The sequence below is a fragment of the Schistocerca cancellata genome, chromosome 11 (genome assembly GCF_023864275.1).
Source record: "Schistocerca cancellata isolate TAMUIC-IGC-003103 chromosome 11, iqSchCanc2.1, whole genome shotgun sequence".
Taxonomy (NCBI): domain Eukaryota; kingdom Metazoa; phylum Arthropoda; class Insecta; order Orthoptera; family Acrididae; genus Schistocerca; species Schistocerca cancellata.
Window position 1 is genome coordinate 132,745,765 of NC_064636.1, and position 144,179 is coordinate 132,889,943.

General features: G+C 42.8%; 1 protein-coding gene and 1 non-coding gene across 2 annotated transcripts; both read right to left on the bottom strand.

Moving 5' to 3' along the window:
• Positions 1-56,818: 56,818 nt before the first annotated feature.
• On the bottom strand, positions 56,819-98,487 carry LOC126108690 (poly [ADP-ribose] polymerase tankyrase-1-like). The gene is made up of 4 exons (XM_049914007.1): positions 98,462-98,487; positions 75,159-75,735; positions 67,855-67,959; positions 56,819-57,391 (listed from the first exon to the last, which is right to left on the bottom strand). The coding sequence occupies exons 2-4, from the start codon at positions 75,722-75,724 to the stop codon at positions 56,893-56,895; spliced, it is 1,170 nt and encodes a 389-aa protein (XP_049769964.1). The 5' UTR covers positions 75,725-75,735; positions 98,462-98,487; the 3' UTR covers positions 56,819-56,892.
• An 8,282-nt stretch (positions 98,488-106,769) lies between these two features.
• On the bottom strand, positions 106,770-106,853 carry Trnas-gga (transfer RNA serine (anticodon GGA)). Its single transcript is given in 2 exon segments — positions 106,770-106,804; positions 106,814-106,853. It is a non-coding gene; the product is annotated as a tRNA-Ser (tRNA).
• Positions 106,854-144,179: the final 37,326 nt, after the last annotated feature.

Here is a 144,179-nt window from a genome sequence, read left to right on the forward strand (position 1 = left end):
AATTTTAACAGTTGCTGCCGCAGCCATGTTTAAAATCATGAAATATGTACCTGCCCAGGTTTCAAAGGCTGTTTCTAAATATTTTAGAAGTTTTACTTCTGATGAAGGTATATTTATATGTACCGAAACATTGGTCAAGAATTTTAATAAAAAATTTTATCCTGCAACTGTTTTTGGCTGTCATCCTTTATTGTGAAGAATTTTAACCGTTGCTGCCGCAGCCATGTTTAAAATCATGAAGTTGATATTTGCCTTAACCGCTGTCATAAACAAGAGCAGAAGTCAGTGTGAAATGAAAAAAAGGAAGAAATGATCCTTACCCATCAGGAACCCATTGTAATTAAACCGATAATTTTAATTAATACTAATGCAGAGAATTCTCTATGTTCCAGATTCCATTCAGTGAAGTGGTAGAAAAGGGACTCCCATCGTAAGCGATTCTTGACAAACAATTCGACGGCGCAGTGTAATCCACGAACCAATGTACAATGTGTGTAAAATAAGAAATAATATTACGATGAAATAAACAGGAGCCTATCGAGCTTGTAGAGACATTGACAATTTAGAAAACGTGTGAAATAACAATGAAAATGTCATGTCAATTTCATAGTTTGTAAGCATTTTAGGATTATATAGGTACTTCTACGTGTATGTATTTTTTTTCTCTGCGACAGTACCTGTCACGTCCACTTAATGTATATAGGTTTTTATTGTGAATAGTAATACTTTCCATGTTGATGTAGATGTTAAGGAACCCTGTGACCAAAACACAGATGCAGATGAACTGCACAGAGACAGTTTTTACTAATGATCTTAACAATGAATATTTTCTCTGTTGTGGTAACTTTAGGAAACGTCAAGTGTATACCACTATATGACTACTCAATTTCAGCAATGGACATGTATTTAATGCCACTAATATTACGAGTGACATGAGGACGGAAGCAATACCTCCTCTATTCCTCTCCTCCTCATGGGAGGCGGTGTAATATTAGTATCTGTTTCGATAGCTTAAATAAACGACAATCTAACCATACAGTCTCATAAAATTTTTGTAAAATTTTCTTAGATCGCCGCTGAGCAGCGACCACCTTACATTTCAAAGAATACCTTACGCGCCACGGCGCAGAGTACGAATTGTTCGTAAATTGTATCGATAGAGATCTTTCGTGTTTCTTATTTTTGGACAGCTGAAGAATTGTAATCCTCTCCTGTTACCACAGTCCTGACATATTTTTTAAAGACGGCGGACGCGTATATGGCGTGGTCCGCAATCATTAATTAGTTATTATAAAATATTACTATTGCGCAGTGCTATCTAAGAATTTATGTGTGCAGCTAAGATGAAATGTCGAAAATGCTAAAGGACTTTATTTAAAGAAACAGCCAGCAAGATATAAAATTGAAATGTACGGAGCCTATTGTTAGCAGGTAATTAAATTGGTTATTGTGCTCTCAAATGCTGTAGTGCCTGCTTATTACTTAAAGTATTTGTATGCTATCCATCTCCTATTGATGGCAACAGAAATCACGGTGTTTTTACAGTTTTCATACAGCTACCAGGGTCCGACCGCATGTCGGCAAACGTCGTAGTTAAGGCAGAAGGCGCATTGCTATTTACCTTGTTTGTGATTTAAATCCAATTTCTTGTAACGTGTGGTGTAGTATAGGAAAGAAAATTTCCAGCTGTGTCTGGTCCCTTAAGTTTCTCCGTTCGTAGTTGCTATGTCTCGTATTGGTCATGATCACGACACAAATAAATTAAGTGGAAATGCGAACTCTGTTCTTGATCTTGAGAACGCTACGCCTTCTGCAAACGATTGAAGGTGACATATAAACTATCATATACAGTACTTAAGTTTTTGAAAAGTCTTTGATCTTCCGGCCAAGAGGTGGTTCTGTTTCACGTTTGGCTCAATTGCTCACTCACTCCGCTCGCTATTTCGCCAAAAGTTAGCCACAAACTACCGAAACAAATTACTACACCATCATTTTGAGGCCTAACTTACTCAATTTGTCATCTTGGTGCTCGTAAGAAAATAATGGTGAACAACACTAAATTACTCGGTGAACGTAAGAAAAAAGTGCAAAACACCTCCTATGGAACGCTTTCCACTTCGTCCTCCACTGAGCTTCAGGCCTCTGCCTTCTGTACGTCAGCGCATCACGGAAGCAATCCGTCAACACACTACAGACAAATATCGTAAGACATATGAAAATTTCAATAGCAGTGAAATGCCGCTATTAAAAAATCGGCTATTTTTGGAGTAGTAACTGGGTAGGTTGAGCGCACTCTTAGACAATTTCCGTCGATAATTCTGCCAGCAACCCCAACGCACCCGCAAAATGAAAATTCAAGAAAGACTTACGAAGTGTCACGAAATGTCCGCCGCGCTGGCGGAAGTAGGAAAAAGTTTCACATACTGAATTCCAGATCATGAAATTCATTGTCTTTGAATTTTTTGAAGCTGGACAGATGAAAATGAAATATAAGGTGACGAAGAGGCTTAAAATTAACGTCCCAATCAGTAATTAATTTAGCATATCTATTCGGCAAAATAATTTTAAAGTCATTATTAAGCTTTATGCAAGTTCCTTCTCTGTATCTAGTGTTTAAAACGTTCACATCCAGTGACGTTATGCAGAACGCCTACCTGTAGCTCACTTAGTTTTTTAATCTCTTTCGAGCTGCTTGCGTTGTTGAGCTTCTTGATGAGAGTCTCCATTTTACACAGAAAATTTTTCAATATAGAATATTTTTGTATGTTGTAAATGGACTCAGACAACAACAACAACGACACTGTTGAAGAGCTAGCAAACAGACCTGAAGAAGAAGACGACCATGAATATGACAATACTTTTACTGATGAAGAGCTAGCAGAAATTATATGCAACAGACCTGCATTATGGTCATTTTTTGAATCAGAAGGTGAATTCGATGATAATGAATGTGTTGACTATACTGATTATGAAGAAGGTGACAATAATGCGTCCAGTCTCAGAGTGCGTAGTGTCCGTACGGCAGTGTATCTGCTCGATTTTTCAGGACATGTCTTCTGTTGTCATGTGGGCTTAGCGCCTTCTTGTTTATTTCAACTGTGTAGATTTCGTGCCTTTCACTTCGAATCACGTTAATCGTTCTCTTCCAAGCTGATTCTATTCTTGACCCCACATTTCTTGACTCGCTTAGACTTTTTCTCTACTTTATAATCATCAGCATAAGCGTATATCTTCGCCCTTAGACAACAGAATTCTTCCATTACGTTTCCATTGCACTCAACCTTCATTTTTAATAAAACTTTCTTGTTTACTTGTGGAAGACCACAAATATTATCTGCTGGGTAATCACTCGTATCAAAGTAGTCAATCATCGATGTCATGTCCTCGTAGAAGTCTTCAGTCTGAATGTTGTATATGTAGCTGTCCATGTCTTGGTAGCACAGCTCAATATTTTCCCCACACTTGGGCTTCATTGTGCTGTAGTGAAAGTCATACATCAGTTCTTTAGACAGATCGAGTGTCGTCATTCCAACATAGGCTTATTAAATGTGATAGAAGCAAGATTTTCATTAATTATTGCTCTTCCTTTAAAGTTTAGCTTTGCTACAAGTTTATCACAGTTTTCTGCATCTGATACTAATTTTTGTCTACTCTCTTTCTTATGTTTATCATTGTCTTGGCAAAGACCGATTTATTCATCAGCCTACAGAAGTCTTTCTCGAAGTCGTTTGTAGCCTCGGTCCTCATCTGTGTATTCAGATTTATATATTACTTTAACTAGTCAGACTGCTCAAATTTTCATACTCTGTCCATTCTTGTGAATTTCATTCCCAGAGACAGCCACTGTTTGAGATTTTTATAGTGAACCACATATTTCTGTTTGTCATTCAGTGTAGTCAACAATTTGCTTTTTTTAGTTCCACGAACAACTTTATTTTTAGGAGCGAGTGGTAAATCTTTATGTAAATCGTGCAGCTCCTTCAGATATTCAAGATCTACTTGGAATATGTTTCCCTCTTGAGAAGTGTTTGACATCTCGCTTATTTTTGCAGAATCAAAGGTTTCTGGATCATCCCATTCGAATTCCCCATAAGGCAGATATTGACTCATAGCCCAACCATACAGACTGTTTGCATCCAAATATGTCAGATAATTTGATGTCTTCTCAGCATCAAAGTCCTTCATATACTTTTGCAACACTGTGATGTTCCTCCTCGTATGCCCTTTTTGGCCATCAAAATCATGCCATAGTCATGTAGCAAGTCAAGCGGCTGCTGGGTCGTTTCCAGCATATCATCCCACGACACACCAGGAGCTGTAAAATACCAAGATGGATCCAAATCATAGGCTGTCATACAAGCTTTCCTGAAATTCTACAAGACATCAGCCAGTGACAGCACATCAGTTTTCACATACAGATCATGATATTCGCCAAGATTTTTAATGACAAATTTTTCCCAGACCATTTCTGCATGTTTGTAATCTCCATCACTTATTTCACAGTCGTTCGATTTGTTGTAAAGCTCTTCTTTTGGTGGTAATTGTGTCTCCTCAAATTTCTTCCAAGAGTCCGTGTAATCCTATGGATATACACCTTTTCTGATCGCCAAGTGGATCAGTTCTTCTGGGGAGAACTTTCCGTTGTCTAGTCAAATTCGATGAAAGTTTGTGAAGTGACAAAGCCCTAAATTTAAATGTGTCAGTAAGTCTCATCTTCAAATTATTTGTTCTCTTCCCAAAACTGATGTATCTGTCCTCATTGTTGGGTATTAAATCTATTATCTCTTTCTTAATATACCCAAGTTCTATCACAAACAGATGCGAATCGTACCCGGACACGTTATCCAAATAAATCGGTACAAACTTCGGATGTGTCAGCTGAAGATTGCGACTGCTGAACAATGGACCGACGTATTTTGCAGTCACATGATCATGATGACGGACCTTTTTATTTTTTTGTCGTGTAGTGGCATGCGCACAGTGTACAAGTTGTAGATTCTACATCTACATCTACATCTATATACATACTCCGCAATCCACCACACCATGCGTGGCGGAGGGTACCTCGCACGACAACTAGCGTCTTCTCTCCATGTTCCACTCCCAAACAGAAAGAGGGAAAAATGACTGCCTATATGTACGAACCCTAATCCCTCTTATCTTATCTTTGTGGTCTTTCCGCGAAATGTAAGTTGGCGGCAGTAAAATTGTACTGCAGTCAGCCTCAAATGTTGGTTCTCTACATTTCCTCAGTAGCGATTCACGAAAAGAACACGTCCTTTCCTCCAGAGACTCCCACCCAAGTTCCTGAAGCATTTCCGTAACACTCGCGTGAGGATCTAACCTACCAGTAACAAATCTAGCAGCCCGCCTCTGAATTGCTTCTGTGTCCTCCCTAAATCCGACCTGATAGGGGATCCCAAACGCTCGAGCAATACTCAAGAATAGGTCGTATTAGTGTTTTATAAGCGGTCTCCTTTACAGATGAACCACATCTTCCCAAAATTGTACTAATGAACCGAAGACGACTATCCGCCTTCCCCACAACTGCCATTACATGCTTGTCCCACTCCATATCGCTCTGCAATGTTACGGCCAAATATTTAATCGACGTGACTGTGTCTTCTTCGTTCTTCAGCAGTCAATGTACTCATTTCTTCAGCTTCAGAATAAATTCTTCCAATCTCTTCGAACTCTTGCTTCATGCATTCTGTAAACTTTTTATGGCAGTTCGGCCCTCTGTACACGACGGGGTCTTTATAGTGTCCATTCACGTATCTGGTGTAGTAGCAGAATCCACATGGTTCATGTTTTTGATATTTCACCATAGACGAACTTTCCAGATTTGGCTGGCAACTGTCCATCTTCAACAGTAAACTACCAAAATCGGCATAAATTACGAATGGGACTTTCTGTGTATTTAGATAATTTTCAAAACTAACATATGACCCTTTCTTCGGCATTTCCACTTTTACTGGCTTGTTAACTAAACAACTTGATGTGTGTTCATCCAACCTCTGCTTGCTGTTGAAGTGAAGCAAGCACATGTCACAAATCAATTTTGCTTCTTCATGTTTAGTGATTTGATTCGAGACAAGCGGAGAGAAATTGCTTATGTAACAATAGTGTGAATTATTTCCTTCCTTGAAATAGAGGAGATTTACATGTTTCTCTCTCTTACTTTTCGTAATTTTCAGTGGGTACACTTGATAGTTGTCATAGACCTTGACGGATACATCGATTCTGCTCTCGATTTCCGGAATATGACCAACCAGTACAGGAAATTGAACATTCTCAAGCTTCTGATCGAGAACAACATTTTTATATTTGGTTACCCTTTCTGAATTTTTATCTACAGGATACAGCGAAGATTTTATAGCCCACAGAAAACACTCCTGATCATTATATTTTACGTTGATACATGCTTTTTTTTAATTTTTGATTTTATCTGCTAACTCGATGTAGGATGATCCTCTCAATGGAACACATCTGTTAATTCCTAACTGACGTCCAATAATTCTGTTTAGTGTCCATCCCGATCCGCGAGCTTGAAAATTATCCAATTTTGACAAGACATTTCGTCTAGCGAGCCTAAATTTTTAAGCTAGCTCGCCTTCATTTGTAACCCCATAGTTTTCTGCCTGGAACTGAAATTCCATAACATTTCCGTCTGTTTGCATCTGGTACTCACAAAAAAGTTTAAAATTAACTTTCAATCCGCGATGTGTTCTAAGATTATGCTTGACAATTCGCATAATTTTCGATTTCACTGCGGCCAAGAAATGACCAGGCTCAATTGTGTTGATGTTGTTCTCTAAATTTATGGTTTGCAGCCTGTTCGCAAACGCCGTACCGACGACATGGTCTCTAACCGTGTTCCTGTCTCTCGGCTTCTCAAATAAATTCGTACAGAAGGCGAACAATTTTTCTTCATTAGTACTGACGCTAGTCTCGAAAATCTCATCATCGCTTCCAATTTTAGAAAAAGGTAATCGCTTCCAAAGATTGATCTGGCTGGCGCGTCTGCTGTTGTCGATGTCTAATAATAAAGCTAATTAGATCGGCTTTCTTTAATTTACTGTAGCCACTTGAATTATTCCTCTTACAGTAATCGCGAAGTTGAACGACTGTGAGGTTCTCCATTTGACGTCTCCAAAAATCGTAAAGTTGAGCAACTCTTAATCGGTGGTCTTCAGACAGCGTCTCATTTTGGCTGTCTTTAAAGGAAATAAGAAACAATAGACGTGCAGACTCGATTCTTATTTTGCCTTTTATTTTTCAACTTAAATCTTTAATTTCTTGATCACCAATATGCGCTGCAGGTGCTTCAGCAGATACTTTATCTGTTTCCATCCACAACAATATTTTCGAACGTTCTGCACTCGCAGTTCGCTGTAAATGCTCTTAAAAGTTATATTTAGCAATGTTTTTTTCCACATACACAAGGAATTCGGTTTTCATTGTAATTTTGTAGATGAAATTTATTTGAACACTGTCTACACATTGGTCAATAACCATCTTTCGTGTATTTCTGTGTACGAAAATTATCAGTCGATTGCTCAGTACTGCAGTGTTTACACAGTTTGGTGCGACTGTCAGAGCATTCTTCAGCGGCACCGTCTTAGGACTGCGTCCAGGCTTAGAACTGTATTCAGAGTGCGTCTGCGCTTCCATCTGTGTAGGAAAAAATTCATTAGAAGAAAGTAAAATTTTCTAATTTCTGGGCTGTATCTTTCAGAATATTTATTTCCTTAGGAACCAATTCCCTACATTCAACGCCAAACAAAAACAGATGACTTGCGCCAGCTGTGACAACTTTTATTCTGAATTCATTATATTCGTAGAAAGTATCATCCATGAAAAAATACAACAACCCATTAATGTACCTAAATGCAGAAGTCATTTTAGTCGGCAATCTAGGAAATTCTCTATCTATAACTCCTGGCGATTTATATGTAAAACTAGACTCATCTAATTCCGCGTAGAAAAGTTCATTAAAAAAAATGTTCTTCCTGAATAAGTGTTGACCACATCATTTAATAGAAAGTTTGTTCGTAATCCGGTACTAGATATTGATTTTGGATACCCTGGAATTAATTGTAATGTGTATAAATTCATCATATATGTCGCATTGCCAACAAATAACACAACTTCGCTACTTGGTCATTGATATATTATGTCATTTTTTTTTTATGTTTTGGGGTAAGAATGTTAACCAACTGCTTACCAATTGTGGCTTGTTATCACATATTGAAACCCAGTTCTTGTGAAAAATATATAGAACACCGTTTACAAAAAGTAAGTGATGGAACTTTTTCATTTGACACAATGACTAAAATCGTTCATTTGGTATAGAAGGCTGTGTTGATGGTGGCTGAGCCGGTCTCGTTGGCTGTGTTATTCCATACAAACTCTGGACAGCATCAATATCATCTTGAAATAATTCCAAATGTGAGCCATTATAGTATGGATACATTATTGATTCATAAACACCTGAATGATACGAGTGGTCAATTTCGTGAACTAAGACTTTAGATAAATTTGTCAGATGCTTTGGTGTATTTTTGTTAATTTATGAGTACCATTACTCATCATCGTCCATGTGTATTTCTATCGGATCATTCTTCTTATTTGGAAAACATGCATCACCTAACATATTTCCTTTTGCGTGCAGATCCTTTGGGCAACGATGACCATATATTTTATTTTTACGTAGCCGTCTTTTATTTGAAATTAAAATATAGCTGTTATTATTGCTGAGGTGAATTTTAATATCAGCATATTTTTCCCACACATGGAACGCTTTCTCTGCTATTTCTAGCACTTTCTTAGTGGCTCCTTTATAGAACCACCTTATATTCTTCTTATTCCAGTTATACATAGTAGTTCTACAACTACCAAATGAATCTTCTACACCGCATCTAGGTTTCTTCATGAAATTTAATGTTATCTTACTTAACTCGCCAGTTGTCTCGAGACTGTTGGAATAACATTAATGATTCTCTTAACAGAGCGTCAGCTGAAGCAGCCCTAAGGCCGTGCCCACCCGGACTGTCCAAGCATCCATAATGAGACAAATACCTAACTGCTCTGCTCTTCTCACCTGGCTGCAGGCCGAAGCCTGGCGCAGCCCAGAAAGGCGGCTTCAGCTGCTATTTTCACAAACAGCAATAGCAGACTGCGTCCGGGCCGCATTTAGAATACTTTTTTCCCCACTTAAACGCTGAGAAGGGTGTTTTGATCGAACGACATTTTATGCTTCATCCACTATGGAATTTCAGAGTCCGCCCTCCTGGACTCTGGAAAATTGAGAAGACATTTCGCACTTTATTCACTATGGAATTTCAGGGTGTATGTTCGTACACCGTACAAAATTAAAAAAAGAAATTGTGCTTTATTCAGAGCCTGTGCTCCCAGAGCCTGCAAAATTTAAAGAGTTTGTCGCTTTATTCGTTATGGAATTCCAGGGGTCTAAGATTTGTTCCCTGCAGATATAGCTAAATCTTGACGAAAGTCGATATCCGACTTATTTATGAATGCAGAGATTATATCTTCATCATCATCAGGATAACATACAGATAGGAAGAATGAAAGCGCCAGTTTCCTCATTCGTACTGTTCGGTAGAGTTATATGGAAATAATTTTTAGTAGATTTGCAAAGAAGTACACGAAGATTTAACAGGGGGCCACCAGTCCACCTTAACGGTAGCAAAGCGTTACTCTTAAGAGGTAATGAAAAGTCGGCTATTTTTATCAAAGAACCAGCGACAGCTAAAGAAGTCTTGGACTACGTCCAGGTTGGAAAGATTTCCCGTCTATAGTTTGGAATTCATTCGAGAGAGGAAGTATGGTTTGGACATGGTAACATGGTTTAATGACATATGACGCAGTCAAAGCCTGCTTCAGCTGCTGCCGGGTGTGTCTATTTGAAGAGAAGAATATTCTCATCACGAGCGACATTCTAGCATTTTTGTATGGAAATCCAGCCGGGGAAAATTCCCACGCGTGGAATTTTGACACAATTTAAAATCGCCTACAGACGTAGGACAATTTCGACAGCGGTGAAATGGCGCTACCACACCAAATTTATCAGTGTGTACCTCTTCATGCATAATAAAGAAGTTGAAAATTTTAATAATTTTTTACAAATCTATAAAAAAATATTTTCTTAAATGGCAGCTTCTAACGCAGTTGTTGCAAGTGCAGAATCGGCTATCCTGAACATTTTCGAATTCATTCAAGAGAAGAAGTATCAATTAAATTTAGGAACATGGTTCACCGACATTTGGGTTCCTTTGTTCAATGAAGATGATGTTTTACTCACAAACGACATTTCGTGCTTCACGCACCATGGGATTGCAGAGGATCTCAACGTATGCTCTGGAGATATTAAAACTATTAAAAAGAATTTGATCAAATCGGTGAACAATTACAATCTGGCGTACACTGAAATCAAACGCGATGACCCTCTCTCTTTTAAGTATGAATACATCCAGAACGAAGCCAAACTAATTACACCGAACAATTTAAGCAAAAGGACGTGGATTTCTCTACATGTGCGAAACTAGAAGAAACTCATCGTGACCCTACGTACAAAAGTCGCTGACGGAATCAAAGATTACTGTGTAACAATCGAAGACATTTTGGTTGATTACCTTAACTATACAGAAGAGTATGAACGCATTCGACTTTCAAAACAAACTCTCGATCGAGTCAAAAGAGAAAGAAGAATTAAAACAAGAGGACAAAAGATTCGAACAATTTAACGTGAACATGAAGGTCTTCACAGACAAAGCCTAACTGAAAACAGAAAATGCATACATCTACATAGATCCTTCGATAAGGTACGCTTTAATCAACAATTTTAAAGTGGGAAAAACAGAGAATTTGTCTATTCCAGATTCGAGTTTTAATTCTTCACACAACGAGCAAGATAAATTTTATATCTGCTTCTACGGTAAAGTATACGACGTCCATAAAACAGAAAAGACGATTCGTGAGTTATTGGGCGACTTCAGAGAAAAACATTACAAGGAAATCTTCGTTTTACATTACACCCCAGTGCTCGAGATTGTTAAACTAACGATCAAAAACATAAGCGAGTCTTTCGACTACATTAATGATCTAACTAAAGATCAGTTAGAGGCAGAGTATTCAGACGCGATAAACTCCGAAGAAGTGGAATTATTTGATGAAGAAGAATTGAAGGAGAAAATAAATCAAGCTCTTTGGCGTCTATTGAAGACCTGCGTTTAACTAGATCAGAATTGTTGGATCGAGTAAAAGTTGAACATCACATTAAAAAGGCAGAGATTCGGAATTGCTTCAAAGAACTAAAACAATGGAAAAGCAGTAAAGAGCCGATTGCAGATAAGGAAATTAAAATTACGGTCACTTATTAACCGGCCTGTCCGCAGGACAAAACATGGCGGCAGCGCAGGCAGCGCCAGCTAGAGCCAGGCTCAGCACTGCGTCAGCGGCCGCTGAACTGGTAGCGCCGTCTCAGGACTGCCCGAGTGTAAACGAAAATCCATCTTTTCCTTCCGCTGACGCAGCCTTAGGCAGCTCTAGCTGACTTTCCTCTTATGGGGTAACGTTTCGTTACTCTTTAAGTTTTCCAATGGTTTCCGTCCGCTGACGCAGTCTGAGACTGGCGCAGCCAGAGAGGCTGGCGAGAGCCGCCAATCACCGGCTGTCACTTTATCCACCCAACTGCTGTGCGAATGGTCGAAACCCAACCACTTAACATAAACCTTACCTCCTTTGTGAACGAGATACACATCTTGCTATTTCGTCTTATGCAGTTCGTACTCATAAAAATTTCGTCTCGCTTCTTCACCATCTGAAGCCTTCAATTTATATGTGATTGTGGTGGAATGGACAACAGACGCAATTTCTAACATTTCTGTTCACCAATTGGCAGTGTAGCCCTTCTCAAAAAGTCCTTTCAGTTTACTCATCCTCACTTTGTCGTCCATTTTAAATTTGGGCTCAGCATCCGGCCTTCGGCAAGATTTTTTCAGCCTCTTCATCTACGTCTCTCGCAGCCATTTTTATAGTTGAATCTCTCACGGTGTTGTACTCGCCAACTAGTTTCGAGAGTAGAGCGACCCATTTATAATTTCCTTGAAGAGCAAATCTCTTCCACATCTTAAGTGCTCGGTCGACAACAGATGCTTTCATCTCTGTGAGGGTCGAATAGCGGTTACTGTCGTATTTTTTCATCAGCTCCTGAAAATCTACGTTATAGAATTCATTCCCGTTGTCTGTCTGCAGATTTTTTGGTCTCCTGGCGATGAAAATGTTTTCGAGAGCATCATCCACATTCTTGCCTGTTTTATTCCTGATTGTCGCGGCCCAGGCAAATTTAGACAAGACGTCGATAACAGTCAATAAATACTTGTATCCTCGATTTGTTTCTGAAATTCCTTTCAACTTGCCAGAGTCCATTTCGACTAAGTCGGCTTTCCATAGATCATCAACTCCAAAAGGGACTACGTGTCTTGGTGTAAAATTTTTTCTCATCCGTTTATTAGTTCATTAATGACTTCTTCACGAGTGGAGGTGGGTAATTCACCCGCCTTTTTACCGACTGCTGAAGCAGACGCATAAGGGGGGACCGATTTGTTCCCCCCTTCACCGCCTGCTGTCTGAAGACTGTCGCCGCCACGTTCGCCTACAAAACTCTTTTAACGAACCTACTCTTTGTAGTTTTATACACTGTGCAAAGGCCTTTAATCCTCTGTCTGCCGTTTTTAGTTGTTGCTCTGTGGGGATTATTGGTTTCAGTAAATTTCTTGCACCTCAAACAACAAATGTGATCTCTCTGAAGAGCTGAGTGCGAAGCTTGATCGTCCATTTAAATAGATTAAAAAATAAAATAGTCTGCTGCCGCTGTCATCATCATTTAATTCACCAAACATGATTAATTCACCTGAAAGTCTTAATAGATTCATTTAGAGATATAAGTATTTTATCTTTCTGTTTCATTTCAAGTGATGTATTATCGAACTGTGTTGGATATAAAATTCGTACTCCATCAACGTCGAATCTTTTTATCTCTATTTTAAAATCAGTGGGTGACAGGTCACGATTTACATTGACTCCAAATAAAATAATTCTCTTGATTTTTACATCATGCCCAAATGTGTATTTCAATATTTCCGTTGCAGTATTAAAGTCAAATTTCAGTTTATGTTTGTCATACATTCTTTTCTGAAGATCACTTATTTGACTTGGATATGGCGTTAAATCTGCCTTTGAAAAATAATCTTCAAAAGCTTTTTCTACTTCATTTTTTTGTGACGAAATGCTTTATAGCGTTCTAGTTATCTTGATAAATCTGATTAATTTTTTCATTAAGCTGTGCAGCAGTCGCATGGTTATTGAACTGTGTTAGAATGCTTGTGTTTTCAGGTTTTGTAACATATTCTTTCTCTAAGTACTGTTTCGTAACAGCATCGTGACCATTTACCTGGTCTTTTATGTCTACGATTCTTCTGCCTTTAAAATCAACATATCCTTTAGCTACTCTAAAGATGGTGCGTAGTCGCTGACTGAAGCATGCTTTAGCTGACTCAAGTTCTTCTTTTTTTTTTTTTTTTTTAGATCAATTTCAGCTGCCTCTGAATGCGTTGGACGATCTTCACCCTGAGGCAGCAGTTTATTTCCAAAAATGCCAATTTATTAAACTCAAAATTTCATTAAAGTTGTAATTATCACACAATAGTTTAAAAACAAACAGACACAAATGGTCACATATTACCTCATCGAAATTTTGAATTCGTTGTTCATTATAACAAAACTCCTTTGAACCGAGATATTTAAGCAATTCTTCGGGGATGTTTCCCCCGAATGAGTCACAAACAAATTTTTCACCATTATTCTTAGAGTAGCAAATCCAGTGAGTGCCAGCATGATCAGATGTATCCAAATTAGCTATTCCAGATTCGTGGCCAGACGCTGGACTGCGCCCTGGTGATCCATCGATCATAAAAACGCCGCGAAAGTTTTTGATTTTCAGCTGTTTAACTAATTCTTCTATGTCACAGTTACCCAGAGGCTCGGCATACTTTCTAATTATTTTTTCGGTTTTTTTTTTTTGCCTTTCTGGCTTTCTTCTCCATTTACAAGTTGTGTCTTTTCTGTTCTTCTAGCTCTTTATCAGCTTTCTTCTCGAAACTTCCTGGCAGATTAAAACTGTGTGCCGGACCGAGGCTCGAACTCGGGACCTTTGCCTTTTGCGGGCAAGTGCTCTACCAACAGAGCTACCCAAGCACCACTCACAACCTCGGAGGAGAGCTTCTGTAAAGTTTGGAAGGTAGGAGACGAGGTACTGGCAGAAGTAAGGCTGCGCGGACGGATCGTGAGTCGTGCTTGGGTAGCTCAGTTGGTAGAGCACTTGCCCGCGAAAGGCAAAGGTCCCGAGTTCGAGCCTCGGTCCGGCACACAGTTTTAATCTGCCAGGAAGTTTCATATCAGCGCACACTCCGCTGCAGAGCGAAAATATCATTCTGGAAGCTTTCTTCTTGTTTGACTGCATTTGCGATTGCTGCAGAAACGCCAGCAAGTGAGCCAACAGTTGCTAGATATGGTAACGCAGCCAAGAGTAGCGGAAGGAATCCATCCCCGTGTTGTGTTACTCATTTTCCTTGCTTCTTTTCTGTTAGAAAATCAATGATCTCTTTCACAACAGGAATACCTAGGGTAATGAGTAAATTACGACCATCTGTAGCTGCCGCTTTCTGTTTCTTTCTCTTTTGTGCATCGGTTAAAAATGATTCTATGGCATTTAGTTGATCATTATTCAGTTTAAATTTTATTGATTTTGGCCTTGTTTTGCCACTAGGTAGCGCAGTATAATCGGTCGAGAAGCTATTCAGTTATGTAGATTAAAAACTTTACAAAGATTAAAGTCCTCAACCATTGTCATCCACGCCTAAGCCAGCGCCGGCCGAAGCAGACGCAGTGTGGCAGTCTCCGGACTGCGTCCCGTTCCAGGTTTTCTCTTTCCATACATTCATCCCCAAACTGCAGCTGCAGACATTTATTCACCCGCTGAAGCATCACTTGCGTGCATTATTTCTTTCGCAGCTAGCTGTACTTCTTTATCAGCTTCAAGCCTTTTTTTCTAAATCCTTATGATCTCTGTAGGCAATATCCTCATCTACTGGATAATTCTCGGGTCACCACGCGCTGGTTGCTCCTCCAGTTTAGTTTCCGGGCCACAGTACGAGTAGCCTGGAAGACGCATTTCGCACGGCAATTTGCTGACCACAGTGTTTACTAGGCCCTTCCCATGTTTTTCGCTTGTCCAGAACGTGTGTAGAAGATAGTTCAAAAATGTGACCAAGTATGGAATCTCCTTAGGATTGTTGATGATGAAGTCGCTAAATTTGTTCCTCAGCATCTTCGTTATGCCAATTATTTCACTGTGAAAATTTTTATTCTCCGCTACTTCTTCACCGTGAATAACTGCTAATCTGTCTATTAATTGCCGAACATCGTTCATCCAGACATACTCGACCGGTTTTTCTGTATATTTCTTAATTGACCCTTTACTCCATCTTCTCAGCGTCAGCGAAACTGCTTTCAGCCGAACTTATTTATGAATGTGATGGTACTTGATATACTTTCGGGAAATAGATACTAGCAATTTTTTTATCAGTTTCTTGTACTTTTTTTACCCCTATTTGATTTCATTTTATTTTGGTTAGTTTCAGAATATAATGCTCCTGAATGGTATAATATATCCGCATCATTTGATAAATCTTCACCATCTAATTTATCATTCAGATCATCCATAGTAATTTGTTTTTTAGTTAAGAGATTCCTTAGTCCATCTCTGCCCTCATATTCTCTTCCACCAATTTCTAATTTATCGCCATCGAAATCCACAGCATTACACCCAACAAATTTAAATGCACCAACAGGTTTTAATCCCAAAGTTGGATCTTCGCTGTGGTTAATACACTTCAACATTCTTTCACTAACGTTTATTTTTTTAAATGTCATCAGACTTCGTCTTTCGCTCCTCTCTAATTTTTTTAACATATTCCTCTCCTTTCTCTTCTTCATAGTTTCAACACGTCTTGAATTTCTGATTCACTTGGTGTGTAGTCATAGTTGCCAGGAGCGTCGTCAGACGAATCATGTAGTTGTCTAACTGGGCATTCATCTCCAAAGTGGTCTGTGTGGTGACGACAAGGAATCATCTGGTCTTCAACCTCTCTGTTTCCCTCAACCTCTTTCAAAACATTATCACCCAAACCCTCGATTCCCTGTTTTACTTGTTCGATTGCGTCCATAACCGGTTGGTCCTCTCTTTTATATTTCTCGTACTCGGTTCTAGGCTGTTTTTTCCAAAGCTTGAAGTGCTCTTTCAGTTCTTCAGCTTTCTTTCTATTTCGTTTGGCTTTTTTAACAAACTCATCGTGTTTTGCGAACAGTTATTAAGGACGAAAAACATTAATTCAACATTTCTGACGTTTGTGTTGTACGTATTCAACGTTCAAGAGGAACGTTTACGTTCATGATAAAATTTAATTAGCTGACGTATTCTAAACATGCATTTATCAAAATGATAACAACCACATGTGTCTGGACCACATGTAGCATCATTATCAGACCACACACAATTGCTGTAATGTTCGCCAACCTTAGCTAATTTTTCATGTTTTTGCAAATAATCAAGAGCTTCTTTAAATTCGCTTACATATTCTGATAAAACATCGTCACTGTGGTCTAATAGATATGCAATTTTATCTTTCATTTAATAGATTAAAATTTAATAAAATGTTGTATTTTGTTTCTGAACTTGCCAGCGTTCGGCTTCCTAGTCACGTCTATCGTAAAAAACTCGAGGTCATGATTCGAACATGTGCTGCACATTTCTTTAAACTCATCAAACTTCAAATCACCACCAACGAACTCGTGATAAGTGTGATTTAGATTTGTGTCATTCTGTCTGAAAATATTTAAAAAAATAAAGTTTTCTCTGCCTAAGTCTTTAGGTATTTTTCAGTACGTTTGAGCTAAGTAAAACCATTCTATTCCTTTGTGTCTGCCTCTCGTAAAATATTCCCTAACGATATCTTGGTTCTCAAGAATGAAGTCGTCCAAAACAGCAACTGAATTGTCTTGAAGCTGATCCAATGGGACTATGTCGTCGTTATTGTCGACAAAGGTAGCCATTCTTTCGGACTGCTGTCGCTTGTCCTCCATTTTTTTGCTTATTTTTATAAATTCTGAGTCTTTTGACTGGTCTAAACTTTTAGAGTAAACATATGGATGATTAATTTTATTTCAGTTCAAACAACTAGGAGCTAGAATATAACTGTCGACCATTCATGTAGTCTTTCCACATCCGCTCGGCCCAATTATTGCACATCTAACAGAATTTGATAAAAGCTTACCATGTTTGTTTTTCGACTTCTTCTCTGGAAGTCTTATTTTTGGCTCTCAGTCATTTTTCCTCATTTTTTTTTTTTAAAAAGCCATTAAAATGGTTCAGTTATTTCAACTGAGTGGTAAGTCATCTGTCCTCAAAAAAAGATTGACTGTATCCATGCGAGACAGCTTTAGTAATGTTGCACTGGTTGGTTTTTATTCAAACTTTCTAACTCCGAATATTACACCGAGAAATAATAAACTTTACTGTTATGGAGAAACGATAGAAATTCCAACTGGTAAGTATAGTTTGAAAAACTTAATTTATTAATTCGAGAAAGCCTAATATTCACATTAAAGCAGATGAAATTTTAAGCAGAGCTACTATTGAGAGTGATGTAAAATTGTGTATGGATATAAAAAAAAGAGCTGGAAGTATGCTTGGTTTCAGTAACCAGATTGTTGAGGCTAATGAAAAGGCTGTGGCTAAGGACGCCCCCAAAGTTATTCCGTTTGCACTGATCAATATAAATTCCAAGCTTGCTGATGGGATGTTTGTACAGCATGCTGATCGTTGTCACAGAGAAACTAATATTATCGCCTCATTCAAGCCTATTGCAGAATTTGGTGGGCCAATAATTCACGAACCACATTTTCCTGTTCATGTGTCAATTTTTGAACCAATTCAGGATTTACAAATTACTATAACTGACGAAAATGATAATTTAGTGGATTTTAATGGGGCAACTGTAACAGTTCTTTTGAAATGTCTTAAATTTTTTCCTGAATAAATCAGCGACAGCTAGAGCAGTGTTTGACTGCGTCATGAATCAAATTGAGAGTGATCAATTCTACTCATTCCCTGTGAAAGAGAAGACTAAAAATAATTTCAATGCTCCAAATAAGGATACAGAAACTGAAATAAATATTGGCGATGGATGGCTTCATCTGAATCTATTGGAACTGATGGAACGGATTATCCAATGTATGACGGAAAATCAAACAAGCGGTTCATCGATAATTACGTAGCAGAACTGTTTCACTTGATAACGATGAAAGGGTGCAGTACTGCCCGACGTTGAAAATAGGTACAACATACTTCATTATTTTTGTCTGAACAACATATTTTTTCTAATAGTAACTCAATTTCAATTAATACAGCGAAGCCGGATACCAGTGTGGGAAAGAATGACAATTTGTTTATTTAATTGATCACATGTGCACTCCCTCAAAATAAATCCCTACATCGAGTTTGGTGAGATCTGTGAAATGAATGAATGTATGGTCGTCTGCTAACCGCAGATAGTGAATGTGAATATATGATCATCTTTGAGACGATCGTTTGGCCATCTTTGGTGGGACCAAAGAGATGAAATTTACCTGAGCTTTGAGCGCCTGAAATGTGGCTGACCGATACGGCAATAAGGTGCTCCCCCACTTCGACAGAGGTGTGAGAGGACCTGAAGAACGGCCATGTTTCAGCACTCTGCCGCTGGATCTTGTGCTGTTAAGACCTGTCTTAGTTGTGCTCCGTAAAGACAACAGAGTGGAGACATGGTATGCATGTGGAATATTTAAGAGTAGTCTGAAATAATAATTTCTCTATTTCAGGAACCTTGTGGGGAGAATTAAATGTCAGGCAAGTAATATTAATGGGATTGTATTAATCTTTGGAAGTGACCAACGGTCACAATGAAACCACATGTAGCAATAAGTTGAAATACTTCCGTGTGCTTAAATTAAGCTGAATTACTAGCATTTGTACAATAAGTTGAAATATTTAAGAAATAGCGTGTGTACCATAAGTTGAAATATTTAAGAAATGGCGTGTGCAGGACTTGAAATTAGAGACGAGTACTTCCACGTGGTGAGTACTGTGTGAGTCTCAAACTGTGTATGAGACAAAAGATAAAGAGAAGTACTCGTCCATGGTATCAGTTGAGGACTTGCGTGTGTGATGAATACGTTCTTAATATTACTTTGCGTGATATGATTCCGTGTGACGCTAGATTCAAACTCTGGGAGAGAAGCAAGGTGAGTCAGCCGTCTATCTAGCAACACCACTTGGCTTGCATTGCACAGGAAGACGTGCATATGTCTCCAGAGTTCATAGTAGGAAAGTAGAATTATGAAGTGGGGCAGTGTCATGTGAAACTGGGATAAATATTAAGCTGAAAGTGATAATGTTGTGATTATTCCCTGTGTAGTATTTCATATTGTAGTGTGGTGTATGTCATGTAATTTGGGTATGTGTGGTTTGCATGGGAGAGTAGCGAGGTAGTTTCAAAAGATTAGTGGGCTATGCGTGTTCCTTTTGTACTGCTCGGTCTGGAGGTAAGTTTCGTGATGATGATTGTGAGAGTCGAAGTGTAAGAAATAATAAAAGATCCACCATCCTATCCAGAAAGTGCACTGTAGCGTTAAATAATTATGAGACCATAAGGTAGAGAATCACCAATGTTTAGCCATGCCCACTGGGCGGAATTTCTCATGTGTTATTGTTGTAGGTATAAATGGAAATGTCGTGTGGCTAGGGCCTCCCGTCGGGTAGACCGTTCGCCTGGTGCAGGTCTTTCGATTTGACGCCACTTCGGCGACCTGCGCGTCGATGGGAATGAAATGATGATGATTAGGACAACACAACACCCAGTCCCTGAGTGGAGAAAATTTCCGACCCAGCCGGGAATCGAACCCGGGCCCTTAGGATTGACAGTCTGTCACGCTGACCACTCAGCTACCGGGGCGGACATTGTTGTAGGTTATAGAATTTGTGTGTTTAGGTTATAGAATTTATCGGAATAAATAAGATAGTGGAAAGAAAAAGATTGGTGGCCTTTTCATTCGAATTGTATGTTGTCATGATATCCAGAATTTATAATGTGTGCGCCACTCATATTCAGTGCGATGGCCACGTGTTGATAAAAGCCGTTAAATAAAAAGGAAAGAAAATGTGGTATTTCCAGTGCGTAGTGAACAGTCAGAGTTCTGTAAATTACTGATAGTCAGATGCGTGTTTCCGTTGCGTATTATTCATACAGGAGGATAATTTGTAACTAAATTGTGAGTACGAGAGTTCATGTTACTCGATAAATAAGAATGAATCCACTCGCTTGGCAGACCACTCATCTTGCAAGCCTGACTGCTTGATGCCACAGTATGAGCAAGGCACGTGGGTGCCTCTCATAATTTCGACCCTGCCAGGATATTTTGCCAGGATATTTTGCTGTTAGGGTTTTCTGTTCAAATTTTTTTTATTTGATGGAATAAATTGTGATAGCGCTAAGAAGTAAAATTTTTTTTGTTTGCAATTTCTTTCTGGATTGGTGAGGGTCTTTTATTTTTTTATGTAATTATTTGCTATATCGCCCAAAGCTGGATGATGGTTGTATAATTTTTTTTGCTTAATGTTGTAGTAACTAGGTCGCAGTCGAAAAGCGTAGTCATCATGGAGAATAGTGATTCTAGGTTGAACGTAGCAGTGCAGCAGGAAGTAGCTGTTGACCATGGGTTAATGAGCGAGAACGACAAACACTCGGAAGGGGTTGAATTGTTCAGCGGACTGCGGCTAGGTGATCCTTTAAGCGGCGGGGTTTGTCCACAAACGGGGGCTTTTCCTGACGACGCGGTCAAGCCGGGACTAGGTCAGGTATGCAGTGAAAGTGAAGCTACCCTTGGCGAGGCTACGGTTTCTCAGGCGAACGAGGTGAGCGCACCGAAAGTAGCAAATGACAATGTGCTACTGCAGTTTTTACAGAGGATGGATAGAGATAATAAGGAAAGATTGGAAGCGTTGGATAAAGATAATAAGGAGAGAGATAGGGAAAATAAAGAAAGATTGGTAGTGATGGATAGGGAGACTAAGGAAAGATTGGAACCAAATAAGGAAAGATTGGAAGCGATGGACAGAGATAATAAGGAAAGATTGGAGGCAAGGGATAAGGGAATAAAGAAGCAATGAGGAAGCTACACTCAGTTAGCGATGAGCGTCTGCCCGCAGTTAATAATCGGGTAGATGAGGGAGAGAAGAATCTGGGTGCGTTGAAACAAGTATGTGACGCTGTGAAAGAAAAAGCCAATAATTTGGAGGTACGAATAATTGCAATAGAGAGTGATACTACAGAACATAGGGACGTGTTGCCAGATGAGCAAATCAAAGAGGTAGTGGTCAGAATGAATACGATTAGTGCAGATGTAGAAAAGATCAATATAAGAGGCGAGACAGGCTCTGACAGTACGCAGCGAGAGGTTTATGCCAACCAGGGGGGATACAATCACTATTACAGCTTAAAGAGGCGCAATCAGAAATAAGTTGGAAACATAGTGTAAGTAGGCTGTTTATGTTTTCTTTATGTAAGTTTGCTGTTTATGTTTTCTTATTGGCAACGTTACGTAGCGCTCTCTGTATGAAAATCACTGGCTGTGCTGTGTGCAGTATGTGGCTAGTTTGCATTGTTGCCTGCCATTGTTGTCATGAACTGCTATAGCTGGATGTGAACAGCAGATAGCGTTGGGCAGTTGGAGGTGAGCCGCCAGCAGTGGTGGATGTGAGGAGAGAGATGGCGGAGTTTTGAAAAATGTCATGAACTGCTGTATATATTATGAATATTGAGGTAAATACATTGTTTGTTCTCTATTAGAATCTTTCATTTGCTAAGACTATCAGTAGTTAGTACCTTCAGTAGTTTGAATCTTTTATTTAGCTGGCAGTAGTGGCGCTCGCCGTATTGCCGTAGTTCCAGTAACGAAGATTTTTGTGTGGTAAGTGATTTCTGAAAGGTGTAGTTTAATGTTACTCAGGGCCATTCTTTTGCAGGGATTTTTGATAGTCAGATTGCGTTGCGCTAAAATTATTGTGTGCCAGGTTAAGCACAGTCATGTACAATTGTTCTAGGTGGACATTTCATATATATAAATAGTTCTAAGGGGACGTTTCATATGTCGACCCTTAGCCTAGGATACCTCACTGGAATCTTCTGATTTTTTCTTGTAGTTTGTGTATTTAGTGTAGCTTTTGTTTATAGCTAGCGCGTAATTGTAGAGAGAATCTCCTTTGTAGTTGCAGTCTTTCATTGTTGTACTGTAAAACAGTTGTGGTATGCATGTAGATTTGCACCAAGTATTTCGCAGCTGCAATTAACTAGATATTATTTTCAGTGCTATGTTAATGTGTTCTCTTATTTTTGCTCTTCAAATTGTGTTTTTCTGTGTTATCGTGTGAAATATTGTCACAATAATGGCGTGTGAAAAACGTAACACTCGGCTCCAAAGTAAAATGAGAAACGACAGTGAAGACGAAAGCAATGTGTTAGCGCCACTGTGTAATGAGTTAACTAATGTTCAAAGTAGTAATTTGGTAACTGTGCATAGGGAAATGGAGCGGGCGTCAAACAATGGCGTAGACAGTCAAACAGGTAGTGAACAGGGAAGCATTATCGATCGATCGGTCGGCAACAGCTCGCCTCAGGAATCCGAAATGATAGGACACAATTTTGTAAATACTGTAGATTCAGGTTTTGCGTCCTCACCGTCTTCTCAAATGAGTCAAGACACATTTTCTGCTTGTCAAAATGTGAATGTTGCTGGTGCAAATGCACTGCCGAAAAGCGTAGAGGAACAGATTCCAGACACTAATGCATTGTTATTACAATTAATGCAACAAATGGGACAAAATCTCCTAAAGTTAGACACAATGGAACAAAATCTTAATAAGTTAGACACAATGGAACAAAATCTTAAAAAGTTAGACACAATGGAACAACACCAGAAACAAACACAGCAACAGTTACACACAATGGAACAAAATCAGAGACAAACACAGCAAAAGCTTCAAAAGTTAGACACCACACTTGAACAAACACGTGAAGATTTAACTACTGAATTACATAACATTGAATCGAAATGTCAAAAAGTCTGTAATGACGTAAAAACACAAATTTGTGAGCATTTTCAGCCTATTTTTTCGCGGCATGAAAATGCATTACAGAATCACGAAGCAGCCATAAAAGAGCTGCAAACCATTGTTCATGAAAATCGTGAGACCTTGTGGGCTAAAATTGACTCAGTTGCATCTACCGATTCGGTTACGCAACTGGCAAAAACTCAGGAAAACTTAAAGAACACAGTAGATTCGATTTCAACACAAATGGACACTCTGAAACTTGGTTCAGAAAAACACACTGAGGAAATGTGTTCACTATCGGAGAAAGTAGCTGAACTTTCGGATCAGGTCACTAACTTATCTACAAAGGTAGATGATGATCTAAATGACACAAGACCCGTAGCCTTCACTGACACAGAAGAGTATGAACAAATAAGAAAATTCAAACAAAATCAGAATCAAATTAATACGCAATACAAAAGAGAAATGCGGGAAGTACAAGATCAGCTGACACAGGTAATACAAGAATTACGTATTTCAGAGGACACTCGCGCCCCAATAAGGGAAGAGGGACATAGAAATACGGAACAGCCACAAAATAATAACACAGAGCATTTCGGTAATTATGAAAGGAATTGGCAAGGTGCACCGAATTTTGAGATGGAACCGCCGACACGACGTAACAATGACCGATATGTGACTCGCCGACATGATGACTTTGACTATAAGCTGTTCATTACTACACGTAAATTCAAAACATTTAAGAATATTGGCAACGACATTCATCCACAAGCATGGCTCCATCAATTCTCTCATTGTTTTCCTCCCAACTGGTCATTGGAGCACAGGTTAGAATTTATGTGTGGCTACTTGGAGAATGAACCAGCTGTAAGAATGCGATCGGTCATTCACGATTGCCACAGTGAAGGAGAATTTTACCATGCCTTCCTCTCAGCATATTGGTCTCAAGCCACACAAGACCGCGTAAAACATAACATCATAATGATGAAACGTTTCGAACAATCTGAATTTTCCAGTCTTGTGAAATATTTTGAAGACATGTTGCACAAGAATCAGTACCTGTCAAACCCATACAGCCCCTCAGAACTCATCCGCATTTGCTTAATCAAACTGCCTGAACATTTGAGACATATTATTTTAGCAGGACGTTGCAAAGACGACATTGAAGCTTTTCAGGGACTGTTACAAGAACTGGAAATTGACACAGACAGTCGCGGGATGCGAAAACAGGAAAACAATCACTACAGGTCACATCCGTCACAATTCCGTGACGACAGAAACAATAAATGGCCACGACAAACCTATTCTTATAACGTAAATCGTGACCAAAACAGACACCACCCATATGACAACCACTGGCAGAGTAATAGTTACAGGGAAAGATCACCTTTCCGCGGTAATGACTATCACAGAGACAATCAGAGAAACAGACAATATGGGAACCAAAATAACTATTATCAAGGGAGACAGAATAACTTTAGACGCAACGGTCCAGCGCGTAGTTACGATTCAAGGAGAAATTCTCCACCATGTGACCGACAAGAAAGAAACTATGGAAACTACCGACATGACGACAGACGATATGATCGTAACGACAGACCTGAATTGCATCAGAACTGGCGAGATTTAAACAGAGGAGAGCACTCTCGTCACGATGAATTTGTAGAAGTTAGGTCTCCAAATCCCAATAACGACGCGCGCCAACAAAGAGACAATAGGCGATGACTCACACCACTGGCAGCCACAAGACGTACTTATGAAACTGATGACGCAGCTGCCGTAGCTAGTAATTACGTAAAAATGGAAGACATTAGGGACATCTTACTCCAGGAACACGACGTAACACGTAACACCATTGCATATCCTGTGATTCATATTACTGTAAATGACGTAAAATTTACGGCAGTACTTGACTCTGGCAGTCCCATTTCAGTAATTAGCGAAACAGCTTTTAGCAAATGCAACAAAGCGAACGATTGCCCCACACTTCCGTTACGTAAGATTAAATTACAAGGTGCAATCTTTGGAAAAAGTGTAGATGTACGCCAACAAACCAACTTAGAATTCTTTTGTCAAAGCCACAGCTTCTCTATGAACTTCCTTATTGTTCCATTATTGTCGACGGAAATTATACTGGGAGTAGACTTTTTGAATGAATACAAAGCAATCTTAAGCTTTCACGATGCTGAAATAAGTTTAGAGAAAGAAGGTAAGTCAATAGCTTTGAAATTTGAAGACTGGCTCTCAAACCATGATGAGGAAATTAATCGGCTTTACGTTCTGTTAGACAACAGTTCGGAATTTTCTACGGAACTAGACACCAACAATCACTCTGCAAGTACTGACAGGGATGACATCGACGGCATATTTGAAATTAATGAGTTAATTCAGAATAAAATTCAAACAATTGAGAATTGTAATGACACTGATAGGCAGGACCTTTTTGAGATTTTACAAGCACATTCCACAGTTTTTACTCACAAAACAGGAACAATCAAGGGGTTTCAATACCAATTTCGCGTTCGTGAGCATACTAAATTTTGTGTTAGACCTTACGTAATTCCGGCGCATTATAGGGACCGTGTTAGAACAGAAATACAATCTATGCTTGTCGAGGGCATTATTGAGCCTGCAGTAAGCTCATACAACAACCCATTACATGTTGTTGAGAAGAAGAATGGATCGATCAGGCTTGTTTTAGATTCGAGACAAATCAATACTATCATCATTCCTGAAACAGACAGGCCGCAGACGATGGAAGAACTTCTTCAAAATTTTAATGGTGTAAAAGTGTTGTCTTCCATTGATCTCAGATCCAGCTTTTATCAGATCGAAATTCATCCAGAATGCAGAAAATACACAGCTTTCCTTTGTTTCGGCGTTTGTTATCAGTTTCGGAAACTTCCTTTTGGTTTGAACATTTCTTCGGCAGCATTCATTCGTGGGTTAAATTCTATATTACCTGAGTTCTTAAAACGTCACATCACTTTATATGTGGACGATATCCTAATAGCAGAAGCTTCATGGGAACAACATAACCGCATCCTCAACAGTTTGTTACGTATTTTTGCAGAATCTGGAATTACAGTTAACTTGGAAAAGTCTGAATTCGGTAGGTCAAAGGTGAAGTTTTTGGGACATATTATTTCTTCTGAAGGCATTCAGCCGGATCCAGAAAAGTTAGAAGCAATCAGAGCCATTCCTGTTCCATCCACAAAAAGACAAGTCCGCAGTTTTCTAGGTCTCGTAAATTTTTACCGTCGTTTTCTGAATATGCAAATTCTAGTTACACCAAAACTTTGTTCTCTCACTGGAAAAAATACTATTTGGAACTGGGACGAACAAGCACAGTTGGAATTCAATTCTTTGAAAGAAGCGTTACTTCACGCGCCAATACTAGCTCATCCAGATCTGTCACAAGATTTCTGCCTTAGCACTGATTCTTCCAAAGTTGGTCTTGGTGCCCATTTATTTCAAGAAGCCATAGAAGATGACATTACTGTTCAGAAAACCATTGCTTTTGCTAGCCGAGTGCTAACAAAATCTGAAAAAAATTATTCCGTTACTGAATTAGAAGCTTTAGCTATCGTTTGGGCATTTAACAAATTCCGTTTCTTTCTTTCTGGTAAGCACGTAAAAGTATACAGTGATCATCGTGCATTACAATTTCTTATGTCTTCAAAATTAAATCATGATAGGTTAAAACGTTGGGCATTGTTTCTGCAAGAATTCCGCTTCACAATAGTCTACATTCCCGGCAAGGAGAACATTGTTGCGGACGCGCTGTCACGCGCACCGGCTGGGCTTGAGAAAAGTAACACAGAAGGCAACCTCGAGAAAAATTTCAGTATTCTTTACATTCAGAAAGTCGCCTTTGAAAACGTCATCACCACATCTTTAAAGGACATTGCTCATGAACAAGATAATATCTGCACAGTTTTTCTGAATTCTTCTGTAAAGTAAAACATGTTTTAGTGGTGACTTTTGTGCTATTGCTACAAGGAGACAGCCTTTTCCGTAGGACAACAATACGTTACAGCACAGTACTTTCCTCATCACGGCAATATCTATACGCAAAGCATTTCACTTTTGTGTATCATGAGGTAAGTACATTGACTTCTGCAGAACTTAGCTTTCGGAGGACAATAACTACGACACTCCCCAGAGATTATCTTAGAGCAAGACGCACATTTAGCGCTACTGGACACGTATTTGAGTGATTAATTTTGTACTTAAGACATTTATTTTTAGAGATTTTTGAATTACAAAGAAAGTTTTTCGTGACACATTTCATTTCATTGCTGTAAGCTGTAATACCTGAGGATACAATTACAATAAACCTCAGGGGGGTACACGCCTACTTTGTGTACCATGTGTTTGGCAAGCACAAGGAGCCCTAGCTAATATGGTATTTGCTTATACAACTTTACACATCGGTACCATATTTCTCTAACACATAAATTACACACCTATCTGATCATTTAACAGAGAAACAAACATCCTTTTACTACGTCAGTGACACATGTTTACGCAATTACAGAGTTGGATTACTTCACACTTAAGAAATTGTACTTTGTCTGTACTTTGTGCACTGTTCATATTTTTTTGGAACCATTGTGATACTATGAGAACTTTGAATGATGTATTTGGTAAGGGAGTATAATTTTTAAAGTACGTTTGAGGTAGATGACACTACTGAAATGAGCAGAGAATTTTCTTTAGGTTTTGAAATCATTGGAGGAAGCTACGACGTTTTTGACATTTGACTGAGGTGTTATGATGTTATTTTTACGACGACGATGTGTATTATGCTGTTGAGGTATGTTTATGTCAATAAAATTCTTGACCTATGAAATGTTTTTATATGAGACTGTCACTGTAGCGGAAACTGCTGTCGTAAATATTTCCGTAAGAAAGTTAAGTGACCACCTGCACATAATGCGACGTGGGCACCCAGGTGTGTCAGACACCTGGAGAACAAGCCTTTTCAGACGCTCAGGTAGAAAAGAAAGCCATTAGGATGTGCCTTTCATCGCTAATGCGACACGCTCGTTACTTGAAAACATATGATTTTTGTAATGCGTTGTGGGCACACAGCTGTGTCAAACACCTGGAGAATAAACCATTAGGATGTGCCTTTCATCGCTAATGCGACACCCTCGTTACTTAAAAATTTATGATATTTACTGAAATGCCTAACAAAATGACAAGAAATATTTTTACATCTGCACACCTGATTATGACAAGAGTCTTTGTACGAGAGTTGAGAGCCATTAACTTATGAAATGAAATGTCACATGACTCCTGAATGACATTTTTATGCTTTGGTTTGCGTAATTGCTTATTTCATTTGATGTCTGGTTTCCAGCTGTGTAGCAGCATTGCTTTTATAAAATAAAATGCATTTGCTAATGTGAACACTTTCTGTCAACAGATCTATTAAATAATTATTTTATGATCCACATTCTTTAAAAAGGAGCACTTGGAAAGGAAAGAACAATACGAAGGAACTCGTAACAGTAAAACATGATTTTCTTTTCAAGTACATGGTAATATTTTTTTTACAATAAGTTGTTATGGTGCACCACTTTAATTACATAGACATTAAGATGTGAATAGACATTTCCCTTGTCTGCATTGTTGTTTTTCCTGTAATATTTTTTCTGCTTGCGCTATGTCATGTTTAGGTATAAGTTGCTGCTGTTTGTCAGGCATAGGGTTACTGAATTTGACTTTGTGTTACTCTTCTAAGCTAGTTTTTCTTGTTTCCTGCATTGCCTTATATTAGTTGTAATATTGCACTTGCTTTGCTAATTTATGCTGCTAGCTTTGCCAATTTGCATTTTTTGTCATTTCTGTTTGTGTTGATTTGTTGTGATGCTGCATTGCCTCATCCCTTGGTATATATATCTGAGCTCAGTAGATTTAAGTTAGCTTAAGAGGGGGTAGACTATATAAGAAACTGACTATGGAGAATAGGTAAAGAATGCATTGCGAAGAAAGATTTGGGCCCCAATGAGTATTGTACAATCAGAAATAATTATTTTGAAAGAAATATGAATAGAATACAGGAACGAGGTATAGGTAGGATTTTCTTGGAAATAAATGATGAGGTAAGCAATGTGTGAACATACAAATACAGAAAGCATGCTTAGATAGAATTTTTGGTGGAAGCAAAGGTTGAAATAAGACGAACGATCTATGGAATGAAGAGAGATCTCCAAGCAAAATACTGCAGTAAAAGAAACCCTGTCCTTTCCTCTTTGCTGCTTTTTCCCAATATGTAATTGTGTGTTGTCCTTTCCATTTGTGTTATCCCACTATGTGTTTGGGTACCCGTGTGTATTTGTGTTTTTCCTGTCTTTATGTGTTTAGCTGATGAGAGCTATGTTGTAGAATTTTTCTAATACTCTGTTATTTTCTTTGTAAAGATGCTTAGACTTTATTTATTCTGTTTTGTTTTAATGCTCATGTGTGAAGTTGACGTTTCAAAAGTGATTCTGATCTTTTATGTATGTACTCATGTCATCATTCCTGTAACACTGATGTATATGTTTATTTCTATTCTTTTGTAAAGCCTGTACTACAAATATTATCTGTATTGTTATGTTTTTAATGATGTATTTTGTATCTTTGTAATTGTATTCTTATGTTATATAATTGTAATTGACACCAGTTACTCAAATTCAGTAACTTGTAAGCATTCATTTCACTGCACACATTTCTGTTGGTCATAGTATATTGACAATATGTGAGAAGTAGGGACTGTTAGTGTTTGCACGTGTGTTACTAATTCAGCAAGGGACTGGATAACAGCATTGCTGGTTCTAAGGACAATTCCCAAAAACTTTGTGCGTGCGCAAGTGGTGGTTTATGGACTTGCTATCTTCTCTGCAAGACTCTTCGATGGTGATTGTGCACCTGCACAGTCGCAGCAGATGGCTGCTGGCCATCTCTACAAGGACTACAGTGGGTCTGCATCTCTGATACCCCACCAATACCATTATTTCTACAAGGACTACAGTGGGTCTACACCTTTGCTGACTCACCAGTACCACAATTTCTACAAGGACTACAGTGGGTTTGCACCTCTGGTGGCCCACCAATACTCTCTACCAGGACTGCAGTGGGTCTGCTCTGTGATGACCTACCTACGAATCTTCTTCGAAACGTCAACTGACTCTGCTGTGGGTTTGCTCTGTTGTGGCCCATTACCTGTCAGCATGTCAAGAGTCAGCACTGTCTTTCTGTTGGAAGGACAACACTACTTCTTCAAGACTGCATGGAAATCCACTACTTCTGTGTGCAATTTCTTTTACTAATGAGACTTTGTGAAAAAAACTGTAATTACTATTATGATGAATGATCAGGACTGTCTTTATGGACTGTGAGAAAATTTTAGCTTTTGACCAACATTGTATCAATAAGTGTGTGCATTGGATATCTTTGTTAGTGTAATTATGAAAAATTTTATCAAATCATTATTGGCCACTGGCCAAAAACATTTGTAAAATTTTTTGTGGGGAGCATGGGGGCTATGTAAGTAGGCTGTTTATGTTTTCTTTATGTAAGTTTGCTGTTTATGTTTTCTTATTGGCAACGTTACGTAGCGCTCTCTGTATGAAAATCACTGGCTGTGCTGTGTGCAGTATGTGGCTAGTTTGCATTGTTGCCTGCCATTGTTGTCATGAACTGCTATAGCTGGATGTGAACAGCAGATAGCGTTGGGCAGTTGGAGGTGAGCCGCCAGCAGTGGTGGATGTGAGGAGAGAGATGGCGGAGTTTTGAAAAATGTCATGAACTGCTGTATATATTATGAATCTTGAGGTAAATACATTGTTTGTTCTCTATTAGAATCTTTCATTTGCTAAGACTATCAGTAGTTAGTACCTTCAGTAGTTTGAATCTTTTATTTAGCTGGCAGTAGTGGCGCTCGCCGTATTGCCGTAGTTCCAGTAACGAAGATTTTTGTGTGGTAAGTGATTTCTGAAAGGTGTAGTTTAATGTTACTCAGGGCCATTCTTTTGCAGGGATTTTTGATAGTCAGATTGCGTTGCGCTAAAATTATTGTGTGCCAGGTTAAGCACAGTCATGTACAATTGTTCTAGGTGGACATTTCATATGTATAAATAGTTCTAAGGGGACGTTTCAATAGGGAAGAACTAGCACAGTTGCAATTAGTGTGCAGTAGCGAAGGTGACACACCACCAGGTAGATTGCAGAGGGAGAGTGAGATAAATTCACCAAACGAAAATAGGCAGGAAGAGGAAGACGAATTCAGAGAGTCAGAAGAACGGTTGTGTCGGATAAAACAGGTGGCAAACCCAACTGGGTATAGTCCAAGGCTGTCTCAATTTCAAGATTCATTACCTTCATCGTGGGGACTGCTCCTCAAAATGAAGATTGTGTGTAAGCATCTGAGGGACGAGGCTAGAGCGAAAATGCAGGAAGTTATTAAAGATTGTAGTAGCTACAAGATATTTTGTGACAAGTTTTTAAATGAATTCTGGTCGAAAAGTAAGCAGGACCAGGTTAAGCAAAGCATATTGATGATGCCAAATTGTAACGAAGGTGGTATAAGAGTACCAGTGTCGTGCTATCAGCAAATGCGGTGACGCAATAGGTTTTTGGATGTGCCATACGAAACTGGGGAGCTCATTAGGATCTGTATAACGAAGTTGCCAGTGAGATTGCGCAGAGATATAGTGATAGCAGGCAGAGGCTTAGACGATTCCGCGTCATTTCAGCACCTGTTACAGGAACTGGGTAATGAGAGCAACAGTGTGAACGGCGACACGACACATAGGTCAGACAGAGTCGAGGATAGGAACGGCAGAAACTATCAGAATGACAGGAGAGCATGGAATCCTGGCATTTCTTTCTTGTCGTAATAGATTGATGGATAGGAGAAACTAATCCAATATATCAGCCCTTAGCATCTTGCCTTAAAACACATGCCGCTGGCACTGAAAATGGTCTATGTAGCAGATATACTCTACTGATATGTAGGAGTGCAAATACCATACTTCTGATCACAGAATAAAACACCAGTAATGGAATCTGTTAGGCTGGTCTCTCAGAGCAAAATTTGCAAATTTTTATTTCGAACACTAAAGTAAAAGGACTGTTTCCTCAAAACAAACCAGTTGCTAAAAAAAATGTTGTGTAATAATGCCAATGAGTCCAGTTTAATTAGTGTGATTTGACTATTGCAGGTACTTAACACGTAATGTAAAAAGTAAACATTGTGATCTGTATGGAATAGGGTACGTTTATACTGCTGTTACAGGTAATATCAGCAATGTGATCGAAGTTTTTAGATTAGCTGCTATCTGATATATAGTATGTCATTGTCGTGGTGACAGTTATAATGAGGTGCTGTGTATGGTTGTTCGGAATCTGGTGTTAGGGAAAGAGGCCACTAGCACCTAAGTTTCTAACAATTGGGCTGCCCATTTCTCCCAGCTGGTATTCTCTGCACACATTTAATTTTCATGTAAGCTTAGATTCCTAACTAGAAAATTCTTTACTGTGTATAGTGGACCATTCAGAGTGAGGCGGATTGTCCATGAAAATGCTGTACTGATTGAGACGATCATGGGAAAACAATCGTGTGGGCTTCATCACATTTCTAACATCAAATTATGGAAAAGTTAAGGATAGATCGAAAGTAGGCAATTTATGGTAGATAGTCAGCATATTTATTTGTGGTGCGTAACGTTGTGCAGGGGCAGATCGAACATAAGAATTTTCAGGCGGGATGTCAGGAAGTATGACGGAATAGACTGGTCGAATGAGTCATGAACAGGAGTCGACAGAGTGGTGTATGTACGTGTTTTTTGTCGTATGAATAAGGATCAAGCAGAAACGACGTGATGAGTAATGAGTGGATAAAGATGGTAGACAGAGAAGCGACGCGATAAATAGTAGTGGATAAAGGTGATATTTAAGGAGAGAAGCGACGTGAAGCAGTGTGATTAATAAAGAGAGATTCGACGTGATGAAACAGTGGTAAATAAAGGTGAGTAGAATTGAATAATGTGGAGATGTCTTAGATGTATGTTACAGAGAGTCCTGTGTATGCTGCAATAGAGATTGATGCGAATGGCGAAGGAAGACCAGGAAATGATGGAGTAATGGACGGATGGAGAGCCGAAATACGAATGAAGAGATGAGGACAACTGCACAACGTGAAAGGACATAAAGGGAGTTTGAGACCCAGATGGTGAACGTTGTGGAATACTGACGTAAGATGTAATATAAGTGTAAATCTAATTCTTACCATAACATTTGCTATATGAAAAAAATAATTTTTGTTGTTGTTGTTGTTGAAGCCTGGTACCAGTATAACTAATCAAAACGGTACCAAGAATGTGTACAGTTATTTTGCAGGATGAATAATTTGTGTATTTTTTGTTCTTAGATGAAATGTCGCAATTCTAAGTTGATATTTAGCAGGATGAATAATCGGCAAAGTGAATGCAGAGGTAAGCCGATGGAGAGAGGTGCCAGAGTGAAAGGACGAATTCGGAGACTGGAAAGCTATCTCCGAAACAACTTCATGTGTTATGTGGTTGAGTATAAAGGAGCAAAGGTATGGTATGTTGTGAGTGTGGTGGTGTTAAGGTTAGCTGACTTCTAGACCTATTCTGTTAGTGTATTAATGGATGGAATGAGAAGGAAAATGTGATGTCTGGTGAGTGAGAGTCGTAGAGTAGTGTGATCAATGCGGACACTCCTGTAAAGGGGATGCTACCGATCCATAACTAAAACATTATTGTGCTTTATTGTTTGATTTGGATGAACCTCGATGGCAGGCCAGGATCTGACATCATGTGGATGGTTCATACATGTCCTAGAAATGTTGTTATATATAATAAAAAAGGTAAAACATATAAAGAGATACTAATTTCAGTCTGTCACAAGCACAAAGGTGCATTGTATATTGTAGATTTAGAGTCATTAGTTTCTAAAATGTTTATGGTGTTTGGATGTTAAAGTAGTTTACTATTTAACAACATGTGGTAGATAATTGTGAGCTGTGTAGATTATTTCTTATTTTTTTGTTAGAACACTTTCAGGGGGTATTAATTTCAGTCTGTCACAAGCACAAAGGTTCACTGTATATTGTAGTTTTAGAATAAACAGTTTCTAATATTTTCACTGTGATAGGATGTTAGAGTAGTCTACTATTTGATATTGTAATTATGAGCTGTATAGATTCTTTATTATTCCTCTTTTTTTTTTTTTTTTTTTTACACTTTCATGTTTTGTATGAGGGACGACAGGTACAATCAATAGCACAAGGGTGGGTGCAGAAAACTAGGGTGTATGATTTTATGTTTTTTAGAACAAAGATTCTTTTATTACCAATGTATCTAATAGGTCATACGTGTAATAAATGAGTATTTAAATACTGTAAGAATATCGTTTTGTCTGTAATGTTGCGAGATGCACGGAAGGGTCTGACCGATTGGGTGTCGTAGCGCTGAGGGGCTACACAGAACACGCCCGTACCACATAAGCCGAGCAGACGTCGGCAACAGAGCCGGTGCGCTCCCCACTCCACGCGCCCGCTACAGCAGGTCAACGGCCTGGGGCGACACGCACGTACCACTGGCCATTCATAAGTTCTGCCACCCTTACGACTGGGGAAAGTATCCCGCCGAGGCAACAGCGGGTGGTTTCTTCTGCTCAATGGCTCGAGCGGCGGCGCCACGGCAGAAGGAACGACGCGCGGCAGAGCCCGGCGGGCATTTTTTACCAGCAACTATTAACCAGTACTGGACTGTGGAGCCGTGAAACAAGACGACTGCTCGCATGTCTCTATAAGGTGGAAAGTGAAGGTCTGGTGTTTCCACGTTGTGAGTGGTGGAAAGGATTTTGTCTTTAGCAGACAGGACGATTGTTTTGTTTTGTCTTGATCACTGAACGGTGGGATCCATAAACTTTTGGCAGTGACTTGTTAAGTGTGCTTTGTGAATTGCAGGTGGGACGCTTGGTATACTTAAAGAGGACAGTTGTCGTTTGGTGATTAATTATTGTATGAACGCAAGAAACTAAAGTGGGACATTGACATTTGCGTCTGTAGTAGGAGACATTTCTTTAATTGGTGCGGGAATAAGTGCTGTTTGTTGGAATTTACGACTTTTAATTACACCATGAACTGAAAGGACAGAGCCATTTCTGGACGACCAGATTCGTGTGGATGGTACTCTGAGAGTGACTATGACATTTGTGTTTAATGTGAGATACAGTTTACTGTTCAGTGCGTGTTCAAAATGCCGATTTGAGTGACTTAAAGACTATCGTCCGGGTGACCATGGGAGAGTTTTGACACCGAGACAGTGTTTCTGGGGAACCTGTCAGCAAGTTTTTTGACCCCAAGAAAATCACGGAATGAAATGATTCCGTGTGACTCGCAAGATAGGGAATAATGTATTTGTACTTGTAATTGTGTAAATTTTTTTATATGTTTCATTCCTGAAGGGACAGCAAGTGTAATTGTATTTTATTAACATTTGTGTTTGGAATAGTTAGTGTGTTTTTTTTTGTTTGTTCTGGGTTATCAAGTACACGTAACATGTTTATTAGAATATTTGGTACAATGATGCTTTAATTATTAGCCAGTGGCGTAATACTAACGTAGCAGCTCTTGTTGCGTAGGTCAGTAAGGTTGTCACAGGGGACAAGTGTTTGCATTGCACAACAAATATCGGAATTAACTGATGCATTTTGATGTCGTGGACAGTAATGATCTTGTTGGTGTGTTGACTGAAGCCACTTATTTTCATTATCACAGTTGTGATATTTCACATTAAAGTGTAACGAAGGCTAGTCGAAATGCAAGTTCTTGTCGTCCAAATGTGTAACAACAGAGAAATGAGCAGTAGAGTAAGATACGAGAGCTACTGGTGGATTCAAGCACTTATTGCTAAACTATTTACTGCGTGTATTGATCAAAGTTGACGGACTGACTGGCTCAGCAGCAGGTATTTCTACTGGTGGACAAGGATAAGGTTAAACTCACAGTCGAGAAGTGGTGGCAATTGCTTAAGTGATGATAGTTAATGAGGTATGACATGATGTCTTAGGTTGACTATATTACGTAACCAGTATGAAACTTGTGGTGTATATCATTGTTTTTCTTCTCAGTTTTATTTGTCTGTAGGTATGATGTATATTTTAGAGTACTGATATGGAGCCTGATATTCTACATGTAACTAGTGTACGCAATTTTTTCTCTTTTGTCGATTTTGTTTTGTATTTAGACATTGCCATGTCAAGATTATTACAACGCAATTTATGAATGTCGGATTACTTGTTCTGTGTTTGGACGGTGAGCTATTTAAAATTTCATGAGTACAATTAGAATTCTTTTTATTTGTCACAGAATTAGTGAAGTTTGGATTACTCATAAAAATAACGAAGATCCCAGTTACTAAGCAAATTTTTATCTCACTATTATTTTTTATTTTGTATGATGTGATGGTTTATTTGTCATTTGGATTGTTGTAAATTTGTATGTGTACGTTAATCTGGATTGTGGAGAGTACAATAATGCAACAACTGTGTCAATAATTTGGTAAAGTAACAGCATTTGGTCGTCTATTTGATGTCACCAGGGGCTAAGGTCTCCTCCTGGCTATTTTGATGACTTGCTACGTTTGTTCTAATACAGTTTTCTTAAAAAAAAATGTTCGGAACTACACTCGCATTGCAAGGATAGTACCGTGCCATTTTTTTCTGCATGGGTAGTCGGTGGTGAAAGGGTACAGTACCGCCCGACATTGAAAATAGCTACAACATACTTCATTATTTTTGTCTGAACAACATATTTTTTCTAATAGTAACTCAATTTCAATTAATACAGCGAAGCCAGATACCAGTGTGGGAAAGAATGACAATTTATTTATTTAATTGATCACATGTGCACTCCCTCAAAATAAATCCCTACATCGAGTTTGGTGAGATCTGTGAAATGAATGAATGTATGGTCGTCTGCTAACCGCAGATAGTGAATGTGAATATATGATCGTCTTTGAGACGATCGTTTGGCCACCTTTGGTGGGACCAAAGAGATGAAATTTACCTGAGCTTTGAGCGCCTGAAATGTGGCTGACCGATACGGCAGCAAGGTGCTCCCCCACTTCGACAGAGGTGTGAGAGGACCTGAAGAACGGCCATGTTTCAGCACTCTGCCGCTGGATCTTGTGCTGTTAAGACCTGTCTTAGTTGTGCTCCGTAAAGACAAATGGTTCAAATGGCTCTGAGCACTATGGGACTCAACTGCTGTGGTCATAAGTCCCCTAGAACTTAGAACTACTTAAACCTAACTAACCTAAGGACAGCACACAACACCCAGCCATCACGAGGCAGAGAAAATCCCTGACCCCGCCGGGAATCGAACCCGGGAACCGTAAAGACAACAGAGTAGAGACATGGTATGCATGTGGAATATTTAAGAGTAGTTTGAAATAATAATTTCTCTATTTCAGGAATTTTTGTGGGGAGAAATATATGTCAGGCAAGTAATATTAATGGGATTGTAGTAATCTTTGGAAGTGACCAACGGTCACAATGAAACCACGTGTAGCAATAAGTTGAAATACTTCCGTATGCTTAAGTTAAGCTGAATTACTAGCGTGTGTACAATAAGTTGAAATATTTAAGAAATAGCGTGTGTACCATAAGTTGAAATATTTAAGAAATGGCGTGTGCAGGACTTGAAATTAGAGACGAGTACTTCCACGTGGTGAGTACTGTGTGAGTCTCAAACTGTGTATGAGACAAAAGATAAAGAGAAGTACTCGTCCACGGTATCAGTTGAGGACTCGCGTGTGTGATGAATACGTTCTTAATATTACTTTGCGTGATATGATTCCGTGTGACGCTAGATTCAAACTCTGGGAGAGAAGCAAGGTGAGTCGGCCGTCTATCCAGCAACGCCACATGGCTTGCATTGCACAGGAAGACGTGCATATATCTCCAGAGTTCATAGTAGGAAAGTAGGACTACGAAATGGGGCAGTGTCGTGTGAAACTGGGATAAATATTAATTGAAGTGGGAAAGCTAAAAGTGATAATGTTGTGACTATTCCCTGTGTAGTACTTCATATTGTAGTGTGGTGTATGCCATGTAATTTGGGTATGTGTGGTTTGCATGGGAGAGTAGCGAGGTAGTTTCAAAAGATTAGTGGGTTATGCATGTTCCTTTTGTACTGCTCGGTCTGGAGGAAAGTTTCGTGATGATGATTGTGAGAGTCGAAGTGTGAGAAATAATAAAAGATCCACCATCCTATCCAGAAAGTGCACTGTAGCGTTAAATAATTACGAGACCATAAGGTAGAGAATCACCAATGTTAAGCCATGCCCACTGGGCGGAATTTCTCATGTGTTATTGTTGTAGGTTATAGAATTTGTGTGTTTAGGTTATAGAATTTAACGGAATAAATAAGATAGTGAAAAGAAAAAGATTGGTGGCCTTTTCCTTCGAATTGTATGTTGTCACGATATCCAGAATTTATAATGTGTGCGCCATTCATATTCAGTGCGGTGGCCACGTGTTGATAAAAGCCGTTAAATAAAAGACAAAAAAAAAAAAAAAGAAAATGTGGTATTGCCAATGCGTAGTGAACAGTCTGAGTTCTGAAAATCACTGATAGTCAGATGTGCGTTTCCGTTGCGTATTACTCATACAGGAGGATAATTTGTAACTTAATTGTGAGTACGAGAGTTCATGTTATTCGATAAATAAGAATGAATCCACTCGCTTGGCAGACCACTCATCTTGCAGGCCTGACTGCTTGATGCCACAGTATGAGCAAGGCATGTGGGTGGCTCTCAACAGTTCAAACTCAATGGTACAGTAAATCGCCACAATTGCATCCACTGGGCCGCCGAAAATATGAAACGTCCATGTAGACAAGGCCGTGAATTTGCCAGGAGTAAATGTGTGGTGTGCGTTGTCTCACCAGGGCTCGATTGGGTCATTCTTCTTTGACCTCGAGATGTACCTTCAGAAGCTTCAGACATCCATTTTACCTGCCATCCGAGACTTGTATGGAGACAGAAGAGTTTGCTTTCAACAAGATGGTGCCCCAGCCGACTACCAAAATCGTGGCGTATCTCGTCGAAAATCTACGAGGAAGATGAATAGGCCATAGAGGCGCTGTGGAGTACCCACCACGTTCCCCGGAGCTAACTCCTCTGGACTTTTACCTGTGGGGAACACTAAAGGACGTCGTTTATCGACAAAAGCCTCGCACATTGAATGAACTTTGAGAACCCACCGTACATTCATGTGCAAATATCCAACTGAACACGTTGCAGTCGGTAGTTCGTGCTGCAGTTCGGCGGCATCGTTTTTGTGTGGATGTTAATGGTGACCATTTCGAACGCCTACAGTGATATCTTTAAGATGGACTTTAAGCTACACTTTCACCAAAAATGAGACAACACCGTCAATTAGTTTGCAAGTTATGGACTTTTAAACAGTGGATACTTCTTTTGGATCCCTCTATATATATATATATATACATATATATATATATATATATATATATATATATATATATATGGTCTACTTAGAGTTTTGTAGTACCCGTCTGTCGCACTGTGCGAAAATGCAACGACTTTCTCCCTTTCACTGCCAGTTTCTCTTTTCTGGCATGCTGAAATCGAGCAAGAGATGCTATCAAATCAAAGCGGAACTTTCGTAACCTAGGAAATTACGATACAAATCGTAAATCGCCGTATAACGTTATACGCATATTACTCAGAAAGAAACGACTTCCGATGTAGCTTAATACGATAGAGTGGGTCATAAATCACCTTCCTCGCGGTATGCCTGATTTAAGACGCTTAACGCCTCTTTGCTCCATTTCATTTCTAGAATACGAAGCTATCAATAGAAAAATCCTTTCTCAAACAGCTAGTATAAAAGAGTCTACTGCATTTATGAAACCTGCTTTCTGAAAAATAAAATGTGTAAGATCCCCAACGCGAAAAATTCCCAACACGAAAATCAGAAATTAGCCGCTAGACACCTAGCAGTAACCAAACAACAAGCAGTAAGCACTGTGGGTGATCTGTCTGCTAATTTTCGTAGTTTCAGCCGTTCTACCGCTAGATGGCTGTCGCGCTAGACCAGTACTAGAGAGCCTGTATACAGAGAGAGTGGCCACAGGTGAAGTTGCCCGTGAGTGGTTGATTAGTTTTGGCAGAAAAATGGCGCCAAACGTATCTCGAGCTTCCTATGTTCGCCGTGCTTTTGAATTGAATTGAAGTTCAGAGGACTTTTGGAAACGATTAAAAGGTATTTGAATTATTGAGAGACTTGTTATGCATTCTGCGTGCAAGTTCGATTTAGTTGTATTTTAATGAAGCGTTTTGTGATGAAGTCGGTAGGCCCACATGTTTGAAGTAAACACGTTAGAAATTGTACAGTACTGTTTTTGACATCTGTAATTCGTTCTGCACATGTTCGTAAACGATGCCAGGTTGTGCTGCATTTGGTTGTTCCCATGGAGGCGAAGGTGGATTTCGCATGTCAGCATTTCCACGCAATGAAGAAAGACGAAAGCAGTCGCCAGTCGCAGTCAACAGGGCTGACGTAAATGAAACAGGAGCCTTGTGGAAACCAACAAGTACTCTTATGTATGCGAAGTAAGTCGTTTTGATTTTTACTACATATAAAACAACTTGCAATATACATAATTAAATTTGAAAACAAATCTGTAAATTGGCTGTGTGAAAATTATTAAAACCCATTATTCTTATAAACAAAGGCATTTAACAAATGATTTCGCCATATTGTCTTGTGCTTTTGATTCTGTGACTGTGTACTCCACTACCGTCCATTCTAAAGTCCCGCCCGCAATTTGGCAGAAAAATGGCCGCCGTATCGTCCCGTTGGCTAGTCTCTCTCCCTATACAGGCTCTCTAAGCAGTGCCATTCGCGGCGAATCCTCGTGTAATAGCCGCTTAAGTTACTGGTACATCCGAAGACTTCTCTCCCTTCAGGATGATACGCTGCGTTCCGTTTGCTGGGCGCTCTTCTGTCCAGTCACACAGCTGGTCTCGTATTCCGTACGCTCGTTGTTTTGTTGATTGTGCGGCCGTGCTAAACTGTATCGAATGCCTTTCGTAAAACAACGAAAAGTTTTGGGTGAAAAGTAGATGCTTTTGTCCCATAGTGGGCAATGATTTTGGAAGAAGGCATAGAGATGCGAATCGCGCCGATTTGTGGAACAACTTTATAATGTCCATTAGTTAAACAATGCGGATGGCTCACTTTACAAAAGGAGATAAGGATTACAATTTTTTATTCGTTTCACATAGTGATCAAGAAAACTAACAAGGGAATGTTCCAACAAGACAAGTCGAAATCTAGCCTTCAAATTTTTTACACAGGAAGAAGGCAACGAAAGAAATGCACTGTCAAAATATTAGCTAGTAAGAGAGACTACAAAAAAAAAAAAAGTTCAAAATTGCCAAATGCGTTGCGCGCGATGCGGCGGTAGAAATGTACACCACTACTGGTGCTGTAGCAGCTGCGCATGGGCAACACAGCCGACATCGGCGGTACATTTATAAACAGGAAACACGACACAACCCGACTGTAATTTGTAAAGGACGTCTCAGGTAACCTTACCTTGATAGTTTCTCGGACACTATAGTGCACTGTTACTATTCTCTGGAATTACCCAGTCAAGAAACGTCTATTACAAATTATCAGTTCCATTTTGCAGTATTGGGAGCTACTGACAACAGAGATAAAGCTGAGTTAGTTAATATTTAATGCACTTTCGTAAGACACACCTACTAACAGAACGTTTTTTTCTCCCTGTTTCACAATAATGTGGATTCGAATTAACGTTGTAAATTTAGCAATGATGAAATATGAACAACGTGGCTTCCAGCCGAAATCACGTACTTCTCCTGAGGATGTGCATATTTGTCATTTGTTAGTTGATTTCCTTGACATTCATTCGAATGATGTCGACATTTCGTTTGAAACTGTGGATACGTCAGAAGAAATACGAAATAACGGTGACGATTCCGTGAACTGTGGTTGGGACGACGTCTGCAGTGCCAGTAACAGTTGTGAAGGAGAATACCTTCCAAGTCTGAAAACAACACACGTACTGCAACAGCTTTCAGCGACAAAGAGAAGGCAGCGAAGTATCGGTCAGACGAAGGACGGGAAAACGCTCGAAGTTACGCAGTGTGCGAAGGCGTTTCCGTTTCGTACAATCGGAGCGTGAACTGTAGAAGTGGAAGAAGGAATTACAGGAAGTGAGGAATTTGCGCCAAACGGAGACCCGAAAGCAGCTGAGTGGAGAAACTGTCGGGGGAAGATGGAGGACTGGCCGTGGGAGGCTGTGCGCCGTCAGCGGCGGAGGTGTGCGGGGCTGCGGCCGGCTCTGGGCCTCTGTCCGGCCGGCTGCGCAGCTCCCAGGAGTCGCACACAGCAGGAGGCCGCAGAGCCGCCGAGTTTACGTCACGTGACCGTGTGGAGCAGCTGCCAGGGGCGGGCAGTGCTGCACGGGAATTCGCGGCTGACTCGGAGGCGAAACCTGCCGCCGTCGCCGCAACTGGCGTTTACAGCGCCGATCAGTCGGGTTTGGTGAGAGAACTGCGTGCGGCCCGCTCTTTATCGTGCCGGGGTGGAGAAGAGACGGAGTCGGCTGCCCACCCAGTGAATGCAGTGACACATTCTGGTGCGATAGTGCCGGTGCCAAGTGCGGGAGGTTCACTGTTTCTGCAGCTGTACATCTGTCTGCGAGAACCGCAACAGAAAGTAGGGACCAAAAATAGGGAATGGACTGTCTAGTGCCAAAGATCTTGTGATCAACGTATAAAAACGTGGAGAAATGGGAAAGAATGATTTTCAACATTCTGTTCGAGACGTATTCCTACCAGCTGCAGAAACCAATTCATTGCTTTTGCTGGATTCATGGTCTGGACATAACGACGCCTCTGTTTTTGTGCAGGGCGCCGAAAACTCCGTGGATGTGATGTGGATCCCACCTGGAATCATTAGTGCGATTCGACCTCTCGATAAAGGATGTTTTCGACAGTGGAAAGCGTTTTACCAGGAAATTACCAGACAACATCAATTCCGATACCTCTCTCTCGTTTCAGGTTTATCAGCAAAAGAGTATTCTTAAGCTACCGTCAGTCGTGCATCGCCAGTTGTCTTGGCCACACTTTACGAATTACATCAGTCACGCCTGGAATGAAGCGCAATATGCAGAACAATGGCCAGGACCACTTCTAACTCCATCCCAGTCCTGTCTAAATAATACTAGTGGTCGCTGCATCAACGTTTCTTTTGTGCGGTGTCCCTGGTTCAAGAAAAAGGTTTGCTCTTGTCATTCAATAGACAGTTTGCATTTTTGTGACGACTACAAAGAATAAACAAATAACTGTTCCACTCATAGTCGCCAGCCGGTGTGGCTGTGCTGTCTAGGCGCTTCAGTATGGAAAAGCGTGACCGCTGCGGTCGCAGGTTCGAATCCTGCCTCGGGCATGGATGTGTGTGATGTCCTTAAGTTACTTACGTTTAAGTAGTTCTAAGTTCTAGGGGACTGATGTTAAGTCCCATAGTGCTGAGAGCCATTTGAACCATTTCACTGATAGTCAAATGTACAACATTCGATCATCATTGCAAGGAATGGCCTACAGGAAATGTTATAAAATGTGGTACTGCAAGACAGATTTCAGTTCAACAAGTTACAAGTCCTCACTGATGGAAGTCATCTGCCACATCAGACACTGCCATGACTTTATTGTCTCTGCTAGCCACCTATACACGTCCAGAAATGCAACAGTCGGTATGATGTTATTCAGACAGTTGTCTGCGCAGTTCAAGGCAGGTTTCCAGAGCGGCAGACGGGCTGACGAGCACGAGCGGGAGAGAAGCCGCCCGGCAGGCCTGTTGCAGGTGTCTCTGGTGGCCGCACTGCAGCTGCTGGCGCTTCCCTGGCCCTCCCCTGTCACCCGATCGCAAAGTGGACACCTGCAGTTCGACGTGGAGTCCCAACCACGTGTCTTTCGTAGCCACTCCAACATCTGAGGAAGTGCATGCTCGGTTAAAAATCACAGTGGAAGCAGTTGTGCTCCGAACGGGATTTGACCCCACTCTCTCTGGATCATGAAGTCGGTGCTTTGCCACTACAGCATTTTTGTTTTAGAGAAAAAAAGGAACAAAAAGGAATATGACCATCAGACGTTACAAACCTAGTGGAAACGCCTGCTCTTCAGATGATGCCCGATGTGGGTAATTGGCGTTCTGTTTGTAAATTCCCCCTCAGTGGTAGTGAGAAGCCAGGGAAAGACGGCAGCCGACATAGGAGGAAAATTTTGGACCAGTGCTAACGAGAGATGGAGATGCAATTCCGTTGCAAAGTGCACGATCTCCGCACATGTCACGCTTCCGTACAAATTGAGACACTTAAGTTCCTGCTTCCCTGCGCCATTTTCGATCCTCTGTCAAGAACAGTGCGCTTGACACGCAAAATAATCCTCACTGAATTGCAAAGTTTCGCGTTGCGGCTGTAACAGGACGGAGCTGTATCCTGTGTGCCGAGTATTAGCTCCAGAGAGTAGAAACCAGTAAAGCAGCGTCCACAGGCAGTTCTCCTCCGTACAGACGCTTCCAGCCGTACACGAGAGAACGGCCTCCTCCAGGACGACAACGCGCCACCAGCGGCCCCCGCGTGGAGGCGGCGTCGGCGCCGCCCCCGACTGGAGGCGGATCGCAGCTTCGGCGGCGGCTGCCCCTGCGTAGCACAGACTTACAGACTTGTTTGTCTCTTGTGAAGGAGACTGATATCCCTGAATGCCGCACGTTTCCTGTGACACATACCAACGTTGAGTAATTGTGATTGTGTTTTGCAATGAAACTCACTCGTACGTGTTGTTTGACTCTTTGTCTAGCGAACCGAGTATGTAGGATTCCTAGACACAACTTAAGCCAGGCTTCAGGTGCTCAGAATTGCTGTCTGAAAACTCCGGACAATCCCGCTGCGCGGCGCTGCCTGTCTGATTCTGCGAGTCGCGCGCTAGGCGGGCAGGGTTGTACAAACCGCTGTCGTAAGCCGCCCTCGGCGCAGCAAAAATGTGTGCACCGTAACTCCAACATTTTTTTACAAAATACTTGCAGTGCTCCTTAGCAGCTAAAAGTTTGGCAATCCATTTCTTTCGTTGTTTTCTTCCTCTGTAAAAACTTTCAGAGTAGATTTCGACATAACTTACTGGACTATTCCGTTGTATGTGACAGTTTTAATATACACCCTGAACATGGAGCAGACTAGAGCAGAATTTCGAGACGTAAGACGTTACAGCAGTGGTGATCTGCAGCCAGCACAGGTCACGAGGCAGGAATAAATGGGGAAAAAAGTACACGTTTGGCTCTCCTAGCCTAGAGCATAAGAAACAGTCTGACAGATGTCCGTCAATTGTGTGTCTTCAAGGTGTAGCACAACGATATTATAACAAAAGGTTTCATCATAAAAGGGTGAATCTTTCAGGGTACTAAATGTATTATATACGTGAGAAGAACAGCACGACAAGCTCACTAAAGTATATGTCACGCTGCGAAATCGCTCGAGATAAATTCTTCATGGTTGTCGTGACGTCACCAAAGTCTGTCGTGGAGAGAGCACTTCCGCTATCCCTACTTACTGGTACAACGTCGCAAAAAAACTGCAGAAATACTCAGTAAGGCTTAGAAAAGAGTTTTCTCTACGGGGTGCACGGCAGCAAAACATTTTCGTATTGCGATCAGAAAGATGGTGACCGAAATTTCGGATAACATCTCGTCGCACGGAAAAGCGCCACTGTTTTAATCTCTGCCACCCCATCTGCGGTATCGTATCCGTGACACTCACCCCCCCCCCCCCCCCCTAATTTCGCGATAGTGAAGAAGAACTCTGAAAATGACCAGTTGTTGCTCGATACAGTCTGCAGTTGGCTATTACAACGTTTACAATCTCCCTGCCGCACGGTTACACAAGAATATGTCAGTAGGAACGCAAAAGATGGGAGGGAAACTACTCAGCGATCTAAAACGGCGTGTCAAGATTGCAGAACCACTACGGCTGCTCCCGTGTAGGGAAATGACGACGAGAAGAACGCATCAGAACCGCACAACGCACAAGGCGGGGTCCTCAAACAAAACTTATTTTCTGATCTGAGGGGAAAATGAAAAATTTCCGCAACAGGTATTGCGAGCTACGTAAGTGAACAAGGAGGTTGGAATGCACACTAGCACACAACCAAACCGACAGCGGAAACTGGTGTAATCAAACGAAGTGTTAAAAGTTCACCGCCTCAGGCCTAGCTGTTTTGTGCATAAAAAGCCACACTGATGAGGTATCTGACTGCCAAGTAGCAAATTTAAGGCATTTGGAGAAGACGGCAGGAAGGCGAATGAGGTGTGAAAAAGTTTCATTGGTGAGGTATTTGATTCTTTAAAACGGGTTCCTTCAAACCACGCACTTAGTATAGGACATTTCCTGAAGAGAAAGTACTAGGAAGACAAGGAACGCGTGAAACATTTTATCTTTTCAGAGTCTAAGCTGTTTTGCGCATAAAAGGATGCGTCGGTGTGATATTTAGCCGGCCGTTGTGGCCGAGAGGTTCTAGGCGCTCCAGTTCGGAACCGCGCTGCTGCTACGGTCGCAGGTTCGAATCCTGCCTCGGCCATGGATGTGTGTGATATCCTTAGGTTAGTTAGGGTTAAGTAGTTCTAAGTTCTACGGGACGGATGACCTCAGATGTCAAGTCCCATAGTGCTCATAGCCATTTTTTTTAAAACTTAATGCAAACAGGTGTGACGTCACACTCGTCGGCAGACGTTTATTGTTATGAGGTACTCCACAGTCTTCGTCCTAAAGCCTTTGACACATTTTGCCATTTATCAGTTCTTACCAGTCAAAATTAAGAGAGTTTGACTGCAGACTAAAACAATGAAAAATTCGCGGCATTTTAAATATTCCACGTTTTTCCTAGTTTTCTACCGGATGAAAAAATTCCCGGGTTTCTCGCGGATTTCCCAGTTGTCCCGGATCGCATACACCGTGAAGACGCAACCGTTACCTTCAGTGCGCGATAACAATGGTGATCTTTTTGATGACAGCGCCAAGAAGGCAGAGTTACCAAACCGTTTTCCGAATTTCTTTCACAGGAGAGGACGAAGTAAACATTCCAGAACTCGAATCGAGGGCAACTGCCAATATGAGTAATTCAGAAGCAGCAATTCTTGGTGCAGCAAAACAGCTTAAACCACAAGGAAGGCAAAGCCTGCGGTCCAGATTGTATACCAGTCTGTTACTCTCACAGTATGCTGATACAACAGCTCCGTACTTAGCAACCACATACAACCGCTCGCTGGCAGAAAGCTCTCCGTACCCAGCAGAATGCAAAGTTGCGCAAGTCACACCAATAGCCAAGGAACGGGATAAGAGTAATCCACCGTATAACAGGCCCACATCACTAACCTCGGTTTGCAGTAGTGTTTTGGAACATATACTGCCCTCGAACACATGAACCACCTCGAAGAATACGATTTATTTAGAAACAGCCAGCAGGCATTTAGAAAATAAAGCTCTTGTGAAACACAAGTAGCTCTTTATTCCCACGAACTACTGTGTGTTATTGACAAGGGACGTCAATTTGATTACGTAGTTTTTAGGTTTCCATATCGCTTCTAACACCGTCCCTTCTAGTTTAATTACGCACCTGTGGAGTTGTGTGACTGGATTCATGATTTCACGTTAGAAAAGTCACAGTTGGTAGTAACCGACGGAAGGTCATCGAGTAAAACAGCAGTAAGGCCTGGTGTTGCCCAAAGTAAGTGTTAAGAGGCCCTCTGCTGTTGCTGGTCTCCGTACACCACTTACGAGACAATCTGAGCAGTGCTCTTAGATAGTGTCTAGCTGGTGCAGCCACTTACCGTTATGCAATGTCATCAGATGACCAAAACGAATTGCAAAATGATTTAGACAAGATATCCGAATGGTGTAAGAACTAGCAATTGACTATAAATCATGGAAAGTGTGAATTCGTCCACATGAGCACGACAAAGAAACCACTAAGACGATAAATCAAAAAAAATTGAGGGATATGAATTCAGCTAAATACTTAGGGATTAGAGTTGTTAATACCTTAAATTGGAATGATGACATGGATAATGTTGTGCACAAAGCAATCGATTTACTGACAGAATAAGTAGAGGACGTAACAGGTATATTAAGAGACCGCCTACACTACATTTGTACGCCCTCTTCTCGAGTACTGCTGCGCAGTGTGGGACCCGCCTCAGACAGGATTCACGGAAGCGATCGAAGAAGTTCAAAGAAGGGCAGGTCGTCTTGTATTACCGCGAAATCGGTGAGACAGCGCTACGGATATGATACAGGAATTAACGTGACAGTCGTCAAAACGAAACCGTTTCTTGCTACGACAGAACCTTCCCATGCAATTTCAATCGCCAGCTTTCTCCTCAGAGTACGATAATATTTTTTTGGCGCCCACCTACACCGGTAGAAATGATCTTTATAATGAATTAAGACAAGTCAGAGCTCGCACGGGGAGATGTAAGTGTTTGTTTCTCCCGCGACTGTTCGAGCGTGGAACGGTAGGGGAGTAGCTTAAAGGTGGTTGGACCAACCCTCCGTCAGACACCTAAGTGTGAATTGCAGAGTAAGAATGTTACCACGCGCTTGTTGCTACTTCCGAGGCATCGTGCAACACGCCCTTCAGCTGCCACCTTTCTGTTTAGCAGCGCGCAGTCTGTTTTCCGTCTAATCGTCCAGTCACCTATGTTTATAGTTTACGTTATTCGCAGCCTGCTCCGAAGTATTTTAACGGGTTCGTCTGCAGGCATCTGAGCACAGTTATCGAAATGAAAGATGCAGCATCCTCCAGCCACGCCACAGCACCCTCTAATGTAACAAATACGAGTCGCAGACCGGGGACATCGAGTACATCAATTACCACGTTACGTGTTTTACGGCGAAGCCTTCCAAGCTTTGGAGTCTTCTGCAAGTAGCGGAAACCGGTAAATACACCTGTTGGACATGAATAATAGTGGTAAATGAAATGAATGGTACTTATTCTCGGTAATTCCTGTCGTTCCCATTGCTACTGGAACCAACACGACAATATCAGTCAGCTTTTAGAGTAATTTACCCGAGATTTTAGGGGCAGAGCGTGCCGAAGTCAGGTTCCTGATACAGAGAATAATTTTTACCCGATGTCTTACTTACGTTGTGGGAAAGTGTATTTGCTGCTTCTTAAAGGTCACGCATTTTCTTTGCCCTCCAGGATGCTCACCTGTTTTTTGGTTGATTCTTTTACTGGTAATTCAGGGTGTAAAAATATGCTTTTCCCTGGGTGAAAATACCCTTTTTCCGTGCTAAGTGACGGTAGGTTTCCAGTAAATTTTCCCTCGGAACTGTATAACTTATCAATCCTTTGAATCGTTTACGGTTTATACACTGGCGTGGAACTTCCTGGGAAAAATGGAACGGGGAGAGAAGTTTTTGAACGGCCTTTCATTTGCAGCAACATATAGGCCTAAGCTGCATATTTTCGTATTACGAAACTATAAATTCGAATTGCACCAAACACGGCACACTAGTTTCCGGAGCTTTGAAATCGAGATTGCGACGTCATGGCACGTGACTTGGCCAGCCGATGACAGCAGACATTCAGAGCATAGGACGCGTTATGTGGTAAGCCAATAGCAATCACCTACGTAGGGCGAACACACAAATAGGAAAAGTTAGGGGTTTACATTAAAATATGTAGTGTAGCACCAAGAAAAGCCAAGCTTTCACATACAATATCGACGTTTATTGCGTGTGTTTACTTTGCCAGTAAATTTAAAATACTGACGTAAATGTCTGGTCTTCAGGGCTCGAAATTCTTCTACGGGTTGGTCCTGAAAGTGATCTAAGGAAATCAGCCCACTTTCTCACACGTAACATAATTCATCCCTCGTAGAAGCATATTTACTTTGAAAGTAACACTTTTCAAACCACCATTCGCAACACTATCCCCAGACTGCCACAAACATCTTCGGCTCAGCAGTTGCCAGAGAGCGCCAGAAAACAGGCATTACTGCGCGTGCGCAGCTGCAGTCACGTAGGAAGGCCGCATGTTTGTCAGTATAAACCACGAAGAGGTGTTACATTACGCCATAAAAGAAACACGACGTCAGAGGATACTCCGAGTGCATCGGAATTTCGTAAACTATACTAACGTGAATACTTCTGTCTGAAGTGCACACTGTCCAGATTCGCAATTAAGTAGGTCCCACCTGACATTAAGCTTTTCGGTGTAGTTTTTGGGACGTAAGTTTTCTTTGAGTAGCAGTACTGTAGCATCTCATCTTTTTTCTTCTTTATGACATCATGCCATACATGGCAGAACATGAAAACGTGCACTTTACATTGAACGAACAGCTGTGGAATGGAACACTTCGTTTCAAATAAATTGACTGCCTCAGCGAGAATGGTAACGCCAAATTTCTTTAGCAAGTTGACAACAATAACTTCATCGTTCTGCAAAGTGATTAATGCTTGACTGCCAAAAACTTTGAAATAAAATCCAGAAAACTGAAACTAATAACATATTTCTGCCTTCAATAAATATGTGAATGTAATTTAATTCGCTTGATAGCTCCTGGCCACAGAAATACGTTTTGTGTTCATTAGACGTGGGAGCTGTATATGAAGAGGAAGCAGCGAAATCACTGAACGCCAACACGGGTCACGTGGACAGCATTCCCCGCCTTTCTCTACAACTCAGATAACTCTGCGCATGCGCGAATGCGGCAGCCAGGGCGCGCGATACAGCTAACGGCCGGAGCTAGTGATGGGTTAAACTGCGATTTTCCGATATCAGTGATTTCTGTGAATGCTACTTTTCAGTATCTGTTATTCTCAACTGTGATTTATCGCAGTTGAGAGTCGAAGTTAAGGAACCTAGTTCGTGTATCCCTCCAGCACTGCTACTTCTGCGATATCTGTGACTCCTGCGATTTCTGCGACTTGCCACCGTATGAAAAAGTTACATCTGTCCACACAGAAAATTGCATCTCAACAAACCTGTCATTGGTAAGTATGTTTTACGTTTGTTCTTCTGTTGGCTTTAATTTTGTATTAAAGAAACAACTGTGAAAATATTAATAGTGTAATTAATATGTAAGTAGCCATACAGTAGCTTAATAGTTCGTGTTTATAAAATGAATTCTAACAGATTGTTATGTTCACAGGTACCCGAACTACATTTCTGTCACTCAGTAAAGTGATAACTCAAAATATCATTGTCAACAGATCTGGAGTAATTGCCACTGCGTCTTTAGACCGTTTTCGTCAGACGAGAGGTTAGTTTCTAAGTGTTTCGATGGACTTAATTACTTAAGTCAGATCGTTCTTGCAAATGTGAAATATACCCCATTGAGTGGCGTTCATTACAGCAAATATTAGCAATCAACTCTGTCAATTATATTGCTTGTAATTAGTGACAGCAAAAATTGTTTAATAATCCTTGTGATTTTGCAGACACAGTTCTGGTTGCTGTACGTATCTATCCACATCAAGGCTGTTGGGAGAGACTCGTGAAGATTCGAGAGAGCTCTTAGAGGATTTGCAGTTTAAAAGTGACATAACTGTGAAAGAAGTGTGCAGATGAGTGATTAAACTGTATTTTATTGAAGTAGTTGTGCGATTTTAAAGGAATAATAAATGTTAAATACAGTGAGTGAATAATGAAAATCTCATTTTCCACATGTTAAGCCGTCCTATACCCATAATTTTCCGCCACTTATTTACTGGTAAACACTTGTTGGAGAGTGACATGTCCCCCCCCCCCCTCTCTTTCTCCACAATCTTGGTGTGACACTGACCTGTAACATATCCCAAAGTCTGCAATATCCATTTTGAGGCTGTTGATACAAAAGTGAGAAAGTACAGATGTTCCAGTTAAATCAGGAATAACTTAAGTGCATTACTTGAAAGTAACACAGGAAAAGCTTACTTATGTAGTGGTAGTAGTGTCGGCAAAAAGTTCTTGTGTGTGAAGTTGCCATGTAGAACACCAGGTGTGAAACTTTTATCCCGAATCTTGAACTGTGTCGGAACAAACGTGAGGGATTCATATGACTCAATAATACTGTTTTTATTTCACTACACTTATACAGGTGTCTGAGTTCTGCTGTGTTAACATTGCAAAGTCCTGTAGGCATCTGGAGTATTAACCAAAACTGTCATATTGGAAGCAGAATCAAACATTTGTTACATTACTTGATATTTTCAGGAGAAAAAGGCAATGTTACTTCTGATTAATATAATATATTCAGAGTCACAGCTGTGTTTGACCAACCATAACTGATGCTGAATGTGCATGTCGTCATATAATATCAAGGGCTTATTTCAATAGTGATACAAGTCCATTACCTCCACTTTTCTGTCTATAATGCTTCTGAAATTAATGATCCAAACAAACATAAATAAAGGTTCATTTCTAGCAAGAAGCCATATGCTTGAATATTTCTGGTATCTCAACTGCAGATTTTTCAGCACTCATTCAACTTTACGACTCTGTATCTCAAGATGAACAGAAGTGGACTTGCACCACTATTGAAATAAGTCCTTCATATGCAGTATTATGCACACAGTCACACACAGCACGTCGATCTCGTGAGGCACAAGGCTCTCGTAACGAAGTACGTACGTCGGTCAACAGATGGCACTAGGAAAAGAATGTTAACTGCGCTTTTTAGTTGCTACTTGCGACTCTTAGTTGCGTCCTGTCACGGAAATCGCAGCTAGACTCGATAGTGTGCCGCAGAGATGAGCGTAGTACGAACTTTGGCCAACAGATGGCACCGTTAACTGCGCTTTTTAGTTGCTACTTGCGACTTCTAGCCGCGATTTGTCACTGAAATCGCAGAAAGCAGTACGGAATTCGGCCAACAGATGGCTCACGGCGTTGAATGTGAAATGCTACTTGCGACTGCTAACTGCGACTGAAAGTTAGATTTTGTGAAGTTGTTATTGTGATATCTGTGACTTCTCAATCACTGTGATTTCTAACAGATACGCGATTTCCTGCCCACCACTAGCCGGAGCAGTCCGAGCAGTGGGGGGCGGGGGAAGGTACTGCTCGCAGGCGAGTCAACTGCGCATGCGCAACAGCCCGCTGGCGACTGCCCAGATGAACCTGAAGTAAGCAGCTGTGACGTCACGCTCACACAAAGGAGTTTATTGTTACGAAGTATTACGTCGTCTTTGCCCTAAGGCCTTTGACATATTTTTAGCTGTGTTTTCTTGTTGTAAATGGCGCATTTCCTCTGCAACTAAAGATTTAATTTTTTTCCCTCCCGTTTATGTTTCATTGCTGCAGTAATATTCTCCAGTAGCGGGATACAGTAGCATTCTTTGCCAGAGAATCATTTCCCACCAACCAAAATTACAAAAATTTATCTGAAAACTAAAACAATGAAAAAATTTCCGGGTTTTTCCAAGATATCCGGTTGTCCTGTGTCGTATACACCCTGTAATTTTTGAACACCCGTTCTTTGTACAAATATTTAATCCTTACTTTTCTTCCAACGTTTTTTTTTTACGCGCAAGACCCCCATTTGGTACCAAATCTCCGTACATGTTTCTGAATGTAGCCACGACTCCGAAGAAAGCAATTAACACTTCCCACCCGAGACTGCTGCAGTTGACTATTTCCTGTACGGTGTTAGTGAGCCGACGCACCGCAATCCCTCCTGCTTGTCCTCCGTACGTCTCTGGCTGATATGGCCACTTGGGCAGTTCTTGCAGCAGAACGGACAGCTGTTTAGATGCAAGCAGGCGATCTGTGTGTGTAATTTGGCGGTGAGAGCAGTTAACCCATTTGAAGTAAATTCCAAGACGCCATCACAGTACATTTATTAAAGAGTGCAGTAAAACAGTTAGCATTTAAATAGGTGAAATGGTTCATCACACGAAGTTACTAAAGATCAAGACGTGTGTATGTGTGTCTGTGTCGCAGGAGTTTATAGTCTGACATGTGCCGAGATGAAATGTTTTTCAGAGCCAAAAGGCGACACTGCAGTTGTGAAAATAACTTTTACAGTAAACGGCGAATATATACATATATTGTTGAAAACGGGTTCCCTTTTATGCTGAGACACTAATTTTTGTTGTTACCCAAACATGTTTCGGCACCTCTGTGCCATCCAGAGTGAGATCTGGTTATTGTAAGCTGTAGAAAGTTAACGTATTTTATGTTTAAATTGATCTAACAAAGTGAGGCTTAAAGAAAGTTTTTGTTAGTTTTTCTCCTTACCGAAATTTTCACATTACACAGTTCTGCACGACTATCTGTGTGGTGTCCTGCAATGATTGCTTGTCATCTGCAAACCAAACGCTGTAAATGTGAAATTTATCAGCAAGCTAACACATCTGTTGATTATTAAACGACATGATTTTGGCGTGTCAAAATATTTTGCTTACGTATTTGTTATTAGTCAGGTTTTGTTATGACATTCATCTTTTGCGTTCTGAGGGCACTGCACACACACACACACACACACACACACACACACACACACACACATTGTTGTGTTTGCTTTGTTGGCGTTCATTTCTTGCCGAGAGTATTCGGCGACGAATTTGAATATTGTTCTCTCTCTGTCTGTCGCTCCCTGTGCGCGAGTGTGTCTGAGTGTTCCCTTTCTCTCCACCAGTTTGTTTAATTTCTCGACCATATGGGACTTGCCACTATTTTCCTCTCCTATATGTTTTATTGTGTGTAGCTGCTTCGTGTGATGGTGTTTGCTTACGGATGTTCCGTTCAATCTGTGCAGTCCGAATCTGAAGCTCGTGGGGCACCGGGTGATTCGGCAGTTTGTGAACGGCGATGCTTCGTGGCTGTCGGTTTCCCGAATATTTTTAAGCCATGGTGTGCTGTTCCTTTTTTATACTGCGATATTCTGAAAATTTAGCGTTTTTACTGTTTCCGATCATAACCTGGTGTGAATGTGTGGGTGTGGCGGTTCCACACGTGACCGCCTGCTGCGCCACAGGTGGGCCCTGGCGGCCGACGCTGGCTGAGGGGAAGCTGCAGGTCCGCCTCGCAGCCGAGTGCTGGAGGCTGGCGGGCGCGAGTCTCTCTGGCGGCCCCACGGCTGGCTCGCGAGCCTCACCCCAGCCACTCACCGTCACGCCGCGCGGCGAATCCGCTGCCGGCGCATGCGCGGGGAACGCCTTCTCGCTCGCCGCCGCCGCTGCTGTATTCTGCACTGTTGCCGTAGCTGCAGCGTCATATTGAAACGTAAAACCTGGAAAAATAAGTTGCTGTCGATAGGGAAAGGAACCTCACACGCTCAATCCGGCCAGTTCACTTTCGACGTCAACATTTTATCAGTCTTTCACATTGCTCGACACTTTATAAGAACCTCTTCTGTGCACACTGGACATGTATCTCTTCCCTCTGTGTAACCACCAGGTATTCGCTTCAGTCTAGCACTCTTGTCAGAGGAACCGTCTTTTGAAACTTAGTTGTCGTAGTGCGTTTCGTTTTTGACATCCCCACTGTTCGTTCCGTCACTTTTATCAAACGTTTTACACTCAGGTGACGAAAGTTACGAAATACCGACACGCACATATACAGATGGCGACAGTATGCGAAAGTTTGTAATTTACATCGACTCACTTTTACATTTGAATTAACGTAACAGCAAGTCGCTCATTACAATATCACCAGCAGTGGGAAGCACTTGCTCGATTTGTGGGCCAAAGTAGAGAATTTTATTTATTTTACTTTTGGTGATAGTGTCACCTCTACGAATCTGCTTGATGTGTGACTCGTTCCGTGTGCAGTGTTGCCAAGTATGTGGTGTAACTCTTGCTGCCAATGTGAGACTGCAATTAAAGGCGGCAACTATTTGCGTACTGGAGATACATAAGAATACTCGGTGTGAGAAAGCAACTGAAGACACATTCTGATTGAACGACTTGTGTGCCAGTAATCTGAGTATGGTGCAGTTTATGCTCGTGTAACATAGCAGCACAGATGCTAGCAGCATATAGTTTCCTGTAATGGGGTAATGTAGTCAACTGGTTCGAACAAGGAACGTTAATGCAGTTGTGTGATGTGGTAGACAACCAACAATATTGCGCCATTCGTGTCTTCAAAGAGATTGAGTGCTGACGTTTTGAAATGCAGGCGGTCGTGATAGATGTCGGCTGTGTTCTTGTAAGTTTCTTGCATGTGTTGCACCCCATGAGGGAGACAATCTTGGGAGAGACAAGTGGTGCCTAGTAATAGTGGAGTGTTTTTCAGTTGTTACTCATCTTTTGCAAAAAACTGATCGTGAAGTATTTTACAGACTGAATCGTCAAAAGAAAGGTTTCCTCGCATTAGTTTACAGGTATCTATCGTCGTTGCAGTTGTCATGGTGTTACCGGAGTTGTCATACACACCACAAAATGGTATGTACAAATAAATGAACAAAGGATTGATTTTTTGTATTCTTTATTTGAAAGACCAACGCATATGATGTAACTGATTGTGCTTCCTGAGTGCCGTATGTCAGCGTTGTGTCAGCATATCCACCAGCTGCTGCTTTCCGCTCTGCCTGGCGAGGTCCAGGGGGGTCCTACAACGCTCATCCCGGGCCCCCCTGTCCGCCCCCGCCTCCAGGAGCTCAGCCGCCGCCCCTGCCTCGCCCTCCTCTGCCGCCCTGTGCAGGGGCGTCCGCCCCCACCGATCCCTGGCGTTGGGGTCAGCAGAGGCGCCGACCAGCAGCCGCACCACACCAGCGCGGCCATTGTCTGCAGCCCAGTGCAGGGGCGTCTGCTGCCCCAGGCTGTCCCTGGCGTCGACCTCCGCGCCGGCGCCGACGAGGCAGCTGGCCGCCGCCACGTGACCCCTGCGTGCTGCCTCGTGCAGGGCGGTCCAGCTGCTCCCCAACAGCTCCTTCCTCGCCCCCACGTCCGCCCCCGCCGCCAGCAACTCGCGCAGCTGCTCCGCCGCGCCCTGCCCGGCCGCCTCTATCAGCCTCCTCCCTCTCTCCTCTTGAGAGAGGCTCCTGCACAAAACATTGACACTCTCTCACTCTACTACACAGACAGAAACACACACATACACACACACCGAATGAAAGAAACCGTCACAGACGCCACACTGCGAGCAGCCCTCAATACACTTCTGCCCAGTCACGAGTTACAAATCTAGAAATCTTCCCTCTAGGATACAGATCAACCGGCGTATCACAGACACATACATACCAGTATCCCATTATCGAAATCTGCAGCCGCTTCCCGTTAAAAATTGGTGCACTGCATCTCATTGCCAGGTGTTTCAACTTTTTCTCCTAATTCACTCCGAGGAGTCACCTCCTGTGACCTCAGCATCCTGTTGGTAACCGATCTTTGAGCTTCAGAGAAACACACCTCTAATGCTACGTTGTCTTTGCAGCAACCCCTTTCGACACTCGGGAAGAAAACATAGGTAACTAATGGCATCTCTAAGTACAGAAATACAACTTCCTCGTCTGTTAACAAAACGTAGGTCGCAACACGGACAATATTAGTGAAAGCGAGAGCGGTGAATAATGGATCCATTGCTGGGTTTATGTATTACTCTATATCAATGTTGTCTTCATCAAAATATTTTCCACTACATGTCAATACATTTATTCCAGTGTTTGTTCCGCTGTGTCAAACAATTCTGCAAGTTTTGTTGTGATACCCTGTAGTTCTCTCAGCGGTGCATTTCAAATCTCATCTGTGTATGAAAAAGACAGCCCTTTACGGTTCGTCGTAATTTTTAGGAACAAAATTTCACATCGGGTGATGGTGCAGCCAAGGGCGTCACCACAGTATGGTTTGTAGCGAAACATGAAAGAACACGCAACGAATTCTAAGCAGATGCGTTATCGCAGTGCAGAAATTATCAACTGTTGCGCCACACATCTGCAGGTTTTTTTTCGGATTGCGTCATGCCGCTGGCGTTGAGCTTGTAGGTTTCACTCCTTGCTGACCGTTTCACCTTGTGACAGGAATTTGTGGTGCACCAAACTGTTGAAATCGAAGAAATATTTACACCAGTCGTAAACACTTCCCGTAATGATAGTAGATTCGACAAAAGCAAAATCTAATGTGTCTAAAAGGTTGATGAATTTGACTCCGTTCCCATAGCCAAATGTAATACAAACGCGATAATCCGCTTTTACATTAAACAAATAATCGCCAATTCTACTAACGCACCAATAACCTTTCCAAGATGTGATCACAGACTACATATCCCATTTATCTGGTAGAGACATACTTTTCAGACATGTTTAGGAACACAACGACAAAAAAGTCTTGCGAATGTCAGTTATAAGATGGCTCTGAGCACTATGGGACTTAACTTCTGTGGTCATTAGCCCCTAGAACTTAGAACTACTTAAACCTAACTAACCTAAGGACGTCACACACATCCATGCCCGAGGGAGGATTCGAACCTGCGACCGTAGCAGTCCCGCGGTTCCGGACTGCGCGCCTAGAATGTCAGTTATAAAAAACGCAAAATTGCGAATTCCCCGTTACTTTTGAGCACTACTCGTGTCGCAATAATTGTCGCGTTTAACCGGACCGCATCAAAGGAAAGGGTTAGATTCTCCAGTACAGCTGCACTATGTGTTGTTTAAAAAAAAAGAAAACCGTATCGGACGGAATGTATGCGCCAATTGTGGATGAAGTTGTACACGAACACGCAATCACACGAACAGGCACCCGCTTTTATATTTCTAACAGATACGGGAACGCTGACATTTGATTCCTGTTCCCGTGTTGGTGCAATTTACTCCGTAATGTCGTGTTTTTTCTGGTCAGGGCAGTCGCTGAGCTGGGAGTGAGCGCCACCAAGCTGTGTGGCCAGACTGGGTCGCCGGGACAGCACTGTGGAGCGGAGAGGGCGCACGACTTGACGGACACACTGTACCGCGTCCAGGGCAGAGGGCGGCCAGGGCAGGCTGCGCCGTCTGCAGGCGGCCCCCGCAAGCGACGCCCCCTACCGCCTGCCAGCGACTGTCCAACACATTTCAGTGTGTGCTCAAAGTATTTGAATAAAGTGTATTCCGTCTACGTACAATTGCGAGTAGTTTCTAATTTCGACCTGAGACCAGGTGTTTCACCGTCAGGAAGCAACAACGTGCCTTCGAGCAGAGACCAGGTCGAATGTTAGGCTGAGCCGGCGGAAGTCGTGCGACAGCCATGTCTGCACATCGGCTGCGGAACGTTAGTCGGCCGTACACCAGGATATTTTTAAAAATATGTAGTATACAATACATCGATATTAATTAAAATGTCGATACCGACTCTCGATTTCTTGAAAAAAGTGTGTGTCGGCGGACAAAATATAGCGACACTCCTTCGTATAAAAATATCGGCTGCACATTGTAAATATACTGCTGGTTTTAGAGTTGTAGGAGTATCGACTTATTATTACATCTTCTGTACATCAACAAGCTAACAGGGTGTGAAACTTCCTGGAAGATTAAAACCGTGTGCCCGACCGAGACTCAAACTCGGGACCTTTGCACCTGGTAGAGCACTTGCCCGCGAAAGGCAAAGGTCCCAAGTTCGAGTCTCGGTCGGGCACACGGTTTTAATCTGCCAGGAAGTTTCATATAAACGCACACTCTGCTGCAGAGTGAAAATGTCATTCTGGTAACAGGGTCTGTACGTCGACAAGGAAAAAAACTTGCTGAAATTTTCCCGGATTCCCCACTTAAAAATACACTTTTTTCTGCATCAAAATACACGATTTTCCGCATCAAAATACACTTTTTCCGTGTTAAGCGACACTATACTCTTCCTCGCCACTGTAAAACTCATCAATTCTCTGATTGTTATACCAACGTAGAATTTCCCGGCACTTTAGAAAACTAAATTCAGCGGCGAAAAAAACGTTTTGCAAGACCTTTGATGTCGTGCATATGTTCCTATTATGGAGGTATAAATTCGGATACCACCAAACACCGCACGTCACTTTCCGATGCATTGAAATCGAGATTGCGGTGAGCTTTTGTAAGCCAGCCATAGCTCATGTCACGTCATCTCGCCAGCTGATGACAGCACACGACACGCGATGTAGTCAGCCAACAGCAACATCACTCGTAAGTACCGCCAAGACAGAAATAAGGAAAGTTGATGGTTTAAATTAATATACACATCGTTCACACACAATATTGGTCTCAAAGATTAATAAGCTCCAAGAGAAGCCAAGACTCCACATATAATGTTGATGATCTGTGCCCTTGTTCCACTTCAAGACACGTCATAGTAACGTGCCACTAAAATTTTTAATAACGGCCCAAATGTCTCATCTTCTTGGCGCGAAATTCTTCCAAACGTTCCTCCATCAAAGAGTTCATTTTTAAATGAGAGTCAAACGCTTTGTGATTTAATAAATCCATCGTACATCGTAGCACACAGTACACAATGGGTAAAAGGTAATTTGCTTTGAATGTAACGCTTTTCAAACCAACATTGGCAGTATTTTCCCGCGACCTGTTAGAAATACGAGGTTCGTTTCAGCAGTTGACAGAGAGCGCCAGGTGGAAGGAGTCACCGCGCTTGCGCAGCTACGATGGCGCAGGAGGCCCTCATGTTCGTACGTGTGAAGCTCTGAAAGATCTTACATCATGTCACGAAAGCAACAAGACATCAGAGGATTACTTTAAGAGCCTCCGGAATTCGTGCACCACACTAAAATGCACAATTCGGCTCAAAGTGCACATTCGTATGTCCAGATTCGGATGTAAATTTTCTTGGCGCACCAGTACTGTATTACCTGATGCTTGGTTCTTCATTATGCCATAATGCCGTAAGTGCAGTTGGTGTGCAGCGAACAGGTGAAACTAGGCAATACTGTGAAATTCAACACTTTGTTTGAAATAAACTGACTGCCTCAGTGGGAAAGATTAATAAAAGCCACTTATCTTTAGCGAGAAATAAATTCATTCTTCTGTATGGCGATTAATGGTTGACTGTCAGAAAGGTGGAAATAAAATATGAAACTAATAACATACTTTAGCCCTCCGTAATTGTGCGAACGTATTTTAAATCATTTGACAGCTCCCGATCACAAAAATCCGTTTTGCTTTAATTTAACGTGAGAGCAATAAACGAAGAGGAAACAGTGAAACCGCTGGACGTATCCACAGGCCACGTGGAGGCGACCCACCCGCCCACCACAGCTGGGGCTGCCCTGTGCACCAGCCCCGGATCCACCGCATTTCCCAAGGGCGGCGACGTCAGATGGCGGCTCCCAGCCACACTTCTGTAACCACAACAGGGAGCAGGGACTACTCACACGCCGCTCAACTGCGCATGCGCGAGAAGCAGCCCGCAACTGTTCAGACGAATCCAATTCAAACTGTTGTCACGTCACGCTCATCGGAGGCAATTTGTTGTTATCGATCACTGCATAGTCTTCCTACAGCCTTCGACATACTTTGCTCTTGGCAGACGCTTGTATGAGCACTGTGTTTTGTTGTTGTATGTGGCGCATTCCTTCGCAACTAAAGTTTTATTTTCGTTTCTTTTCTGTCGTTCATGTTTTGTTGCTGCAGCATTATTCTGCAGTAGCAGGGTACAGTATTATCCTTTGTTACAATATTGCCTCTCACCAATGGTGGTAAGCGACAAACTCTGCATAAACAGTCACAAAAATTTAACTCAAAACTAAAACGGTGAAAATTTGTCGCAATTCTAAACAATTCCCGGGTTTTTCCCGGATCTCCCGGCTGTCCCGGGTCGTATACACCCTGAGCTAGCAGCCTGCCTATCCCCTTTACAGCGAGAGTTTAAAGTAAAGCGTTGGACGTTCAGGCATACCGATAAACACTCTGCTAAAAACGGTGCCTGCACGCAGGTGGCACAATGAAAGGCGCCTGATGGGTCCACCGTGGTGTTTCGTCACACAGCGGGTTTGTCCGGAACTCTTCATGCCCGCTTTCCTGCTTTTCCATTTCTGCAAAGGCCATGCACCTACCAGCTGCAGCGTCGAAATTCTGCGGCCAAGTTAAAGCCTGCTTTTTCCGGTGGCAGCGCTGCCCGCCGACTACGTCAGCATTTCCCCTCACACCTCTGCGCCCACGGCTTGTCATTTAGATTTTTGTTCTTCATTTTCAGCAACTGTTTTTAAAGAATTTTGATGTGCAAACATAGCACACTAGTTGCGTTGAAAATTATTTTATAAGGAAATTGGTGGTTTGTTTCTTCACATCGTAAATCTTGTCATTCCATTCAAACCCCTCCCCCCCTCCCTCGCCACGGTGCAATCGGTGTTTTTCTTCTCTGCCACAGATACTAGATTCACACACTCAAAGGGCAAGATTGGACGTGATGAAAGTTGATGGTAACAATCATGTCCCACTACAATTTGAAAAAAAAAAAAAAAAAATGACAGCTTCAAATATTTATCGAAAATTGTGAAGAAATATAATATATATAAATAATATAAAATAAAAGTATCTCAGTCGATATTGCCGTTTTGATATCGACGTATCGATATACCGGCAGAAAATGATGGCCGATATACATCAATATTTTTTGGAGAAGATATTGATGTATCTACACTTCATCACCATCCTTAAGCTGGAGGCATGGGACATAACATTTTGGAAATTGTTACGGATTCCAATATTACGACATCCACAGCGATGTGAGTACGACAACAATAGCAAATTTCAGGTATTGTCTGTCAGGAAAGAGAACGCAGTGGCCGACTGCCTTCACTTTACGACCGAGTACAGCGGCGTTTGCGAAGAGTCGTCAGTGCTGACAGACAAGCAACACTGCGTGAAATAACAGCAGAAATCTACGTGGGACATTACGGCGAACGTATGGGTTGGGGCTGTGTCGCGAAATTTGGCGCTAATGCGTTACGGCAGCAATTTCTGACGCAAGTGCCTTTGCGAACAGTGCGGCATCGCCTGCATCGCCTCACTGGGGTCCGTGGCTGGAGACTAGGCGCCTGGAGAACTGTGGGCCGGTCAGGCGGGTCCAGAGTTGAGGTGGTGAGGGCTGGCGGTGGGGTTCGGCTGCGAGGCGGACCCGACGAAGTCCCGGAGGCACTGTGCAGGCCGGTGGTGGCCCGGCAGTGGCGAGGGCTGCGTCTGTACGGAATGGACTGGGCCCTGTGGTCGAGCTGAACCCAACACTGGCTGGGAATCAGTTGAGGTCGGCCACTCTGGGGGCACCTGCAGCGACCCGAGGACCTCGAGTTCCCGAACGACGACAGAATGTTTGTGGATGGCAGTGCGCCCTGTCACCGGGCGACGAGTATTTGCGACTGGTTTGAGTAACGATCTGCACAACTCGAGCGAATGATTTAGCCGCCCAACTCGCCCGATATGAACCTCACCGACTATTTATGGACATATGTGAGAGATCTGTTAGTGCACAAAATCCTACACCGGCTACACTTTCGCAGTTATGGAGCGCAGCAGGGGCAGCATGGGTTAGTATCTGTGCGGGCGACCTCTGGCGACTTGATGGGCCCGCGCCGTGTCCAGCTGCTATGCTGCGTCGAGCAAAGGGATGCCCGCCACGATACCAGGAGGTATCCCACGACGTTTGTCACGCCAGTGTGTTGTCACTGACGATATTGCCGCGCCTGTGCTTTTAAGACTAGCGACGCAACGTTCCTTCTGACACGCGTGCACATCCGAGGAAGAAGGCCCTGTAGTGGCCGCAGCCGCTGTGCAGAGCTTGAAATGTACTCACAGACGTGAATGCGGACAGCCGTCAGCTGTGTGAGGGACGGAAGGCAATGAAGATTTGTGCCGGACAAGGACTCGGCCCCGGATTCCTCTCTTTGCGCGAGCCTTAACCACTTCGACTATCCGTGCACGACTCACGGCCAGGCCCGAACTCCCAAATGTCATTGTTACTCCATCACAGTCTGTACTCGTGTACACACATGTGGTGTGCATACTGTAAGACCTTCGGTACACACACCGTCAGATTATTTGACTTGTCGCTCTAACGAAGTAGGCGAGTGTCAGCAATATGTCTCGTGCTCTTATCGTGGCGTGTTTATCTTCTGCCGTAAGGTCGGACGATAGAAATGCCAGTTGCACGCTTAGAGTAGCAGATTGACGGTGACCAACTTTAAACAGAATTTGATTAATTTTCACGCACATTTATTAAAATAATAAAATTCATAGGCAGTACGTAACTTGATTCTGATTGCTGTTTACAACTGACAATCTGAAGTTCCTTTGGTCTTCGTACGTTAATCTTATTCTCACATATCTCTGATACCTGACAAAGTGTCTTTTCAATTATCTTCATGGCTATGTACAGGAATATGATAAATCTTATCAGGCGCAGACTGAAACTTGACCACAGACTGATGCAGACTGACTAATTGGAGGTCTGTACACTCGTTATAATACATTGCGCGTTCAGGTATTGCTGCGCGAGTGTGATCCGCAAGGAGAAAAGGTTCTACGTTAGCAGCAATCTCATTGGCTCCGTTACACATTAATACCCGGATTGACGGAAGCAGAATTTAGTCCGTCTCTAAGACAGCGCCATCTGGTAGTGCGGAGACGGACTGCGCTGTTGTGCTTAGCGGGGCGCGCTCTAGTGGGAAAGTTGTGTACGCGCTGACTACGTGGAACAATGAACACAACAACACATCAATCACCGTGCAGGGGAGGATACTCTGATTGCCAGATGCTGGAGGATGAAGACTATAGAATTCCTCGCCTGTGTTGTCGATTGTATCTTCTTAACAGCTGTTGTCACTGTGCCTCTTCCTTCGGACATGTGTTTGTGTGCAAAGGACCTCTACATCATTTTTCTTGAGAGGTAGGGATACTGCAGCCACAAGAACGACAGAAATCGGCTCTCGGCATATATGCTGTCCAGGGAGCAGTCCGATCCGTGAAGGTGTCGGCGTCGGTTGCACCATCACTTTCTCTCACTGGGGCAGGGAGCTAACTCCAGAGACTTACTGGAACGTCAAACAACAGCGGCCAGCAGCAGTGTACCACATTGCTTCAGAACTGTGGTGTCAGTTAATGGGAATACAGTGTTTGCAGTTGCTCACTGTATTTGCTGTCTTATTTCACTGATGAATATTCCTGACTCAAAACCTGAACACTTTGTCATTGAAACTTGCCTGCAGCACCAGTGAGGGGCAAGCAGGACACGGCCTGACGTCGCCACACTGACAGCTGCACCCACCAGCCTACAAAATGCAAGTGGCCGCTCACGCCACGTTAAACCCTGGCCACGCCCTGCCACTGGGACGATCCAGTTTCCGATGGAGCCCCTAATTACTCTCATTAGTTTTAGCCTCACCGTTCACAGTAGTGTAAAATCCAGTAGCAGCTGTGAGTAGCTTTCACTATTGGTTTACGATATTTGGTTCCCCACAATACGGCCTGTTAATGGCAACAGTGGTCGACACTGGAAGTAGCCAATGGTGAGCACAGCATGTGGCTGTGGACCATAGTTTAACTGATCAGTTGACAAGCAGCTCACAACAGTGCTACACTGCTAGTGCTGTTGATACATGGCAGAGTAATGACAACGATAAACAAAGCGGACATTGCATTAACAGTTATCAAAGTTGACATTTCGTCAGAAAGTAAACCGAAGAATTCCGTGGAGTGAGAAAGGAATGGCAGATGAAATATTGGTGTTTCTAGAGGGTGAGTCAGCAGAATGTACAGTCTCATGTGTTTGACAGTGCAGACAATGTACATGAGGAACGCAATGATGGCGATATGTGCTTAATGAGTGGATGTGATACTGAAACAGTTGTCGAGCGACGTAGTTCATTGTTCTTGTCAGACAGGGATCCACAAATCCCGCCTCCACTGAAACGAAGTGAAGGATTATCTCTGGCTAAGAAGCACAGCAATATGACCGTGTAGTCCGTCCTCGAGGGAGGACGAGACACACTCGTTACAAAAAGTGGTGTTTGTGCATTTCGAGGATGCCCGACACAGTTTACAGGGTTGCACGATAGTGACCTACTACGTCATGCACATCAAACTGCGTGTCACATAGGTTACAGTCATTTGTGGGGAAGCAGTGGATGGGCATAGCTCCGGAAAGTGCTACAGAAATAACAAAGAACAGGTAACGAAATTTCAAATAAGGCGTGAAGACGACAATGCACAGCCAACTGCAGGAGCCACTTGAACATTTGTAGCTGAGATAAACTTGTCGCATCATTCAGTACGGAACTTTTTTTTAACTTTGGCCATTCGGGACCTCAAGAGAAAATGCACGTAACAGGGGCTAGAGGTACCGCGAAAGTTCTGTCAAGATGAACTAATATCAATGCCTTAATGCAGCCATATACAACTGTGCCGACTGTTAATCTGGATGGTAGAGTGGCTGCAAAGTTATTGTGCTGGCACAAGTTGGGGGTGCTGCTCCCCCTATGATTCTTTGTCGTGTGCGTGATCTTACAAGGGCAGTATGGAGTAGTTACGCCAAACCGAGCAAGAACAGGGAAATGGGCGTAAGAGGACGTACGGTACGAGCACCACTTTTGATCGATAGCTGGTTAAAATAACTTTCTTCCACTACATTCCTGGTCTGCGTATAAAACCATACTGTCTCAGAGCGAACTGTACCTACTGAAAGGTGTCTGATGTTGATTTTTATCACTGGAAAATATTTGTTTCTTCCGTGCCTATAAAACGTACTATCGCACTAACTGCATGTACGCCTTGCAGGAGAGCCAGTTTCACGACGAACACCACGACACACAGTTTCGCATTCGTTTGCCGTCCGCCATCACATTCGAGCAGTTGCCCACACACCATTGCACGTGTATGCGTCATCTAAAAGAGTGGATGGTTAGCCGAACGTTCTGAACGGTTTGTAGCTCCCAAGGTCTTTGCTTCGATCTCGAGGGTGCGCACCTTTGCGACCACTGTGACTCACGGTTTTGCATTTGGTGCTCGCGGTTCAAGTTGATGATCTGTCCTGAACATTTCTGAAATGTGGACGACGTCTATTTTGTTAAGTGCGTTACGTGTGTCCCACAGGAGGTGGGTCTCGACACCTTGCGGACACTCATTTTCTGTCGCCCTCCTCATCGAGATGGTGAGTCATTAGCAGCTGATATTTTCCCCGTTAGAAACGTTAACACTTTCAAATGAGCAAAAGACTGAATTTGTTATCTCGCACTCAAAGAGGTTCCTCGTGAGTACTTCCGAACAGTTCTACATTCATTGCCGTGACACGCAGGTTTCGTCGAATGACAGTGCACCGACAGGCTGGCTTTATACCCACTTCCTTCAGAACTAATTTCTAATATTCGCAAGGAACATCTAGAGCAGCAGTTACATTGAACACACCAATTAAATGTAGAAATAATTTTTCCTGATGGCTGTAAGCCCAGCTTTATCGAAAATTTCAGAAAAATTCAAATTAGATCTTTTTAGCGTGACACTTGGTTGATGTGGCAAGGCGCTGAGCATTACTGTGGGTGAGCAAGTCGCGCGTGTGCAGCGGCAGCACTCACCGCAGGCGAGAGACGGCCGCGTCGTCAGGAGGCGGCGGAGTGTGGCGGGCAGCCGCGCCGCTGGGAGGCTGAGTGGCGGCGCTGGGGCCGGGGCTGGCGGGCGAGCTGCAAACAAGAGGTGCTGCGAACAAGAGGCGCTGCAAACAAGAGGTGCTATGTGGGCGGGTGTGTGCACAGTGCTGGGGGTGCGGGGCCAATTACACAACACACACTGCCTGTCACGCTGGTGGGTCTCCCGAGTTCGACGACTCACCGTTCCATCAGTTTACAGGTGGGTTCTCCCAACTGTCTCCGTAACAGCAGCTGAGTGTACCAAACCGAAGATGAATGTAAGGGCTCAGCACAGCTGGACAGATAGGAGGGTTGTTGAACAGGACACTGCAAATAAACCACTAGCTCATTTATAAGAGACTTGACTGTAACAGGCACAGGAAATAAACATTACGAAACCAGATTATTAACTTTGCAGGGAAGGTACCTCAGAGAAGGCAGCAGTGCAGAAAGACTGCAAGACATTAGATAATGGAGCTAGGTCAGTGGAAACTTTTACAGTCATTGAAAATATCATAACATCTAAATGTTGTCCACTAAATAGGGTCGACACACACGAGTTAACGACACACTCGACTCAGGTAGGCCCATCCTAAACACGATCCAACTACAAAGCCTAATTGGTGTACATAATGACAAGGTAGATATGTTACTGCCTGACATACGGTAAGAGTCTGCCACTATATCAGAATTAAAAGTTTGAATTTATGATTGTATTCACTTTAAATAGAATCTAAGAAAATGGATTTCTGTAACGGCTCAAGGAATAACCATTGCACGGTGGAAGTAAAATTAGTAAACAACGGCCTCAAGTGCACGTTTATTTATTGAAGATACGAATGGTTTCTGCCTGTGGTGTTTGATAATTTTCACATAACGCTGTGTAGAGGTAAACACTAAAAATTCTCATTTGCACAGGGAAGTCAGCTAACATTAAGTAGAGTGCGCGTTGAAACCACGTATCGTTAACCACGGGGCTGGCAGGGAGGACGCTCGCGTCAGCTGCGCGTCAGACAGCGTGGAACAGGGCGCATCACACCAGTGTCAGCCACCGGGAAGTGATTTACGTGTCGTATATCAAAATCTGAATGTCCATTTTTACAAATGTACAAAAATTACACCGTAAACACAAAAAACAGGTATTTCTATACCCTACGGATATCGTGTATGTTAAAAAGTTTATAAAACAATAACAAGCCAATGTGACGGTTGAAACAGTAATTTTTGTGCATTCAGTGTGAGCACCATGTGTTACATGAAAAGTGCCAAACCACTGGCTCATTTCCTGCCACACACAAAGCAGCTGGTGTCTCGTTGCACAATTCGCAGCTTCAACAGCGCGGTGTCGCAGCCTTTGAAGAGTGTCAGGCACAGGAGGGGTACGAGCGCCACGTTTCACGTAACTGCACAGACACGAGGGTCAAAGTTTCAGGCCTGAGGTGCTGGGTTGGGAGGGGGGGATGAACTTCATCGCCGGTGGCCCCCTGAGATTCCAGGCCGCTGGGCTATTACGAATATGTGAGGTAAGTTAGTTGCTACGGGAAAGGCGTCTTCACATTCCTAACGATAGCCTAAAAATGGGGTTCTGGGTTACAGTTCCACCTATCACGTTCGCTTACTATTTGTTTTACAAAACTGTTTTTCAGATACACGATATGAGTAGGGTGTAGGAAGCCCTGTTTTGGGTTAAACTTTTGTTCATTTTTAAAAACAGAGCAGGTCTGTAAACGTGAATCGCTTGCCACTGACTTAACACTGCACGCTGCCTGACGCGCGGCTGTAGTTCCTCAGCTGAGGCGAGCACAGCTGTTGCCAGCGACCTCCCTGCCAGCCCCGTGGTTAACGATACGTGGTTTGAACGCACACACTGCTCAATGTTCGCCGACTTCCCTGTGCAAATGAGAATTTTTAGTACTTACCTCTACACAGCGTTATGTGAAAATGGCCTACTTCTAGAGTTGGAAAATGGTCATATCTTTAATATACGAGTGAGTGATCGACACTGTTTTTTACAAATTTTCTTAACTGAAATATCACTGATTTCCAAAAATGTTACCTAAAATAATCAAGGAACTAGTTGTAACATCAGCTGACTGTGACTTTTGGCTTTGAGGAGTTTAGGAAGCTAATTGCTGAACGGCAATGAGAACTATATTTACATGTACTGAATATCAGAGTAACAAGATTTGTTGCTGCTTGGGGGTAATAAAATACGTTGGCTACAGAAACTGCTGGCATAATGGATACAAGTGCCAAGGAAATTAAAGCAAATTACACAAAGTACCGGGTGATCAAAATGTCAGTATAAATTTGAGAACTGAATAAATCACGGAATAATGTAGACAGAGAGGTACAAATTGACACACATGCTTGGAATGACATGGGGTTTTATCAGAACCAAAAAAATACAAACGTTCAAAAAATGTCCGACAGATGGCGCCTCATCTGATCAGAATAGCAATAATTAGCATAACAAAGTAAGACAAAGCAAATATGATGTTCTATAAAGGAAATGCTCAATATGTCCACCATAATTCCTCAACAATAGCTGTAGTCGAGGAATAATGTTGTGAACAGCACTGTAAAGCATGTCCGGAGTTAGGGTGAGGCATTGGCGTCGGATGTCGTCTTTCAGCATCCCTAGAGATGTCAGTCGATCACGATACACTTGCGACTTCAGGTAACCCCAAAGCCAATAATCGCACGGACTGAGGTCTGGGGACCTGGCAGGCCAAGCACGACGAAAGTGGCGGCTGAGCACACGATCATCACCAAACGACACGCACAAGAGATCTTTCACGCCTCTAGGAACATGGGGTGTGTGTTTTTTTTCTCTTTCTTTTGGTTCTAATAAAATCCCATGTCATTCCAAGCACGTGTGTCAATTTTTACCTCTCTATCTACATTTTTCCGTTGTTTATTAAGTTTTCAAATGTATACTGACTTTTCGATCACCCGGTACTGTCTGCACTGCTGCAGAAGCATTCGGTGGCAAGAGCGTACGGAACGCCAGCTGGTCTTTACACTCACTGACGTATCACACTTCTGAGCGAGTAGGACACTGTTTTTCAGTTGGCCCGTTGACCACACTGCAAGGTACCGTTACGCTGCGCCCACAAATGCAGTTTTTCAGGGGGGGGGTCACAAACTGCGTTCTGCTGGTGGCAGAAACAAGGCGTCTAGTGTTTCGGATTGCCCTTAGCCTGAAGACCATCTGTACACCTGTCGCGAGAGATGCCATACTGTAGCTATCCTTCAGTACACGGTCAAAGCTTGAACACCTCACACTTCCTACAGCCCAGGCAAACTGAGCAAATCAGCTGGTTCTTTCGCGTAAGGTGTGACCAACGCAGCTCCTTAGGCGGCTTATAAAAACACTATTTGTTCATGGGCAGTTCCTGTGAAAGCCGAGGACAAAGACGATTTTTAGGTAGGCCAAGTGCGGACGGTTATTGCTAGTCATGACATCGTCCTTGCCATGTCTTCTTAAGACTACATTCTTGCGTAACTATGAACTTTTTTCTTACCCGATATCATTATCAGTTATGATAGCCGAAACTTCACGTTTGGCATATACAGGGTGTAACTTTTTCGTTGGCAAACCAGAATAACTCGAAAAATAAGCTTCAGATTCTACATAATAACTATGTACCTTTTTCTTGAACATTTGTTTTGATTCTTATTAGTTGTCGTAGTAAATCAAGAAATTCCGTATTCTCATTTTTGTGTGGAAATTGGTTACGGATAAATAAAAAACACTTATTTACTTCATAAATTTTTATTCACTGAAACTAAAACTCTCCCTCTCTCCCCATAGGGTGGGGTTTGAGAGAGGAAATGTTGACCCAAATAATGTATTAATTTCTTCTGCAGATTCTTGTAAGTTTTGTTTGTTTCGTGGTCATGATGCCACACAACTTTTAACTATCAAACAAATCATCTGACTATCTAACTAATTAACTAACTAACCAAACATCCTACTTTTTATTTATCCATAACCATTTTCCACGCAAACATGAGAACATGGATTTTCTTGAATTACAGCACAAACTACCAAGAATCAAAACACATGTTTAAGACAAAATGTACGTAGTTTTTTTTATGTAGAATCTGGTTCTGCAGTAAAAAATGGTGGTTCCCATTCGAAATTTTAAAGTTGCCTTACGCCCCACCCGCAGGGGGCTGGGGTGGCGGGCTAATTTTAGCACCAGCAGATATCCCCCTCAAAAATAATCAACTTTGCATTTTACACATTATTTCATGTGAAGCTTATGTTTCGAGTTACGCTGCTTTGTCAACTTAAAATTTACACCCTGTATATGCAGGCAAAGTATTAATATAGTTTTAACTCACGTAATGAAAACATGCCAAGGGTTTTAGGGCCATTGCATAGGTTCTGAAATCACCAAACGTCGCTTTCAGCCAGCATTTTTCCATGAATAAAACCCTATGAGGCGCTACCTTTGTAAAACAGGCACTTCACGTGTATACAAATATAAGTGAAGTGGTACTACAGAGGCAAAAATGCCTCTGGAGGGTTTTCACGTGTTGAAAAGAACGGAAAATGACTTAAAAACTTATACCTGGAAAACTGCAGATTCTGTAAATTATTTCTAACAACATTTGTGTGTGTCGAAGTATACAAGTGAACTGTCAAAATGTTGACGACTTGCAGAATTCTACTGATAATGGGTGTCCCACCTACAACTTTTCACCGTCAAAATCTCTGGAACCACCAACACATACTGACTCTCAGCTTTCACGGGTACGAATGTACGGCAGGGGCTCACACAAGCCAGTACTGTGAAACATTCTGAACCGTGTGCAAATACTGGTTTCAGCACGATCTTAAGTTTTTTCAAAATGGACACACCATATTATTCCATACACAGTAACATGAGAAATCATAATACTCGTAGTAATGGGACTGATTGCATCGCACTATGTCAGTTACATCCCGAGAAATTCGTACACGAATTTGGCACGTGAAATGGGTGGAACATGACATTATTGTACTTTTTACGATACAGGACTGACCTGCACACTGCTCGAAATTGCAATGTGATTGACGTACTACGATACAACAAACGCTGTATTTACGTACTGCTGTGTACACTGTTAGTACGCGGCCTGGGAAACATCCAGATGTCCAGTCACCCCCAATGTAAACAGGGACACGGTTTATTCGTATGTGCTTCATTGAGCTTTTGACAGTACTACAGTGCACATAACGGTGACGAAATGCCGATGACCACCGGCCAGAGTAAACAAAATTAATGGCTGTCAAAGGGCCGCACAGAGAGATACATGCTGTTTGTACGTAGCTGTACATCAATCACACAACAGTACATGCCACGTGCAGGATGTGTGCAGATGGCACAACTCTTACATAAACGTTAAGTAGTACCAATAAAACAAACTTTTGGCCTCTTAGTAATACCATAAATGTACGACAAGTGTGGAGTCAGTCACATGTCTCACAGCTAATACATAAATTACTTTCCGAGTCCCAAAATGTACTAGAATAAATAAAATGTCTACAAAACGCAGCATTGTAGAATGTCCTTGCAGTGAGGCAGTCGCAATTCCTGAAATCAGGGTGTATAAACAGACAAGGAAAAAATTCCCGGATGTTTCCCAGATATCCCGCTTAAAAAATGCACTCTTACCCGGGCGAAAATAGACTTTTTCCGTGCTCAGTGACAGTTTTCCATAGATTTTCCCTCCCAAGTGTAAAACTTATCAATGCTTTGAACAGTTAACGTTTTGTACACTGGCGCAGAAGTTCGCGGAAAAAAAGGGAACAAGGAAGAGAAGTTTTGGAAAGACCTTTGATGTCGGCAACATATACGCTGCATATTTTCGTATTACGAAAGTGTAAATTCAAATTGCACCAAACACACACAGCACCTCAGTTTCCGGAGCTTCGAAATCGAGATTGCGATGCCCTTTTGTCAGCCAATCTTATCTCATGTCACGCAATCTCGCCAGCCGATGGCAGCAGATATTTAGAGCATAGGACATGTGATGTGGTACGCCAATAGCAACATTACTTACATAGCGCACAGACACAAAGAGGAAAAGTTAATGGTTTACATTAATATGCATAGCGTCGCAACAAAAAAAAAAAGCTAACCTTTCACATATAATATTGGTCCCTGAGATTAATAACATACAAGGGAAGCTAAGCTTTCACATCTAATATTGATCTTTTTTGCGTGTGTTACACTTAAGGTACTTCACACAACCGTGCCAGTAGATTTAAAATATTGACGTGAATGTCTCGTTTTCTGGGCTAGAAATTATTCTATGTGGCTGGTCCTGAAAGTGTTCACTTTTAAACGAGAGTCAAACACTCTGTTATTTAAGAAATTTAACCCACTTTCTCAGACGTAACAATTCATCTTGCGTAGAAGCAAATTTACTTTGAAAGTAACACTTTTCAAACCACCATTCGCAGTACTATCCCGAGACTGTCAGAAATATCCTCGGCTTAGCAGTAGCCAGAGCGCCACAAAACAGGCATTACTGTGCGTGCACAGCTGCGGAGATGTAGGAAGGCCGCATGTTTGTGTGTATAAAGCATAAAGAGAGCTTAGATTACGGCATAAAAGAAACAGGACACGAGAGGATACTCCGTGAGCATAGGAATTTCGTAAACTATACTAAAATGCATAATTCGGCCTGAAGTGCACATTGGTTTGTGCAGATTTACAATGAAGTACGTCCCACCTGACATTAAGATTTTCAGTACGGTTTTTGGGGCATAAATTTTCCTGGAGTATCAGTACTGTACTGTACTATCTCATGTCTGGTTCTTGATTATCACATAATCTCACACATGGCATAAGATGAAAACATGCATTTTACATTCAACGAACAACTGTGGAATGAAACACTTTGTTTCAAATAAATTGACAGCCTCAGTGGGAAAGATTAATGAAGCCAAATATCTGTAAGAAACTGACAACAATAAATTCATTGTTCTGCAAAGTAAACTATTTCATCTTCTTCAAATTACAATAAAGTAATACCTGTACACACACACACACACACACACGAGTTTCCAGAATGAGAATTTCACTCTGCAGCAGTGTGTGCGCTGATACAAAACTTCCTGGCAGATTAAAACTGCATGCCGGACCAACACTCAAACTCAAAGGTCCTGATTTCGAGTCTCAGTCCGGCACACAGTTTTAATCTGCCAGGAAGTTTCACACACAGTCGATCAACGGTGATCACTTCGTGCTCACCTGGATTCCGGTGGCGTCTCCGCCAGCATCTTGCCGAGTTCGACGACGTCTTCTGGCTGGGTGCGCACTGCGTCAGCCCAGCCCTGCGTCGCCATCACTCGGTGCGTGTGGCCCTTTACGAAAGAGACGGCCGTCTGCCGGAGGCCGGGGCAGCAGTGTCGCACCGCGAGAACAGCTGTGGCCGCCGCGTTGTCCACCGTCAGCCCAGCGGCCAGCTGCTGCTCACACTGCGCCTTCAGGCTCGCCACGCCGTACTTGTCGGCGGCGACGAGCAGACGGGGGGCCAGGCTCGCCAGCTGCGGGGCACGGAGGGTGTACAGGTACGTCAGCAGCTCCCTCAGCACCGGCCCGTCCACGTCTGCGACGTCGACAAGGCCGCCGCGCGACTCCGCCGTGTCGTGGCGGAACATTGCCGCGAAGACGGGGCTCCCGGCCATGAGGACTGCCCTGTGCACCACCAGCCGCGTCTCCCCCGCCACCAGAGTGACGGTGGCGCCCTCCCCGTCATCCAGCAGGGCGCCCAGGTACACCGGTGTGCTTTGCTGAGCTTCGCTGCCGGCCGCCATCGTAGTCGATTCTGAAACACGGCGTTACGGGGCAGCTCTTTATCGTTACGCAGCACCGTCGCCGAGTGTACCTGCGTCGATCGACAGTTCGCGAAACCTGTCTGTGCGTGTCAATTACGACACCGAGCTACCTGCCACTGGTGAACAGCTCATTTTTACGGATGAATCCAGGTTCTGTTTACAGCATCGTTATGGTCGCATCCGTGTTTGGAGACATCGCGGTGAACGCACATTGAAAACGTGTATTCGTCATCGCCATACTGGCGTATCACCCGGCGTGACGGTTTGGGGTGCCATTGGTTACACGTCTCTGCCACCTCTTGTTCGCTTTGACGGCACTTTGGACAGTGGACGTTACATTTCAGATGTGTTACACAGTGGACGTTACATTTCAGATGTGTTACGACCCGTGGCCCTACCCTTCATTTGATCCCTGTGAAATCCCACATTTCAGCAGGATAATGCACGACCGCATGTTGCAGGTCCTGTACGGGCCTTTCTGGATACAGAAAATGTTCGACTGCTGCCCTGGCCAGCACATTCTCCAGATCTCTCACCAACTGAAAACGTCTGGTCGATGGTGGCCGACCAACTGGCTCGTCACAATACGCCGGTCACTACTCTTGATGAACTGTGGTATCGTGTTGAAGCTGCATGGGCAGCTGTACCTGTACACACCATCCAAGCTCTGTTTGACTCAATGTCCAGGCGTATCGAGGCCGCTACTACGGCCAGAGGTGGTTGTTCTGGGTACTGATCTCTCAGGATCTATGCACCCAAACTGCGTGAAAATATACTCACATGTCAGTTCTAGCATAATTTTGTCCAATGAATATCCATTTATCATCTGCATTTCTTCTTGGCCTAGCACTTTTAATAACCAGTAGTGTATTTGGTACTTTGTCCCAAGGTGTTTGACACAAAGATTCGATCAGGGATGTAAAATCTTTCGGTAAAAGAAATCGACTTATTACAGCGTATACAGCCTGCCTGTGAAGACAATTTTAGCGATGCTGGAAAGAGTAATTGGCAATCTGGTGATATTATAGGTAATTATAAATACTAAACGTTGCAAATAAAATGTCTTAAGGAAAAACGAAATTACTAACAAGTAGTTTGTTAACGTGGCCATCACCTGCAGCAAGCACAGAAATATTCGTTTTGTAAATAACAAACGCCATTTTCTTTGTGTGATTTATTTTATTTGTCAAAGACGCTTTTCGCCTTTTACTTTAAGGCACTCCCAGTGGACTCTCAATTGTAAGTTATGAAACACATCATCATCTTTTTTGCCTGAACAAGTGGCCACTTAATTATTCGAATGTTTGCGTTTCCTCTCACTTGGTCGCGGGCTGCAGATCGCACTATAAAATCGCAAGACATAAGCACATTTTCACGTTAGAAACTTTTTACTTCACAATTTTAATGTTCCTTCCGCTAATTGGTGTACAGCACAATTATTCTTGTGTCAACAGCTACGCATATTTTGGTAAAAAGTGATCTAGAGTCGTAACCGTTGTGTGTTCAATTTGTCTCTTCTAATTTGGTTTGTATATCTACACGTTGCCAAAGAAACGAAGTCTAGCGGCGGCATTCAATTCATAAAACAGCGGCGCGGCGAATGTTGTTGCAGCCAACTGGCGCGCAGCGGCGCACGCCGCCGAGCCGTTTCTCGTGAGCTTCTCGAGAATTGCTCGAGAACTAGAGGCTCGAGATATTCTCGGTGCGCTCGAGTCGCCGCGCCTCGCCGTCCCATCACTGGCTGGCAGGAGGCGACGTGTGCCGGGCTTCGTGACGTCAGCCGCATACAAAGCACACAGCTGCTGCACCTCAGCTCACAACACCACCCAACTCGAGCTGTTCGTTTGTGTGTGGACCACTGAAACTCAGTTGTCCTACTCGACATGTAAGTACTGTGGTCTCAACACCTGGACCTTGAGACTCATTTGGGATAAACATACGCGGTCGTCCTCTGTATGACCAACAGAAAATGCTTAAAGTTTATCAGTTGACTAGTGTTTTGACACGCAATGTATGTCTCGGTTTTGGTGTATAATTTATAGCAAATACCTAGATGTGACGTAGTATGATTACATTCATGAAGTGGTAACCGTCATAAATGCATCGTATAATGTCTCAATTTTAGCCATGAGGCTTTATCCATCTGTTTACTCGCTTCTGATTGAAGCCATTTACAACTCAGATTGTAATTGGCATCTGAACTTCAGGTTACGTTAATACTCGCTTTAATACTCAATGTTGTGGATAAAAATTTGTTATCAGTAGTATTGCATATACGAGGGCTATCCACAAAGTACATTACGTTTTGGAATTAAAAATAAATAAAGTATTGGAAATTTTTTTTATTATATACAGATGAAAGCCACACTGAAATACTACTTTTCTACATAGTTGCTATTTAAATTAAGGCACTTATCGTAGCGATGGACGAGCTCGGAAATTCCTTCGTCGTAAAATTCGGCCGCCTGCGCCTTCAACCACGTGGTTACCTCTTCTTTTAGGACAGAAGAAGGTGTGATTTTTGTGGATTTCCTGGAAAGAGGCACTACAAAAACTCTCAAAGGTATTGCCAAACTCTGCACAACCTCAGAAGAGCGATACAAAACAAGCGCAGGGGAAAGTTGGACTCAAACATCTTGCCGATTCACGACAACGCCCGGGCCCACACGGCAAATGCCACTCGTGAAGTTCTCGAATCTTTTAAGTGGGAGTTGTTTCCTCATCCGCCGTACAGTCCCGACCTGGCACCGAGCGACTTCCACTTATTCCCAGCAATGAAGAAGTGGTTGGCTACGCAGCGTTTTGATGACGACGCACAGCTTCGAGAAGAGGTGACCACGTGGTTGAAAGCGCAGGCGGCCGAATTTTACGACGAAGGAATTTCAGAGCTCGTCCATCGCTACGGTAAGTGCCTTAATTTAAATGGCAACTATGTAGAAAAGTAGTATTTCAGTGTGGCTTTCGTATGTATATAATAAAAAAAAAATTCCAATACATTATTTATATTTTATTCCAAAACGTAATGTACTTTGCCGATAGCCCTCGTACTTTTCCTGTATCTTAAAATATTGCACTGCTTTCCATTGTGACCGTATTAATTTCCTTTTTTATAATGACCTTGTTTTGTACAAATTTACAAACAGCTTCGGTGAACTGGTTACTACAGATTGTGGAAACCGGCCAGTTTCTCGCACCCCTTGTAAGGCAGACCTGGTAGGGAGTTGGTTACATTGCAGTCCTTTGTGTTCCTACAGAGCCACGGCTCGGTTGCCCACCAGCGCCGCCTTTCACTGCATAGAGGTGGCAGAAAGTAACGTAACAGATAGAAGTAACGGTTACTGCGATAACCGTTACTCGGATTCTGGCAGTTATTTCAATAACTGTCTAGTCTCAACAGTGCATCGCGCCATCTGTTGACCGAAGATCGTACTACGCGTTCGCATCAACTCATCGGAGATCTGGCTAGGAACTAAGGAGAGGGTAGACCATTTGGAAGGCGTTCTGTAGGCCACGGGAATAACTGTGAGACTGCGCGCCATCTGTTGATAAGAACTGTGTACTATTTCGTGGGCCTTCGTTACTTTTAGCACAAACAAATAACGTTAATGTCCGAGCGGCGGCTGATAGGAGCTGCAGTACAGGCATCAACAAGCACAGTCGATCCCTTGAGCCACCGCCTTATGTGTTAATTTAGTTTGCACCGGTAGTACAAGGAGAGTTACCATAAGGAATTCGAGCGACTATGGAAATAACTATCAGAGATCGGTATTCTCCTCTGGCAGTTATCGTTCTCGCTCTCTGGCAGTTATCGGGCTACCACTACAGGTAACCTGGAAGTTGGTAACGGAAAATAACTGTGTGTCTGTGTTCCTGCCACAGTGACTCCAGTCTTAGACCCCGGTGACATTTCAGAGACGATAGTTACTGGAGCTAACAAATATTTACGTTACGTACTTCTTCGGAAATAGCCGCTGGCCATCGCGAATGACAAATAACATGTCAGAAAGTATAACATAATACAGTTGAATATAATAATTATTATCCTCATCATTTGTCAGGAGATTGCCAAAATATGTGAATATATTACAGTAACTGCTAATATTTACAGAATTGATACACTGTCAGAATAAATTTATCATACACAGAATACCCTATCTTGAACTGTTGTTGCAACCAAGTGCTGTCAAAACTGAAATATAGCAGAATTTTTACCTAAGCTGGTCTGTCAGTCTCTGTTACGATATTCATCTACAGAGTAGAAGGAGGGGTGATTAATGGAAGCGTCCGATTCCACCCGTCTGCTTCGACGTAAAAAGGTGTTGTGGTGTGTGAATGTCATTACGGCACGGTGTTTATGAGTTGGTTTTTCTGAGTGGGGTGGGGGGGGGGGGCAGTGCCGGAATTTGCTGGTGGTAATTAATTTCTTTTTTTCTAGATGTCATGTTTTGTGTATTTATGGAGTACTGAATGTGATTTAATTTATGTAGGGATGTTTGATTTGTGGATTTTTGGGATTGTGGTTTTATTTTTCGCAGTTGTAGGTGTTGGCTGTTTGGCATCAGTAGTTGTGGTGGACCTATATAAGTCACCAGAAATGACCGATTCCCATTTTCATAGTTGTAGGTGTTGATGTTTTGGTATCGTCATCTGAGGTTGACCAATGTAGGTCAAGGGAAATGTCCGATTCCAATTTTCGTACTTTTAGTTGTGGGTATTGGTGTTTTGGTATGGTCACCTACGGTTCACCTACATTGTTCAAGGGAAGTGTCAGATTCCTGCAGATTTTTGTTGGTGTAGCGGAATGCTGTATTTTTTTATTTTTGTTCTTGATTTTGTGTTTTGGGATCATGGTGTGGTTTTTTTTACTAGCTTGTCCTCACCCTAAAACCCCCAACTTCCCGCAGTTGTCCCGTTGTTTTGATTGTATTTTTGGTGGGAGATATTATTGTATTATTTATATGTATCTTCGTGTTTGTTGCTATGTGTATGTAGTCACGTCATAGACACACTTAAAATAGCCATTTCCGGCATATTGACGACGTCCTGGGCCAAAGCAGACGGGTGGAATCAGACACTTCCGTATCGAAAAGTCTTTCAAACACACTGTAAACCGTGCTTTATCTGAAACCGAGTTTTTAATGGTTGCTGACTTGCTGGCAGTTTATTGAAAATGCATGTTCCTGAATATTGTACCATTTTTGGACCAAGGTAAGTGATTTTAGGTCTTTATGTAGATTGCTGTTCCTATTTATAGTACTGATATTATGTATTGAGCTATTGGTTGGAAATACCTGTAACAAATTTCATTAAGGAATAATTATACTAAGAACCAGTGGTTAGAATACAAAGTGCCTTGAACAGGTTCCTACATGATGTTCTCGAATTTATACCACAAACGATTTTTATTATACGCTTTTACATGCGAAAAACTTTTGCTACCTTTGATGAGTTACCGCAGAGTATGCTCCCTTATGAAATAATAGAGTGAAAAAATGTGGTATGCCCTTCCAAACTGAATTTATTATCGAGTTGTAGTGCAAGAAATGTAACACTGTCAACGCTTTCGATCTGCGTGTCTTCATATGTTACAAACATGTTGTAGCTGGAGAAATCGAGCAGTTTCCAAATCTCACATAAAACTTGGATTAGCGCACTCACACTTTCCCCAATAGGACTATCTTTTACATGACAGGAGTAAACGAATCTGTCACATTGCGTATATTTTTTGTTGTATTACAAGGCTGTACACTTATTCTATTAAGTGAGCAGCACAGGAAATTAAGCTTCGAATTTAACCTGCAGTATTCAGTTTACATATTAATTCATACTCAAAAACGCACGTTGTTAACATTTTACTTGAACAGTGCTGTGGCGAAGTTTCGCGTACTTTCTGTTGCAGCTGCGAAGATAATATTTCTAATAGCGACCGATAACCTACAAACATATAATATGAAACACTAATAATTGTTCTAACATCGACTAAAATGTACCCGGAGTTAATAAGCTAAGGTTATGACACGATCCACACGACATTCCTGCCATTTCACATTACTAGCAGTTATACTGATAACTAAACTGAAGGATTCCAACTATGTCGTTATTTACCTGTAGCCCCTCTGAGTATTCGGTATTCGCTAGCGAAAAATAACTTGGCAGTTATTATTAACCGTTAAACATAACGGTTATCAAAGAGTAACTGGAACTGTGATAACGGTTGCTCCAGAGTAACCGTCTGGCCCACCTCCACTACACTGCAGCCGAGGCGAGGCGTGTGCGGCGTTGCCAGCGATGCGCCGCCAGACAGAACGCGGCCTGCGGCCTCGAGCCGCACTGTCGTACGGCGGCGGTCCCTCAGAGCGCGGCTCGGGTCGCCACAGGTCACAGACTCGCCGCAAGCCGGAGCGGCTGCCTGCGCACTCAGCTGCTCTGCGGTCACACTGGAAGCAGCGGCGTGAGGCGGTTTTTGTCTCGCAGCTCGTGCTGCACGCATCGTGGACACGGAAAGACTTACAGAGGAGGTGAGGCAAAACAACTTTTTGTACGATACACGTGATCCTGATTTGGAGGTAGAATACTTTTGCCCTCGATATACTCTTGACAGAAAGCTGAATGCTCAGAAATAGTGTTGTCACTGTGACGTCCGTAATTTCCAATATCAACTACTGTAAACCCGTAGTATGGATCAACGATCGCCAGGAGAACCAGCGAAAAAGAATTGTTTGTAACAGAAGAACTGGGATCCACTATCCTTCGGGCATTTTAACCTGATACGCTTTCCGCCTATGCTTCCGAGGCAGTTCGGAAACCCCCAAACTTCTAGAAATCCTTCTTCAGATTTCTTCCACGTCTCTGTTGTAGGAGTAGGTAAATACTTGGGTTGTAGAACAGTCCACATTGCCTGGCTGACTTGTTTCACAATTTCTGAGACTGTCGAACGTCCTAACCGAGAAGAAAAAGCTACAGTCTGGTGACTGTCGCCTGTAGTCGAGTATATTGAAAAGATTAAAATAAATTATGCCGATAGAACGAATAGATAAGTTAACGACCAAAGATATGTTTGTTTAAATTCAATGACAATGTTTCGAATACAATGAAACAAAGCAATTTGTTAAGTAGAAAGTTCTCTCTAGCGGAACATACGGAACCAGATGCTACTATCGTTTGCTGTATTCGTAAACACTGCAGATAAATTTATCACTCCACTCGTAACTACGTAGTGGGACAGCACTTTCTTCCGCCGAACATTTCATATCATACAGCAAAACTGAAATGGAATAAATTATATGACTTTTGTTTCAAGCACAAAGAGGTCACAAATGGTAAAACTTACCTCAAACAAATGGCTAGTCTGTGCCTTGTATCAATTGGCTATCTTCAGTTCGTTGTGCACTTCTCGGTGCTACCTTTTTATCAGGCGATGCATTTCCTCGAAACATCCTCGCGACGTACGAAAATATTTGAAGAACCTATCTTCGTCAGACTCTAGATCAATACACAGACGATGCTATTCTCCTAAGCTTTCTCTCTCGCTATTAATGTCGTGCACTCAACATCTCGTCTTCTTGGTGCCATTTCGTATCGCTAGTGCGAGCTACTCATTTCCTCGCACAGAGATAACGTGTCCCGGGTGAAGATTCCAAACCGTCTTAACGCCAAGACAATCGCGCTACGCACGCAAGCTTAATAATGCGGTTCGGCCCCTTCCACCCTGTAACAGCTGACTAACCTCCCTGGCCGCTGACGGATTCTGTGTGGCCAGGCCTTTAGATCCACACACGCACTGCGTTGTGGTCACCACTGACGTCACACTGCGCTCAGACACTGTGACTACGGGAGACCTGCGTAGCTGACGTCGTACATTATGTAACCGAAGCCACCGACTTTTGGCTACGTCAGCACTCGACTTGAGACGGTACGCATACGCACTCGCTACCGCTACGTCTGACGAAAAATGAGCAGAACGGCGTTAAAATAACGTTTCAACAAGTCAGCGAGTCAGCACAATCAATCGTGACGATGTCTAATGCCTCATGCCTGACATAATTAGGCAGCAATTTTTTTTTGTACGTATGAAACAATGGAAGTTTAAATATAAAATGTGTATGTTATTCTTCATCTCCTATGCTATTTTCTGCATTTTAGATCTGACGATGGTTGGTCAACGTTCTGAAACCATCAGTTACGAAGGAGTTTTAACGACCTTGAACTACGGTTCTTAAAGACACATTTTAACATAACATATCACCCTGCCTTCCGATTTGACAATGTCGAATAAGGACGACAAAAACGTAAGTTGTGCTCAAGGACGTATTTTGCACAGTGTTGGCATCACCTGTGACAACTCCAATTAGGTCTTAATTTCATTCGGCAACCTAAAATCTAAGTTTTGCAACGCCTTTTTGAACATGTAATTGTTTACTTTCATTTTCGTAGCTGATTTATTACTGACCATTAATAGCAGCAGTTTGTCACAATAAACCAAACGTGTTTCTTGTAAGATAGATTTGCCTGGACGAGGCAGAAATTCACGCTTAACTTTTCAGGAGTCGAAAAATTATGAGCGTTACGAGATTACGAGTCACATTACATACAAGTTGGAGAGAATGCAAATGAAAAAGAAATGGAGGACAACGAAGAAACAATCCACACAGGTAACACTCCAAATACGCTACAAGTTCTGGTAGAGCGCATCCCGAAGAAGCATCCCGGAGTCTGTGAAAAGTGAGTTTGCCAACTTGGTCCACGAACCTCAGCGAGTAACTACAGCTGCGAGAGGTATGTGTGTGTGAACCATTCAAAAAAATTTCACTCTCGAAATTGTTAGGAAAATTGCGGTCCTACAACAGAAGAATCTGAATGAGGAAATGAATCTCCCGTTACCGATTCTGAAACAGACGCTTTGTTCTGAATTTTAATTAAAATGAGAGCTTACCTGGATATTTGCCACAGTCTTCGAAGAAGTGAACGGTATATTCGCAAGGTGGGCGTCACAATACAATTGACGGGATGTTGTGTCTTGCCATTTAACGCTTTCCCCGAAGACAAACCTGGCGCACACGTTAGCACGTTCGGTAGTGCAGCTGAGTGATACACAACAGAAACGAAGGGAGAGCAGGCGCGGCTGCGGACGCCGTGCTGAGAGAGAGTTTGGAGGCACCGGTGGAGCCGGTAAGGAAAGGAATACAGGCTGCGACACCACAGCCCACCGTCTCTGTCACACGACTACAGGCTTCTCTCAGCTGGGACTTCCTAATGCAACACGAAACGCACACCGAAAGAGCTTAGATGGCAGCAGGCAAAGAGGTGTATTCCTCCAGGTTTGCATTCGCAGATTTACCGACCAGTAAGCCTCCAGTAAGAGTTATACTTGAATCACAAAGGAGAAAGTGAAGAAAAATTTGCTGCCAGGAATGACAACTTGATGCACGGAAGAAGAAAACCCGGAAAAACCTTAGGGAGGAGTGGGTGCTGCAGACCAAACGCCAGGGACGGGAGGCGTGTGTTCTGCAGTCTGCTTGCCGTGGCTGCGGTCGGCTCTTAACACAACGTCCAGCGTGGGTGTGCCTCGGCGCAACGAACGGCAGAGAACTGCAGATGCGCGAATTAGGATTGTAACTTTTGAACAACGATTCGAGGACATGAAAGGACTGCATATGCCCATCATTTACGCTGTAAGAGGCACACCCGGAAAGAAGCTAGAGGTTATTTAAGTTACTCCTGTTCCAAATGAAGAACCAACTAGGAGAAAGCCAGATGCTACACACGCTTCAAGAACGCAGTTAAGCAGAGAGCCAGAGATAAAGACCACAGAAAGCGACTTAACGTGTGGAAGCTACGGTTACCATCTGTGCAAGAGAAATTCTGAGTAAGTGCTTCTGTGTGCAAGGGAAAAGTGTCATCTGAAAACGACAGTATTCTCTACGATTGAAGACTGTTATAAATATACCGTAACCTACATTTGTGCTATGTTTTCATTACTGTTTGTGAAACTTTTCGTCGCTGGCAAAAATGTATTACTCAGTTATTAAATCGAATGGTAAATAGAAAATTTGGACGCCAGTTTCTTCAAGCATTGAGTTTACGTTACTTTCATTGTCCACGTTTCAACGACTGTTTGTTATGCTTCAGAAGAGAGAAATAGTGTATTAAGCAGCGCACTTCCGGACGCCCTGTATGTTCTCGTATTCGGAAGGACTACGGTTCAAACCCGCGCACGGCCATCCTGATTGAGGTTTTCCGCCATTCCCCTAAATCGCTTCAGGCAAATGTCGGGACGGTTCCTTTGAAAGGGCGCGGCCGACTTCGTTCGCCTTCCTCCGCAAATCCGATGGGAGCGACGACCTCGTCTGGTCCCTCCCGCAAACCAACCAGCCAACCTGTATCTTCCAAACATTACAGTTTCAAACTGATCTCAGGCTGGACACCATCATCTGAAATAGATACGCATTAAAAGATTTTAAAACCTATTGTAACAGGTTAATAATTTCACGTCTTACAAAAATCTGTGTCCACGACAGAGGTACGTTCCTTGCTGCTGCGTGCGCTCACACACACACATACACACACACACACACACACACACACACAACCTGCTCTGCTGTGGAGAGGGCATTCGCCGCTGCCCATGGAGGTAAAAATAAGAGGAAAAATGTCGGCTTGCATCGTTCTGATTGTAGTCTAAAGTCTAAACAGATCACATTTCATTCGTAAGTGGACTTATTTAAGTGCTATTTCCTTATACATACCTGAAATTCTGATGAACTGTAAAGTTTTACAGTATGGTTTTATTTCCGTGATTTGACTTTAGACTTCCTGTCAATCCAACGCGAACAGCTCTGTGGAAGTGAGCGATGCACTTGGTCTTCAGTGTTTGCTTACTCCCAAGTAACTGGAAAGTCCTGGCAGGAAATATCCTGGAAATGGAGACCAATGTTTTAAATGCGATAGTTTTAATACTAAAGTAATGTAACTACAAGTAGTTAATTGAATATTCAGTGAAATGTGTGGAACACCTGTTACAGTGGTTGAATTGTAAGTATTTAAAGGGTTGGATATTTGTTACAGCAAAGTTCCCTATCTAAGTCCAGGCTACTTAGATAATTACATTAAGCACTGTGCTGTCGTGTTACCCTGTAAATTGCTGTTATTCACCACACTGAATGTCACTTACTACGTACAATTTAAGAACAAGGCAGACGTGTAAATTACAATGGGCCTGACAATCTCGAATTCTGTTCACTGCCTTCGCAATTTAAAGAATCTTTCACTCTGTTGACAAGACAGCTGGCTTGTTTAAATCGTCCTTGCATACATCTATGGGACACCAAAGGAAATAAGGTAAGTTTCTTCCAAACTTGAACATTTAAAATTTGCATTTGACTTGAAAATGCAACGAATACAAATCGGTGAGTCTAAACTATCAATCATTGCTTTTGGAGTTCTGGTTTTATCAATTATCGACACAAACACAATGAAAGTGAATAGAAATGGATTACAAAAGGACGCTTTTCAGAGCACATACTTGTCTTCTCGGTTATTCGAAGTGTATAAACAAAAAGGAATTACAGTACTGCGGCCAGAACCGTAATATTTTCGTGGGATCCAAGATGACAGCAGCCCCGCCCACTGACTTCGAACAACTTACAGCGTCAGTCTGCAGCGCCGTCCGTCTCCACTCATTCCGCCTCCATGATCCAGCCGCTGTTCCAGAACCGGACGCGGCTCTGACGTCACGCCCCCCCCCCTCCTCCCAGCACTTTCAATCCCGCACCCCCCCCCCCCCCCCCCCCACCGCCCGGGCAAGAAAGCTTACCGCAATTCTCGACAGCCGCATTGCACTTCGAGGGGAAGGATGTAATATTTACCTCTCCCTTTTCTTCCATATAAAAATTTCTGTGTAACATCACACACGAAGACGGAATTGGGCTGCCGTGTTCTATAATATCTTCGTGTTAGAAGGTATCGTTAAAGGATTTGGATTCCCTTCCACAAGTACTTTTAACTCGAATTAAAACCTTGCAAACAGCTATGCAGCTGAGTACTGTAACGGATCCCTATGTAGCGGTGGCTCGGAGCGGCTGCTGCCCGCTGCTGACAGCGCTCTGAATTCTGGGTCGGTTCCCTCGTGGCGCGGCCAGCGCTGCGGGTTTCCAGCCGTGCCGAGGGCGTCGAAACAGCTGCTCTGTGGCGGCTTTACGACAGGTCTCGTTCCTCAATGGCACGAACCTGTAATCGTTTCTGCCAAGTGGCAGTCAGATCGGCTGGCTTAACAGAGAGGAAACACAGGAGTGGACGGCGTTTACTCTCACCTTCCCGAACAAGCTGTGTCGGATGCGGCGGGTTTGCGTTTGAAATTACGTGCGAACAAAAAAATTCGTGAAAAAGTCGCACTTGTCTGTTCGATTTGCCGTAATGTAATGGCGCAAAATGTCATGGCGGCATACGAGAGCGTTACCTCTGCAAGTATCAGTTACTGCTGGCAAACTTCCGAGCTTAGCTTTTGCAGCTGCCACTAACCACACGGTGTTGGAGACTGCGGATTGCCGCACAAAACGATCAACTGGGAGAACATGACGCGAGGTTCTTTTACGCCTGGACCAGAGATTTCGCCAGAGAAAAGCTGTAGTTGGCACTGTAATGAAGTGTTTCACCAAGTTATAAAAACTGCGCGATTTCATCACGTAAAGGCTGTGTATTACATGTTCTCCTGTTAAAGTATAACTGATGTACACGTGTCGAGGTGTTACCGGACAGAAATGCCAGTTGCCAAATCGCCATTCGAGACCGCTGAGCGGACATGTCGTCCGTTCTTGGCAGCGGCTACGTCAGGGAAGTTTCCCAGGAGTCCGCCGCGCGCCACGCAGTGTAACGCTGAGCTGGCGACGGGCGGCGAGACCTGACTGCGGCGTGTACAGGGCGCACAGCCGCGGGGTCCCAACTGCTGCCCGACAGCGGCGCATTCGTTTCACATCCTTCTCAAGTTCTTTGCCCAAAATTGCGTCGAGGAGATAGATAGGCAGCTGAACTGCGGGAAGTTTGTTATAGCTTTAGTTACTACGTGTGTAGTAGTATTTCCGTAGAAATATTGGAACACGTGAGGCAATACTGACCTTACATTACGTCGTTCCTTTCTTGTTGCTCCCATGGCGACGCACTGTTTCTATCGCAATCGGTAAGCGCGAAAGGAAGCTACCGTACAGACGGAGGAATCTGTATTTATACTTGGCAGAACGAATTACATACTACATAAGCGTCGGAATTGCCTTCGTTTCCCAAAAGTTATAAACATTTCGATTTCGGAAAAGAAGCTCTGTATTCGGCCAAGATGTCGAAGAAGAAGGTCCCTTACGTACTGGTTGAATCGAGTAAGATGTGGAGACGGCGGTTTGAAAGCGAACAGAAGAAGTACGAGGAAGGGCGACCCTTAACCTGAGGGGTCGCTACCTGGCGAAGGGGCAGGAGTGGCAAATGTCCGGCGTTCGTCCAGACATCGCTACACGAGTAACGAACTAGAATCCCGGGAGGGTGAGTACGTGCAGCACGGGGGGGGGGGGGGGGGGGGGCGCAGCGCAGGGCCAGCAGCGAGCAGCGCGCACCAGCCCGTGCTCTCGCGGTCGGCGTAGCCGGGTTCGATTCCCGGCCGAGTCTGCTACTTGCTTCTCTTGGTCACCTCAGCTCATCTCCACCGGGGGGGGGGACTTTACTGGGAGCGTCGTGAACTCAGTGGCGAGGGAGCAGTGCAGGACAGGGAAGGAGAGGAGAGGCTGACTCGCAATCGACGAACCACTTTTATAACCGGAACGAAAAACGATACAATTTGTGTTGTCAAACTATGCCAACATACGAACAATCACATCTTTCATATGAGCTGAAGGAAACATTCTTCCACCTGAAAACTTCATGTGGCTTACACATTTTTTTATGGCCCGGTGTTTTCCGCACCAGTGTGAAACATCGCTCTCGAAGATATGAAGCGTACGGAATCTACCATTGTGAATCCAATAGTATACTCTCATCCGCGCAACCGTAATTCGTTAATTGCTCTATTGCAACACATGTCTCGTGCAACAACCAAATCTAAACGGGAAGTGGTACCGAATTAATACTGTGATGGGGAGTGCAGTAAAACTGAGTAACCGCCTGCATCACGTTGCGGTGTGTGGAGGAGGGTACTTGGCGCACTCTCGACCTCGCCGCTGCGCACTTCTCTGCCGGCGCGGCCGCTGACGTCACCGGCTGACCCTGAGCTGCCGACACGCAGTTACCTGACCCGCGGTGCGCGGACACGGACGCCCGCTTCCTGCGGCCAGACTGCTGCTTCGCAGCGCCAGCGCGCCTCCTCCAGACTTGCGGGCTTGCAGCGAAATGAGCGCGAGCACGAAATCCGGAAACTGCAGCCAATACAGACGCTTACAGACCACCACCTTACCCATTCGCCATTCGCGAGCGGAACAGGCATAAACGGGTAGTATTATGAAGAAAAATAGGCACTTCTGCAGTTTAGGGGGTACATGCGCTGATCACGAGCAAAGTACCTATTTTTCGAGGAAACGCGTATCTGCACATATATGCACGGAATACCAAAACATTTTTTTATTTCAAAAATTGTGTGTTACAATCATATCTGATGCGTTTATATAGATCAATTAACTGTCTCAAAAACTTTTTTTTTATCAGAAATGATGTATTGTTTTTTTGCAAAAAAGATGGAATTAATAACAAAATTCTCAAAAAATCGTATTTGTTTATTTTGCACAGGTATACATTAAAGCTCGAATCACAGATTAGATAAAAACAGCTACCTCAAGTTAATTTGCGACATTGCGACAGATTTTTCGAACACGCTCAATGAGACTGTGGAATGGATTTTCCCCAAAACGTTGACGCCAGAGAAATTCCGCCGGGTACTTACTCAGCAGAGCACGGTCAGTTCCGAAACTGACTTTTATTTTTTTCTTCAGCTTTTTGCCAGACTGACTCCACGTGATTTGTGGTATCGTTTGTTAAGGGATCGACAAAATAAAGCGAAAGATTGACAGATGATTCTAAGCCCATGTTCCCTGCGGTGGTGTGAGCTTGCCACAAATCGGAAACTACTGTGGTTCCGGGCAAAACATACTGTTGCAGCAAATGGGTAGCATCACGACGTGGCACAGCAACCATAAAGCTTTGCTTTCCCTCAACGTCGACCCATTGCTCCCGCACACTATGACCTTTACTTTCTCCTGAAGAAGCAGCTCTCGTCTATTTCAACAGTACGGCCAGGGCCGCCCAAAACTATTGGCTCAATTACGAAATATTCATGGCAGATATCCCTACAAAATTGGCACCAATCGACCACAGTCTGCTCACTGCCAATTTTGAGCTCCCTCATTAAAAATTTTTGCTTATTGAGTTCGAAAGCCCACATGTAAGACAGTCGCAAAACTTTAGAAATGTCTAAATGACTGCCAGCAAAAAATGACATTTTTCTGACAGAACATTTCATTCTGCAGGCCCTGCCAACGGAGCAGCGCCAAATTTCGCCATCTTTCCCTATAGTTTTCTCCTGTGTATCCAACACAATTCCCATTTTCACACACCATATCGTTCTTCGAAAGACCTTGTTGCCTAGCCCATTGTATAGAGCTTTAGGTGTTCTCCGTAACATGGTATAAATCTTCCATTACAAAGTCACATCTCGAAAATTTCTCGCCATTTTGGCACACACAGTGATATATGATACTTCAAAACAGACAGCCTCAACAGAAAAATATAGGTTGTTGGGCGCGCTGATCAAGATATATAACTGTGAGCAACAGGGACATATACCATATGCAACAATATGCAAAGCCAACTACAGCTATCATGGTTAGGATGTATGAAACTATAAGCTTTACCTATGGGTAAAGTCTGTGAAGAAATATATTGAAGAGTCTGCAGCATATTGGTAAGTTGGTCAAATCAGACAGTTAATTGATCTTTTTTTTGCATTCATATGAAAATAAGTACTTTTTTGGTATTCCGTGCATATTTATGCTTATATCTTGAGAAATACGCGTTCCCTTCAAAAATAGGCACTTTTCTGGTGATCAGCGCATGGACACTATAAACTGCATAAGAGCCGAAACATCGTGTTGAGCATGGTATTTTAGTTGATACTAATGTCCTCCGCGGTACCATCCGTCGGTAATTAGGACAGTATCACATCGGTTGCATTCCAGGGCTCCGTACATTAAACACGAGGCAATTTTATTGAGAAGAAGACCAAGTCCGAAGTATGCTACCTATTTCTTCGGCTGTACTTTCTTTCACGGTTTCACTTCTAAACAGGAGTAACATTTGTTTCGTAACTGAGCACTTCTGAGCGAACTCTTAATTTTCTTTCATTTCTATTCGGCCATTTAGTAGCAAGCTGGATCTATTCTGCCTGCATAGCCCGAGTAACAGTGTGAGATACACGTTGCCGCCTTTTCGGGTCACTAGAGCAACTTTTTTTTTCAGAGTAAACTGAGCACATATTGGTAATTAGAATAGTATGCACTTCACCGCTCTTTACACTGAATGTGACGTATTGCTACCGGGAAAAGTTGCAACATCTTTTTGTAAACAAAGGTACCACAGTTCGGAGAACAGGGCGTCGTTCGTGGAACGTGTTGTGACCACAAGTACAGTCACTCCACAAACTATTCGACCGACCGTGGCGCATAGACTGTAACACAGCCATACAAATATTGCTGCGAAACGAATAGTAACTATTTCCTTACGTCGGCTGATTTCTACACTTGGCAATAAACCGGTCTTCACCTCTATTTGCGACCAAACGCACGCTACGTAAGACCGCCAGACGAGTCCCCCCCCCCCCCCCCCCCCCCCCCCCCACTGGGCCGACACACGGCCTCCCGCGCTCGTCCGTGTTCCCTGCAGCCCAGCGAACAGCCGCCCCTCCGGTCTGGGAGCCGTTCAGCCATACTCACGCCATGTAGGTCGAGAGCGTTGAGAAACTATAAACGAACAGATACGTGCCTCAGGTTGTTTCGACGAGGAAAATGTTTTGGAGAAACCGCCGGTACACACAGCAGTACAGTTACGAGTATTATACACAGGTTCAATCGGAGCAGAAAGTACGAAAACAAATCGCGAACCGGTCGTGCTGCAGTTCTGTCCGAGATGGAGAAACGGCAGCTACTTCGAGAGAAGTCATCAGGAATTCGAAACTGAGCGCCCCACACCTCGCTACTGGTTTTCGTGTGCGTACACGAAGGCCCGTTTCTGCACGAACAGCCCGCAGAAAACCGTACGTCAGTAAAGTGAAGTGAATAGAAGAAAGCGAGTTCCACTTCAAAGGGAACGTAAATCAGGTGCGTTTGATTTCTGCAGGAAGGTTGTATTTACTGACGAGAATGGATGTGAGCTGTTTACGTGTAAACGGCGCGTAACAGCGTGGAGAAAAAAGAATTCTGAATTTGAACAGAGAAATGTAACGGCACCAGTTACACATGGTTTCAGTACATGTGTGAAGGTGCTCATTGACGGCATTATGGACCACAAGATGTACCATAAATACCCTAAAAACAATACTGTGAATCATATGGGTATTATATTTTCACACTAGACATTAATTCAAAACGTACTGCTCTAACTATGGCTGTTGTATAACACTGGATGCAGACACCCCAGACACTAATCCTATCGACAATTTGTGGCGTTTGCTCGACGAAATCATCACGTCAGATATCCAATAGAATTGATCGACAGACCGCTCTCCAAGAGGAATTCCGTAAAATTACAGTGCAAACAACAGAATCTCTGGTGAAATCCACTCCAAGCAAGAATGCCAGCGATTATAGGAGGAAAGGAGGCCCTACTAACAACATTCTATGTTCAAAGTGTGATCTACAGTACTGCAGACGAATACTGATTTTGCGTCTTACATTGCCTATCTGTACTTCTGAATGCTCAAACGTGTTTATTCACGGAGCAAACCTGTGTTTCTTTATAGCATACTCATTTTCACTGATCAATAAGGACGTGCTTGTACCTGCTTCGTTTCAATCCGCCAGTTTTCGGCCCTTTACACACCCTTAAACATACGATCACGTATTAGAAGAACACTTTGCGGAGTCACTGTGTCACCGGATAGCCGACATTCCGTGTCTGCAGCTCCGAGCACGTTTAGACTAGACTGGAAATACAACACGACGGTATCTTCAGCTTTCAGAAAGATTTCGACACCTCAGCGGCACATTACGCAGCATTTTACGGCCTAAGGTGTGCATGACGTACGTCAGGCGACGCCTACATTCTTAGACCGAAATCCCACGAATTACGTTGCATTTATTCCTAAAATATGAAGCACAATTAAGGAAAATAATTAAAAGGTAACTGTCATTGTGACACACACACACACACACACACACGCGCACACACACACACACACAGAGTGGTCCATTGATCGAGACCGGGCCAAATATCACACGAAGTAAGCGACAAAGGAAAAAACGACAAAAAAACGAAACTTGTCTAGCTTGAAGGAGGAAAACAGATGACGCTGCTATAGGTCAAACGGATATCTACTGCCTTTTTTTCTTTAAATAGGAACCCCCATTCTTATTACATATTCGTGTAGTACGTAAAGAGAGATCAATGTTTTAGTTGGACCACTTTTTTCGCTCTGTGATAGATGGCGCTGTAATAGTCACAAACATATGGCTCACAATTTGAGGCGAACAGTTCGTAACAGGTAGGATTTTTAAATTAAATACAGAACGTAGGTACGTTTGAACATTTTATTTCGGTTGTTCTAATGTGATACATCTACCTTTGTGATCTTATTTCTGAGAATGCATGCTGTTACAGTGTGATCACCTGTAAATACCATATTAATGCAATAAATGCTCAAAATCATTTGGCAATACGTGTAAGGGCATTCCTCTCAACAGCGAGTAGTTCGCCTTCCGCAATGTTCGCACATGCATTGACAATCCGCTGACGCATGTTGTCAGGCGTTGTCGGTGGATCACGATAGCAAATATCCTTCAACTTTCCCCACAGAAAGAAATCCGGGGACGTCAGATCCGGTGAACGTGCGGGCCACGGTATGGTGCTTCGACGACCAATCCACCTGTCATGAAATATGCTATTAAATACCGCTTCAACCGCACGCCGAGCTATGTGCCGGACATCCATCGAGTTGGAAGTACATTGCCATTGTGTCATGCAGTGAAATATCTTGTAGTAACATCGGTAGAACATTACATCGGAAATCAGTATACATTGCACAATTTAGATTGCCATCCATAAAATCGGGGCCAATTATCCTTCCTCCCATAATGCTGCACCGTACATTAACCCGCCAAAGTCGCTCATGTTCCACTTGTACCAGCCATCGTGGATTTTCCGTTGCCCAGTAGTGCATACTATGCCGGTTTACGTTACCGCTGTCGGTGAATGACGCTAAGTAGAACGCGTGCAAAAAATCTGTCATCGTCCCGTAATTTGTCTTGTGCCCAGTGGCAGAATTGTACATGAAGTTCAAAGTCATCGCCATGCAATTCCCGGTGCGCAGAAATATGGTACGGGTGCAATCGATGTTGCCGGCCGCAGTGGCCGTGCGGTTCTGGGCGCTACAGTCTGGAGCCGCGTGACCGCTACGGTCGCAGGTTCGAATCCTGCTTCGGGCATGGATGTGTGTGATGTCCTTAGGTTAGTTAGGTTTAAGTAGTTCTAAGTTCTAGGGGACTTAGGACCTCAGCAGTTGAGTCCCATGGTGCTCAGAGCCATTTTTTTGCAATCGATGTTGATGTAACATTCTCAACACCGACGTTTTTGAGATTCCCGATTCCAGCGCAGTTTGCTACTCACGTGCGGATTTGCCGCGACAGCAGCTAAAACACCTACTTGGGCATCATCATTTGTTGCTGGTTGTGGTTGACGTTTCGCATGTGGCTCAACACTTCCTGTTTCCTTAAATAACGTAATTATCCGGCGAACGGTCCGGACACTTGGATGTTGTCGTCCAGGATACCGTGCAGCATACTTAAGCCACGCCCGTTGGGCATTTTGGTCACAATAGCCATACATCAACACGATATCGACCTTTTCCGCAATTGGTAAACGGTCCATTTTAACACGGGTAATGTATCACGAAGCAAATACCGTCCGCACTGGCGGAATGTTACGTGATACCACTTATACGTTTGTGACCATTATAGCGCCATGAATCAGAAAGCGGAAAAAGTGGTCCAACTAAAACATTCAAATTTCTCTTCGTACTACACGAATATGTAATAAAAAATGAGTGTTCCTATTTAAAAAACGCAATTGATATCCGTTTGACCAATGGCAGCGCCATCTAGCAGGCCGAAAAGGTACTTCGCACGTTGGCTGAAAACACTGGGCGACAGAAAGTAAGGAACAGACACTCACGGCTTCTCGACGTGGAAGTCCCAGAGTAATGCGTTCGTGTCGGAGCGATGTTCCGGCAACACTTGTACGCCGTCTTCTGGCGACGTGACACACATTACTCGGCAGACTTTCTCGGAAGAATTCGTCAGAGCAATTCGCCGAGAAGTGTACTTCCGCACTGCTGAACTGGCAGGTCTCCAGTAGCGGAAAAGTTGTCCTCGCCTCTGTGGCGGCACAGAATGGCCATCTCACGTCAGTCGCGACCGGGTGACGTAATTCACGCATGCGGTCACGTCTGCAGTGGTTCACACCAGGGCAGAAGGCCAGCGTGGGAGGCGCGCCGCCCTGCAGCTGTGTGGGCGGCGGGGGCGGAAGTGGGGGAGGCGGGGAAGGCGGGCCGGCCACAGCCGCTGCCCCCGCGTGCCGCCCCACGGCCTCACGCCCCCGCAACAGAGGAAGGCCACTACTTAGTGTTACTTAAGCATCGATAGCCGACACACTATTGACGGTGTTCTTCAAAACTATTGATACGCGCCAAAGAAACTGGTATAGGTATACGTATTCGAACACAGATATAAACATGCAGAATATGGCGCTGCGGTCGGCAACGCCTATATAACACAAGTGTGGCGCAGTTGTTACGCTAGACGCAAATTAAGACGCGTATAGCGCGACCCGGTGCAGCGCGCGTTTTCGTAACTCCACAGGTTCAAATGGGACCGCTCAAACTGCGACGCGACGCGACTGGGACGCGACGCGCGTCTGCGCCAGGTCGCGCGGCGCTCTGGTTGCGGCACAGTTTCTCGCGCCGCGCGAGCACTGAGGCAGGGATGGGGCGGGGAGGCAGTCCTGCCGTATGTCCACTTGGCGTGGCGCATATGGCCAGTGAAAGTACTGTTTATTCTTTCGTCAAGAACAACGCACACAGTTCAATAACTGGTGGGCCATTAGCAATTCTGATTATCTTTTCTGCCTCCACAATGTTTTCAGATCGGAAGAACGGACGGACGATTCATCGTGAATGTGGTGATTAAGAAAGTAAGGAATATTATAAAATCACGTGATTTAGCGGCAAGGCAGGAAAGTAAAACACGGTTATCTACTTGGAGCCTGTTATGCTGACGTATCTCTACGATCTGTTGCAAAAAGCCGAAAACGTGGAATTTCCACAGTTATGACTCCTTTGTGCATCTGGAAAAAATCGTCCAAAGGAATGTAGTACGCAAGTTCCACTATCGTTATTTGGATATTGATGTAAGAAAGAGACATTACACTATGTACAGGTGGACATCACATTTCCATTGTAAGCTAGAAACAGTCGAAAAATAGTCACAAATAATCATGTTTTAATTGGCTCGCCGTGTTGAGAGAAACGATTTCAATTGTTGCATATATAGTATCAGCATTAATAAACTAATTATGCAACAGGCTACACAAATAAAAAAAAATGTCGGTATTATTACGAAAGTAGGAGTTTCCTGAAAGAGTGTGGTAATTAAATATATTTAATTTGTTGAAATGTATTGTTGACAAAGGCAGCTCTACTTTCATGACAATGTTTTCCGAACTATCGCTCACAAGGCACAAATGGCTGCCTTCCGCATTACTTTCGTGCGCATTATGCTCAAATGCTGACAATGCACTGACCATTGTGTTGTGCGACAGATCAATTTTTTTTATTTTTCTCAGTAAGAACTATTTTATTCGCGAATCGCACATTCTGAGTTTTGCAAGCCATATGTGAGTAACCAGCATCTGGCATGTTCCTATCATTCCGCCTGAAACAGGGCTCGTCATTAATTTAAATCATGCTCAGATCAAGAGAAGGAATAAAACCCTTTGGCAAGTTTCCATTCCAGTCGCTCAGTGTCAAAAATACCGGTGGGTTATGGGGATTCAACCAAAATTCCAACAGAATTGGCAGTCTTTGTGTGAGTTGTTAAAGTTTTCTGACGCGCAATATGGCTGTCGATAACTCTTAAAAAATTAGTGACTGGAGTGAAAAAAAAGGAAGTCAATTTGCGCTTGGCCTCACATCGGTCACTGCTGCTACAACGGCAGGTTAACAACAGTCAAGTAAGTTGGAACGTGGTGTTACAGTCGGCGGACTAGCCATGGGACAAAGCATCTCCGAGGTAGAGATCAAGTGGGGTTTTCCCCGAACGAGGATTTCACTAGTAACCGTGAATATTAGGAATCCAGTAAAACAACATCCGAAAACATTCGCGCGTCTATAGAAGAAGATTTCATTATAAACGACCCGATAATGACGATAGTGCAGAGGCTAATAATTGATCGTTAGTTTATTGATGTTTACGTAACTAGTCCTACCTGTTGCGTCCACAAACACGCCTGCCCTGCTGTAGGAAAGCGACTGAGCGCAGCCTCGCAAGAGACTGTTCTAGAAGAGGAGGGGCGGCGGCTGCGACGTCACGTGACCTCCCCCCCCCCACAACACCAGCAGCTGACGCAGCGAGCAGTCACGTCCGCTCCTCGTGCACTATTCTCTCTCTCTCTCTCTCTCTCTCTCTCTCTCCAAGAACGGAGCAGCCTCCACGCTTCCCGCGACAGAACACTGCATTCCGAATAAACCAACTGCCTGTACGTCCGCTCAGCCCCTCTCAGCTACGCCGTAACGTCCCAGCGTTTGCCGCCACTCTGCTGCTGATGCGTACGGGCGGGGCTGTTCTCTGCAGTCTGACCTGAAGCTACACCACCGCTGCTGCTTTCGTGCCAGCGCTCTCCGAGGCCACCCCTGTGGACTCTGCGCTACGGATTCAGTGGCCGAGTCTCCCTCTGCTGTCCGTGTTACGCTCCTTCACTTTGAGAATAGTTTTATCGTGTTTGATTAGATAGTCACAACGAAATTGAAAGGGAAGATATATTTCGCTAGAGGAACAGCGCAGACGAATTTGTTTCGCCACCTGGGACATCCTTAAATGATGAGAGTTATCGAAGTGGTAGAGCCCCATCTTTAGCTAAAGGTCTACATCTACATCTATACTCCGCGAGCCACCTTACGGTGTGTGGCGGAGGGTACTTATTGTACCACTATCTGATCCCCCCTTCCCTGTTCCATTCACGAATTGTGCGTGGGAAGAACGACTGCTTGTAAGTCTCCGTATTTGCTCTAATTTCTCGGATCTTTTCGTTGTGATCATTACGCGAGATATATGTGGGCGGTAGTAATATGTTGCCCATCTCTTCCCGGAATGTGCTCTCTCGTAATTTCGATAATAACCCTCTCCGTATTGCGTAACGCCTTTCTTGAAGTGTCCGCCATTGGAGCTTGTTCAGCAACGCTCTCGCGCTGACTAAATGTCCCCATGACGAATCGCGCTGCTTTTCGCTGGATCATGTCTATCTCTTCTATTAATCCAACCTGGTAAGGGTCCCATACTGATGAGCAATACTCAAGAATCGGACGAACAAGCGTTTTGTAAGCTACTTCTTTCGTCGATGAGTCCTGCATTGAAACAAATTTCGGAGGTGACCGAAGCCTCTTCCAGCGATGGCAGACGATAATACTTTTCCGCGTGTTGGGCGTTTCTCCTTCACAATTCCTACAGAAACTATACTCAGATGAGCCGCTTTGATTTTTTTTGATGAATCCTGCAAACTCGTTGCTCACGGCACAATAAAGAGCGAGTCAACCATTACCGCATAGCCCGCGAACTTTGTGGATCGATTCATCTTGTTTTGCTCCTACCAGAACCGGAGGTAGCAGTAGTGGTACAACGGTTGGAGAAACGCAAAACACGCTCCATCTGTCACCCAAAAAGGAAGAGAAAGACTTCTTATGTTTGCCACTGCTGCAAGAAGCCATTCTAGCTAGATTTCTCCGAAAAAATTCCAGCTAGTGCACAGGAAACCTCTGAGAAGAAAATTAAAACTTGAAAATTAGTAGTGTAGTTTTTTAATGTTAATAAGGTTTTTAATGTCTTATTACATGATGATAAAAAACGGTACTGGCCATTAAAATTGCTACCATTGACCAGACGTTTTCAATTGGTGATACGCCAATATGGCGATGACGAATACACGCTTCCAGTGTGCGTTCACCGCGATGTCGCCAAACACGGATGCGACCATCACGATGCTGTAAACAGAACCTCGACTCATCCGAAAAAAAAAGACGTTTTGCCATTCGTGCACCCAGGTTCGTCGTTGAGTACACCACCGCAGGCGCTCCTGTATTTGATGCAGGGACAAGGGTTACCGCAGCCATGGTCTCTGAGATGATAGTCTGTGCTGCTGCAAACGTCGTCGAACTGTTCTTGCAGATGGTTGTCGTCTTGCAAACGTCCCCATCTGTTGACTCAGGGATCGAGACGTGGCTGCTCGATCCGTTACAGCCATGCGGATAAGATGCCCGTCATCTCGATTGCTAGTGATACGAGGCCGTTGGGATCCAGCACGGCGTTCCGTATTACCCTCCTGAACCCACCGATTCCATATTCTGCTAACAGTCATTGGATGACGACCAACGCGTGCAGCAATGTCGCGATACGATAAACCGCAACCGCGATAGGCTACAATCCGCCCTTTATCAAAGTCGGAAGCGTGAGGATACGCATTTCTCCTCCTTACACGAGGCATCACAACAACGTTTCACCAGGTAACGCCAGTCAACTGCTGTTTGTGTATGAGAAATCGGTTGGGACCTTTCCTCGTGTCAGCACGTTGTAGGTGTCGCCACCGGCGCCAGCCTTGTGTGAATGCTCTGAAAAGCTATCATTTGCATATCACAGCATCTTCCTGTCGGTTAAATTTCGCGTCTATAGCACGTCATCTTCGTGGTGTAGCAATTTTAATGGCCAGTAGTATATAGCCAACAGAAAAAATTAGACTGCAGGGTATTTGAGTTTTCAGAGCATTAAAATTATTATGAAATATGCTGAGAAATCCTTGTGTAACAGAACAGATATTGAATTTAACTGATGAGAGAAAATATAAAAATGCAATAAATGAAGCAGGCAAAAAGGAATACAAACGTCTCAAAAATGAGATCGACAGGAAGTGCAAAATGGCTAACCAGGGACGGCTAGAGGAGAAAGAAGTAAGTATGTAGAGGCATATTTCACTAAGGGGTAAGATACTGCCTACAGGAAAATTAAAGAGATCTTTGGAGGGAAGAGAACCACTTGTAGGAATATCAAGAGCTCAGATCGAAAACCAGTTCTAAACAAAGAAGGGAAAGCAGAAAGGTGTCAGGAGTATGTAGAGGGTCTATACAAGGACGACGTACTCGAGAGCAATATTACAGAAATGGAAGAGGACGCAGGTGAAGATGAAATGGGAGATACGATACTGCGTGAAGAGTTTGACAGAGCACTGAAAGACCTGAGTCGAAACAAGGCCCCAGGAGTAGACAACATTCCATTAGAACTACTGACGGCCTTGGGAGAGCCAGATTTAAGAGCAAGATTTACCCCCCAAGACTTCAAGAAGAATATAATAATTCCATTCCCAAAGAAAGCAGGCGTTGACAGGTGTGAAAATTACGGAATTATTAGCTGAAGTCCCGGCTGCAATATCCTGACATGAATTCTTTACGGACGAAAGGAAAAACTGGTACATGCCGACCTTGGGAAAGACCCGTTCGGATTCCGTAGAAATGCTGGAACACGTGAGGCAATACTGACCCTACGAATTATCTTAGAAGATAGATTAAGGAAAGGCTAACCTATGTTTCTAGCATCTGTAGACTTAGAGAAAGCTTTTGACAATGTTGACTGGAATACTCTCTCACAAATTCTCAATGTGGCGGGAGTCAAATTCAGGGAGCGAAAGGCAATTCACAATTTCTACAGAAACCAGATGGCAGTTGTAAGAGTTGAGCAGCATTAAAGGGAAGCAGTGGTTGGGAAAGGAGTGAGACAGGGTCATGTTAATCTGTATACTGAGTTTGTAGAAAAGGAAACAAAAGAAAAATTTGGCGTAGGGATTAAAATCCATGGAGCAAAAATGAAAACTTTGAGGTTTGCTGATGACATTGTAATTCTGTCAGAGACAGCAAAGGACCTGGAAGAGCAGTTGAATGGAATGGACAGTGTCTTAAAAGGAGAATATAAGATGAACATTAACAAAAGCAAAAAGGAGATAATGAAATGTAGTCGAATTAAATCAGGTGATGCCGAGGGAATTAGATTAGGAAATGAGACACTTAAAGTAGTAAAGGAGTTTTGCTATCTGGGGAGCAAAATAACTCATGATGGTCGAAGTAGAGAGGATATAAAATGTAGACTGGCAATGGCAAGGAAAGAGATTCTGAAGAAGAGAAATTCTTTAACATCGAGAATATATGGGTCAGGAAGTCTGTTCTGGAAGTATTTGTACCGAGTTTAGCCATGTATGGAAGTGAAACTGACGATAAATAGTTTAGACAAGAATAGAACAAAGGCTTTCGATATGTAGTGCTACAGAAGAATGGTTAAGAACAGATAGGTAGTTCACATAACGAATGAGGAGGTATTGAACAGAATTGGGAAGATGAGGAATTTGTGGCACAACGTGAATAGAAGAAGGGATCGGTTGGTAGGATACGTTCAGAGACATCAATGTATCGGTAATTTAGTACTGGAGGGCGGCGTGGAGGATAAAAATCGTAGTGGGAGACCGAGAGATGAATACATTAAGCAGATTCAGAAGGATGTAGGTTGCAGTACGCACTGCAGATGAAGCTTGCACAGGATAGAGTATCATGGAGAGCTGCATAAAACAAGTCTCTGGACTGAAGACAAGAACAACAACAACGACGACGATACTGGACAATAACATCGATCAATTTTTCAGCATTATTTTGCAGGAAGAATATAGTCGTTAGTGTATTGGCTTTTAGTAGTACTGGAGTCTCCACAGAATGAACTTCTAGATTTAGCCTAATTTCACAATTCAAACACTTACCTGCAACCTATAAGGGCGTGTGTCTTTGTCTATGTATACGACAATCAGATGCGAAATTGCGTTCGGTTACATGTACGTACACAGTCTTGGACATAAAAACTAAGACGAAGTCAGTCTCTCTCACTTAAGGTGACCAATAAAACCGACCGTCCCTAAGAACGCGGAGTTCAGCGATCTGCAGAATCTGTTAACACTGTAAGATGCCGAAGTCTCAGGAGGAAGTTTTGTCTGCTTCCGTGATGTGTTGTGCGAGACCGTGGGCTAGGTGTAATCGTCGTGCATTCTGAACTTATAGGCCCGTGTTCGCGTCCATTGCACAATTGGGTCGGAAGTGGAAAAAGTCATCTGCAACAATATTTACTTTTGGTATAATAGATGGGTGAATGCAGAGGAGGCAACTCGAAAGATTTGAACTGTATGTGGAGAGACTGTTTTTGGGGGAAAATACGCCAGAAAAAAATGGTTCAAATGGCCCTGATCACAATGGGACTTAACTTCTGAGGTCATCAGTCGCTTAAAACTTAGAACTAATTAAACGTAACTAACCTAAGGACATCACACACATCCATGGCCGAGGCAGGATTCGAACCTGCGACCGTAGCGTTCGCTCGGCTCCAGACTGTAGCGCCTAGAACCGCACGGCCACCCAGGCCGGCAAAATACGACAGAATAATACTTTCTTGTTACAACAAAGATCGTTCTGACATGAATGATTTTCCAAATCAGGCAAGTCTCGAATACTGATGAGACGGATTACTATTTAACTGTCATTCGACGTTTCCATTCAACAGGCAAAGTTCAGCACTCTCGTGTAGGGGTGCTGCATGCTCTAATTCGAGAAACAACAAAAATCAACACAGTGACAATTATTGCAGTTTTGCTTCAACATCATCAGGTCGTTCAATGAGCATTCCTAAGCAATACTCCTGGTAACGTGAACTTCCTATGAAGGGCTGAGCCCTACCAAACGGCGTAAACTCGAGCAAAGAGTAGTGTGAACATAATATTTTCCATCTGATAGCTCCAACTGTGTGTTTTGCACTACGAATTCTTCCCCCAAGGGTGTGTCCATCACAGCTGGAATTTGTTGCCGAGAATTGAGACACCTTTCGGTCGCCGTGTAAGAAAGTCGACCGACGAAACTACATCACACGTGCTGCTACATGATAACGCATTCTGTTGATCTGAGGAACAAAACTATCCAGGAGATTGATAGGGAAGTCATCTCTCAGGCGCCTGTCCTTCATAGTGTACGCGTAAACTTTTACCGTTCCCGCTCTTGATCGATCAACAGTCAAGGTAATTCATTTCTGGACGAAAATGCTCTTCAAACTACACTGGTTTAATGACATCGTTAGGACCAGTAGATTTCTGCAGGCGTACAATTTGTAAACTACTTTAACATTGTCAGATTGTTTCAGATATTGTGAAAGAATATTCTGTTGCTGATTAATTTCTCTTACCGATTAGTCTTGTGTTCAATAAACGAATGGAAAACTCAAAATACTGACTGTACTAATACAAATTAAGTTGAACTTGCTACCAGAAACATCACGACTGCAGTCTATCTTAATGAAGCATCAAGTGTCTGTAAGACCATTATGCCTATTTTAACGCGAATTAGTCTGTATTTACTTCATGTCCTGTATCATACTCCAGTATTGTGAGAATGTGGCAGTTCATAGACGAAATTATGTATGCACAACAAAAAATACGTCGGCAGAAAACAAAAGTGGCGTTATGAATTTCTCAGTACCGTTAAGGTTTTCGCTCTGACACTAAGGGGTACGGAAAGTAGCGAAACGAGTTTTGGTCGAGCGTTGCCTTATTGAGTTTCCGACTGCCTGCTTGCAGCTCCGCCACAAAAGAATTAAAAATGTGGCTTTCAGCGATTGTCGAACGGCTAACGAATGCAGCTTTGCACCTGGCAGGCGCGCACGCTACCTCAGAGGTGCAGCGTGTGTGCCTTACTTACTGACTGGCCCAGTGGCCGCTGTGACAGGAAATCGCTACGTTAAGAGGCGTGGGTGGGCGTATTTCCCGTGTGGAAAGCATTAACTGATATCCTTATATGACACCTCAAGAGAAAATCACTCGCATTATTCAACTGAAACACGACACGAAAACAACGAGTGAATGTAGCAGTATAGTTCTGTGCCGTCAAGGAAGTAACTCGTCGGTCGCAGAGTTGCCAACCATTCTGCGTTGTTGCCAAGTTCCAGGAAGGATACCAGCTGGCTTGTTCTGTGAGTGAAGTGACTACAGCTTCGTCTCCAAGTTGTGTTTGGCAAGGGCCGGAATATCCTCATTAGATGTCTTAATCGCATTTCTGAAGCTAGGTTTAGGATCTGGAGTGTAATTACTTGCAATACATCGATGCACCGAGTGCGAACGAAACGTCGTACATTAATAACTGCGACAATTATTTGTGTTTTACTGCCTTAATCGGACCAAAACCTTGAACCCGTGTTCACCACACGCTATTCACAACTTTGGAGCTTCTCCAGCGGTTCGGTTGGCAACGTATCTTCGCTGTACTACACTGTTACCGAGGTGACTGTCTCTGACGAAGCCGCCGTAAGGCAGGCGTGACGTGGCTTCTGTGTCGCCAGCTCTCCTTGCACGGATATTCTGCCGTTGCTCGAAACGTGAAGACTCGAGGTGAATTCGAATATTCCGAACGGCGAAAATCTGATTTTTCTATTCTTGCAGCGCTTACATTCAAAAAATAGTTACAGTAAGCAGCAGAAAAGTGCCTGTGAACCAGTCATAATTAGTGCGATCTGCAAACTCCATCTGGCATCTGATAATTGTGGAAAACTAATTTTTTTCATTTGCACAGCACTGCAGCATGAACTCGAGGGTTTCGTTGGATTCCTGTACTTAATTTCGTTGTCATCGTTTTCAATGACAGTAGAGGAGGAAAAAGACCATCTGAGTTGAAGTATACTTTTCCAGTGGGATTTGAATCTTTGGCTAAAGTTGGAATAGCACATTCAGTGGGTTATCAAGATTGTGAGCATTCACACATTGCTGCAGTATAGTTCATTACCTCAATTTTTACCACAGTTTAATAGATCTGGAATATTCTAGAGTTTCATACACCATCGAGTATGGTTTGTATGCTGTGCAAAATTCATCAAAGAGAGTGTCTTATGAAGCAGAGTGTACCTATAGCAACAAACGCAACCAACAGTAAGTGAAAAAACGATAAAATTTCACATATAAAAAATTATTTTGTTATGTTTTTGAACTTCCACTGCTACAAGTGTGAATCCTGAATCCTTCCTGGCGATGCTGAGAAAGTTTGATAAATTTGTAAAAGTAAAGGCAGTGGAAATTAAAATGTCCTGCGGTGTCTCTCGTACTCCAAATCGGCCCGTTTGTCGTACTGCCCCCCCCCCTCCTTAAACAGTCACAATTTTATTCAATCAAACAATGGAAAGTGCAAGATCGAATGTAACAATATTAAGAGAGGCAAAGTAGCTACTCAGCATATAGCTGAGACGCAGACAGGCACAACAAAAAGATTTCCACACTTAAAGCTTTCGGCGAATTGCAGTGTGGTTTCAGTTGCCTGAGACTGCAGTCTTGTGTGTGTGTGTGTGTGTGTGTGTGTGTGTGTGTGTGGCTCTGGCTCCGAGCAGTATTGGACTCAACTGCTGTGGTCATAAGACCCCTAGAACTTAGAACTACTTAAACCTAACTAACCTAAGGACATCACACACATCCATGCCCGAGGCAGGATTCGAACCTGCGACCGTAGTGGTCGTGCGGTTCCAGACTGTGGCGCCTTTAACCGCTCGGCCACTCGGGCCGGCCTGTGTGTGTGTGTGTGTGTGTGTGTGTGTGTGTTTAGAGAATGGCCATTGGCCGAAAGCTTTAACTGTGAAAATAATCCTTTTATTGTTCCTATCTGTGACTCAGCATCTCCACTGTATGGTGAGTAGTTACTTTCCTCCTCGTAATATTGTTATTGTTTCACTATCACTGAGGACGAACACGATTTAACGATTAACTTTGATTCCGATAAGGTGTGCTAAACCTAGTAGCACACAATTAGTACTGAGCCAGACTGCGCTCTACAAATAAAAGGGGCTGCTCCCGGCCACTTGGCGGTGTGTGGTGGAGGGTACTCGGGCCAGCGAGGCCCCCCCTCCACCAGTCCAGCTGCATTGCGTCAGATGCAGTTTTCTTTTCTTTTCCATCCTCAGTGCTGATGGCGGCTCTCGGGCGCACTGACAGCTTAATGCTCTCTTCACACCTTACACTTTCCTATGTAATTCAGTTTAGACTATGTATGACACACTGGGCTTCCTTATAATTATTTTCTAATTACTATTGTGCACTTATTAATTTCAGAAATGGGAATCTGGTTGTATTCTGCAATCTGTACAGCAGTTCCCTCCGATTTCGCGTAGTTTCTCATTACATGTACCATTTGTTGCACTTCTATTTGTGATTGCCGTTCGTACTCACTAATATACTCATCAGTAATTCTATAGTTTCGGTTCTCACACTTGCCAGTTATGACGACGTGCAGTTTGTCTGATCACGACACTTCTGACCTCTTCAAAACGGGGCCATTGTCAGTAATTTTTGTCTCGCTTAAGTGTCGGTAAATGTGATGTCAGAGACTGCCATGTCTGCAAAGCAGTGGCTTACCGTCAACAACGGGTAAGTCTTCTGTCGCAGTATGTGGCCAAACGAAATAAAATGTGCCATACCTGTCTGTCAAACATAATTATTATGTCTCCACAATTGTTATCATTCTGACATGATTCGGTCCCCTGGCGCAAACTAGTAACAAATCACCTCGAGTCTCGCAGTTATTGCACTGGAAATGACAGAATTTAAATCTATATTCTACCGTCGTTATAGGCTGCACATAAAAATTTACGCCGCCCTTTAATCTCGTCTACTGAACCTCGAGTAAAGAAGTTGGGTCAGTGGCTGCGTCAGAACCGGTAAGATTCACTCTTTCTTGAGACACGACTGCAACAACTTTTCTGCACAACAAGCCGCACACAACTCGACGCGTCTGCAAGAGCTCTCTGATGCTTTGCTCTCTCAGCACATAGTATGCTCTCTCATCACGCAAATGTTTAACACGAGAACAGCCAAACGAAGCGCTGCAGCGTGGAACAGAACAAGGAAAGTGTGGCGTGTGGCTGCTTCCGTTTCATTAGCAAATCTCAAAAGAGGAGACGTGACGTCACACAACGATACTAAAGAATGCGAAAGGTTTTATTTTACGAGGCACGGACGTTCGCCAACTTCTAACCAAATCGTCGCCTCAGTCTAACCAAGATACTGGGGAACGCAACAGATTTCTCGTCCACCACAGCCCCGATTCCAGGAAATTGTAAAAATACTGAAACACACGCAAGCACGTCGGCATGGCGCCACGAGTCGGTCACAGGAACAACTTTCGACGTCTCATTACTTTACAAGTGAGCTGACGTGTGTAATATCTGACGTCAAACGCGCAAGCGAGAGAAACATTCAGAACGGTTTGGAATTATTCCTGACGTGCCTTCGAAGCCTCCAAGTGCTCTGGCCATGAAACGCTGTGTGAGTACGGTCTGGTTAATTTGCGCTCCGTTTTAAGCAAAAACTGGTTTTCCGCGCGTGTAAATGTTTATGACGTCATATCTCCCGATGCGTTTGGCGTACAATGATATAATTTGGCCGATACTTTCAATCGTGTCTGTGGGTACTGACTGCAAACTATGTTGCCAATAGCGTCGATACTAATGAAGCAAACGCCATGACTGATGCCAAGGTTGAAGGCATGAGCAGTGAAAGTGTGGTAAAACTTTTTGGCTGTCAGGTCCGCCAGTTAAGCAAAACACCGTTTTTCTCAGTACCCAAACATGTTTCGGCACCACTGGGCCATCATCACTGGGTTTTCGCTTTTATTTATTATGCAATGTGAAGATTTTTGTTAGATGATTATAAAATTATGTGCATTTTTAGTCCAAACAACAAATCATTTCTTTTTGTAGATACCTTTACATTTGGTGTTCACGAATTGTGTGGATCACTTGTGTGTTAATTACTACTGGTAGCTTGTCATCTGCAACCAAACGATGTTGATGAGAAAGTTTTTTGCTGCGAGTTAACCTTTCTCGTCAATATCGTTTGGTTGCAGATGTAATGTAGTAATTAACACAAATGTGATCCAGACAATTCGTGCACAGCAAACGTAAAGGTATCTACAAAAAGGAATGATCTGTTGTTTGGCCTAAAAATGCACATAATTTTATAACCATTAAACAAAAATGTTCACGTTGCAGAATAAATAAAAACCAAAAGCCACTGATGATGGCACAGTGGTGCCGAAACATGTTTGGGAACTGAGAAAAACGGTGCTTTGCTTAACTGGCGGACCTCACATCGAAAAAGTTTTAACTGCAAACACGGCCAATACAAGGAGATGCAGATGAAAAATGGTGGAAAGTGTGGAAGTTCACGTGGGGTGTTGTTTGTAGGACCGGGGGGGAGGGGGGGGGGAATGTTAGCGAGAAGAGTAACTGGGGCTTTGAAAGTTTGCCGAGTTTATCGCAAACGGCTAAGCTGTCATTCTCAAATACTGGGTGACGCATGTCCGGGTATTTCAGCTCCTTGAGTTAGGTTTCGTCGAGACTCGCTAAGTGGACTGTGATACATTTTTTTACTGCGTGAGACCCGTTACACACGATTATGCTTCTTAATAAGTAGATTACGACAGCATTTTACATTTTTAAATTCGGTCAATTTACACGAAACATTGAAAATGAAATTTCTGCTGGAGGTTCCGTAACAGGGAGGGCTACGGCTGGAGGAATCTGACGCAGAAGACGCCGTGCCGGACTAACTCTTAAGGCCGGTTCCCACTAGGGCTGCCGCGCGTCAAAACGGCGCGGTAGCGGCGTGGTTGCCATGGAAACGGCGTCAGCGGCAAGGCGCGGCGGGCTCTGCGTCGCGGTTTGCCCATGTCGAACCGCTGCCGCTGCCGCGTGACGCGCTCCAGGTGCGCGCCGCCAATCACAGAACGCGCTGAGCGTGACGTCAGGTACGCCACCCCGGGCCACACGAACTTCCGCCGAAGCGCTGGCGCGGACGCAGCGGCAGCTATGAAAAACATATCATCCGATTCCAAGGAAACTATTCGGTAGAAAAATTTGATTCTTGGGCATGTTATAGCCTGATATCTTCTCTCGATAAAGGACCGAATTTCTTTTCGTTATTCGTCGAAGTTACTTGCTGTATCGCATTTACGTAAACCTTTACACGAAATTTTAATGAGTGTGCAGAGGTGAAAACGCATTGCGCGGACTTTGCGTACAGTTCATTTTAGGTTATACATTATTGCGTATGAAATTTAGTCAACATATCGAAATTGTTTTTAAAGCTGAGAGCAGATCGATAGCTATCACCGTTCTCGAGATATTGGATGATATGTCGGCGGACGGGCTGTGCGGTGACCGCGCTAGGCTCGCTCGCGACGCGACCGATACTTCGTCCTGCTCGTCGTAAACCACGTGGTTGTATCAACCGCAAATTTCGTAAACGTTTCAAGAAATCGAAACGTGTTTTTTTGCAAACGATAACTTGTGAAAAGTCATGTATTTCGTCGCATGATAAATATCCTAAATCTGTTTATCTAACGAGATATGAAAGTAACTACAGTTTTTCAGAAGGGATAGATGAATATTTTTAGACGGCATTAATAGCATGTCGAATGAGAAGTTAAACCGAAACTAATTTTCTGGTATGTCATAAGATGTAATTTACTAAATATGTAGAGCTATTGATTATTTCCTTTCTTTTTTCTTTATCCAGTGTACTTTACTGATTCAAGACGCGTTTCGCCTTTTACTTTAAGGCATCTTCGGTGGAATCTAGAATGATTCAGTTTTGTTTTGATATGTGATACTTGCAGATTGTAAAACAGTTAACATCTTTTTTTACGTGAATGACTGATTACTTACAGTGAATCGAGTTTTTGGCGGACATATACGTTTCCCCTCACCTGGTCACATGCTGGAGGTTGAACTAAAACTTAGATTATGGAACAAAAGCACATTTTCATGTTCGCTCTTTTTTCTTCTGTCACTAGCAGTAGACGTTTTACTGAAAACTCTGATTTGACGTCGTAACTACAGTGTGTTCACCTCATGTCCCTTCCTGTCTGGTTTGTTTATGTACTTGTTGCCAAACTGCAGAATTATATGCTGAAAACTAATGTTTGTTTATTTTCGTTCTCCTTATATCTGTATGTGTGTGTGGCTAGCCGGTGATAGTTATAGAAAGTTGAAAGTGAATCCAGTAGTTGTCAGACTGTGGTTGAAAGATTTAGTGTTCAGCTGTTTTCAGTTTTGGTTTAAATGTTTTGTGGAGGAGTGCATGGAAGAGTAAAGCCACTGCTTACATTAATAGATAAAATAGTAAAATAGTATTTCAACAGATGATTATTATCAGAATAGTATCACCCAACCCCTTTGTCCTCACTCTTTGACGCCCCATAATACGTCCTGTCAACTAACCCCTATTGTGGTCAAAGTTGTGCCGTAATTTCCTCTTCCTCCTCTATTTAATTCCGTACCTCTTCTTTAGTCACACGATCCTCGTATCTAATGTTCAGCATTCTTATGAATCACCACGTTTTGAAAGCGTCTATTGTCTTTTTGACAGAACTGTTCATCATCCACGTTTCACTTACATACAAGGCTGCACTCCACACAAATACCTTTGTAAAATAGTATCCAACCATTAGAATTTGTATTCGGCGTGAACAAATTTTCTTTTTCAGCCCGCTTTTCTTGCTAATGACAGTCTTCAGTCAGGTTTGCGTCTGCACCAGGAAATGCCTCACAATTTAAAATCTGGTTTCGAAAACTGTTCCAAATATATATTCTTCTTTCGTGATTCTTAAGCAAGGTGCTGGCGATGATTAAATGATGCTCTGTGCGAAGTTCTATCAAGTGGCTTCCACTTTCATCCCTTCCACCTAGCCTTTGTGTTCTTACTGTTTCGTGTACCTGCTACCGTATCACATTTTAAATTTTTGTCTCGCTTAACTATCTGAATAATTTCTTTTGTCGTACATTGTTTCAATGTGTTAGGAGATAGTGAACAATCGTGAACGGTAGTCATGAAATCTGTTCATGGTGAAATGAGAAAACATGAATAATGAAATATGTGAAAGAGTACATTGTACAGAAAATGAAAAATTGGTATGTCTTCACCCAACTTCGTCTTTCCTTCATGTAGGTGTAAGATATAGTTAATCAAACGCAGCGCGCGTTTCAGTGGGTCCTGCCCCGTACCTCAGTGGCTGTCCGTCATTGGCGACCGCTAACGCCTGCCGCTTCCAGATGGGAACGCCAATTCCGCGAGCCGCCGCGTCAACGCGGAAAACGCTTACCGCTGCCGCTGCCGCACGCCGCGCTCTAGTGGGAACCGGCCTTTAGCCCTAAGTGCTGCATTTGACAGTTTTCGCAAACTTCTGTCTACTAGCATGTCTTATTTCGATGCACAGTGACATAATAACGCGTCGTTTTCACTTTAAGTGTGTGTGGTACGAGAACTGTGAGGGAATCTAGACTGACAGCGGTTAAATGACTAGAAAGACAGGAAGTGATGAGCAAAAAATTATTAAACACTGGACACTGTAATTAAACAGACTATTCGCCATTCATGGCGACGCTATTTTCTGTTTTCAAAGTAAGACACTGTATTAGAGAGGAGAAGTTTTCTGACGTTGCTCTCTCGTGAGTTAACGCGGCGGACGACACAAATCGTGCAGAACGGCGTTAACAGCCGCGGCTTCAGGAAACTGCAGTCGGGGCCAGCTGCCCGCCTCCCCCTGAGGAGCTGCTGACACTGGCCGCCTGGCCCCTCCCCCACTCCACGGCTGACCCGCGCTGCTGACGTCACGACTGCGGCGTTGCCAGGTCGGCCCCCGGCAGGCGAGGGAGCGGCTGCGGCAGAGCCGGCGAGCCGTCTACGTCGGTGTCCGCACTGCCGGACCGGACCGCCTGCCTCCACCCACACCGGTTTGCCTCGTACTGACGTATACAGCTGGCAACACAAACCCCGTCACCGTTTACACGGGACTTTAAACACAGGATTTCGTAATCACATTTCCGAATACTGCTTCTGGGTAGTCACGTTAACCTGTTCTGGAAATCCGCGTCCAGTTGCCCATTTTCCGAACTGCGCAATCAATTTTCACTCCCACGTAAACGCAATCTGTTTTAAAAACGCTTGGGCTGCCAGGTTTGATCTCGTTTTTAAAAGTTTTAGCCTAATGTGGACGGAGTGGCATTCTGTACAGTGAAGGACAAGCAGAAATATTAGACAAAAGCAACTCTAACTGCAGAGAAATAGCGACTGTGCTGAGTAAATCGGAAACTAACTGCCGTTTTCCTATCATCGTATCTGGATATCTGGGATGGCAAATCCGCTTCAGACCTTAAAACGTAAACACGACGGCGAAAAACTGATTCTGAAATTCGGTGTGCGCCTTTCGCAAGATGTGTCGCATGTAAACTTAGCGACATTGAGGCGTGGTAAAATTTGCTGTTTCGAAGAGCGCGCCGCAGCGCGTAGTGTGAAGCAGTCGCCCTCCGTTTGTGGCAGTCGCAGCTTTGGTGTCTCCCTCTGGTGGGCAAAGTGGAAAGGTAGGCTGTTCACGTGCATGTAAGGGGCGCTGTGAGCTCGCCAGTCGGTCAGTTGGTCGGCCGGGTCAGTCAGAGTCAGTCTGTCGTCCGGAGTGCCAGCGTGTGTTGGGCCGCCCGTCTGCTCGAGTCTGCTCAGGCAACGGTCATTGGCGGTGGGATCGATAGATCGGTCGCGCACTGGAGAACAAGATGACTTGTCCCTCTTGAGCGTCGGCGCATGTGAGGTCGCCACGTGAGTCCAGTGGGCCGCGCCGTGTAGCAAGGCGGGGTAGTGGCTTCGCGGCCGACACGAGAGCAGCAGGAGTCAAACCACGACATCGGTCAGGCCGGTGCGAGCTGCGATGCCGTGAAACGGGAGATCGGCGCGCCTTCGTGCGTCCGTTGGAGCGGCTGGCAGCGGACGGTTCGGGAGAGCGATTTGGGGGTGCTGCGCCAGGTCTTCGCCAGAAATCGCAGTTTATTACAAGTTAACTGATTCGTCATATGTCGTTTCATTTTACTTGTTAAATTCCACTTGTTTTCTTGGTCAGTCTCTCGTCCCCAGCTTGTTTCCCGTCCGCATTTGTTAGGCAGTTAGTGTCTGTCTGTCTGTCTGCCGTACGTCAATTTAAAAAAGATCCGATGAACAGATTACCGATTTTATGAATCTCATTAATGTCGTTGTCAAGTACAACTACTCTGAATTCAACGGACAACTGTACCAGCAGTCTGATGGGCTCGCTATGGGCAACCCTTTAGCCGGCGTCCTTGCCCACATCTTCATCAATTCCTTGGAAAAAAAGCTGTTTAACCGTTTCTCAGCCGCTTCCCTAGGTATCCTTTCTTACACAAGATACGTCGATGATATTCTAGTCATCTATAACCGACCCGCCGATAGCACTGATGATATATTAAACTTTTTAACGACCTCAGTGAAAAAATTTCTTTCACTATTGAACTCGGAAACGAAAACCGCCAGTTTCATTATTTAGACTTGACGGTTACAATAGAAGGCAATAACATCACTTATTTTTTCGAAAAGAAACGTAAACTGACCAAATCGTGCCTGCTTCCTCTTGTCATCCACAGTCTCAAAAAATGGCCTTTTTTCACTCTGCCGTCCACCGAGCCAGCTCTATGCCACTTTCAACAGAAAAGTTTAATAATGAGGAGATTAATTTACTTAAAACCATAGCAGTCAATAATAAATATACGCCTAACATAGTGGACGATATCCTCAAAAAGAAAACTGCAAGAACTACTACGCTCAAAACCTCGCGCGCTGAAGTTAACCCAACTAAAAGTTCTTCTATTCCTTTCGTAGGACCCATTTCCAATCAGATTCAGGGCATGCTTCGCACCAAATACAACTGCAATGTTGCCTTCTCTACTAATAACAATCTGACGACAAACTTCATAATTTGAAATCCATTCGCTCCCCTACAGAAAGTTCTGGCGTTTATACTATCACCTGTGACACCTGCTCCTCCTATTATATAGGGCAAACTGGACGTGCTTTCAAAGATCAGATATAAAGAATATCTTTTGAGAAAAACGGCACCAGGCCCCTAAATTCATCCTTTGCCGATCATCTCTTAATTACTGGACACGTGCCTAAAGCCATTCGCGATAATATTCTGTATACCGGAAAGAAGGTTAGATGTTTTAGAGGAATTGGAGATTTTCAAACATCTATCTCGTCATGATGGCCTCATTCTCAGCGGACAGCTGCAGCTGCGAAATAAAAACTTTTTCCACTGTGTAAAGCCGTTGCGTGATCTTTGATTAAATTTCCTCATGCAGTTTGCCGAAATGTTATTTTCCTGTTACGTCTTTGCTGTTTTCTTGTATGTCATAACTGACGTTTTTTTTGTTACAAAATGTATCTCTGTTTAAAGCAGATAAATATGTAACTTCATCTTATTATTATTAGTGCTTACGTTATGCCTGAATCAGCTTCGTTACAATTTCATGTGTGTAATTTTGAATGTACAGTAGCGTAGTTGTTTCTGCGGCTACTAGGTGGCGCTCGTAGCAACACCGTGTTTACTTGGCCACACTTTCTAACGTGGGCACCTCAGTTTGGTTGCAAACCGTGTTCACTCAGGTACGAGCAGCCCTTAGCGGCTCGCCATCTTGTCTTATTTACAACTTTTCATGACGTCGCCTTTCCGGCTTAGATTGTTTTAGAATGTGACTTGTAAGTACTGCATCTCTTTCCAGTCAGTGCACACTTTAGTTTATTAATGTCTTATCTACCTGTTATGTTTTAGAACAATTTAATTCTGAAGACGACGCTCATAGTAGCGTCGAAACTTGGTCAGTTTTGACTTAATATTTGTGACCGAGGGCTTATTTGTTCTTCATTGTTCCGCAAGGCGATTAGTGCTTGACTGTCAGAAATATGGAAATAAAATAAAATCTCAAACTGATGACATATTTTTGCCTTCCGTAATTATGTGAATGTATTTTAATTCACTTGAGAGCTCCCGGCCAGAGACATCTGTTTTGTTTTTATTTTCCGTGGGGGTAAACGGAGGGGAAACAGCAAAATCAGTAAATGTAAACACGGGTCACGTGGAGACTGCCCACCTCGAGACTGCTCTGCGCATCACCACCGAATCTACGATAATACTCAAAAAATCCAATTTTCCAAAAATATGTTCATCTTGTAGCGCACGTCTTTCTGAGAAGTCTGAAACATACAACATACGTGTTCGAGGAAATGTAAGACATATTGGTTCGAATGGTTCTGAGCACTATGGGACTCAACTGCTGTGGTCATCAGTCCCCTAGAACTTAGAACTACTTAAACCTAACTAACCTAAGGACATCACACACATCCATGCCCCAGGCAGGATTCGAACCTGCGACCGTAGCAGTCGCACGGTTCCGGACTGCGCGCCTAGAACTGCGAGACCACCGCGGCCGGCGGAAGACATATTATTTGGTCTGAAGTGTGCCAAAGTGCAGTGCCACGCGTCTTCATAAAGCATTCTTCTGCCGCACGTCACTGTATCTCGCTCTGTGGAATTGAAACGTGTATATTTTATAATGGATGCCACCAAACTATATTCAGGACAGTGGAAACTGAAATGTCCTCTGGTGCCTCTTCTGCTCCCAGTTTGACAGCCTGCCCCTCTTTAAAAAAATCTCGCAATTACTAGAGGATGGGATTATTTGTAATACGGAGAACAAGAACTCTCCAGAAAATTTGCACTATTTATTGGCTATTAGCTAATAACTTGCTGTTTTGTGTGACATAAAATTAAATATAGGATACATAAAACGAATAAACAAGAGATAGCAAGAAATTACACATTTATTCAATCCTTAGCTCGTAGCATTTTTTTCTCTCTAATCTTGCTCCAGCTTTACATGGCATGGTTTCCTTCCTGCGAAAGAATCTATTACCTCAAAGTTCGTCAAACATTTTGCTACATGAAAAATCGAAATGTCGCTAGCTAATACTGAAAAAGCTTTTAACACAAATAATACCCAAGACTGGCGTGGCTTCTCGATCTGATTACGTCTATTTTGTCATTGTCTGCTAGATAACACAAAATAGGCCTTTCTAATATTGCAGCAATTTTGTAACACACACCAAATAAACGTAACTGTTTTGGCACAGATGGACATTTTTATAACACGATAGAATTCACAAAGTACCAATGTAACATGACTATTAGGCTTACTACAAGCAAAAAGCTTTATGTTAGGAAATAGTTTCACACTTTATTTATACGCACCAGGTTCTCAAGCACGAGATCGAAAAGTAGTATTACGAAGTTTTTATATAAATCTGGATTCGTCTTATTCTTCTAAAATTGTGTGATGTCCCCGTTTCTTCTCCTTCCACGTTCTAACAAACAATCCTATCATAACGAATTCTGTAGCTATTCCTGCCATTGCCAAAATTTCTTCGCCGATTAACTTCACTAACCCTGCCAGAATCACAGGTTTAGTTACCCTGCGATTATTTTCCAGTTAGGCGTTTTACGTTTTCCGCGTTACTTCCAGAATAGAACTTAAGCGGCTGCTAGCCGGGGACTGTACAACTGGTCCTTACTGGTGTAGCGATCTGGCCAAAAATTTTCTGTCCAAATTTCATTTTCATGGATACACCGAGAAGATAATACGTAATATTTCTCATCTGTTATTCCTGTCAGTCGTTTATTTCCATTCTGGTACTCTGAATCTATGGATTTCGCTAGTAATTGTAACAACGCTGATCATTCGCACACCCAATCAACCACATAATCAGACAGCGATTGGCATTCATCCCTTGGGCTTTACTCCGTTCAACTCGTATAGCCCCATCCCCTTTTGTCTGCGGAAAGTTTATTTATAGATGCTACGAGGATTCTCCTGAGAGAGACATCACGTACACTATGCACACACTTAAAAATCAACTTATGAGTCATTCATAAATCAATTTAAAATGTGTTCAGAAATGTTCAAAGACCAACAGGGAGGCGTTTCAAAATCATATGAATAATCTAGAGACCAACGAGAGTTGGATGCTAGGCGTTTTGTGAAAAGTTTTTCTTGCTCAGAGTATGAATTTGGCGCCCCCTTTTCCAGGTAGCATCTAGCTGCTTGCTGCGACTGCTTGCACATACAACAACCACATTCCTGTAGCCAGAATCGGGAGAATCTCTACTCAAACCCGACTGAACTGCGCATGCGCATGAGCCCGCTCGTAATTGCTGCAACTAATGTAATGTAAATAGTTGAGACTTCACGCTCATCGGAGGCAATTTGTTGTTCTGAAGCATTGCATAGTCTTCCTGAAGCCTTAGACACGTTTTGCTGCTGACAGACGCTTGTATGAGCACTGTTCTGTCCTTTGCAACTTAAGTTGCATTTCCGTCTTTCTTCTCTCGTGTATGTTTTATTGTTGAAGTACTATTGTGCAGTAGCGGGATACAGTAATATCCTTTGTCAGAGTATCGGTTCTTACCAGTGAAAATTACAAAATTTTAACTGAAAACTGGAACAATGAAAAATGCCCGGAATTCTAAAAAATTCCCGGATTTCCCTGTTGTCCCGGGTCGTATACACCCTGAAAGAGCATTTTCCTACCACGTGTGTTTATGTGCCACGCCCACTTTTGTCACCCACTGTCAACTCTAAGCCATATGGAGATGCCATTATTAGCAAAATATAATGTGTAGGCCATGTTCAAAGACGTTTGGGAACAAGGCTGAGAAAACTAACTGGTGATATGAGAGGAAAGAAAAATTAGGAAGATGGAAAATTGTTGACTGGACACGGTCGGTTAACTAAAACTGAAATAGAAAACTTGCTGGTATATACCGTGGGCAGGCAATTTGGACAAATAAAGAAAATCTGGAGGAAATGAAGAGAGATGTCCTCTCCTGACAATAAGCCATGTCATGGATTGTGTCCATCAGGAGAAACTTCGTGGTGCAAATGCAATAGGGCTCAGGCAACTGGAGAATCTTATTCTCACCAGCATTCTCTTCCTGCTGCTCTTATTACAGAAATTAAACCAATTTTCAGAGAAGTGGTTCATCCTGAACTTCTAAGGAAATGTCTGCGTGGGCAGACACAGAGCCCAAATGAATGTTTCAACACCATAATTTGGAACCGCCTTCCTAAAGCTGTATTTGTAGGCATGCATACAATGAAACTACGTGTCCAGGGTAATGTTATTACTCTCAATTGTGGTAATTTTGGAAAGTGTTGGGTACTGAAAAAGCTGGGAATTGAACCTGGTGAAAGTATGATCACTGGGCTGCAACATTGCAATAAAGCGAGGATAGCCGATACAGACAGGTCTGCATCTAAAATGGCCAAGAAAGCAAGACAAACATGCAGGAAGGTGAAAAAGAAGCTGGAAGACCTGCTAGAGGCCAAAGAAGGGCCATCATATGCAGCAGCACAGTTTTAATTGACTGTAAGTAACAAATTTCAAAATTTTCCCTCAAAATAAAATTTTCAGTACATATGCCCCATTGTATCAGAAACTATCATAGATAAATGAATGACATTTCCAGAGACTCTGCGTAACATAAAAGGCCACCTCTGGTACTACAGTCATTAATACTCCATTAGGAAGCTCACAAAAATATTTTCTGTAGAAAAAGTTAATATTTTTTATTAATAAATTTAAAAAAGTATTTCTTAAAAATTATAAAATGAATCAAGTACATTTTAGTACTATTAGCATCACGTAACATACAGTAAAAATATTACGGTCCTGCATCAAATAATTTTTTTTTCAGAAATGAGTCAAATACTTGCCTAAATTGGCATGGGTTTGATAGGCAGGGTGTGGTCCCCTTAAGGCATTATAGGTAACAGAGTTCAGCGTGACAAATTACTACCCTAACACTTCAGGAAATTGGACGCAGAGAAATGAGTAGTTCTCTGTACAAAAAATACTGAGATGTTTTTATCTACCATAATGTGGAAGTACACAGGCTCGAAGTTTACCGGGTGTACCGAAAACAATCATCCTATTTGCCATGTCTATATATTTCTGAAACTGTTACACTTACAATGAATTTAGTTTGTTGGTGAACGGGAAACTCGAAAAGTTTTTTCATACCTTTCCATAGGTGTTCAATATGCCTTCTTGAGATGCACGTCATATATCAATGCGCTATTCAAATTGTTCCCAGACTGCAGCGACAATGTCTCGAGTTGCCGATTCCACAGCTGTTGTTATGCAATGTCTCACTTCTTTCATTGTTATTGGTAACGGAGGCACATAAACATGTCTTTTGTAAGCCCCCCCCCAAAAAAGAAATTATCACATACGGTCAGGTCCGGTTACGTTGGAGGCCAGTAAAGCAAGGCTGAATAGTGTGGTCCAGTGGGAGCGAATCCATCGGTCAGTGAACCTCCGATTTAGAAATGACCTTCACGAAGAGCTTGCAGCAGCTGGTTTTTGTGTGGTTTCATGCGTAGACGTCGGCGCAACAAACGCCAGACGGTCATCGGGGCCACGTATAGCTGCCGAGCTGCACGGCGAACGGATTTCTGCTGACTTCTTGTGAAGCTATGGCGGATGCGTTCGACGTCCTTGTCAAAGACATTCGGGGACGATCCGGCGATTTGCTGCGACAGACACAACCTGTTCCTCGGAATTGTTCGCACCATCGTCTAATGCTTTGTGCTGTAGGAGGATCCGCAACATTGCTGAACAATAAACGCTTTCTGTTATCCGGATACCATTTTTGTTTGAACTGAAGTTGGAGCACACTGCTGCTACCTGGCGGGAACCATGTAAAACTACGGGTTTGCTCTTTGCAACAGTACGTTGTTCACACACACATCTCAGATAACATAATAGTTACGATTTTTTAAATCGGACGATTCTTTTTGATACGCGCTGTACGTTAATGCCATTTGTTAGCTTATGAAAGGAAAGTACAGTGCTATAATGCAAGTCAATGTTTAGAATAAAACTTGCCGCAAAAACAGAAACAATTAATATACAGTCGCTTCCGGCAAGAAGTCCTAACATACTGCGAAACGACTTCATTCTTGCACGTTAAACAGCCATTGAGAAGCATTCGTACATAGAAGACGAGATTTGAGTTCTCTGTAATTTCATACACGTTTCATGACAAATGTTACATTTAACGGTACGAATATTGTCCAGTTTATCTTGAATTGATTTAACAGCTGAAAGGTGACTGTCAAACACACACAGACAGTGCTTTACTCGGCAGTTCCTCATTGAACACACAGAAAATATTTTATTTACCGCGTGAGTTTCCTCCTGCCTGTCTTCACAGAAGGGAACGTCTAGAGTGGAGCCGTCAACACGCCACCTAGACGTAGAACAGTGGGCCAGTGTTCTTTCCACACGCGAGTCCCGATTTGGTGGAGAGAGATTCTCGGCGGATTCGCATGTGGGGGGCACGTGGGACAGGGTGCTGGGGCCCAAACCTTGCGGAAAGAGATCCCTGGTGGTGTGGGCAGGGACTGTGTTGACCATTCCAGCACCTCTTCAGGAACTCGTACGTGTGAACCAGCGCGGCTCAACTGCTGTGAGGAGAGCTCGGAATCTCAGGCGCGGCTGCTGCGAGCTGCGGTGTGCCCAGACTGTCTCGGTGAGCGGTGATGGCCGACCCCTCTGAGCACACGCGGTTGGTGTTCCTCACGGAAACTGAAGATGCTGCACGCGTGCCGCGGCCAGTTCGCTCTCCCGACTCGAGTCTGGGACGCAGTAAGGAGACAGGCTGCGTCCACTGGCCACTCTGGGAGACTCGGGAGCAGCTCTGCGGGCAGAAAGGGCGTTGTCGCCTCAACACGAGATTGGTGACGTCATTCACAGAGGTCCGTCGTTGTGAGGCCCGTATTTGCGCCACAGGAGGTCACACGCCCTGCCGAGCACGCTAACCAGTTGTCAGAATCTGAGCAAATACGTCAAGTTGGGCAAAACGAAAATCATTTCTGTCTACTATGCGTGTTGCAGTTGATTACGTCCTGCGTTCTTTGCACTATTTCCATTTTACTGTCTTTTTTCACAGCTTTGTGGCAAAAAAAACACAACCTTGAAAAATTTCCGTTCCTTGCTTTGATTTTGGACACCAGTGAAGATGTTGAATAACGTTTACTCTTACTTGCGACACATACAATGAGGTAGAGGCGATGGACATTACACTTGTGGCGCAGGACTACCAAACATGCACTCTCACATGGAAACAGTGGTTTCTACTTCAAGTATACCTGTTCTTGAAACAAAATTTCACCCAGCAAACAAGCGTAAGTTTGCACGAAGCAATAAAAGATATTGTAAATCGGAATGGTCTGTGGCTTATCCGTGGCTACATTACAAAGAAAATAGTGGCAGTGGTATCTGCCATGACTGCATTCGGTCCATCCACTTTGTGAACAATAGAAGACCAAAGAAAGATACAGCTTTTCTTGAAGAACTTTTCTGTAACTGGGAAAAACAGTAGAAAAATTCAAGATACGAGAAGAGTCTTTTCTACCGAGGGTCTCGAGCAATTATTCGGCAGCATGAAAACAGGACACCTGTTACTGGTCGTGTCAGATGTCTGCTGACCGATCAGGGTGAAGCTAGAACAGCTCTGCTAGTAATTATCAGTTCACTCAGGTTTCTGGGTCGAATGGGAAACACACAGAGGTCTTGAAACAGTCTCTGGGAAACTTCGTGGCACTTCTAGATGATAGGAAGCAAGATGGGCCAGAACTGAAGATATGGCTGGAAACGCCATAACCCTTGGTTGCCGCCAGCGATACAAAACGAAGTACTGGAAATTATGGCTCACACGATCCAGCGAGGAAATGTGCAGCAAATAAAAAATTCGCCTTTCTACACAATTAGAACATTCAACGACGAACTTGGCTGGCACTCTTCGTGTACATAGTGTTGACCCTGAGACGCTTGAAATAAAAACTCTTTCTGGGGTTACGCACTCCGTCGGACTCCAAGGCAAAAACGCTGGTAACTACGATTAAAGACATCCTTCTAGGGCTGCCACTAAAATTGAGTTTCTACGCGCCCACTGCTACGATTGTGCAGCTAATATGTCTGGGCGGAACAAGGGGTGAAGAAAACCCTTCAAGACCGGCCAAAGCGTTGTTACATCCACTGCAGCATTCATTGTTTGAAGAAGTTGTCATCCATTGTGTCATGTACCGGTAACTGTGAAAGACGCCTCAAATACAATTCTAAAATCAGCAAAGCCGAAACACGTGTATGCACATGTTGTCAACGTCTGATTCCCATGTGTCCCACCCAATGGGCTGTAAGAGTCAAATTTTTCGCATATTTGAGGGAAAACTATCAGCGAGTCCAGAAGACAGTGACCGAAATATTGAATGTACCGAGCTCACTTAAGAGACAAAAGATCAGTCCTGCGGGGCTATGCGAAGCGGCCCGAAGAGTTTGAAACTATTTTTTATATACACAATGATCAAAAGCATCCGGACACACCCAAAACATACGTTGTTCATGTTAGGCGCACTGTGCTGCCACCTACCGCCAGGTACTCCGTATCAGCGACCTCAGTCGTCATCAGACATCGTGAGAGCAGAATGCGCGCTCCGAGGAACTCACGGACTTCGAACGTGGTCAGGTGATTGGTTACCACTTGTCTCATACGTCTGCACGCGAGATTTCTACACTCCCTAGGTCCACTGTTTCCGGTACGATAGTGAAGTGGAAACGTGAAGGGACAGACAGCACAAAAGCGTACAGGCCGACCTCTTCTGTCGACTGACAGACCGCCGACAGTTGTACAGGGTCATAATGTGTAACAGGCAGACATCTATCAGACCATCTATCATCTATCAGAATTCCGAACTGCACCAGGATCCACTGCAAGTACTATGACAGGCGGGAGGTGAGAAAACTAGGATTTCACGGTCGAGCTGCTGCTCATAGGCCACGCATGACACCGGTAAATGCTAAACGACGCCTCGCTTGGTGTTAAGGAGTGTAAACATTGGACGATTTAACAGGGGTAAAACGTTGTGCGGAGTGACGAATCACGGTACACAATGAGGCGTTCCGACAGCAGGGTGTGGGTATGGCGAATGCCCGGTGGACGTCATCTGCCAGCGTGTGTAGTGCCGACAGTGAAATTCGGAGGCGGCGGTGTTGTGGTGTGGTCGTGTTTCTCATGGAGGGGGCTCGCACCCCTTGTTTTGAGGGGCACTATCACAGAACACCCCTACATTGTCTTTTGAGCACCTTCTTGCTTCCCACTATTGAAGGGCAATTCGGGGATGGCGATTGCATCTTTCAACAGGATCGAACACGGCCGGTGGCGGAGTGGTTACACGACAATAACATCCCCGTTATGGACTGGCCTGCACAGAGTCCTGACCTGAATCCTACAGAACACCTCTGGGACGTTTTGGAACACCGACTTCGTGCCAGGCCTCACCGACCCACCGACCCACATCGATACACCTCTTCAGTGCAGCACTCCGTGAAGAATGGGCAACCATTCCCCAAAAAACCTTCTAGCACCTGACTGAACTTATGGCTACGGGAGTGGAAGCTGCCATCAAGGCTAAGGGTGAGCCAACACTACACTGAATTCCAGCATTACCGATGGAGGACCCCACGAACTTTAAAGTCCTTTTCAGACAGGTGTCAAGGTATTTTTAATCACGCTGTGTAACAGTAGCAACTGAAGCGTCTGGATTGTGTGAGAACTGGTCAGATCCCCACGGAATACAAATTTTAATGCAGCCAGAGTGAAACATTTTGTCGAGGTTCTGAAACTGGCTCCTGCAAGTCCAACTACAGAACCATATGACGTGCTGTTAGAGAAATCCAAAAATTATTCTAAAGACCAAAATATGAAACACACAAATATCTCGAAGCCAAGAAAAATTCCGGCGAAATTGCAACACACAGAAACACCATCTGTTCCCGAAAAATTGTCCTCAGAACGAAATTTTAGAAAGGATTCGTTCGAAATTCTTGATCTCATTCTGAAAAAATTATCGAGGGGCAACCAAGAGGATTTAGAGAGACTATCCCATCTTGAAGCGATGGTTATTAAGTTCTCCCAAAGATGTCCAGTCCACTATATACACGACGTTTGGGAATATTGCTTTGAGTAAATACAACAGACTTCAAACTGGACAGGTTTTCTGCACAGCTCGAAATGAGGCGAACCATTGCGACTGGTATACAACCATGTAACGTACCCTCTATTGGAAGAAAACTTATCGCTGAACCTGTTAGGGTTAAACAACTCCTCCAGGAAGTTATTTGCCTCATCATTCTGGTTCTGACAGTTCCAGTACCGTCATCATCATCAGAGGTCATACAGCGCTTTGATACGATTTAAAACTTGCTTCAGATCAGCGATGACTCACCCCTTTACTCGTCTTCCATATTCATCAAGACACGACTGGAAAAAATTAATCTTGTCGATGTCATGAAAAAATTTGTTTCCAGAACCATAGAAAGGAAAGCTACATTTGGAAATTGTAGCTAAATATTTGTAGTCTAAATAAAAACAAAACAAATGCCCTCATTTCAAATTACGTTTTTCTTTTTCTATTATGATGTGATGCACAATATCTCTAAAATAGTAACACTAATCAAAGATTTCTCTACACGATTGTTATCCACGTCTATAATATAATAAATAGGTATTCCTTTTCGTAAAAGGTCTTAAAACGAATTTGGACCAATGTCTTTCCAGATAAACGCCTTATAAAAATTAATGCAATGAGACAATTTTACAGAGGACTAACCTTAAAATCTCGTCCATATTATTATTATTATTATTATTATTATTATTAACGAGTCGTTTCTGTAGACGAGCGCTGCGTAGCTAACACCTTCCCACACGGTAGGTATTTATGTATTCTTAACGGTTTGGCTGAAAGACGAAATCAGCAAATGGGGTTTACTTGATCTCTCTCCCCCCCCCCCCCTGCCAAAGAAATTGTTGGTACGCCAATAAGTGAGTCGTTCTATTAAACAGCCTTGACGCCACATCAAGTCTTCTCTTCCGCGGTTTCCTTTATTTATTTATTTATTTTTGTCTTCACAATACAGCGGACCACGCGAGCAGAACCGTTGTTCCAGCTCCACGTACTGGAAACCCTGTCTTAGGCTCGTACCGCGTGCCTGGAGTGCATGGAAGCGAAGGTGGTTTTCGTTTTCCAGTATCTATGTCCATTAAAATGTACCACGAACTTCATTTCGTAGAGTACAATTCAATAAGCAATGACTCCGAAACAAGCTACCTAAACTTCGCGAAAACTGAATATAATCTGGCTTCCGTTCGGACTGCTGTTTTCGGCCAATCACAGCACAGGACGACTGTTGCCACGAGAAGAGGCACTGGCGTCACACTATTTGTTAATGACGGGAAAATTCTCCGTACAACTTCGTGTGCGTTATGTGGGTAACAACGAAATTTCCATCCCGACGACAAATTTATTACCGTCTGTTCATTTACATGCTGATCAGTGAACGTTCTCATCTCAATTCTGGCCTCCATATAACACTACACATTTGCAGCCGAGGATCATACGGTCAGAAACATCTAAGGAACGAGTAGTAAAGATATTGTTCTCCGGCTTAGACAGAAAACACATTAAACTGCACATTATTATTGCTGCACAAATTTCGTGAAATATACAAAAATATGGAACCTAGCCATCTCGTTTGACTGATGACCAAAACGCCAGATAAACCACTCCTAAAATGCAGTATGCGTGAAATATCTGTAGCAACAAAAAGTAATTTATTCCCCCTAATAAGACATTCATATGCTTCGCAAAGTAACAAACTCCCCTTTCAGTCTAAGGTACTTAAAAGTTTCAGCACACTGTGCCTAAGCAAGAATGTAGGAGGAAAATAAATGTGTTCTGGCTGTGCACACGTCCTGTGAAATTACGACACAGGTCAAAGTAAATATCTGGCATCGGCAGTGCACTCATGGGAGAATTCTTTCATCGTTCTAACGTTTGCTGAAGTTACCTTGCATTTTAGGTTTTAATTTGGAAGGTATGATACACAGGGTGAGTCAGGAGGAAAGGTAAGTGTTTTGACGGGTGATGGCATTAGTGATTCTGAACAAAAAACTTGATGTGGATATATGGCCTATTCCTAATTGTTTCCGAGATAGAACACTTTTAATGTACATTTCTATTTACGTTCTGTATTATATTCTTTTGACAACGTACCACAGTAACACAGATGAAGTTGGACGAACAGTTTGGTACAGGACGCTTTCGGTCTATCAGGTAGGAAAACTGCCTCAAACTGGCCTACAAAAACCTACAGCGCACGCGCGAGATTTTCAATATTCTCGCGATGTCACCGCGCAAACTGTTAAGTCCTAGACAAAAAATAAATAGTACATTTTTTGTAGCAAATTTAATTTAGTTTAATTGTGTACTAAGAGACGTTTTCATTGGAGTGTGCGGTTTTCGAGAAAAACGTAGAGAAGTAATATTAAACGTATCTCCGAAACCATTCGCAATGTGGCATATGTCCACATGAAGTTGTTTGTTCAGTATCACTTATACTATCGCATCTAAAAGCATGCACCTTTCCTCCTCACTCGCCCTGCATGTGGCAAAGTGCCTTAACTACAGTGCAAATGTGGACATCAGGCGCTGCTGCATAGCAATCCGTTGCCCATTCACATCCAATGGATTACCCGTCTCCAGTCATACCGTCTTATTCCAACCTAACCTAGACCACCTCCTTATGCTACAGACCTGTCTATCAGCATAACGAGGGACGTAGAGAGGAGGTTATATCAATCCTTGATCCTGAACGTTTGTCTACTGTTCCCATTCCTATTTTTTCGTTTACTTCAACAAAAACGTTAAAATTACTCTTTGCGTATCAGTGATATAAACCGTACTGCTTGCCCTACGAATAGCAATACACTTGATATTGTAGGCAACTACAGCTGTAAGAATGTATTTTCGTTAAAACCGCAGCAGCAGTTGATTAATCCTTTATTTAATCTAATGAAGTGTTACTCAACAACTCCTGTGGCTTTGTTTAACGAGAATATATATGTGAATCCTCAGTTTCTACCAAGCGACAATTGTGTCGTAAAGACATTTAAAATACTTGGAACGAGAAATGTATCTCGCGACGAAGTAAATGTACAGGAACCTCGTGTGGCCGCAAAGACGGCGTAAAATTTTATAGCAAATATTAAATTTAATCCTCGTATCAAGGAGTAAACTCCTTAAATGTAAACTTCTATGCAATTAATACGGGAGAATAACGCTCCTTGATTATTGTTGTAATAGGTAGAAGACATACTGTACCACGTAAGTTAGATGTTGCTAATAGTGCACGTTAAAGTTTAAATGTGCGTTATTTCGATGTACAGTGAGCCCTCATGTTCCTTCCACTGAATTAATTTTTCTTAAGACGTTTATAGCTCCACAATTTTAGCGGCCTCTGCTTCAACAGACGCCATTACGCGTCGCCTTATAATGCAAAACGATAGCGGAAGCTCAGATCGCCCCCTTTAACACGTAATAGACATTTTTTCACAGTTGAGTCATTCCATGTCAAATCAACACTTTAAATAAAAATTCTACCTCACCCTCTTGTATTTTGCTGAAAGTTGGTATACTTATAGTGGATGCTGAAACTAGGAAAAACACCAAATTTTAATTTTTTACCTCAAACCATTAATGAAATATGGTCATGTAAACTTTTCAAAAACTGGCAAAAAATGTGTGAATGGACTTTTTTTAAACTGCCCTAGGAGCTGCCCTAATTGAAATAGAGAACTGGGAAAGGTGTCATTTTGCAGCATTTTTCACGCTCTTTCCAGTGATAGACAAAAATCATAGCTTCTAATTAATAACCTTTTTCAAAATGGTAATTAATATTTTGATTTAATTTTTTTACAAAAAGTACATAATTGAAAATTTTCAAAATATTTCCATAACTACTTCATACTGTTGTAAATCATATGGCAAAATATAAATGTGGGATGATGGGTTCATTGTTAAAAAAAATTATTCCAGACTCCTGTTTTTCACTAACAGCCCTAGTTTGACCAAACTGACCTTTAAGGTAGTACGTCAGTAGAGGACCGTATAAATAGGGCTTGATGTCTGTACAATAATTCAGAGACTGGAGCCATTGTTGAGATGATGTAGTCTGCATTGTTACCTTCTAAGGCTTTGTGTGCCTACAGCATTATTGTGCACTGTGGTTTTAGTGCAAATCAATTGTTACCTCTGTGTTGACCAGTCTGTATCTATTATATTTAATAGTTCATTTTCAAGTAAATCTGTGGTGTCAAAGCCAGACACCACACTTGCTAGGTGGTAGCTTTTAAATCGGCCGCGGTCCGCTAGTATACGACGGACCCGCGTGTCGGCACTGTCAGTGATGGCAGACCGAGCGCCGCCACACGGCAGGTCTAGTGAGACGTACTAGCACTCGCCCCAGTTGTACAGCAGACTTGCTAGCAAAGCTACATTGACAAATACGCTCTCATTTGCCGAGACGATAGTTAGCATAGCCTTCAGCTACGTCATTTGCTATGACCTAGCAAGGCGCCATAGCATTTGATAATTAATATTGTGAAGCCTGTACAGTAACGAGAGATGTTCACCAATTGTGGATTAAAGTTAAGTATTCTACCAGTTACTCTTGTTTTGCTAGTCTTATTTCTCTGACCTATTCCACACCTCACGCCAGCCTGCGTGAGCTTAATCGCGTGCCTTTCGGCTTCCTCCAAACTCCGTGAATTGGCTCCTGCCAATTCACAACAAAATCTATACATTGAAGGGCAGTTTATAAGTGGTTTTTGTATAAACATGGAACCAAGTAAAAAGTGCAATGCTGTAAGAGTGCAGTGTTGTAATCCATTGAAGAAGTCAAATCATTTTATTAGAGACAGAAAAAAACTGAGAAATGTCACAACATGGATGCCCAAATTATTTCCTCAAATAGGCCCTACCAAGTGGTGCCAAGATTTGTGATGAATGTAGGAAAGATGTAACCAAATTGAAAAATACACCAGAGCCCATCAGTGATGAAAGTGTTGAAGAAGAATCTTCTAATGAGAGATAATCATCCGAGACCAAGACCCTGACTTCACTGCAACTTCAGTAGCCGTTAAAACATTTAACACAACACTTCAAGAACTAGGTGAGTCCCCAATTGACAAGATAAAACTAACATCTATGCATTATGCCAAATCAAAAGTGAAGAAAATCTCATCAATGACACACAAACTTTTTGTTGCTCCTGAAACTTCTTCGTCACATACTGATACTGATGAATCCGTTCTTGCAAATCTTAAAAGAAACTTTAAAAATTCTATAAGTAGAGCAAAAAAACTAATGATTCTTACAAGTTTACCTGAAAAGTGGAGTGTCAGGAAAATAATGAGGGAATTTAATGCTCCTAATTACATTGTTTGACAGTCCAAAAAAATGTTGAAAGAGAAAGGATTCATGGACGGTCCAAACCCAAAACCAGGGAAGTGTTTACCAACAGCAATTGTCAAAACTGTACATTCATTTTATGAAAATGATGAAGTTAGCAGGGCAATGCCAGATATTAAAGATTGTGTGACAATTACAGAAACAAGTGGAAATAAAACAAAAATATCAAAAAGACTTATTTTGAGTAACCTTAAAGAAGCTTACAAGCATTTTAAAGACAAGTTTCCCAACATAAAAATAGGTTTCTCTAAATTTGCTGAGTTGAGACCAAAACATTGTGTATTTGCTGTCAGTAGTGGCACACACACTGTCTGCATGTGCACAACTCACCAAAACATAAAATTAATGATAGAAAATGCCAAACTAAATACAGTAACAAACAGCAGCTTAAACAATTATAAGCAGTGCATTGCAAAAATGATTTGAAACCCATCATCAGTTGATTGCAACATGGGAAACTGTGAATACTGCTAAGGAGAAACTGTCATACGTAAAATTTTAAAGGAGTCTTTTCATGAAAACTTAATTGAACAAGTTCAGTTCTGACAGTGGATGTCAGTTGACCGATGTAATCTGGAAATTGTTCAGAAAACTTCTGAAGAATTCATAGATTTATTTTGTAGTAAGATGTCGACTTTGATTCAGCATGACTTAATTGCCAAGCAACAACGAACATTCTCCACAAGAGAAAACCTTATGGAATCTGCATTTGTTGTCATATGTGATTTTTCAGAAAATTATAGTATAGTTCTACAGGATGAAGCTCAGAGTTTCCACTGGACAAGACTACAGATTACCATTCATCCTTTTGTTATATATTACAAACAGGAAGGCAAAATTGAGCATATGAGCTTTGTCATTGTTTCTGATTGCCTGGAGCACAATACAACTGTGGTTTACACCTTTCAAAAGAAACTAATTTCATATCTAACAAATAAATTTCAAAGGATTCCAAAAAAGGTATATTATTATTCTGGCGGTTCTGCCACTCAGTATAAAAATTAGAAAAACTTCCTGAACCTTTGCCTTCATGAGGAAGACTTCAAATTAAAAGCTGAGTGGCACTTTTCAGCCACAGCACATGGGAAAGGGCCTTGTGATGGAGTAGGGGGTTCAGTAAAGAGACTGGCAGCTCGTGCAAGTTTGCAAAGGCCATACCAAAATCAGATCCAAACTGCACGAGATCTATTTGAGTGGGCAGTAGATAATATCACAAATGTTGATTTTGCATATTCCACTCAAGAAGACTACGCTGCTCCAGAAACATTCTTAAAAAGCCGACTTGAAGAGGCATTGATAATCAAAGGAAGACAGCAATTTCACACTTTCATTCCCAACAGTACATAAAAATTAATAGTCAGATACTTCTTAGGTGATATGCAGAATTGGGAGAGGGAAGTAGCTACATCACCAGACAAACTGAAGTTACAAGATGTATTAGGCTATGTCACCACTGTACACGGCAGAAACTGGTGGCTTGGGTACATTTTAGAAAAAATGAGGAACTTGATGAACTGAAAATGACTTTTCTTCATCCATGTGGACCAGCTAAGTCATTCTCTTATCCTGCACATGCAGATGTCCTGTGGGTGTCAGTTGTGGATGTTCTCACAAAAGTGAATCCATTTACTCCGACAGGGAGAACATACATTCTTAATGAAAGTGATGTAAACCAAACCCAGTCAGCTTTATTAAAATGTAATATGTGAAGTTCCAAGACAATTTATTGGGAAACTGCTTTCAACTCAAAGCTTAATTTTTGTCTCAGGTTAGTGTTATAGAAAGTTGTTTCAAAATTATTGTTAGTACTTATTGTGTTAAATTTAGCTATGTACAGCTACCTGTTACTCAAAAACAAGCATTATGTGTTTAATTTGTTTAATAGTTCCATTTCGAACACATGGACCAGAACTATTATGTAAATACTTGTACTTATTCATACTTTATTTCAGTTTGTAGTTAAATGCTCAATTTCTTGTTTTTCTTATATTGGTTAATATACTGTTAGTGAAGTTGTATGAAATTAAAATAAGCAATCAACTTAATTATAAAATATGCTGATTAGTTTTGGTTTAATAAGGTGGTGTTTTTACTTACCTTTCAGTATATTTTAAAGAAATTCCTGTTTGTTAAAGGTCAATTTGGTCAAACTAGGGCCGTTAATGAAAAACAAGAGTCCGGAATAATTTTTTTAAACAATGAACCCATCATCATCCCAGATTTATATTTTGCCATGTGATTTACAATAGTATGAAGTAGTTAAGGAAATATTTTGAAAATTTTCAATTATGTACTTTTTGTAAAAAAATTAAAATTAAATCACAATATTAATTAGTATTTTGAAAAATGTTATTAATAAGAAGCTATGTTTTGTTGTATATCCCTGGAAAGAGCATGTAAAATGCTGCAAAATGACACCTTTCCCAGTTCTCTAGCTCAATTAGGGCAGATGTTAGGACAATTTAAAAAAAGTCCGTTCACACATTTTTGGCTGGCATTTGAAAAGTTTACATAGCCATATTTCAGGAATGGTTTGAGACAAAAAATGGGAATTTGGTATTTTTCTTAGTCTCAGTGCCCACTATAAGTATACCAACTTTCAGCAAAATCTAAGAGGGTGAGGTAAAGTAGGTGTGTTGATTTGACATGGAATGACTCAGCAGTCAGCTGCAGACGACAGCAAGACTAGTTTTGAGATTTTACTTTCCAGCTTACGCCGAGAGCCAAGATTAGACTACCACAGCCTGAACATGTTGCGTGGGTCCAGAATAATTTCAATATTTGAGTCCAGGCTCTGAAAGTACAAATACGCCGACGCTAATAATGCATTCAACAATTTTTGCATCTTGGACCACACAATTACACTCGCGCATCTATTTGAAGATTCCGACCAAATGAGAAAAATATAAATAAATAAATATACTCCTCCCGAAGAGAGAGTTCACAACCTTTTGTTGTCGATCAGTCCACGAGCGAATGACACTTCGTGAGTCCAACGGACACACCGTGAACCAGAAGTTCTCCTGTGCACTGCTCGATCACGAATATGGATAATAGTTTACTGCAGTAGCATCTGTAATCGTCACACCACGTATTTCTATATCGTTCTGACCAATGATGAAGACTTTTCAGAAAATACATTGAGGACGACTGGTTTTAGCAAAAAAAAAATGCTTCAATATAGGTGCTTAACGTACGGTATTGTTTTCCTCATTCAAATACTTACACTGTTAGAAAAATGAGTGGTGTCTGGTAAGTATAAGCCACAGTAAGTCTGAATATACACGATTAATAATCTACATTAATACAGTACTAAAACAACACAGGTAAACATTTTGAAGTCAACGTAAGAATTCACTTATTTCAGCAATTACACAAATACAATAAAGACGAAATGGGGCACAACCTTATCTAACTGACTAACCAAGAGGCGGAATTGTCGCCGAAAACATTACTCCACAAAACTAAAAAAATCAACTTGCTGTTTGCAAATAAAGGGCAGGGAGAAACAAGCTCCATTCCGTTACGTTATTCCCCACCTACAAGCAGGGTAGTTATGTTATGCATCAGACGTAACGAGTACAACCCAATATTTCGAGAAAACAATTCAACAAAATGGCGCGAAAACGACAAAAAAATCTAGTCCGTGACTGTGCTTTTCATTCTTGCCTATACTCAGTAAAACAGCAGATTTAACCGGAATTTCGATAGCGCTTTAAAATACCAAGATTTTTAATACGAAATTCGCTAGCATTTTGAGAGCATAGTACCCTTCATAGTTTGCTTGATACGCAATAGCCTCGATGGAGAACACACAGACCGCACAACTACCACGGCTTTTCAGAAACAATAAAGTAAATAATTCAACATAGCGGGAACGAATGGAAATGGTCACCTTTACCTTATTAACGGAGAAGTAGATATCAACTCGGAAGCTGCAGCACAGAATGCGGAGTCACGCCTTCACACTGGAAACAGCTCGCTACAAATGCGGCAGACAACAGAAGGCGCAGGGACTGCCACGCTGCCAGTGCTGCCAACTGCTGAGAGGGCGGCAGGTACCAACTGCAGTCAGCCTCTCGAATGGGGCTGTGGTCTGCTCACACAGTACTGGCTCTGGAATTTCTGTACCAATGAGACGTTACAAAGAATAAACAGAGTAATACGTCTCCATTGTGTCACACAACCATGAAGTACATTATAATGGCGATAGGACTTCTGATAGCTTTTTGTATAAAATGATAAATATAGAACAGAGTAGAAATGTGAAGTGTAAAAATATTTTTTGTCTGTCATCCCGTTCTGGGAAACAAACGATATGTTAATATCACTTTAACCGCTCCAAAGGAAATATGAAACCTACTTTTAAGAGTCCTACATACGGCTAATAAACACACTCTTCATAAACCCATGTGCAAGGACCCCTTCTGGTTCGTCCTGTAAACAGTATCAAATCGGTTCTGGAAATGCGATTGCCGATGCCGAATTTGTTTTTAAGGTGTTTTTAACGTAAAACAATTCAACGGCATTCCATCATTTTACCGTTTTAAGCACATTCATTTTATCAAAGATTAAGTATGGAACTCCTGAGAATGCGGTCAGCACCTTCGTCACGTCACGTCTGGCATGTGTAACGGTGATGGATGACAAAGCCTCGCTCAACCAGCACTGCTCAAGTTATATAAGTTGCAGATACGCCACTGAATGACTTACAAACGTAATGACATTGTTTTGAATTCCAGCACATCCAACTGAACTAGCAGATCGTAGTAACGAAGAAGACGAATTTATTTTTGCGTGAATTCTCCTTGCCCTGCAGCCCACAGAGCTTTGTCGCTGCCTCAAGCGACTGACTGTTGCTGCTAGCGCTCCGGAATGTCGGCAGTTTAACTTCCTCGGGAACAATGGCCGTTTTACGAAGAAAATGGAAACGGGAAAAATGATAATTAATGTGCAAATAGCATTGAGACTTTACATATAGCACGGTAATAAGCAAGTAAACTTGTAAACGATAAATTACGTCGGTGGGGCACACAAAATTGTGATTAGGCTGCATAAGGACACATTTAGAGGTAAGGCTCCACAGACAAATTCGCAAACGTTATCTTTCTTCCCAAATGAGATTACGAACGATATGTCAATATTCACTTTAACTGCTCCACTGAATGACTTTACTGAAAAATGACACTGACTTCCACTAACCACTTGTGGCGTCATGTTTGCATAACACTTCCACCTCCCTACTGCGAACAGTTGGTGCTCTATTATACAATCTGTCGGCATATAAAAACAGTTCATTATTTTCGCAGTAGTCATGGACGGAATATAAAAACTTGTCATCTTCCGGCTTCTTAATTACCGCGTCAGCATTCATATGTGTTACGTGAGCGTCGACCAGCGGTTTGTTCACATTCCGTGATAATGATATATTATTGTGAAACAGCGGCTAGAGCTCGTATGCAGACGTGGAAAGCGTATCGCGAAAGTCGTCGTTCATTCCAGCAGCAACTACCTGCCTTATTCGTCACCAGAAAATGATACTTCCTGATGTAAGCGGCAATAATTTTTCTGTCTCCAAAGTTAAATGTTTCGTCAGCTCTTCACTGCAATTACATTTTTCCTCAGTTCAAGGGTTTTCAGTTCTTTAGGAATGCATAAACGAACAATTAATAAGACGTACAATTTATAAAACGCCGTGAAAACAGCACTGTGCCGCAAAATTCCGTTAAACTGCAAAAGGAATATTTCGCAGCGACATTCTTGTGACGCACGCTTTCGGCGTTCTTTCCGCGTTAAACGTGAATAACGAATCAAGATCCGGACGAAACTCTCAACCGTCTCTTTCTGGACCAGCTGACTGCAGCCGTGCTGCCAAAGAGGGTGTCGACGTCTGCGACGCTGCTTCCACCATGCTTGAAATGTAAACAAGTCTTGGAAATGACTGTAGACTGTTAACGCTAAGACAATAGCCGTCAAACCAACATCGGAGACGAATTTGCTTACGTAGAAAGCTACTTATCAAAGTTTACATATATTTTAGAACCGACAGAGCTTGGTCTGTTATTGGCCTCACTAAGAAAATACATTTAGCACTCGAAAAGTTTCCTCGTTTTAGGAAGTTAAGAATTTCAAGCACGCACTTTTTGTTTGCCTCTAGCATCAACACGCTGTAAAAACACCTCAGTGGTGTATATATAACCGTTAGCAACTCTGCGGCTTACGTATAATTTTTTTCGCCTTATTTGTGTTTTACAAGCTGACTGCTTGCCATGTTTTCCTTATTACGGCTTCTTCCATTGCCAAGTGGTTCTGTCGCCCTTTACATATTCCGTCCACATATTAATAGGCTGTTATAATTGTCGTGCTGATAATGGAAATGAAAAAGTCGTTATTTTATCTCGTATTATAAAGACCTTCGTATTTCTGCAGTTTCTTTGTGACAGTGCCTGATTGACCAAAGATCACGGCAGGCGTGTCTTGCTGCTACACTATGATGACGTCGTAACATCGACACTCGCATCTCCTTCATCACGAACGGCTCTGCACTGCCGCAAATGCTACCCCTGTAATCGAGAAAGCCTGGCCTTACATTCTTCTTATTAGAATATAAGTACCCTAAAAAGATCCGTGCTTCTCTTAACAGAAGAATTTTTTCCCATTTAATACGTCTCATTTTTTCGAGTATAGTTATTCATCCACTTTGAAAGCGTGTAAATGGCCGATATCTGTCCGATCGTGTTTAGCTCACCGGGCATCAGACGAGAAACTTGGAATTTTTATGCTTTTTTTTTTCTCGTTGATAAATGGATCATGTGTCCTCTTTTCACAACATGCTAATAATATTTCTGTGGCGTCTTCCATCTCGAAGTTCTACAGTAGTGTGTTTCACATTCTTGCTATATAATAAAACAATTCCGAAATTTGTTTGATGACCACGAAAAACGATAGTAACCATTTTTATTTCATCTTATAAAGTGTGCTATACTTCGCAAAGTTGTTCCACAATTCGGCACGACAAGTATGTTTACATACTGTTTCGAAATCATTTCTCAGTATGAGTGAAAGACATGTGCGAGACATCTGCCAGACATTTGCTATGATGCAATTGATCTCTAGTATTCGAATTTCCGATTACAGTGATATACGTACGTAGGGAAGCGTATCTGGCCCTCAGTCAGTTTCTGTGAAGGTCAAGTAGTGAGACTACAGGGGGCAGTCTCTGCAAACCGATCTGCCAGTGGCAATTCTGCACTCAGGTGGGAATGTGTCTTTACTCGATGAGGAGTTTGGTCGCCACCCCTAAAGTTTTTCTGTGAAATATGCTTCCAGCACGTCTTTCCGCAACCAGCGTAATCCCGGTCGCTTATTAAAGCGGCTATGAGCGCCCCAAAGGTCGTGCGCGAGACTTTTGAACGTCCCTCTGCGGCCAGCCTCCTCCTCACACTCCCCCAACTCACGATTCCTCTGGCGTCCGTAAGGAATTCGTGCTCTGCATTGTTTGTCTGTGTCTCCTCTCCGTGTTACATAAAGACTGGCGAGTTCACTTCGTCAAGCACAGCTGCACTGCAGAGACCATGCGTGTAATAATCATGGAGCTCGGGACGTCTGTTGACCCTAGTGGAATCGACTAATGTAACAAGGTCACTTAGGGAAAAACGGTTTCCGGAATTTGCGTTACTATTTCATTACAGCCAAAAGGTAAATAAGTGGACTATGGATTGTTTCTGGTCAAGAGAAGTAATGAGGGTTACTTGCTTCCATAGGTTACTGTGTCGTAGGTATATGACGAGATACAAAGAGCAGCTAATATCACCCTAGTCATCAGTCTCTCAGACATCACTTCCACATCGCAGACGCTATAAAATTATTTCACCTTTACTCCCGATTATAGAGCCATGTGATCAACCCAATTAAAGTTCCGCTTCATTTTCACTGCTTAGACAGTTGACCAAAGGCGCGCAGTCCTTCCTCTCATTAACACCGATGCTGTGGGCTCTCAGATGTCGCCGCATCGTAGCGGGACCGACACCCTTGTCACGGCACTCACTTCTTTACTAGAGGACTTTTTGCAACCAACAAACGTATTTTACAGCTTACTTCGTGGCGGCTTGGTTAAATGTATCGCATTTCATTTACATAGCTTCCGTCTACTGAACTTTAACGTATAAATCTCTATCAACACATTCTGTCATTTTCCTGTTTTTGACACTTTCTACCATAGACGAAGTGTATTACACCTCTGAGAATTCGACAATTAGTCTGTCGTGTCACGTCTGGTAGATGCAGGAAGAGGAAAAAGAACTCGACCAAAAGCGCAGGGCAGAAAGAGAGCATCAAGTAAAGGGGTTTCGGCATTGCGAGTTGATGTGGCAGCTGAATATTTACGGCGCTATGCCAACATGGAAACGGTGGCCATACTGAACATTTGCTGCACATACCTATGTTAATTAAGTGTTGGCTCGTTTTTCACTCATTTTGACCTTTCAAAGACATGTTCAAACATGAAACATGGACGTTTGATTCTCTTCGTCTGTCAAGAAGTGCTGCATGTTACGTCAGCTTAGTACGATACAAGTGTAAGTAATGCAGTAAGTTTATACTGTTGTCATCGTGACGGTTCGTTAGTCCAGACAGCCTGTTTACGCACACATTTTCTGTAAATTACCGATCATTTGGAGCAAAGACGTCCGTGTGTGAAATTTGAATTACGTCCCCGTAGCGCCGAAAACACGCAGAAGCGACCCCCAGTTGCCGTACTCAAATTCCCATATTTCACTCTGCCTTTTCGCCGCACACTTTTGGTCAAATTGCTTTTCCGCAACCTGTATAACGAAACTGGATTGCAAACCTCGATCAACTAGCGGTGCTTAAATTACTCATTTTTTACGTACGCTACACAGACAGGGTGAGTCAGGAGGAAAGGTTCATGCTTTGAGGTGTGACAGTATTAGTGATTCTGAATTCTCTCTATTCCGAATGGTTTCCGAGATAGAACACGTTTATTATCACTTTTGTACGTTTTTCCTGAGTAACGCGAAAACCGCACCCTCCAGCGAAAACGTGTAGCAGTACAAAATTAAGCTATATTGAATTTCCTACAAAACAGGTCCTATTCATTTTTTTCTGTAGAACTAACGGTTTGTGCGAAGAGAGCGCCAGAACGTTGGAGAACTCGCTCGACGCCCATGCGCTGTAGTTTATGTAGTTTTTGTAGACGAATTTGAGGCCGTTTCCCGACTTGATAGGCCACAAGCGTCCCGTACCAAACTGTTCATCTCAAGTTGCTCTACAGTACTGTGGTACATTGTGAACAGTGACAATGTATGGTACTACAGAAAGTAAATAACAGTGTGTTCTACCTCGGAAACCATTCGAAGTAGTATTCAGTATCACTAATACTATGACCCCTCAAAGCATGTGCCTTTGCTCCTGACTCACCCTGTGTGTCACTGAATGGCTTACAACCCGGTCGGCCGACTACATTCTGTTCCGCCACGTCACAGGAACGCCAGCACGCGACACTCAATATCACGAAACCAGCGTCATACCCGCATAATTACACTGTACTAATTTTGAGGACATTTAGACGTTGACCACATTTGCACATTGTTGCAGAAGCTGAGTTTCTTTCAGTTAATTCTCCTTCTCCTGCAACCCACAGAGCTTTGTAGCTGCTGTACTCCATCATAAGAATAAACCTGATGTAAACAAACACAAACGCGATGACTGGTCAGAAGCCGTAGCACGCATACACTGGTGTCGTTACGCTCTTGGAAGTAGCTCCTACTTATGTATCAGGTATCTTATTACCAAGTTACGTTAAATGAAACTTTAAGATATTCAAATGTATTAACCGGCCATCAACGTGTTTGTTAGTCACGCTTTAGCTGCGTAGCTTTTACTCCACAAGCCGTGTACAGTCACTGCCTCTGTACTGGTGAGCCCTGACTGCCGCGCTGTTAATGGCTGAGGCTGCTTTCTGTTCCGTGGTGAAACACGCGTGTGGGACACAGTTAAAAAGTGCCGAGACATAGGCTGTTCTCTATGATATTCGTAAATTTACAGCAACAATCGGCTTCCAAGTTTTCCAAGGGACTCTATTAGACACATACAGTTCAGTTTCAAAGTCAAACACCTTGTCGACGTCTTTGTCGGCATGGCAGCTCAGTGTGTTGCCGGCACGGTAACTCGCCTTGTTCGGTCAAAGGGTTAGCTGCCCCCTGTAATAAAAAAACTGAGCCAATGGATCAACGACGAACTGAAACGGGTGTCTTGCGACGTACGCCCCGAGCAGATACAAAGAACAAAACGAACAAAATGAGATTAAAAAAAGAAAAAGTGTGTTCGGTCAGAGTGTTAGCTGCCCCCTGTAATAAAATTAACTGAGTCAATGGATCAACGACGAACTTGAACAAGCGCCGTGGAACGTCCGCCACGAGCAAATACAACAAACAAAATGAGATAAAAAAAATCGGTAACCTAGCAGATTCATAATTCTCTGTATATCATGGTCCACGTGTTCAGGCCTCGTCCAAGTCACTTTTTTTTTGCTCGTTCAAGTTGAAATACCTACATCTGTTAATTGTAAAATTCATCGTCATTTTTTTATGAATAATGCGCGTCTTCTTCTTTCTAATTACGTATTACACAAGAAATTCCTGTTTTCATTTCAAATATAAATTAATAATTATCAGTATTCTATGAAAGACTGTTTGTAAAAGTTGCTTAAAATAAGAAAAGATAATTTAATTTTTAAGGCAAAAATGAAACGCCAAATACTCTATATTTGATCTGCATTGTTTTATGCCACAGATGTAGGTAAGTACCGTAGGAACATGGAAAACAATCATTTTCACAGCATCGAGCACACCATACAAATACTGCCTTTTAACATTTTCCACTGTGCCATTACAGTATGAACCCAACAGATCTGATCTGGAGCCAAGTTAAGGGATCTGCCCCGAGAAATAACAAAACACTGTTAAGCTGCCAGACGTAGTGGAACTAAAAAATGGCTCTGAGCACTATGGGACTCAACTGCTGTGGTCATCAGTCCCCTAGAACTTAGAACTACTTAAACCTGACTAACCTAAGGACATCACACAACACCCAGCCATCACGAGGCAGAGAAAATCCCTGACCCCGCAGGGAATCGAACCCGGGAACACGGGCGTGGGAAGCGAGAACGCTACCGCAAGACCACGAGATGTGGGCCGTAGTGGAACTAACAAACGCAGCTTTTTCACACGTCAGTGCCGAACGCTGGAGGGATCCAGGACGGCAGAAAAGAAGAGGAGAAATGCGGCGCCTGGTTGGTTTCGTGGATTCTGTTGTTGATCGACTCGTCGTCAGAGTAGTGAATTTCTCGGATACGGGTGAGGAAGGAGCTGAGAGTTTACCTGACGACTGACTGCAATCAGTACCTTCATTAGCTTGAGTAGTCAACATTACGGTGAAATCCCTGCAGTGCGCTTTTGCGTCACACATACCTCGCTGAGAAAAATTACCCTGTGTTTGAGTTAGGAATTTTCATCACACTAGTTTGTAATCAGAATCCTATGTAAGATAAGAACGAGAGCATTTTATGCTTTGCGTCTCGCCAACCAAGAAGCGCGCAGCAGTGCCGGACTTTTGCCAAATATTATTTCATTCGTTTTAAGAATTAGGTGACATTTGAAGCTATATTGTTTCTTTGGCCGTCTCTTTCTGCGTCTCAACTGCAGCTGGTCTCAGCAGTGCAGGTTGGCTGGGCCGCTAGCTGGCCACTGCTGTCCGAGTTTAATGCGCCGGTGAAGCTGTTGTGCCGCGTCACAGCTCAGTCTGTGTGTGTGTGCAGCACAGCGGAGAACGTGTCCTTGTGATCGGACTTGACTGCACTGGACACAGCTTGGCTTCCGCTCCACGTGAAACGAAATCCAATGAGATTCGAGCAGACGCGGGAGAATACATGGCGTAATGTTTACGTCAGGTTTATTTTTATGACGAACAGAGCATAGCGCCGCTGAACGTTGGCAGTTTGAAGTCTCCCGCGAGTCGTGGCGGTTTTCTGAGGAGAATGAAATTTACACCCCAGTGTTCGTCGTCGCAGTGAGAGTGAATTCCCACTTGACGCGACGGCTTAATTCTTAAAATCCGCCCACAGCAGAAGGCGATATCTTAATCAAGTACATGGAATGAGCAGATGTGCTGACACCACCCACCGATTGTTAAAATGTAACAAAAAAAAAACTCACTGCATCGTGTCTTTTGTATAGACACGGAATATCATCGCAGGGTGGGAAACCGTTTTACTTCGTGGCAGTGTGTGCAGCTGTTGTCCTTCGGCTCCTACGGATGGCATTCCTACCTGGCAGCGGATAAGGAAAAACATCTGTCGGTGGCCTTCACACACTGCACACTTGAGGAGGAGGACCGCATTCAAGTAACAACTAATTTACTGAAAAGGCGATAAGAACAAAAAAAAAAGTCACCCATATTATTCTGTCTTGTAGCTGCCTACGGCCGATCACGAGAACGAAGCCCACGAAAGCTTTATTTTACGGTGCTGGACCGCTGCATCCACTGCTCTTTGGCGTATGTGAAACTTACCTTACACCGTGACGATACACACATAGACGGCACAGGCCTCTACCCTTGCTGTGTTAATGTTCGAAACCAAGTGGATTAGACAGTTACAGTATCTGTAGCTGGAACCAAGCTCTGGTTTCAACAACTGATCTCCCTGTTGTATTGGTGTCTCACACGTAGTAATTCAGATAACCTAATCTCCCCAAAGCTCGCAGTGGTGTTGCGATAAGTATCCTTGTTACGTTTGGCCGCGTGGAACGACAGCAAACGTTTAAACACTGTCCCGAGACTTCCGTATTTCCACGAACGACAGACTTACACTCATTCTATGAATTCTTGTTGGACTGGGGCTCATTTAACTGGCCGCTTCCACAACCCATCCAAGGATTCTGAAACAGGTCCGCTGCGTAACTTGTGCAGTCATTTGGCTGAAAATTCTCATTTTTCAAAGAAAGTGTACGAACATTCCTCACTGTTCCGTTACTGCCTAACTGTAAAGACTCTTGTTTCTCGAGTGCTTGCGGTGGTCGGCAAACACTTGCATCTTAAGCAGTGCCGACAATTCACCTCCGTCAACCCAGCCCTGGAAACAGGTATCGAGATGTAGACGCGTACTTTTGTAAATCTACGCACATTGCGTACCCGTCGCGGCAGGACTCGTGCCGCCACACACGACCGTGTCATCGCAACGTGGAGGCCCTCGCCCTGTTTATTGCGACCGACTCTGCAGCGCCACACACGCAGTGCAGCCCCTACCATCGACACAGCTTGGACTCACTGTCTTCTTACTAAGACGATACGTTTAGTGTTCCAAAAGATTTCCTCTGTTATTCAGCTTTAGCAGTCAAGTGGCGTACTTTTTGTTCTGCTACACTTTTATATACTCTGAAAACATATAAAAAGCGTACATTTAATCGACCTTTAGGAACACGGCGGGTTACATTTGCGAAACCCACAATTTTCCATCACTTTATTTTCTGCATCGACAATCGAATCGTGGA

Coding starts and splice junctions, on each gene's coding strand:
- LOC126108690 (XM_049914007.1), bottom strand. CDS start 75,724: ATGGCGGCCGGCAGCGAAGCTCAGCAAAGCACACCGGTGTACCTGGGC. Junction 67,960..75,158: donor GAGACGCCACCGGAATCCAG/GTGAGCACGAAG, acceptor TCTTGTTTGCAG/CTCGCCCGCCAGCCCCGGCC. Junction 57,392..67,854: donor GCGGCCGTCTCTCGCCTGCG/GTGAGTGCTGCC, acceptor TGTTTTGTGCAG/GAGCCTCTCTCAAGAGGAGA.